Source organism: Spea bombifrons, chromosome 4 (assembly GCF_027358695.1).
Source record: "Spea bombifrons isolate aSpeBom1 chromosome 4, aSpeBom1.2.pri, whole genome shotgun sequence".
NCBI lineage: Eukaryota > Metazoa > Chordata > Amphibia > Anura > Pelobatidae > Spea > Spea bombifrons.
The window spans coordinates 80,011,611-80,155,789 of record NC_071090.1 but is presented as its reverse complement, the minus strand read 5'-3'; the positions used below and the strand labels follow the sequence as shown (position 1 = coordinate 80,155,789).

At 38.0% G+C, this 144,179-nt stretch overlaps 4 protein-coding genes across 8 annotated transcripts in view; all 4 read right to left on the bottom strand.

Annotated features, from left to right (window-relative positions):
- Nucleotides 1–764: 764 nt before the first annotated feature.
- DNAAF4 (dynein axonemal assembly factor 4) lies at nucleotides 765–10,147 on the bottom strand. Its single transcript, XM_053462872.1, has 9 exons — nucleotides 9,989–10,147; nucleotides 8,294–8,441; nucleotides 7,202–7,335; nucleotides 6,755–6,986; nucleotides 6,017–6,141; nucleotides 5,297–5,406; nucleotides 4,301–4,454; nucleotides 3,415–3,520; nucleotides 765–1,043 (listed from the first exon to the last, which is right to left on the bottom strand). Exons 1-9 carry the CDS (start codon nucleotides 10,109–10,111, stop codon nucleotides 931–933), a joined length of 1,245 nt encoding a protein of 414 aa, XP_053318847.1. The 5' UTR covers nucleotides 10,112–10,147; the 3' UTR covers nucleotides 765–930.
- Nucleotides 10,148–16,181: 6,034 nt separating this feature from the next.
- Nucleotides 16,182–19,223, bottom strand: PYGO1 (pygopus family PHD finger 1). The gene is made up of 3 exons (XM_053464608.1): nucleotides 18,939–19,223; nucleotides 17,921–18,000; nucleotides 16,182–17,232 (listed from the first exon to the last, which is right to left on the bottom strand). The coding sequence occupies exons 1-3, from the start codon at nucleotides 18,979–18,981 to the stop codon at nucleotides 16,189–16,191; spliced, it is 1,167 nt and encodes a 388-aa protein (XP_053320583.1). The 5' UTR covers nucleotides 18,982–19,223; the 3' UTR covers nucleotides 16,182–16,188.
- Nucleotides 19,224–26,689: 7,466 nt separating this feature from the next.
- On the bottom strand, nucleotides 26,690–87,302 carry PRTG (protogenin). Its single transcript, XM_053463641.1, has 20 exons — nucleotides 87,165–87,302; nucleotides 83,819–84,121; nucleotides 61,146–61,290; nucleotides 60,427–60,560; nucleotides 58,780–58,917; nucleotides 58,530–58,688; nucleotides 58,181–58,340; nucleotides 57,317–57,564; nucleotides 55,006–55,170; nucleotides 54,227–54,532; nucleotides 53,659–53,847; nucleotides 33,207–33,302; nucleotides 32,607–32,793; nucleotides 32,167–32,294; nucleotides 31,584–31,754; nucleotides 29,751–29,933; nucleotides 28,777–28,897; nucleotides 28,305–28,470; nucleotides 27,811–27,912; nucleotides 26,690–27,731 (listed from the first exon to the last, which is right to left on the bottom strand). Exons 1-20 carry the CDS (start codon nucleotides 87,229–87,231, stop codon nucleotides 27,426–27,428), a joined length of 3,474 nt encoding a protein of 1,157 aa, XP_053319616.1. The 5' UTR covers nucleotides 87,232–87,302; the 3' UTR covers nucleotides 26,690–27,425.
- A 25,469-nt stretch (nucleotides 87,303–112,771) lies between these two features.
- NEDD4 (NEDD4 E3 ubiquitin protein ligase) overlaps nucleotides 112,772–144,179 on the bottom strand; it is a 51,399-nt gene continuing 19,991 nt past the window's right edge. For 2 of the 5 annotated variants that reach the window (XM_053462935.1, XM_053462932.1), the window contains 24 exons: nucleotides 137,453–137,503; nucleotides 135,506–135,567; nucleotides 132,777–132,879; nucleotides 131,341–131,504; nucleotides 130,822–130,939; nucleotides 130,278–130,442; nucleotides 127,823–127,888; nucleotides 126,952–127,071; nucleotides 126,049–126,246; nucleotides 125,135–125,212; nucleotides 124,252–124,306; nucleotides 124,113–124,171; nucleotides 123,273–123,338; nucleotides 121,934–122,163; nucleotides 121,119–121,240; nucleotides 119,455–119,525; nucleotides 117,461–117,556; nucleotides 117,263–117,336; nucleotides 116,669–116,729; nucleotides 116,127–116,186; nucleotides 115,937–116,044; nucleotides 114,285–114,381; nucleotides 113,696–113,768; nucleotides 112,772–113,325 (listed from right to left, as the gene is read on the bottom strand). In XM_053462935.1, coding sequence (XP_053318910.1) covers nucleotides 113,223–113,325; nucleotides 113,696–113,768; nucleotides 114,285–114,381; nucleotides 115,937–116,044; nucleotides 116,127–116,186; nucleotides 116,669–116,729; nucleotides 117,263–117,336; nucleotides 117,461–117,556; nucleotides 119,455–119,525; nucleotides 121,119–121,240; nucleotides 121,934–122,163; nucleotides 123,273–123,338; nucleotides 124,113–124,171; nucleotides 124,252–124,306; nucleotides 125,135–125,212; nucleotides 126,049–126,246; nucleotides 126,952–127,071; nucleotides 127,823–127,888; nucleotides 130,278–130,442; nucleotides 130,822–130,939; nucleotides 131,341–131,504; nucleotides 132,777–132,879; nucleotides 135,506–135,567; nucleotides 137,453–137,503 — 2,400 coding nt within the window. In that variant the 3' untranslated portion in view covers nucleotides 112,772–113,222. The remainder of the gene's footprint in view (nucleotides 113,326–113,695; nucleotides 113,769–114,284; nucleotides 114,382–115,936; nucleotides 116,045–116,126; nucleotides 116,187–116,668; nucleotides 116,730–117,262; nucleotides 117,337–117,460; nucleotides 117,557–119,454; nucleotides 119,526–121,118; nucleotides 121,241–121,933; nucleotides 122,164–123,272; nucleotides 123,339–124,112; nucleotides 124,172–124,251; nucleotides 124,307–125,134; nucleotides 125,213–126,048; nucleotides 126,247–126,951; nucleotides 127,072–127,822; nucleotides 127,889–130,277; nucleotides 130,443–130,821; nucleotides 130,940–131,340; nucleotides 131,505–132,776; nucleotides 132,880–135,505; nucleotides 135,568–137,452; nucleotides 137,504–144,179) is intronic. The other 3 variants (XM_053462937.1, XM_053462933.1, XM_053462934.1) reach the window with 2 other exon arrangements.

The window sequence follows — 144,179 nt, the reverse complement described above, 5'->3', positions numbered from 1 at the left end:
TTTAAGCATGATTTAAGCACAGCACACACATATGTGTAATCTGTCATAATACTATGGAGTCTTTTAATGTCATATTACATGGCCCAGCCTCTGCATGTGAGCCTGCCTGGTTTGGAAAATTAAGACCGGCCTGGGGGGCAATAACGCCAGCCTGCTCCTATGTTTTTTATGGACTTTTTCCAGAAACTCAGAGGGTGCCATTTGTTTGATGAGAACTGTCTAAACCTGAGGAACAAAACAGGTCACTGTTCAAGACTGTTGCAGGCTGATCCCCAGTTTAACTATTCTATCATTGATAATCTTTAGGAGGATTAATCCCCAAACCTCACCTCTGTCTCCTCAAGCTTCGACTTTTCTTATATACCTTTCCACCGAGCCACCATATCCTCAGGGGTTATTCCTACTACCATAGCACTATTTTGTACCCTTGTTTAATGTTTTTACTCTACTGCTATGCTTGTTGATTGTTTGTACTACGTTTCTGTCAATGCATAATTGATTGTCTCCATTGTACTGTTTCAATTATTGACCATACTCAAAAGCTATGCCTGTATATGCTAGGTTATTCTGTGGATGATTGTGTTCTCGGCTGAATTACAGTCTGTCTTGCGTATGCTATGTATGTTCTGTCATTGACTAAACTGAATGTTTGTCCCTGCTACCAACCAAGAAAGCCAGGCTGTGTTGCAGATAGACACAAAAGCTTTACCATACACAATCAGCACAACTCGGTTTACAATAAAACAATTATTTAGTTTCATGAAAAAAGTTTTATATAGATAGGTTGACACAAAAAGCATTTTTAAATGTACCTACAACCTGCTATTTACATATTTTTCTGGTCAGTGTCTGCTTGTCACAGTCACGTTTCCCTGCACATAGACTTCCTTTTTTATGATTTTAGTATAGTTTTGAGAGACTGACACAATTTTATTGGGCATCAGCGGAGGAACCCTGGATAATCTGCCGTATTCTTTCTGCGTCAGATTTCACCATCTGGTTGGTGGGGTCAATCTTCAGAGCAGCTTCATAATCCTGGAGGCCTAAACGCAAACACAATACAAGAAATGTAATACCCAGTAAATGTCATATTAATCCCAATCATCCATACTGTGCAGACAGTTCACCTATATCCATAATGAAACACAGATACAGACATCATGAAAGAGCCAATTTGCCCATGTAGTCTCCTCCTTTTGAAACACTCAGTAATAATTGTGTCTTTATAGGTATCCTTATGCACATCCTAAATGTAAATGTGTGTACTGTGTTTGCCTGTATTATTTCCATGAGACTCTACTTCTGATATAGTCAGTAAAGACGATGTAGTCACTTAGCACCTCGCAACCCATTTTGGGGCCACCAAGATTGAAAGGAGAAGAGGACCCAATGAAAAATACAACATTATATTTACAAATTTACTATAATGTATTTTTAAACAATAAAACATATAGCATTAAATTAAATCATTTTTCCCACCTTCCAGGTGTCCCTCTTTAGGAGGAATAGTTGTTCTTTTACAGCTCTAAAAGTTACAATTATGTGTATAGAAAACGCATTAAAAGTTTAAATCTGGTTTAAATCCCAAACCAGATAGATTAATAACAGATATGTTGAGACCTGCAGCCCGTAAACAGTGTGCACGCTCCCACGTAACCGTTAATTGGAGCTGCTATATTGACTGTCTTTTCAATTAGACCACACAAACGATTGAAACAACACAGAAATACTTCACCACGGCAATTTAACCTATGATAGAAGACAATTTCCTTCCTCTTATTTGAAGAGCCATTCCAATTAAAAAGCAAGACTTCACTCAATAGAAATGCCAAAGGTTGGTGATGAAACGTTAAACATTTCTACGGAATACAATAAACCAATGACTAATTTGCAACTGATTTGCAACCATGAACTCATAAAGATTTGTAAAATGTGCGAGCATGGTCTATACGTTTCAGATGTAAGCAATTGGATCAGCAAAGTGATTCTAGTGTTATTAAGAGTTTACCACGTGCATTTTAACTTATTTATGTCATCAGGTTGCTCCAGCACCAAGATGGGACACGTACAGATCATTGCTGGATGAGGAATTCTAAACTAGGAAGGTTACTTTGATTCATACACATACTAAATAGGTTGTGCTGATGCCACGTATTGCAAAAAAGCACAAGGGAACACTGGCCAACTCAAGCATGTCCTTCACCTTGCCGTACCTGCCCCTCTTGCCCTGCACAAGTTACAACCCTTTACATATACCTGGGAACTTCCCAGCATTGGCTGCCCTGTGACTTCACTTAAAAGGCAGGGGTAGCCTCAGTAAGACTTTAAAGTAGTGTTGCCCCCTGTCCACAGATTAGAGATACTAAACCGGAGCCCCGCAGAAGCCAATGCTTACCCTGAGACTTTGGATCAAACCTGGTAAGTTCCCAGGTAAGCTCATACAGAAACCGGAAAAATGACTTTGTTCAGTTAAACCTTAACGTTGTTTCATATTTTCCTTAATGGCAAAAACACTTGAGGATAAGATCTTTTATTTGTAGTCGCTAATGCAATGAGATAGACAAATATAGTCAGAGTCAAATGCCAAAACTTTGATTACATGGCATTGTTTTTAGTAAATAGACTTTTGATGTTGATCTTTATACTGCCACAATCAATACAAGATTTGTTTCCAAAGCCACTATGTACAGCACAAAAGAGATAATGCAACCAAAACACAATATGCTTTTAAAAGGAATTTGTGTTTTCTCACATGGAGTACTTCAGGGTACACCCTGCATGCAAAGCTACAGAATGAATAATCAGAAACTTCCTATATATCTGCACTGTTTCCCTGCAATATGGTGGTGACTGTTATTATTTATATAGCTCCATCGTATTCTGCAGCACCATTCTGTACAACAGGAATTAACAAGTAGTGCGTCACATAGCTGGATGGACAAGAGTTGGGGAGGACCCTGCTCAAAGTAGGAAGGAGGTGATGGCAGTGGTATATCCCCTTGGGCACTGCGTTAGGTCTGACCCAGGGCAGCGCCCCCCAGCCGCTCCCTTCACAGTTGGCATCCTGAATGCATTAAAAGGTGCTGTGTGCCTTTAAGACACAGTACACCATGATATGATGCCCCCATATCGTAAGTAATTGGAGAGCTTGATAGTCCAAGAGAGACTGCCATCCCCTAGACCAGGGGCATCCAACATGCGGCCCGCGTGGTACTTTAAGCTAAAGGAGGAAATTAGTTTGCCATGGCAGGTATTGTAAAGTGAGAACAAAATGTCAGCACTGTTTTAGATTGGATCTGTGTACATCCATGCAGCTTAGTTCCCATAAAGCTGACCATCTATCCAAAACCTAGCAAGGACACTGTCTGAATTCATCAATTGGAATACATATGACTATACGACTAAGAGGTTTACCTTCGACATAGAGCTCTAGCTCACAGAATGCTGTTCCACGTCTCACATGGGCTTTAACTCTTGCGGCTGCATTGTTTGGCACAGGTGGTGTAAGAAGCTCTAGTGCCTGAATTTGAACACAAAGCATATATTCAGATAATACAAAAGGTACAAGTCTTTTCATTTATTTCATCCTGTGTTACACCACTTATCAATTTTAAGTAAAAATTGTACTTGCATTCAACAAAATGGAGATATAAGGTTATATTCAAAATTGCTATAAAACATTTTTATGGTTAGTTTTGTATTCTATTTCGGTTCTTTTTGTCTCAGCGGCATAACGTCATTAGGGATTGCTTGCTATGGTGACAAGACCGCTTTAAAAATTCTGTATCATGACTGCTCTTCCAAAATGGGTCTTACTAATATCAGTTCACTTTTTGGGATGTATGAGTGCTAAAACGTGAAACAGCTCCACTGTGCCAAGTTTACTGGCAAAATTCCAGTTGGTTTGCCCCTGAAACCAACTGGAATTTTAAAGCCTAACAATTTGTAATTATTATAATTACTATTATTAATAATACATTATTCAATATAGTTTATATTTTAAATTATTTATATATCTAAGACTACATATGTTAAGTTCTATTATCCCTGTAATATGATTAGGAGGGGAATTCGTACTTACAAAAACGTCAGACGAAAATAAGAACATATATATATATATATATAATATATAAAATATGCAGGTGGAACTGATCGTTGAGATTAAGTCATAACCTTTTAAGTTTGTACAGCACAATCAATGTTTAAAGGTCAAGGCAAAGTTTCTCATGAATGATGGGCTGAACTCCAGTATGTGTCAATGTATAGATTGAGAAGAATGTGATGCAATTCCTGGGTATACCTTAGAGGAGTCTTCAATGGTTTTATGGAGGTTTCTTAATTTAAGGTGGCAGGCAGCTCGATTGAGATACAGCGTTGGCATCTTGTTATTCAAGCGTATGGCCAGGTTCAACGCGTTCACGGCAGCAAGACAGTCTCCAGCTGCAAAGAGTTTACTGTAACAAATAGCATATAATTAGGAATAGGCATGAGAGCAGACAGTGGTATTGTGTTGCATTGTGTACTGCTAACAACACTAATACTTTTATTTTTCCTTGTACAATGTTTTCTACTTTTTGGGCATTGCATTTTCCAGTATTAAAGGCTTCGTTTGGATGCATTTTTAATTATTTTTTAATCCCTACAGTCCCACCCTACAGTTTCTTTTTGTCATTTTTACCATATGTGTGTTAAACCATGATTCCCCTCATCCATATTTTATGAACCCACACAAATTATGCATCCTTTTGTTCAGGAGAAGTAGGGCCTTCTTTTAAAATAATAGAAATAATTATTTGTGATAATAGATAAGAAACACCTTCTTGCAATTTTGCTTAAATTTTTTTTTTCACTGTAGGCGCAACAGCTGAACGACGACCCAATTTATGTTCAGCAACATCTCCTGATGCCATACCCCACATACACATTTATTATGTTCAAGGGGGCCACATCAATCCTTTTTATATATTATCCCATATGACATTTTTTTTATACTATCGTCTTAAGGTGTTTAAAGGTAGTGATTTTTTTTTTATAAATTGTTTATTCATAGTGGTAGGGCTAAGGGACACTTTTTAAATAAAAATATATAATTTTATTTTACTTATTATTTTTTTTCTTCACTGGCTCTAGTGCACAATGACTAGAGATCCCTTTGGGGGCCTCGCATACATTTTTGATGGCAATGAGTAAAATGTATTTATCTTTCATTTTCCCTTAATTTCCCTGTTTATCCTCTCTTCCTCCTGATCTGTGCTGATCACACTTAAGATATAAATAAAAATGTAAAAATACTTACTTTGCTTTATCTTTTAGCCACTCTGGATTTTTTTCCTCTTCTTTTAAATCCTTAAATTCTTGATCATCAAGATTAATAGCTCTCCGAGCCTCAGCCTGCTTCTGTAACCACTGTATGAAAAAATACTATCTATATATACAATTCCATCATATCTTCCAACAATGTAAAACAGGCAAAATAAATGCTAAAGCATTGGAATACATATGTCTAGGGTCTAAATGGCCTCCCAAGTAACTATATTGTTGCTTGTGTGGTCAATCCCTTTGCTAAATAGTGTAGCCTACAGCACTATGTATACAGCAGACATCTACACGAGTGCCATTTATCGGCTGCTGGCCTTAAAGTCCCAGGACCAACTTTCAAATGCAGTCCATTCCTATATGTTATTATTTTATTTTTTTTATACTGCATTAATTTTCTTCCAAATCTGAAATTTTACAATAACTATATTTTCTCATATCCACTAACAGTTTCACAAACCTGGTGCATGCGTTACACTGTCCTGTGATATTCATTGGCTTGCTCATCATGGCCAAATTTGACTGTTAAAACTAAGCTGGAGAATATTTAAAAATTAAATCCCAACAACAAGATATATGCATTTTGTAGATACTTTTACTCTGCGCTCATTGTGGTAATGCTATGGCCATGAGGCATAAATGTTTCAAATCTTTCCAAACTGTCCTGAACTAGAAACAGAAAATATCCCCAAAACATTACCTCTTCTTCTTCTGCCAGCCGAGACTCCCTGACAGCAGTGGGGAAGATTCGAGGGGTGAAATGAATTTTAATACAGCCATTCGTACGAGTAGGAGGCAATATCTTTTCATTAATCTTTTCATGTCCTGATAAATAAAACATTTGCTGTTTAGGTCTCCATTAGCATATCAGCTCACAATACAGTCATACATTTTTCAATTGTGTGGTTCTTCCAAACAGCTTATTCATCTTATTCCTGACAAAAAAACTTAATTCCAAAGCAGTGTAAAAACTTACAATATAAAAGCCATGGTTCTTGCCATGAAAAAAGGAACTACACTTTTTAGGAAGTGCATCAACTTTTTCTTAAACTATTAGAGTTTTTTATGCCTGGGAGCAGTGTAACCACAGCCAAATTACAAGTGATTGCATATCTCTAGCTCTGTGGCATGCCAACTAATTAATACATACAACGATTGAATCTATTTTAAGCATTAGAAAATATGTAGCACTGCACTTGCTAACGTAAGATTGTGAGAAGAACAATCTCACCATACTTAGCATTTTTTCACTGTAAATGCAATATCTAAAATGCTATGAAAATTGCCAGGCTATAAAATAAATGGTAGTTTTAATAATAATAATAATAATATTTCTGGATAATGCAGAATGGAATCCAATCACCTTCCATATGTTTTTCTCACATTATACAAAAGACAAATAACGTGTATATATTTTGAGCAAAGATCTACATTGTACCTTTTGGGCAGGAATTTGCTTTGCTTGGAAATATGGACTTATTTGCATTAACCATATTTTTCTCTTTTTCTTTCTTCGTTTTTTCTTGTTCTTTCTTCTTCTGTGCTACCTGAATCATTTTTTGTTCCTCTTCAATCCTCTGTTGCTCCTTCCACTTCTCCAGCTCTTCTGTAGCCTTTCTTCTTTCTTCCTCCTTCTCTTTTTCAATTCGCTTTCTCTCTTCTTCATCCATCTAGTAGAAATACAAAAATATTCTTCACCACAAATGAATAGGCCCATATCTATGTGAACAGAACTGTCTGAAACATTAGCGACTCTTCCACCAATAACTATAGCATAACATAGAACTACAATGCATCTGCTGTGCCCGCTAATATACAAAAACCATAATAAAAACATTTTAACCATTTGTTTGCCAATGGTTATATGAAAACCATAATTGTGTACCTTCATCATGACCTCAAGAGAATATTTCTCATTTTCTCTTTTCTGTACAGCCTTGGTTTGGGCTTCTTCTTTTGCTTTTTCCTGAACTCTGGCAATTGAATCTTCACGTATCTTTTGCATGTCCTTCTTTTCCACTAGAAAACATAAGATTGATATTCATAATGCCATTCAATCATACATAAATATATGAAACATTGATTCTAGGGGCATGTTATGTCTTTGTCCACTTCCAAATTTTTTAAACATCCCATTCTATGAGAGCAATTAAATATTCAGTTGTTCTCCCAACACCAAAAATCCATATAATCCATAAACTATATCCAATTGATATATACACAACAGCCAAATTGATATGGTGAAATATATATTGCTAACCCTGTTAAGAAATAGGGTGAGGCTGGCAAGGGAGGCAGAAGTCCAGGTTCCTGATTTGGAGACTTTCAGTGATAAGAATGTGTTTTTCCATCTATTACTATTGTTTCCTTTTCATGTTAATGCTGGTGGATGTTACACAGGACTAGCCAAAGTATATTATTAGGGCAGTCTGCACAGTGTTGTGTTTCTGAATGCCTCTATCGATAGGTCATTTGGATGGATGTTCCTCCAAACAAGAATCTGCCAGCCTGCCCCAGGTAAGACGCCAACTGATTATTAGATGAGATAAGAACTGCTGTTATAGCGGAAGTAGAAATGGAATGCAAGATTCTTAACATTACTCAGAAATAATAACATTCAGTGCCGCATAGTTTATTGTATTTTGTGTTCCATAAAAGGTGCATCTACTGTTTAGTATTTATACTCCAAATAGTAAACAACTAGTAAAACTTACTTTGTACAGAAAGATGGATCCTACTATGAGAAAACAGTAAAATGATTCTTTACACGTATACATAAATATATTTTTACACTGTGACAAAGTAAAATGTAAATATTCCGAACGAGAGAGGGGGCACAAATAGGGATATTAAAATCAGCTGTTTAAAGAGAAGATATACACTGTAGTGACATGTACTAGCAGTAATATATCATTTTCTCAATTCAGCCTTCAATGGTACTGCCAACAAATTGCATCTGTCAGAGAATTCTACTTACGATTGACTGCTGTCAGCATTTCCCAAATAGAAGGCACTTGTTTATGCAGCGTGAACAAGATAATTCCATTTCCAACCTTAGCAATGCTTTTTCTGTCATCGATGGGAGCAAACAGAAACACTTCAAAAAGGAAGGGAGGAAAACTCACCTGAAAATAAAGGGTACATGAATAGAACAGCATTTTTTTTTCTAGTTTTGTTTGTTGCATAAATGCAATAGTTTGCTATTTGATTACCTACATCATCCAGAAAAATAGTTCTCATGATATACAGAAAGATGACGATAGCAGAAAACATGAACTAAATGTATATGTGGGGCTGCTTTTACTAGTCATAAGTGGTGGATAAGTGTAACAGCTCCTCAGCAGAAGTGGTAGAGGATGTCAAATTCCATATGTCTAATAAAGACATACATTTTAAAAGAGCAGGGCCCTCCTTACCTGTTTCTGTAAGTCAAATTTTAATGTTATGCACTACTATTATGTCCGGTTTACCCATTGTACAGTGCTACAGAATATGAGGGTGCTGTATAAAAACAACAAATAATATTTATCATTAAGTAACACTGTTTTTTCAACTGCTCAAAGTTACTTGTGGGGTGCCAAAAGGCCCCATTCTTGATTCCCAATTTCACTATACTTTGTAAACGAACTGCCCAAGGTTTCCAATGTTTCCCATGTCTAGATGTATGGCGATGACACCATAATCTAAACTAAAGGAACATGCATACCACAATTTCAAATTACAGAACCAGCTGGCTTTAAAAATAAATAAATAAATGAGTCCCAATGGTATTTGGATCCATCTTGACAAACTAAACACTTTTGAAGAACATTTGTTGTTCATTTGGGTAATGTCATCACAGTACCCATCACTGCATCTCTGCCTAAACAATACGCTCACCCCAGCTCTCCATACCTCCGAGAACCACCGGTCCAATTCCAGTAAAGGAGAAGAAGGAAGCACCTCTGGCCAAGGTTACATTGTCAGTATATATGTACGGTATATATATATATATATATATATATATATATATGTGTGTGCTTTACATATGTAGCCTTCTAAAAGTATTGCTGCAACAGTAAAGTCTCTCTCTGTATATATTGTATTCTTCCTGGTAAAGTATTTTATAAATAAACAAATAAATTATTCAGCTATGTCTCTGTGGTTTATAATTGGGTGATTTGGGTTTATTCTCAGAGGTTATTCTATAGATGATAATTTACCTAAGGAATAAATTCTTGTTTATATTTATCCCCAGCTCTATTGATTGTAATAAAGCTGTGTGAAGGTGTAATATGTAATGTGTTTGCGAGGAAAGGGTTACATCAAACTAACAAACATTTATTATTATTATTTTACACTGGTAAATATTTATAATAGCAATCATTTGAATGCTTTGGTGTATGTTTTAATTAAGTATATTTAGTTACTATGCAATTAATCACAATATTAAACAATTGATATTATGAACCCACATTTTTTTAAAGTATTATAGACATTAAGCACACATATAATTAATACTTATGCCTGCTTATCTTTTTGTTAATACTGAAAAGCTCTGCTAAATGTGCTTTTAAAATAAAAGAGCATCCATTGCTTAGACCTACTGGTTACCATTACAAGACCGGGTGTGTTTAACATTGAGCTGGTACCCATGGTATGGACACGCATGGGTTAATAGTCGGTTACTCACCTTCAGATACACCTCAGTGCAAAGCACGTCGGCCGCCCCGCCTTTGGTGCCCTTTAACGGCAGGGAAATATAAACTTCCTTGTCGGTTTGCTCCCACGTGTAATCCTTGACCAGGATGGGCATGTTGTCGGTCCCCGGTGTAAACTGAAGAAGCGAGCACCGTTGCTATTGGAGACGAAAAACTTCCTCTTCGACTCCGGAGGGGCTCAAAACACTAGAGACAACAAGACTTTGAGCTGATTGATTATGATCACTGGCCGTCTCCTCATTCAAAATCAATTGTAAACATACGACTATTACCGCTGACTTTATGCGTATTTTGTAAATGTTAGTTATTTGACGATGCGTTTGAAACTTCTTGCTCGTTTAGAACGCTGAGAACTTCCGGTTTAGTTACCGATCACGCAGTGCCTGCTTTATTAGATCTCCATGGCGACCAGACCGCTGTATTCACAAGTTAGCATTAAGAATGAAGAGATACGTGGTATCCACACTTTGCTTTCTTTTAACGCCTCACATGTTTCTGAATGTCAGTATTGGTAACCAGGGCTACACAAATTCACGTTTCCACCCTCATAGATTCCAAAACCATCTGCTTCTGCAAACCAAGTGTTTTCGCAGGGGCCGTTCGGTTCTACTTCTTTTCATGCAGCGAATTCTCTCCAACCTCTTTTGGATTTTTGCAATTTTACTTCCCACATCCATAGGTTTTTAACGTTTTGGAGGAGATTAAAGGGTCAAAAAGGCCTGACGTTGCCAATCTGTGGCAGGAAAGTGATTCCGTTTAAATCAATGAAAGGACTTTCAACCAGGCCCGGACTGGGACAAAAAATAGGCCCGGGCATTTAAGCCTGAGCAGCCCATATTTATTTATTTATTTATTTATTGTTAAAGCCCACCCTTCATGTACCATCTTTGCATTTAATCATTCAGACAAATCATGAACACATTCATTAATGCAGTCTCACAAATCAAGCAATTCATCCTCACATGAATTCATTAATTGTCATACACATTCACACAACTCCTCCACACATTTATTCATTCATTCTCATACGCATTCACACTACCCCCTCTCTTCATCTTATCTGCCCCTTCTCACTATGTTCCCCCTTTTCACTATGTAACCCCCTTCCCCACATCTCAATATGTACCGCCTCTATCTATCCCCTCTCCCCCTTTCTCACTATCTAACCCCCCTCTGCCCCTTTTCACTGCACCCCCCTCCCTCACCCTACTTACCTTGTTGCCGGAGCAAGCAGCAACTGCGACCGGGCCCGCGGCAGGGCAGGATTGACTTAGGGGCTGATGGAGCTGCAGCTCCAGGCCCCCACCTTAAAATAGGCCCAGTCAGGTCCTATATGGCCGCATTAACGCAGAGCCCCTTAAGCCCGCCGCAACTACCCCCTCCTAACTATCTACCCTCTCCCTCTTTGAAGTTCACTTACCTTTCAGGAGTCCTGCGGTGAGGGTGCAAGGCCTCTGCCTCCCAGCTCTGCCACTGTATGGAACAGTATAGAGTGATGGGAGTTATGATGTACTTTTAGAGCATAATTATATAATGAAAAATACATTGGAAATGGTACAGCATAACACCCATCACTCTCACACACTTACCAATCCACACGTATACCAATCCACACGTATACCAATCCACACGTATATACCAATCGACACACATACACCAATCCACACATATACACCAATCCACACACATACACCAATCCACACACATACACCAATCCACACACATACACCAATCCACACACATACACCAATCCACTCCACACATATACACCAATCCACACGTATACCAATCCACACGTATATACCAATCGACACACATACACCAATCGACACACATACACCAATCGACACACATACACCAATCCACACACATACACCAATCCACACACACACACCAATCCACACACACACACCAATCCACACACACACACCAATCCACACACACACACCAATCCACACACACACACCAATCCACACACATACACCAATCCACACACATACACCAATCCACACACACACACCAATCCACACACACACACCAATCCACACGTATACACCAATCCACACGTATACACCAATCCACACGTATACACCGATCCACACGTATACACCGATCCACACGTATACACCGATCCACACGTATACACCGATCCACACGTATACACCGATCCACACGTATACACCGATCCACACGTATACACCGATCCACACGTATACACCAATCCACACGTATACACCAATCCACACATATATACCAATCCACACATATATACCAATTCACACATATATACCAATCCACACATATATACCAATCCACACATATATACCAATCCACACATATATACTAATCCACACGTATATACCAATCCACACATATACCAATCCACACACATATACCAATCCACACACATATACCAATCCACACATATACACCAATCCACACATATACACCAATCCACACATATACACCAATCCACACATATATACCAATCCACACGTATACACCAATCCACACGTATACACCAATCCACACGTATACACCAATCCACACATATACACCAATCCACACATATATACCAATCCACACGTATACACCAATCCACACGTATACACCGATCCACATGTATACACCAATCCACATGTATACACCGATCCACACATATATACCGATCCACACATATATACCGATCCACACATATATACCGATCCACACATATATACTAATCCACACATATATACCAATTCACACATATATACCAATCCACTCTCACTTAATGCTTTCCTACCTTTCCTTTCTTCTTTCAGCTTCTTTTCCTCTTCTTCAGTTCTTCTGTCTTCTCTGTCTTCTTCCGGGTCAGAGGGCACGGACAGCGGTGGGCGCGGCTTCAGTGTTGTGCGCCGGGACCTGAAAACAAACCCCGGCGCACAACAGCTGTTGCCGCGCGGATCACAAGGGAGCGGTATCGGAGGTCTTTAACAGACCTCCGGCTCCCTTGAGTGATTTTAAGCCGGGTTGAACCCGGCTTAAAATCACTCAAGGGAACCGGAGGTCTGTTAAAGACTTCCGATACCGTTCCCTTGCGAGCCTGCTCCTCCAGCGGCGGACATTACTGTCCGTCTCTGGAGGGGTGCCGGGTGCCGCAAGTTGGCACCCCCTGATGAGCGGCCGCCCCCTGGAGTGTGGCGCCCTGTGCGGTCGCACACCCCAAAGGTCGGCCCTGCCCTAAGGGGCCGGGAAGCCCCCACCAGGGCCGTCCTTACGGGTGTGCGGCCGCACAGGGTTTAAATTAAAACATCGGGGTTTTTTTTTTTTCCAACTTTATTTAAAATCCTCCATGTTAAATAAAGTAAAAAAAAAACCCCCGATGTTTTAATTTAAGCCCTGTGCGGCCGCAGACCCGTAAGGCCGGCCTTGGTGGGGACTTCCCGGCCCCTTAGAGTGGCGGACCCGGTCGCAGTTGGTAGGGTAGGGGCCTGGAGCTGCAGCTCCATCAGCCCCTATGTCAATGCGGCCCTGCCGTGGACCGGCCCACCGGGCAAATGCCCGGTGTGCCCGATGGCCAGTCCGGGCCTGCTTTCAACACATACAGACCTCTGCACACAGCTTTCACGGGAGCGGGAGGAAGGCGACTATATCATGTTCGGGGACAGGTGTTCTCCTGTAAGACATTAATCTGGGGGTGGGGGAAGGGGCAGATGCATGAGGGGTTTCTGCAGAATCATCCTCGTGCATTTGCAAAATGGACCACACAAAAGGTTAAATGAACAAACGGTTGCATATGATCTCTGGAGTGTCCCTTTAAGTATGTTTTTAATAAACAGGGTGAACCATTGTTTCCTCCTTTTGCCATAGTGATCCCCCTGCTTGCTGATCAAACAGTGATCACAAAGCAGGGCTCCTGATCACACTATGAACCATCAAATACCTCAGCAGGGTCTATACAGAACATCCCTCTTTCAATGTGGAATCCCTTTTACCGTGTCCATTCTAACACTACGGGAGGGAATGCCCAAACGTACATTTGGATATTAATATTCCTTTCAACGCAGCCATGCTCTTTGTGATCACCGTTACAATTTAGCTGTCAACAATGAAGATTCCCGGTGACAGGAGAGGTCAGACCTGACTGCCCATATACCGGCACAAAAGTACGGCATGACCTAAATATATGCCATGCGGTGTTAATCATTACCTCCGTTTTTATCACACAGAACTGCTCTTTAGGCAAAAAAATATGGCTCTGGGAAGCAAAAGCTAAATTGGAATTAGTACTTCAGAACATCCAGTCAGCAACATCTAGTAACTATTTTCTATTGCTATTGCACAGTTAAAGTAATATGATACATATGTTTAAACAATGCCATGTGGCCATTTAATTATTTTGGCATCTGATAAACAAGTACCCCTTAGGGAGCAGATGAATTCTAAAGATAATGTACTTAATACCCCGTTGCATTGCGTCGCATAGAAACAGACTAGTGTTGCCAAGCTGTCTGGCCCACGGGTGGATGGCTCAGCATATGCTTAGGAAGCCAGCTTTGGTACTCATCCAAACATACTTTAACCTTTAGTTAATGGCGCCAATGATAAACGGCGAGCAGTTGCTATTTTAGATTGGTCATTAAAACTTTACAGTGTTATGGTAATGGATGCTGAAGGGGTAACGAAAAGGGCTACATTGAAATGAACAGTTTCACGGGCATCATATATTCGCATGATTGCCCCTTTGTCCACCCAGCCTCTCCATGCTGAGAAGTATTGCGTGTGAAACCCTTTCAGTATGATGGCACATTAGTCAATTACCCGGGTAGGTGGCTGCAGGGTTGAAAATGCCTAAAAGTGCATGACTGTCCTCAAAATCTATTTCAATCATTGTTGGACTAGCCACAACATGCCAAGTTCCATGGATACAGCAACTCCAACAGTGCACTTTTGCGGTATAATAAACACACATTGTAACCCTCTAGACAAGCGTGGCACCCCTACTGCAATGTTCCTACTAGCCCTTAAGCTTACATACCGTGTGTTACTGATCTCTATGCATTAGTAAATTCTACAATACTATGTATGCGCATAGAAACGCCAGCGATTACTACAAACCTCTTAAGACGACAACTCAATTTTTATTAAGTTTTTACTGCACAATAAATGTAAAAATTCTTATACAGTTTATATTTAATAAGATCAGATACATTTTTGCTTACCTGCAAAGCCCAAGTGCTACACATTCGCACTACTTTACCAGGAACTTATTTACATTTATGCATAGTTAACCACAAATAATTACTAAATAAGATCATTAAATCTAATAAAACAATTTGTCATATTTTTGCATATATTTCTTATCCCTGATCTACACTGTAAAGCATGGCTAGACAGCCAACCATATTGCAAGGGCAGCCTTTAATAAATGATGCACGGCTGAAAGAAAGAAGAATTAAATAGGAGGTGAGAACAAAAATTCAAAGTGCTAATTGTAAAAAAAAAAAAAAATTATATAAAATTTTTTTTTCAAACATATTCCAGTTAGATCTATAACTCACAGATCGGGAGGTGGAGAATAGCACCCGCAGATCTAAGCATACCCGACTTCTGATTTCCTCAAACTACTTAAAGACATGATTGAACCATTACATTGTGCCTTTCACAAATGGGATTGCATTATTCACATTTAAGACCAATGATAGTGTTCCTGCTGCTATTACTGGCCCTTAGAACACACAATATTAAAACAAATTCATAGTGCAATAGAATTCCCATCCAGGGCAGGTAGTTCTGTTGTATAACTGCGTATGTCCATCCAAATGGAGGCAAAACTTAGGCTTCGTTTTCAGATCCCCAAAAATCCCGACCGAAATCTTCAGAGATCTCCAAGCGCCTAGAGCCCTCAATCCAAAAGTTTAAAAAATGTTAAATTTTCTTCGTTGGACTTGAAGTGTAGTGCATCGCTTAAATGTTCATAAATAAGTGACAGGGCTAGTAATGTTGTTAGAAGTCCACATAATAGGCGACACTTTAGTGCCATTCTGTGTCACCCCACCTAACGTTGATGAAATATAAAGAAGTTTAAATCCAACATTTGGGAAATGCTTGCACATCTACTGGAGAGAATTTATTCTCTCAGTAAACATACGGCAGGTGAAGTGCTCCTCCATTTCATCCCCGTTATGTCTCAACTCATAGATTTCTGAACACGCACCAACTTCATGTCTTTTTTTGCCATACAGGAGTCACAACCCCAGATGGCAGATGTTTCCGCAGTAAGAAACGCAAAGGCGATCTCTGTCATCCCGGTGCACGTTCTGTGAAACCACTTCTGACAAGAAGCTTTACACATGATGGCATCTTGGACACCGATAACATCTCCAGAACAAATTCCACATGGATACAATGGAACTGTAGGCAAGTGGCCGCAGTAAGAAGAATGGAGGAGCCATCTATTGCACTTTTCACTAGCCGTTACATCAGCTTTTGCTAATTTTGATGCACTAAGCGTCTCCGGACCCCTCTCAATGTCATTGGCATAACTGGGTTCAGAGCTGGTAGAATGGGAGCGTTCAGTCCCTGGTACTGGGCTTTTTTGATGATTATTTGTACCAGCAGTAGAATGCATACCATCTTTTGAATGTTGTTGCAGATAAAGCGCAGTGGAATTTGGAGTCCAATTTCTGCCTTTAACTGGGCTAAAGTCATGTTTTAAGGAGTATGTTTTTGGATCTCTCGAGTTACAGATAGAAGTAAGGCTTGTTTCCAAGGGAAGATTAACATTTGGCTGGTTACCGAGGCCTCTGTGAGGGGCAAAATTGACATCCGTTGGGTTAGGATGCCTTCTGGTGACATTTTGGCTGCTCTCGGTACGGTTAGATATAAAGTGCTGTCCTGGGAAGGTAATAGTCTCACTTAGCCCGCTATAATATGGGTTCTCTTGTAAGGCCAAGTTGAAGGGGAGTATTCTACCAAATGGCTTTTCCAACCCATCTTGTGGAAAATGAGGCAGGTTACCTCGGAGGGCATGTAAGGCAGCAAATCTGGAGGATGTCCTTGGTGACATTGTAGGTGGCATACTAAAAGCACTATAAGCTTCAGTAGCAGCATATCTTGCATTTCCAAAAACGTTGTACCCCAGAGGCGTATTATAATCATCATCAAAGGGGTTGGAAGCTACGAGATGGTCTGAACTTGTGTTCGCTGGTGGGGCATATTCTGAGCGAGGGGGCTGCAAAGGTGAAATCACAGGAAACAAACAAAAGTACAAGTTATCATTTCTGCAGGATATTTATTTCATAAACAGGTGGATTGATAAACATATACAGAACAAAGTACCTTAGTACTAACCTCAAGTGGCTATTGATATATAATGTAAATCTCACTTTTGGTGTATACTATTGGGAAATATTTTTACTGTCGATTCTCAGCATCTGCACAAGCTATAGGCAGTTTTAGCGATTTATTAGTTATACAGAAAGTGTTGAGTGTTTTCCTTTTCATGGGTAAATGGGATCCCTATGTCTTAAAGCAGATCTGCCGCCTTCCACAAGTCATTAAGACCTACAGAATAATAAGCAATATATATATATATATATATATATATATATATATATATATATATGACCCCACCTTATGTGTCTATTATAGGTAAGGTATCTTAACTTCCTGTTCTCAGAATGATTATTCCTCCCCCATTGTTAAGTTGCTGACAGATTCAGCGAGCATTTGTAAAGGTGGGTAGGGAAGGAGAGAGAGACTCCGGCTCTGCATTACTAGCATCTCAGCTTGCCTGACACTTTTTAAACTAAATATCTCAAAAATTGTTTTCTTTGAATGCCAAAACAAAAACACATGCTAGAGATATCATTTTTATTGTCAGCACAATATTATTTAGCCAGTAGCCGAGCGTAGCTTACTTGTGTACTTGACTTGCGTTTCTTCTTCTCAGGGCTTCCAAACTGTACGCTGTGTCTCAATGACCCATCATTTTCAACAGCTAGAGACAAACAAGAAACAAAAAGACTGTAATAAGAATATAAATCACAATAAAGAGAAAAAATAAATATAATGTGGTTTATTCTTCGGTGCTCCGGCGTTCAATAACAGACCAAGAGAATAATCAAATAACTTCTGAACTGATTATCATCCATATATATTATATTTATATAAATATATATTTACCATTGTTTTGTAAATCCCAGAGGTTCAGTAATTAATAATATTATGACATTTACCTCCTGTTCAGCAAATGACCAAACAAAAGCATCTCAGACAGAAATGACAGGCATTTTAAAGGATAATCAATGATTTGCTTTGGCATACATTGTAAATAAATGGCATTTCCATAAATGTAAATAAACGGCAAAAATCTCCATAATACACCATTTAACTACATTCCAGAAAACATCCAATCTACACACATAATGGTGTAACAGCCAAGGTTAAAGATCCATTGTACAGCTCCGTGGAATACGATGGCGCTATATAAATCAATAAATAGAAGGATGGGCTAGATTTTATTTAAAAAAAAGTAAACTTTGTACATGGGGCGAATTCCCTGCAGTCAGGAGAAAGCATTGACCGCCCTGCTGTCAGCACTATATGTTTGTATGATGTCTTAAACATGGACACTCTCTCGGTGAAACTAGTTTAACCCACTTTAAAGTGGACTGCGCAGTGTTTAGTTTACTGTGCCCACGACTAATATAACGGCACGGGCATTGTCGCTTACAGCTCATATGAGCCCACCCGGATATGACAGGCATACGGTAACACATGCGGTGGCTCTATATACTCCGGGGCCAGCGGAGCCCAGCCAGTAAAAGGGCCGCCGGTCCCGAGCCCAGCAGCATACGGACCGTGTCTGCCCCAGCGCGCTTTATCCATGTGTGTCTAACCCAGGCCCCGGCTCAACTCCCCCCCGACCTCACTTACCTCCAGCTCTCTTATAGGGCTCCTTCCCCTGCTCAGCGGACATCACAAACACATGGAGCCGGAGGTGTGCAGCCCTAGGGAGTAGGCGTGCAGAGACCCAGCTGGCTCCCTTCCGTCTCCTCCCCTCTCCTTCCAGCAGGGGGAAGCTGCGGGCACTTTACAAACTTTAGGCAGTGTCTGGGACTCTGCATAGTGCTGCCTGCGGGAGGGGGGCGCAGGGGATAAAGTGCCGGCCACCGCATTACTGCCGCTGGCCGATGTGGCCGGGAGAGGTAACGGACACCCCTACGGCTGGTAGGCGACAAGGACAGGGCCGTCTGACGCTGGCTGATGCGCTGCACCCTGCGGCAGGTGTGGCGTGCTGCCACCTAGTGCTCACCACGGGGCACTACACCTAGGCATTATACAAGGCGCCACCAACTGTCAGCCAGAAGATGGAAGCTATATATACCGTATATCTTTCTATTACAGTGTCTCCTTTCAGATTGTTCTTGATGGTCAGTGTAAATTATTTAAATGGTGCAAGAATAGCTACATATGACAAAATAATTACCAATATACATACACGGCATGTCACCAAGCCAGTTTGTTAATCAAATGGTAAATAATGAGAGCGATCACATGTTGGATTTATTTTTCTCCACAAAAATGGCAATCCTAATCTGAACTAATATATCAAGTTATCCCGTTATCCATACACCTCAAACACTCCCGTGAGGCACCTATGTGTCATGTACCTGCAGCAACCAGTGGTGTATTTAGGTTTTGTCCTGCCCTAAACCCGACTAAACTCACATACCCCCTAATCTTAATTTGCCCTATCCCTTTCTGACAGGCCACACCTCTTCCTGTTTATGATTCACCCCTTTCCTCTGTAAACTCTATCCCTTCCCCTTTTGGCCCCACCTTTTCCTTTTGAATGCCTTCTCTTCCTCTCTGTATATTAAGCGTGGATACCGAGTACTTACTTGTATATTTTGTTGTTTTGCGCACCATGTCAAATATTTTATCTATAATTTAAAGAGATAATAATCTTTTAATAAAATGAAGTGTAAATTCAACCATCAACAGTGCCACCATTGTCCCGAAACAGCTTAGCAGTGCCACCACTGTCCCAAAACAGCTTCTCTCTGCATTAAGCCCAGTTTCTTGCTGCCATGTTTGTTCCCAACCAGCTTAACCGTACCACCATTGCCCCCAAACAGCTTAGCAGTGCCAGCTTGTCCCCACACTACTTGTCTCTGCCATTTGTGAGCCCAAACAGCTTCTCTCTGCCATGTTTGTCCGCAAATAGCTTAACAGTTCAACCTTTGTCCTCAAACAGCTTGTGCCTGCCAGCTTTGTCCCCCCAAAAGCGTAACATTGCTACTGTTGTCCACAAGCAGCTTATGTTTACCATCCTTGCCCTCAAACAGCTACACAGTACTATATTTGTCCCAAAACAGCTTGTCTCTATCATCTTTGCCTCCAAACAGCTTAACAGTACCATCGTTGTCCTCAAACTGCTTCCCAGCCCAGTGCCAACCGCCCAGCTCAATTTTTGATGTGCAGAATGTTCAATAATCTTTGTAGGCAGCACCGACTGCAAAAAAAAAAAATTTGCACATGTGGAGGCGGCTTGTTTATGCTGTCCCCTGTAAAAAAAAAAAAAAAAAAAAAAACACCAAAGTGGGGCACAGTAGAAGTCTGTTCGAGACTCTAAGGTGTTGATAGTAATGTTTATAGTGTTATGTTCGACATCAAATTGCAGAACATTTTAATTTAATTATAAGAATAGGCAGGGGAATGTCGAAGAGATTCAATATTGGTAAATGTAGGGTGACCATTTGGTAAAAACACACACATGCTAATTCTAAACTAAATGGGGAAGGGAGTCATCACTTGAGGATTCTGCACAACCAGTCCCTCATATGCACTTGCCAATTTCCCCACCCCAATGCCATGAACGGACATGTGCTCAGCCAAACACGTGATATATTCACCTCCAGTCGACTATAACTCTGGTTTGCAGAATGCTGCACATGGGGGGGGTCTGTATAGAAAGCGTTCACATGAAAAACAATGGAAGCACTTTCCTGCAACTGATTGGCTGCTTCAAACCAACATAGATGTATTCTACAGAGTGAACTCTTAGCATTCAGAGGCTGCTAATTCGCATAAACAAAATTACAGAACACTTTATGAAAAAAAACTTTATTTAGACTGTGCAACTCACTGATAGTTTGACTTATCACAGCAGTAACAAACTTTTGGCATTTCAACATGTGTACCTTTTTGGCAAGACAAACAATAGTTCAATACTCCATAACAAAATATAATAATAATTAAAAAAAATCTCTAATAGACATCAACTAAACAGTGTAAAAAAAATAAACACAAACTTAAACAAAAACACATTAAAGAAAGACATTCAAAGTTACATTCAAAATTCAAGGCAGGCAGGTGAAAAAACAGTGGAGTGACAAAGCTGATCCCCTGAGTATGGTACAAAATTAATCAGCTGTGTCATCCAAAGCCAACATTCCCATAACCCCCTTTACAAGAAAAGAAAGAATAAGAAATTAAAGAACATTAAATAACATTAAACAGAGGTGGTCTTCAGCTCCTGCTACATTACAACTCTCATCCAGGTCAACTTCCAGGGGTTGGTGTTAAAGAGATTGTAGTGAAGCAGAAACTAAAGATTCTTTTATAGCTTCTAAAGACTAGAATATAAAGTCTTTTAGGGCAACTATTTTCTGCCAACATAACACATTTGCTATCCAAAGAAAGTTGAAACATATGATGTAAAATAAACTAAAGATGCAGATACACAATGCCACATCATTTGCTAGGGAACTGTGATAGTGTTATGACATGGACCCTGGGATATCTCAAAAGTAAATATAGAGGCCCTTATTATATTGATTATTCTGTATTTAATCATCTCAGTTGATACCAAACATTAAAAGAGCTAATCATGTAGCATCAATTAGACCAAGACATGTTAAGGACTATTACTGCCTTTTACAACTTGAACAGGCGGAAGCAGCTATTCCAATAGTTTTCTGTCCAAACTTTGGTCTAGCTACCAATTGTGCCAAGCACTTGTCTAGTGGGGTTCATTATTTGCATCATCGCCGAGTGATGTATTCTGGCCTAGGCCAACTAGCCCTTGGGTGGTGGGTCTAGAGGGTGGTAGCCCCCCAGCTGCAAATCCAGTACAAGGTCGCCCTACACTACGCTGATGCTCAATGGGCCAGTCAGAAGGAGATCCTCTATCTCCCACCTGTCCCATTTACACCATAGTGAGCATTACAAGACGCTTCCCGCAGTGAGGAGATAGGGCCCAGAGGGGGCCACTGGTAAACACCTCACTGCCTTTACTCTGTCCTTTACTAGCAACAGTCTAAAAAATGTCCGGTTCAATGGAAATGTTTCCGGTTCAGTACGTATTAAAATATCTGTACAATTATCTGTTTAACCGAAATGAGTATTTGTTTTAATGTTGTGGTTATCTCGAAACCAGTTCTGAGAAAACACTTTTCTGTACTCAAAGTGGTATGGGGAATCAATTTAAGTACCGTAACATTGATCCCACAAGGGCCTTTTAACTGAAAATAATTAAATGACTGCTACACATGATTGATGACACTTAACTTTTCAACAAGTATGAAATATAAAGAGACAGATGGCTGTTTAACAAGAGTGAAGTATACAATTTTAGACATAACTGCACTGCAATTATTTGCGTTATTCATGTTATCGGTCTTAACCCTATAGCCATTTTTACTCTGATATACAATAGTAATGAAACGCCATAGGTAAGCTACATATTTTGGATACAATGCTTGAGAAAAGAAATCTATCATATTATTTATCCAGCTATAAAAATATATTGCGAAATACATGTTTTGATTCTTATAACTCACTTTACACTAATTGCTGCTTAATCAATATTGTAAGATGCTCTGACAGTAAGTATGATTGATCAAAAGCAAGGTCTTATTCAGGTTGTGTAAGTAATTGGTTCAACTTCTGAATACTTCTAAATGTAAAATACATCAAAGAATGGATTGAAGAAATGGTGATCTCTACTTTAATTTAAAAGGCAGCTACATATAGAATCCCCTGTAATAACAGACAGAAAAATAATGAATTTCAGTGCTAGTTAAAATGCCCTAGAGTGGTAGGATCACCGGATTCCTCCTTGGAATGTTTAAAAATGTAAAAGATCTTCAAGAACATAAATATATATTTTAAAGGGGGAATTACATCTGATACATAATACGTTTTCAGGACCTCAGATGTCTGTTCTTCAGATGCAATCGTTGATTCAATCTAAGGAAACCTCTGTGGCCCAAAAAGCTTATGTGACTACTCTTTTCCCTATGTTGGCACAAAATAAGGTGTCAGCTTTGCCTAAAGACTGTCTGTAACCATTGATTTCAGGGTATTCTGTAGTAATAAAGACACTTAAGGTTTATTTAATAATGTGAATATTAACCTTTCTGTGCTTGACAGTTTATGCCAGGTACTTATTTTTATTAGTGTAGCGGCTACTACAATAGTTTAAGAAAATAGTCCGTAGCTAAAATAGGGACAGCAAAAATTCAGTTAAAAAAAGGGTGATAGTGCTATATAAAGATCTTTTTCTGGCAAGAAGAAATGATTGAAGGGGAAACGTCTCAGGAAAGTAAAGCAGTAGTAGAAATAACGGTGCGCATTAACTATATATTTACATATATCAAGCATTTACACATTCTTCAAAAAACAAAGAATACCAAACAGCTTTATAACAATTTTTAATGGCCACTTCTCAAGAGCTGAAAGGGGACGCAAACGTGATGTGGCTTTCATGGGGTTTGTGTTTTAGTGGGGGTTTACTGGTTCACTACATTCAGAGCAGATGACTTGCCCTGGCCAAAGCGTGGCTCGAATGAAGACAGAAAAATCGTGTGGACTAGAACGCTTTGGCTACGGGGCCAGAGCTCTGTCCTTAAAGGGAAATTATAGCTAGCAAACAAGGTTTTACTATATGAGCATGCTGTACTACAGAAATACTATATCTTGACAACATGTAATATCTCTGAATTTGCATACGCTACTAACATGTGGCTACAATTTCACTTTCAGTGTTCTTTAAAGGACAGGAAAAGTTCCTGCTTGAAGTGAAAGGGTACAATTAAAACTTTCCCCAGCCTATTGAGAACCCATAGTAAAATTTTAAATATCCTACAGTAATCGAATACACAAACTTTTATGTATACATTTGTGAATGACACAGTTTTGTCCTATATATATATATATATATATATATATATATATATATATATATATATATATATATATATATATATATATATATACACATACATACATACACATATATATACACACACACATACACGGTATATATATTTCTATATACGGTATATATATATATATAGAGCTATAATTATCCAACCCCTGTACAACCAGATGAGATATTTGTTTAGGCAGGTGCTAAATTAGTTCCAGAGCATTCTCTGAAAAGAAGTATTACATTTAGCCCAAATATCTGAGAAACAAATAATAAAGTATATTAAACTTTACAATTCTAATATGCCAGGGCAACCTTAAATATCTTTGGTATTCACTGTTAGCTAATACAAAGTGTAAGAGTCACTTAAGTGGATTCACAGCATGCGGAGCACACAAAGCAATGTGAGAAAAGCAATTATAGTACGCTGTAAAAAGAAGTTGGTGACAAGACCTCCAGGAGTTCGTAGGCAGTAGAAAACAAGACTCATCAGTAACAGAGGACACTTTGGCAAAAGGTTCATAGCTACTGTAAATATTATTTGGAGGTATAGCACCTTCCACAACAAGATATAAAAATGACTTCTCCTTAGTGTTTCTTGTAACCATGTAATATGAGGCATTGGGTGGAGGGGGTAACCTGAGTCATTTCTGCTGCCGGAAGGGCCAAGAGTCCCTTTATAATGCTCAGTAAATGTATCATTTTTAACTCTCACCACAATGTTACATGATACAGATCATCCAACATGCTATGTTTCTAAATAGTGGACAATACAACTGCTAACAACAGGAATGCATCATCAATGATGTTGTTCCTGCCTTTGTGAGCATTTGATACAAGTTGTACTGCACATGACTTGGAATCCAATTAACATGACTACAGGAAAGGCTAGCACGATAGGCGGTTAAAGTATGGATGCTCTGGCATTTTAATTACTTACAAAGAAAATCTTGGTCATCAAATGATGACCATTACGTATATGTCATAAAAATGGAAAAAGAAACCTAATCTAAAGCGATGGCAATCCCACCCACTAAGGGTCACTTTCCGTAAACTAAGTATTTTTATAGACAAGACCTAAAAATAAATCTTTGGTTATTTTCTTCCTCCCTCAACATATAGAGCAATTTGTTCAAAAATACATAATCTAATACTGTTTTTAAGAGCTACAAACTTTACACTACAATTGTCACTTGGAAGTTTTTGAAACAAGACTAATTAGATCAAAAAGGTAGTTTAAAATGCAAACTTACTGCACGATTACAACCAATTATGTTTGGTTATCTAATATGCAAAACAAAAACGTTTATACGTCAATTTTTACATCTTTTTTTTACAAAAAATAGTATATTCCTTACAATTGTAAAGAACAATCTTTGGTACGACGTAAATTCGATTTTAAAGACTGCATTGGTGATATAAGAATATGGGTAATTAGCTGACCTACAATACTGTATCGTTTTAAGCTTTCAAAACCAAAACCGTACATGATACCCTGTTGAATACGGCCCATTGTTTTATGGGTTACATACAATATTAAGCACTGTTCCCTGAGTCCAGGAAATAAAAGACATACATAATATCATAAAGAGGTAGTATAAATCAGGAATTGTAAAGGCAACATTACAGTAAACAGTTTTCCCGAAGCTCTGTCCCATAATGAGACTACGGTTTGGTTAAACAATTCTGCTGATGGGATTAACACTTGGCTCTTAGTGTGATGTTCACTCTCCATTCATTGCCCCTGAGGTGTATTTGACAAAAAATGCCATTCTCATTAATACAAAAATTCATTAATCTCATTAATACAGAAATACCATGTTTTTTAAAAATTCCGATGAATGAATTAAAGCTAAAGAGAATCTATCTGGGATAAGGACCTTAATCTCTTCAGTACTTTCTCCTAACGTGGGCACCACACTATTTCAAACCAGGCTTGATGGGCTGGCACAGTCACTCAAAATAAAAATAAAAACCAGCCTACCCCTTAAGGACAATGGGCGGTCCCTAAACCCATTGAAAACAATGCATTTTCAGCCCGTACATGTACGGGCTTTGTCATTAAGGGGTTAAACTACCAGACATTGTCACTAAAGAGGGGTTATTTTCATTTAAGACCAGACAACCCTTGAATACAACATATATATAGATATGAGTATGTTCCATTTCCCTAGAGTTTTAAGGCATTTTCTTGTACTCCTGAGTAACACCACAAACACTATGAAATAAGGCAGTTCCGTGTTACCGAGATTGAAGAAGGCACGGTCATTACAATATAAGCATTTAGCCCGCAGTAATTAATAACTAAGTGTTCATGCTGCACTTAGGCTGAAGCAAACCGTATATTGCTCCGATATGGTATGCACGATGATGACTACTTATGAGCACAGATTGATTAGATATCTATTCATAGGAAAATTGGTTCATTTAACAGCTTCACACCATCTATATCCAATGGTAACTGATGTTTTTAAATGGAAATTAAAAGCAGAGTATATACACTAACAGTATTTTGTGTATCACAAGTAATATATCTTAATGCTCAGGTAGTTTATAACTGTGAAATGATATAGTGTTTTGTAACACATGCCTACGTATGCATTAATATTATGTTGCTCGCTTTATGCCAGCTGCATTGTTTGTGTGTTTTTTTTTTAGTTTTTTGTTTTTTAAGGAAACAGGGCTTGAGAAAACTGGTCATCTTGCCTTTACAACTCCTTTGGTAAAACATTCATAATACATATAGCATATAAAACAAAGTAAAAAAAAAACATATAGGAAGTATTTCTGGTGGAGGGAAAGGAGACAAACAAACAGAAATACAGGTAAAGCAGCAAAACTGAGTTCATCATCTGACCAGCCGAGGTAGACATTTATCAAGGGGACTGGTGGATGTCAATTTGAAACAAAGACAAATGGCGTAAAACAGTAGAGTTTCTAATCCACTCGCTCTCGAGCACGCCAACCATCAAGGCGAATGGATTTACTTAAGAGTACATTCAGCTGACAAAGTGAGATAAATCGGTAGGAGAAACCAGACTCCACAATCATTTGTTTTTTGGCTCCGCTCATTGTCCTTCGAACAGATCTCAACGCCTGGTATATCTGGCAAAAAATGGAATGGTTCCTTGAAATGGTTAGGTGGAAAAGCATCTGATTAGCTGAGGTAGAAGAGGTTTCCACAGCTTACAAACGCTGGATGGTTATCACTGATTGCTTAAAGCAGAGTTAGTCCCAGAGTGGTGGCTAGTGAATGAATCGGGTAAAGGTGGTGTGGTACTTATAACCGAGTATGGGTGAATGTCATCGTTGGACCCATGAGAAAAACGCCCTGAATCACTGGTTTCATGACTTTCCTCACTGTTACCAGAATGTTCTGTATCGGCTGCAATGCTCCTCCTCATTTGAAATGTGCCAGGACAACCTGGAGATGCAGGATAAATGTCTTCGCATATTACAATAGTGGTACCAGGGTGATATAGAGAGGAGGCTTTCACAATTCTTCTTTTAGGCTGCAGAGAAAACACAAGACCATGATCTACCAAGTAGTTAAATAGGCCGCTCATGTTGGGTATAGACTAGTAGAGTTACCTGTTCATGGTCTTTCTTCCTGCCCAGAAAAAACATCCACTTTTTCCTTGAATTGTTCTTCACCACTGGTCCATGACCGTTTATGATGAGATCAGTGCCGCCCTAAAATAAACAATTGAGTACAAATATTATTTTTATGTTATTTTGATAAAACAAAAAAATGCTTCAGAAAATCACTGGAGTAGAAGCAACAGGTACCCATAAATATATAATATTGTATTTTAATGTTTTTTTTAATCAAAAAAAGAAACTCATGTTACAAAGTTATTTAATGAAAACTTTGTACTGTACTACTCCCACATTCTCTTGGATTATAAGAGTTTTAGTAAAAAAGATATCAAGGACCACAATTTAAATGACAAGATCAGATTTTCTTATTGCTGGATGACCTCATATGCTTATTAAATATTTGTTGATACTGAAACGTCATTGACTAATTCATAGTCATCCCCCATGCATTACTGAAAACGAGCAAGGGCCATGAAAATCTCAACCTTAGCATCTATGAAGTGGTTTGATTCCATGGTCGACATTGATGCATTGGTGTTTTCCTCTGACTGGTTCGTGGTCTTCCTCTCTTGACTCTCATCTGCCATTAACACCGCCGCATGAGGGAGTAGCTCGGTTCCTTGCTGGGCAATCTTTGCAATCGATGCTTTCCTGTACATTGCAAGCAAAAGAATAGTGATTTGTCAAAAAAAAAAAATATACAACAAAACAGATGTTCGTCCTTTCACAGCACAAAAAGGGTCTTTGAAGGGTGGAAAGTAAACACTTTATTAAATCAAATAGAAGTAGCAGTTGCATAAAAATGTTGTTGCATGGCAGGTTACATTGCATTTAAGGAAATATTTTTAAAGCAGAGAGATATATTAATATAATAATCTGAATCAATGGTAGGAAGGAATTTGGTTTTGGAGGAAATCTCTATCTGCAGACTAAAATACTTTGTAGCCAAATACTCACCTAGCTTTGCCTCGGTAAATCAATATCAAAATGCAAATGAGAATGCAGGTCAGCGCAATGCACACACCAACAACAATGCCTGTCATGGATTTCTGGTCCAAGTGGTAATAATCTGAATAATCTGTATATTAACAACATAAAAACACAGAACATTTAATTCCGCTAGATGATCATTACTGTAACTGCAAATACATATCTTAAAAATCAAAGAAGCAAACATTTGTACTAATAAGGTGTATTAAAGGTGCCGATCCACATAAACTGCCTTTTTTGTGACTACAGTAATATAACTAGGCAGCATTATAAACACCATTCCCATTACTGCTGGATGTCCATTTATTGCCCTTTTAAAAGACCACGATTACCTTGCTCCACAAAAACAGGTGCTGACGATCTCAAAAAGGCCTGTTAATAGGTCCTATGTTTTTATGCGATTATAGCTTAATTAATGGATGTGATTAGTTTAGAGATGCCATTTTTGATTTTGTCTATCTGGAATAGTAGAAGTAAACTAAACCCCCAAATGTTTATTTTTCAAGGTTAAAACAAGAGTTTACCAATAACTAACTCATTTAAGCCTTTGTGAGATATAGAGCTTTGTGTCAAAACACTTTAATCACTTCTGCGGCAATGAATGAGTGAATAGTGAAAATATAATAAAATCTGAAAATACTTCACAATTTCCACAATAAATTATTAGAAAACTGCCAGCATGTGCTTATTTTAGGAACATTTTAAAAATAGGTTACGAACTCGAAGCATATTTATTTGTCTACTGCAGACACATTCGCCTTTAAAATAAGATAAAAAATATACCCTGTTGACAAATAAAGTATACAGTGTGTGTGTGTGTGTGTGTGTGTGTGTGTGTGTGTGTGTGTGTGTGTGTGTGTGTGTGTGTGTGTGTGTGTGTGTGTGTGTGTGTGTGTGTGTGGTATATATTGCCAATGTAGGTTAGAAACTTCCACACTGACCATCGCTTTTTGTAGAATCTAACAAATTCGCCTTTAGGCTCTTCTGCAGGGTCTCCTTGGGCCGCATCATCAGTTCCACAGCATTAGAGAAAGGCCCCTCTCCAACTTCGTTGGCAGCCGATATCTTAAAAAGGTAAATATTTCCAGGCAGAAGATTCTCAAGCAAAGCCATGGTTATTGCTCCTGTAATGCAAGCATTGCTAGTTAATTCAGCCTTCCCGGCAAACACAGTGATAAAATCATTAAGCAAAATTAAGCATATTTTGCATTACATGCTTTTACTGAGATGACAGACCTGTCAGGCTAACTGAAAACGGTCATACAACCCAATTTTAACTGATGAGTTCATATCAACCTCACAGCTACTCAAAGCATAATAAATACTTCCCTTGTTGGGTCAGGAGAGAGGTTTGCTGGTGGGGGCAAATGTTAGTTATCCATTAATAGGAAAAATTACATGACCATGATAGTAGTAGCTAACAGGCTAGCATGTACTTGTGCAACATGAGAACCTCCGTTTACAATAGCCGGTGTATTTCATGTATACCAATAACATAATAAAGAAAAAAAGTAGGAAACACTTCCTACTGATCACCATGCTACAAATAAATTAGCTTGGCTGTAATTTAATGGAAGGAGTCAATACCCACTACTTAAAGTCGTTCTAAATGTAAGTTAACCCTACTTCTACTACATTGCTCCAAAGGTTGGACATGTTCTTATTGCAGCTACAAGATTTAGGGACTCAACTAAAGAGATCTAATCACCACGGAAACAGTGTGCATCAAAGAAAAAATACTATGACAAAAAGAAATACTGCAACTAATGATAACCAAATGGGAAGGAACTAATATTCATCTTATGATGTGTTTGCCAAGTAAAAAGCCTTTTACCAGCAGCTGTGCCTTGTCCCTTTTGACACAAGCTTTACTAGAATGTGGCCTTATGTTATAAAGCTGTCATAGTCCTGGATACTTCACAGACTTTCAGGCTATAAAACACTGAACAAAAAGCAGGCAGGTAGACTGCAAGTCTGATTGACTTCCAATGAAGCAGGATCTAAGTCTAAGCATGCATAAACTTTGACTTTTAAATTGAGACAGACCCACACATACATGCATGCATGATGAAGGCTCCAGAGCTTTTTAATTAGCAAGAGCCCATAAATTCATTAATACAACCACATGTTAATTAGAATCCACAGTAATCATTTTAAGGAAAGTGATAGGAGATCAAAGAACAGAGAAGTAACACAATAATAAATAATTATTAATTGGGCTCTAGAGTCTATGACAAGGGATGGGCTTCTTTTGGAAGTCCAGGATTAATAGCAGTAACGAGAAGAAGACCAACATCGTATTCCTTAACCCACACATTACATTAATTGTAGATGTCTCCAAAACCTGTAAGTCTTCTCTTATATGGCAAACATTATGCTAAGTTTAACATATTGATTTTTCATATTGCTATATATTTAGGGCTGAGCTAAAATAGAAGGAAATGAAAACAATTTAAAAAGTGTCTGATGTCATTTTTCAGAGAAGCTGGACTTATTTTGTTAATGTGTGCTCTTTTTTACCCAAAGCAGTAGGGTTGTATAACGATTTATATCCATGCACATTACACAGAAGATGCACACAGAAAAACCTGTTATTTATTAAAGAGTCTGTCTGAAATTAACAAGTGCTATGCGTTAACTTTATATCAAAATATTGAAGGCTAAGATAGATATATATGCACCATGCATACTATCTAGGACAAATAAATCAACATAGAAAAAAAGGAGCCCAACATATTCACACAAACACACGTTAGGAACACATGACAATGTACCTTCTACATGCATTATCTGCCATTCTCCACCAAGCCAGGCTTTTCTGGATGCATACAGGATAGTGTAACGTGTCACGGCAGAATCCATATCTTCAGGGGGCTTCCAAGAGACCAAAGCTGTATTCTCCTCAATCAAAGTCACCTTGACTCCCACTGGGGGTCTGGTTGGTGCTGCATCATCAAAAGCAATAGAACAGTTATACTATAATTAGAACAAGATTGTGGGAATTCTCTCCTTGTAAATCTCTAAATCACATAATTACGAGATGCCCTGTGTTTAAGCCACTTGCAGAGGGCACATTCAAATAAGAGTCTTTGATGGCTTTTATTAGCTTATTAACTTGTCTGCCTACCTGACGCAGCATGAAATAATTGCTTAACCTACAGTATTAAGTGCCAGTGGACTACAAAATAGAGCACCTTACAATCTTACTTACTCACAATCTAACATAAGTGATCTGAACATGCACACAGTCCCCGCTCTTGCTTCATTCAGCTGCTTGTGTAGAGAATGTTTTGTGGGCCCGTTGGGACTATTAGCATTCAGTGGGCTCTAAAAGTCAATGGCTTCGATAATGCTCACCTTCCGGGAGGGTGGAGTGGTAAACCACAGGGCTCCAGGGACTCGACAGCTGGTCCACGTGCAGCCTCACAGCAAATTCATACTTGGTATTTGGTTCAAGATCCTGAACTAAAACATGAGGTTCTAACCTGCAAGGAAGCACAATACGAAGCCTGACCTTTAAAAAGGAACATGTTATGGAAAATCAATGTTTCTGCTATTGTGATTAAGCAAGCCCAATATCCTCAAGCACACATCCAGGGCAGTGTAACCAGCAAGCACAGCTGTACAGTTTTCTTGAATCTCACTAATACAGATGTAGGTCTTGATGTTTACATTGAACTTACTTCCATTAATTATTTAGGGCCAGATTAACACAGAGACTGAAGCTCCAGGCCCATGTATCTTCAATATCATCATCAGCCGACACATACTATGGGACAATATGGAATTATACGTACGTTTGTAGGTAAAGCACTAAGGAAGCATTCTGCAGGCCCACGGGATTGCAGCGGACAGTGTAGTTAATGATCTGGCTGGTGGAGAAAGCTGGACGTCCCCAGTGCAGGTATATGGAAGATGAACTGTTGGCCTTGGCATAGAGATGATGGGGTGGTGAAGGTGGTGGAATCATGTGGTCTGGAACGGCTAGTAGGAAAGAAACAAAATGTATTTTTATTTTTAATATTCATTCTCCAGATTGTAAGCTTCTCTACCTAATGCATCGGTTAGTCTTGGTCTGTCAATTCTAGTCTTGTCATACCCCTTCAATATATGTATTGCTGCGTAAATTGTTGGGGCTATATAAATAAAATAATAATTTTGACAAAAGTTGACTGGTACATCATCAGTCGTTTATAGTGTATGAGTGTGATTGGCGAGATTAAGGGAAAAAAACGCAGTGTATTACAAGCATCTCTAGGATGACTGACTGTGATTACTACTGGATGTTCATTTGTTTTCCATCCACGTTGTGTCTATTGCAAGCATGTTCCCTTTACCCAACAATTTCCAACCCCAGATTACAATGACTTCTAATGAAATTTCATAAAATTACTTACCAACACATACAGGGGTGCTGACTGTTTGGTCTGCTTGATAGCCTTCATCCAAATTGTTGTAGGCTAGTAATCTCACATGGTATTTTCTTCTTGGGTCTACAAGTCATCGAGAGGAAAATTACATTAATTATTACAATACAACCCTTAATTCCAGAGAAGTCTATAAGGGAAGTATACTTCCCCACATAATAAAACAATACTATACTACAATATAGAACAATATTACAATATAATATTTTGTTTAATGTAATAATCATGCAAGGATTAAATGAAAGCTGCCTATAGTTAAATAGCATATACGAAACGGGTCAGATGGCAATGCTGTTCCTAATACACTTGAAGTCATTTTATGAATTCTGCTTGTAAAATAAGAGTTGGAAGACAAACATTAAATTCCTTTATAATTTTGATCAGATAACTGCAGTAAATAATATGCTTGAAGGGTTGAACGAAGGTAACAAATGTGATTTATGATGCTGTCGAGGGGCCTTGAAAATGTTTTACACTTTTGCTGATTAGGGAGTAGCCATGAACAACATTTCTATGGCCCCCAAATGAAGACTAATCTATTACTTAGAGACAGTTTTTGTTCCCTTAATAGTAGCTGCTCATTAATCAAAAATGAAACCACAAAAATCTATAGCAGAGATGTAAATGTTTTTATTTATTAGATGCACGGAAAGCATTTTCTGGCTTCCGGATATTCGATATACTGAAAGCAATGCTACGGATATTCCACAGTGACCATTAAGGATGATTTTTTATCATGCGGTTTCCAGTTGTTTAGGGTCACCTAACAAGCTAGGTTTGTATATGTGCTTTATTAGCCAGCAGTGTTTCAGTGAAATGTATTGATTACTGGCAAACAATGCTCAAGTAAGGCTATTCTTTTAATTCAAAGAGGATATTGCACATGCAGAATACCCAGTATAGACAAACCAACAATACATACACACCAATGTAAGGCTATTCTTAAAAGGGTTTTGTTATATTTAGGACATAAATAAGAGGTCCTACCAATTCTCAATTCTAGCTTTACAAATTAGAATTTGATAACAGATTTCAGCTGTGTATGTCACCTTACCAACTAAATATCTGAATGACACGCCAACAAATATCTCCATCCAGCACTTACTATTAAAAAAGGATGTAGGAGTCAAGACTTGGACCATTTTCCCATAATATGGTTTTACACGTATCACCTGTTGCTGGTTATCCCAGGTCAAGTGTAAGATTCAGAGAAAGGAAAAAAAAATAATGGGGATTCCAATGAAATCCCTGCTTAGTTATTTGACTCCACTCTCTGAATATATAACAGCTAGCTACTGCCTGGCAGCAGCATATAAAATCCATGCGTGTGTAAGACGTGGTTCCTTTTTAAGAAGGTCCTTCAGAAGAACCAGTCTTTGATCGATATGCCTGGGCTAAATGGTTCTTGTACATCTACACTGTTTGGTTAATTGAAGCAGTTCTTAAGGGAATTCAAAACTAAATAAGCTTGTTTCAACAACCACAAAGCCTTTTCTTTAATTATGTTTTTATCCACACCGTGTTTGATTTTTTTTTATTTATAAGAGCAATTTATATGAACCATGCAGTTAGGTAAAAGCAACCCTTAATTATAGTTGGCTGGCTGAATAGATCATCATTACCAGCGGTTTGTGTGAAAGGTCTAGGTCTATCACTGAATCCTCCAGCGTATTTATCATCGCTGGAAAGCTGTAAATGCTTCACTGCTCACTTTTCTGGACTTCACTCTTAAAAAGCAGCTAGTGTCAAATTAAGAATGACAGCCAAAGGTTACTATAGAGAATTCTAAATGCCACATGTTCTTGAAACATTCCCATGGGGCAGACTCCCTCCAACTGGAATAGAAAATGACAGCTAAAATGACACATATTGCAAACTATATTATTCAACATAGCTCAATATGTTTTCTTTTGCTCTACTTGGAATCTTGTTTAATACACTGTAATATTATGCACAGGGGTTAACTAAATAAAACACATTTACATTGACGCTACAAGCTTATTGAAGCCATAACAGAAGCAACCATATTATTCCCTGCGCAGATTCTTTCTTTGGGGTATATAGACTATGCGGTGCTCCTGTGTCACTGCACAAGTACAGCGAGTGGACAACTTTAAGCAGCAGGTGTTAAAATTATAAGACGGGATTATGAACTCTATTAAAAACTATTATTTAAGGTGTTTCAGTGGTACCCTGAAATATGTGTACTGGCTTGTGGGATTCATAAACTGCTCAGTATTCTGCCTACAGCTGGGTGGCAGTGTTTCGCCAGCAGTCAGGGTGGGCCTTTCTCCTAAAGCAGGATTTCCTCGCTATAAACGGCTCATTTACCTCCCATTCCCTGTACTGTTCAAATATTTTAGCTTTTAGGTGTACAGGCAGATCTATAGAATGGGATAGTGTCTCCCAGTCCTACTCTTATGCTGCCTAATGGCAAAAACTTCCCTACAAAACTTTGTTGTGCCATTGTTGTATTTGGTGGCTGTACAGAACTACGATGACCACGACTCGCCTTCTTCTAGAGCCTTGCATAATATATAAAAACCAAAAAGTGTTTCAATAGGCAGTTCTTGATCATTTCCAGTTTTCATCTTGGTTAAAGGCCAGGTGGTTGGAGTTAAAGATGCTAAATATTTCTATAAGTTCTTCAGAAGGATGGTAATTTATTGATACTACACAGACTACCAAAACATACGCGCTCCCTATTTTATAACCATTCAACTTAACAGACTGTAAGCTTGCAAAGGCAGGGCAAAGAGCCTTGTATACCAGTGTGCCTTTCGTATGTTTGTGGTGTTAAAATTTGTATACTGTAAATGTTTAATGTTTGTATATTGTATATTAACATGTTGTATTCTCCCATACTGAAATAGCACTACAGAATCAGCTGGCTCTTTATAAATAAATCTGTACCATAAGCATTGATGGAAATAAACACTTTATATTTCTCTGTAAAAATACAATGCCTAGGGACAAACTGACACAGATTCATAAATAATTATGAAACTCTTCTATAATTCATAGCTTTTCATCACATCAAGGGAGAATTTGTAGGCTACATCTGAACAAGGATCCAGCTCAGCCTATTTTTTCTCATAATGTTGCATATCGATAAAGATTTGTCTGCACGGATGCCTTCATCTGGTCATCTTACTAAACTAAAAGTAAATAGATGATGGTGCGAATTAAGTATCCTCCGAGCCATATTCATCCTTGTGCAAGCTAAGCAAGGGATGAATTTGTGATATTACACCTCCGCGTGTTCAATAAGGCTAATATTCAGCCTGCGGCTTAAAAAGTATTGGTCATGTTATGAAGTGTTCTTTAGACCTGTTAAAACGAAGAGAATAGGGTCACTGAACTTCTTCCTGATATGCTGTGAGTATTCAGAGAAGATGCACAGTATTCTTGCGTTTGTCCCTCAGATTAAGTCACTGATCAAAATATTGACCGCATCAAAATGCTTCTCAAGGAAACGCTTTGAAGGCAACAATATACAATGCAATCAATAGGACTTTATGCGATCCATTTTACTCTACCACCATACTGAGTTGTGGTATATATTGGCGCTTAATTATAATAATTTTATTATGATATTATTTACCAGCAAGTGAATTTGTGTTTATTTCATGTAAAATTGCTGTATTTACAGATTTTACATTTCTCAATGGAAAATAAATAGAGGTATCATTTCTATGTGAATAATCATCTAGGAAAGAATAGTTGAAAGGCTGAACTGAGGTGTAAAGGTTCAACGTATGGTGTGGCCAAATGTACATTTTTTACGAGTTCTTTTGTGATCCGGGTTTTGTACAACCTACTGCCCTATTGTTCAGCGAGAGTCCGGCTGGAGAGCTTCATTGGTCCTGATTTCTAGGGTGAGTGCACTGCCCTTAAGACCATCCCCTAAACACAATGAAACCCACATCATTATTCAGCCATGGGGCTAAGCAATGTAGACCAAAGTGACATTTGGGTCAAGACCTTTGCCATAAAATCTGGGGTTGACCAAAGTGTGCTTGAAGCAATTGATGTGAAGGGGAATCTACATGGGGGGAAGGGTGGGAAAAATGGAAACATGGGATGGGGGAGAGCTGTCCCCGAAATGTAAATGATAACACAGCCAGAGATACACAGCTGTAGCATGGCAATAGCTGACACATTCAATTACAGAGAAAACCAAAAGATTACATTTAAAATGACAAATGTGCAATTTACCATTTTTCCATTGCTGGCTGGTTTTCATAGAAAGTTACCAATGTTGCCATCTGTCCGGTATTCTCACCAGATTTCCACTTATTCCACAAATAAGTAATTTTCACCACAATAACATACGTATCTTTTCAGGGTTGCAAAATTATATTATAATTATATACATACAATATATATATTAGGGCCTCAGAACAGTTTACACATTTTCACAGAAATTCACTAGTCAAAGAGCTTTTATCAGCAGCCTAACTAATAACAGAAAGGTTGAAATAAATTGATCTAAGCATTTATATGCGAAAATAATTATTTATGATCTGCACACCACAAAGCTCCAACCCGGCTGCTTATGTGCACTTTAATGAAAATCACAACGTACACAATCATGAAAAAGCGTCTATACACGTCATTGTCGGCAAAGCGAGAGCCCCCAGCTTTCTCAAGGGTCAGATCAATGGTATTTATGGCCACTTTATAAATGATACATATATTTTTATACAGAGTATTGCACCATTTTATTGTATATTATTATATTGTCATATACTTTTCTCTTTAATACATGAGTTTCACGATTTTACGGATTGATTTCTAACCATTTATACGAGCATAGTGCGGATCAATGATCAAACACCTCTGGTGCCTGACACAGTGAACACGCACATACCAATCAATGTATTTCACTTTCTAACAGCAAGCAAAGGGTGTGGACATCTGGGCCACGTAATAATACGCTGCAGATGCCTCCAACATTAAAAAACACAAAACAAAAACCGCAAAATACAAGGAAATTCATTTTCTTTTCCTAGTCCAGTGATAAAATTTCTCCCAAAATCAATTTGATGCCACCACTTACAAAGAGGTCAAAGGCAGAATAAGGAGCCATCTCCTCCAATCTATGGATTAACCCACAGAGACGCAAAAGGAAAGGGTTCTCACATCCTCTGGCGTTCAATATATATTGCATATTAGAATATATATAATAATAAATAGATAATGCTAAATGATTTCACAGATTATGCTTACATTACACATTTAATCATAATATATAAACACCTAAATAATATTTTGCCTATTTTATGGAAAATGTACAGTAACATTATACTGGTGTAAGAAAGTACTTTTTGGATTTTTTTTTTTATTATTATTATTTACACACGCTCCTTCTGATCTATAGTTTTGCTAACAATTCATTTTCCCACCTCTTAGGAGTGTTTATCTCACACAAGGTTATCTATCCCTCAGGCTACAAAATAATTTTCCTTCCCAAGCTGACTTTTTTTTTTTTGTTAGGATGTCAGGGGGCTCCTAGCACCATTCTCAGTCCCATCTATCACTTTGCTTATCAGACCTTTTATTTCAGACCAGGCAGGTTTCACAAAGGTGGGAAAACATCTGTGCCTTTGTGAACATCCATGTTTGCATGAACCCCTTTCATGGTACAGGTTTATCCAACTGGACATGTAGCATCATGTTTACAATTAGCGACTAATTAAACCTGGCTCTTAATATGACACATACAACGTGAAGATTATGACTAAGGTGTCAAATTATAGACTCTCTGTGTGGTACAAAATAGCCCCAAAGCGGCTAAAGAATGCTAAGAAAATAAATGTGCCTCTTCAAACGTGTCCTCAGGGAAAGGAGGATGGAAGATAAAAACGTATTTAGACATTTTTAGAATCCCAAGATCTGTGGCCTCTGAGTGTGCACTGTTACTCAGAGGTCAGAGTCAGCTAAACCCTTTTTAGGAGTAAGCACTCATGTTAACGCACATGTAGCAAGTTAAATTTTAGTTCCATGTTCCCATTTTGATTAATCAGGAATCTTGCAAGACAAAAAGAGTATGAGATGCTCATCAAGAACAGACAGCCACTTCATAGCCTGCCCCCACTTGGCAGCATCTCAAAAAAACTCCTGCAAGACCCAAAATGCTTGACAAATTGTGAATTTGCCAAGCATAGGGCCAGCCCTGCCATACAGGCAAAACTGAAAAGAAAGCAAGAATGCCTTGGGTGTTGGGCTGGTAACAGGTACTGCCATGTTCTTTCCTACAGAAACAAGAAAATGCATGCAGTAGGAGAGCAAAACAGACGTTTGTCATTTCTTCTAGGTGTCCTTTGGGCCAGAAATGGCCAAGCACTTCATTTACCAGTATCCGCAAGTTGCTTCTGAGTTTTCACTCCAATATGTCAATATGAGTAAGATACATCAAGGTGCATTTGGCTGTGAAGAGTTCTGCTATCTGGCTAATGAAAAAAGCAATGTTATAAGTCTGTGTAGATGTGGAATCGTTTGCATACTTATTTGAGAATGCCACAAATACTTGGACAAACTTGATTTTCGTTGTAAAGCAAACCCCATGGTATTTTAATATTGCTAAAAATGTTGCTCCGGGTATCTGGTCCTTACGTGGTATGTGTTGTATATGAAATCAGACCTTAACAAGCCAGTTCCTGCATGCCTTATTGATAAGAAGACCAAACCTTTCCTTCAAGGGTAAAATATAGCAAATATGCAGTTTCTTGTACATTCCCTTCACATACTTTGATTTCTGTGAAAAACTTAACCCAAAAACATATAACGTGACACTGATATCTTATTACTGGAACCAGTATGATAAAACTTCTTTTCAGGCGATATACCTACTTGCATAAATATCTGCCAGCCTTTGAATTTTATCTATATATTAATAATAAGCAATCTTGGAACAAAGATCTAAAGTGCATAGTAACCACCTTTAAGACCAATGGACAGTCCATGCTTTCCTATGTAGTGTTATCACTTTTTATTCCAATCACAAAACAAGCTCTGTAACACTCCTACAATTCAATAGCAACCATTAGCTCAACATGAATTACAACATAACAGAATATATAATCAGAGCCAGCCCTTACATTGGTCCTGGTGGGTCCATGGGACTCAGGCGGCACTTTGCCAAGGCATGTTCTTTTAAGATAGATTAATGGAGAAAGAGAAGCCCTTCTGCACTTTTTTCACCACAAATCTATCTGTGGAAATTCTTCTGGCCTCTCGGTTCACTTCTGCAGAAGAGCCACGGGGACAGCCTCTCCTCCGTTAATCATGTAACATACTGCATGTGGTTTTGGCGGGGGGCAGCATTTCATCCAATGTCTTGGGCTGGCCCGGCATATAATGTGTATTATACTTTTGCAGCTTGGCTTATCCTGTGTAGTTTTTTTCCTTACTATGCAGTATTTCTTGAGAAAAGCTACTTTAGGCCAGAAGGCTTCTTTGTCACACTGTGAAGTAAATACATTTTTTCTTAACTTATTGTTATACTTGGCTCTGTCGAGTTCAGTCAAATTTCCTACCTGGCAAGTTTTAGTGTAAACATTTTTATTTGTACTTAAACACAAGGCATTGCTTATTTATTTGTCTGTATAGCAGCCGTAGGAGTAATTGCATTATTTTTTTACCAACTGCTAATTATGCTCTTATTTGGCCAAAGAGGTCCAGGAATTAGTTCCTTTTAGCAAAATGAGTCAATACATGGAGTTGCAGATTAACACATAGTCATGTAAAGTACACACAGTGTGTATAACTCATTATGTATCTTCACATTTTCAGGAGGGCTATTCCTAAAAGGGTTAACAGAATTAGCATTTCCAAGCAAATCCTCTAGTGATCTGGAGCCCCCCCCATTCTGTATCACTCTGGATGTTGTTTACTAGGTTTAAAAAACCGCATATTAATAGATGGGGGTTTCCCTCACTGCAGAAATTATAGCATGCCAATGAAAATGTATGATAATGCTTTCATTTCCTGCAGTCACCTAAATAAAAAACCCTCTTCTTGATGTCATTACCACACTAAGACAGACATCATGATAATTAGCCGATATTAAGGGTCTACAGAAACCAGGGCTCATTCTCATCATCATTATGTTAATCTCCAGTTTGTTCTGAACTAGTTCCCATGTATTTCAATGAATCGTATCTTCTAAGACTTTCTTTCAGAATATATTTTGCCTCGGAGATCTCAATTGAGAGCCAGATGCTGCCATTACACCATCTTGCACAGGTACAATCAGCAGCTGCCACTGAATTTTTAATGAAGTGACCGTCTTCTGAGAACGTGGGAGAATAATTGATCTCTGCTCTACATTGTACTTGCGTAGCAGAAAACGGGATGCATTTTATTCAGTAAAAACAGGTGTTAATTCAGTTGTGTATACACATATACACATACATTGTTTCCAGTGGTTCTATTAATAATAATAATCTAGGAAGCCAATATTACAAATGTGTATTGTATTTCTCTTTCAAATATTTTAGATTGTGTCATCTCTTTCAATTTAAACAAAAGAATTTAAAGAATTAACAAAATTGTACTCTGTGCTATTAACCCTTCAGGTTTCACGGGCTTTTGACAACACAAAGCTGTAGATTGGTCATGCCAGTCTTGTACAGACAGGGCTTTGTGCCGAATGGTTTAGAGGGGACTCCTCTCGGAAACGCATTTATTGTTCTTAAACTGACAGGATAAGTATGAAATACTCGGTAAGGAATCAAACATTTAAATTCGAGCTTAGGATAGTTCACCACAGCGACCTTTGCTTAAAATGCCTTTGTGTAGCAGAAAATGACTTGGACGTCATGGTAGTCTCTGCAGACTTTTGTCACCGTGTGATCGCTAAGTAGGTCTGAATAGATCAGACCGACATAGGTGTTTGCAACAGCAAAGAGATAGAAGCATTAATTAAAATAAGCGAATGCAAATTAAAACTCATATAATTAACAAAATTACAGTATCTCTAATATGTCTTCTTAAACCATAGCAGTCCCATTTCCTCTTTTCCCACAAACAACATACACACTAGTGATGTCCGGATCATGAACGAATCGTTCATTTGATCCGGTTCTTTTAAGTGATCCGGATGAGTCGGTTCACTAGACTGAACGATTCGTTTGTAGCGGTTCAGTCTGTGAATCATCATGCAGCTGTAACCTGATCCTAGAGCTGTGAGTCATCTGCAGAGCACTCTGGGGTCAGGTTACAGCTCATTAATTCACACAGGAACGATGACTCATAGAGTCAGAGAGTCGTTCAAAGAGTCGAATGATCCGAAGAGTCGAATGAACCGAAGAGTCGAATGAACCGAAGAGTCGAATGAACCGAAGAGTCGAATGATTCGAATCTTACAGGGATCCGGATCTTACAAGGATCCGAATCTTACAGAGATTCGAATCATTCAGAGAATATTACTGATACCATACTTTTATAAATAAATACATAAATAATGTTCACACTGCCCCCAGGATTTAGATTCCCCTGAGTTTGCCCCCCTTTACCTATAACTGCACCTACAGTTAACTTTATTAAATTAATTAAATTAACCCTCAGTCATCAGCATAAAATTAACCCTTATACCCCATCAACCATAACTGCCCCTGAAATTAACCGTAAAGATCCCATTAACCATAACGGCCCCTGAAATTAACCCTAAAGACCCCATTAACCATAACGGCCCCTGAAATTAACCCTAAATACTCCATTAACCATAACTGCCCCTAAATTAATTGCATGTACTCCAGATAAATTACCTAATAAATTGGTATGGTTGATGGCGTCTTTAGTGTTAATTTGGGGGCAGTTATGCTTAATGGGGTGTTTAAGGATAATTTAGGGGCAGTTATGCTTAATGGGGTCTTTAGTGTTAATTTAGGGGCAGTTATGCTTAATGAGGTGTTTAGGGTTAATTTGGGGGCAGTTATGCTTAAAGGGGTGTGTAGGGTTAATTTGGGGGCAGTTATGCTTAATGGGGTCTTTAGTGTTAATTTGGGGGCAGTTATGCTTAATGGGGTCTTTAGTGTTAATTTGGGGGCAGTTATGCTTAATGGGGTGTTTAGGGTTAATTTGGGGGCAGTTATGCTTAATGGGTGTTTAGGGTTAATTTGGGGGCAGTTATGCTTAATGGGGTGTTTAGGGTTAATTTGGGGACAGTTATGCTTAATGGGGTGTTAAGGGTTAATTTTAGGGGCAGTCATGGTTGATGGTGTGTTAAGGGTTAATTTTAGGGCAGTCATGGTTGGTGGGGTGTTTAGGGTTAATTTAATGGTGAGGGTTAATTTAATTAATTTAATAAAGTTAGCTTAAGGTGCAGTTGCAGGTAAAGGGGAATGTAAATCCTGGGGGCAGTGATTATTAATGTATTATTTATAACAGTATGGTGACATTCTCTGAATGATTAGAATGCCAATGAAGGCAGAGAGTCGTTCAAAGATCCGGATCTTACAATGATCCGGATCTTACAATGATCCGGATCTTACAATGATCCGGATCTTACAGTGATCCGGATCACTGTAAGATTCGGATCCCTGTAAGATCCGAATCTTTGAACGACTCTCTGCCTTCATTGACATCACTGGAGGCAGGGGGGAGGATTCATAATGAAAGGGGCGGGGCCAATCGTTAGTGTGCCTGCACGGAGTTACTGGAAAACAGTAACTCCGTGCAGACACACTGAGTGATCCGAAGATCCGGATCATGAATCGGATCATTTCAGTGAACGAATCGAAATGATCCGATTCACTTTAATGATCCGAACTTCCCATCACTAATACACACATAGAAAAATACACACTCATATGTCTTAAGGATGAAACTGATACTTTGAGTGTATCTAAGATCAATCAGCCTTTGGAACACAGGAGTGATGGTTGCTGATAAAAGGGCCTTTGTACACCTATGAAGATATTCCATTAAAATTCAGCCAATTAGATAATAGTCATTTACAACATTACCAACATACACTGTATGTCTGATCCATCCGATGTTATTTTAATGGTCAAGATTTGCTTTTCTTTCAAAAAAACAAGGCCCCTAAGTAACCCCAAACTTTATACAATAAACTGTAGGTGTTAAGTCCTGAAGAAGTAAGTTTCTTTTTGGGGGGGGGTGAATGATTAGTTGAAATACTAATTTGATAATTTGATAAGAGGTGGTAAGACAGCAGTCACCACCAATGGATCCTGAATATACCGGCAAAGTATTATCATGTACGGTACAAACAATTTAATTGATGTAATGCTGCTGAATGCCTTACTAGTGCACAATCCAACACAGCATGATGTGGATATGGCGAGATTACAAAATACATAATGATATAAAAATCAAAGATGATAAATTGTATCCTAAGTACATTATAAAGAGCACTGAAACCCACCAGGTCTGGTGATGCACAGAGTGTAAATCTGGATTTAGAAAGGAATAAAGCCGTTTTCAAGCTGATAATTATATGGTATGATATGGAATTTATATGATGATTTATAACATGCTGGGAGTGTAGATACCAGGTGAAAAAAATGATCTAAAAATGGCTAAGATCATAAATACACCTACGAGTATGTGACATCAAACAAGTTTGCTGCTAAATTACATGAGCATCCAGTAAATTTATCATGTATTCAAGCTTTGTGTATGCCTGAGGATATACTTTTATCAAGTTACATGGGGCAGGGGTATAGATTATTAAGGAAATGTTAGGAATTATATTTGAGTAATTAGTGTTTAACGATTTTTATTTAGAGTAGAATCAGTACAGAACAAATATTTCACCCATTCTGGAGACTTCGTTTTGAGGCATTATACTACTTTTTTGTAGAATCAAACTAGTGTCTTTGGAACGTTCCTATATCGACACAGCTGCCAATCAAACCACGAGAGAATAATGTCCGTCTACGGCCTGATTAACCACATTAAAAGCAGTCTACCCACAGCCAGCTCGCAAGTCTGGGAACGGACAGCTATAGCGAGAGGTTAACATCCACTAATGAGTCAGGCCCGAAAAAAGTGACTTCATAAAACTGTATCCTACATAACGATAAAAGTGTGAAAGTGGCAAATCTGCCTGTCCATCAACGCCGTGCATTGATCTGAAAGGAGACATTTCACTTGTGGATTTTCATGCTGGTTGCCAATGCAACAAGTAGAATAAGCAAGGTTTTTTCTCCCCCTTTTCTAACTGTAGTAAATGTTTCTGCTGTCCACTCTCTCCCCTTTCATGTGGTAATAGTGGCATTTTCTGAAGTTTTCCCCTTTGACTTTTCAGGACCTTGGGAAGGCCCCACACATCTAATTGGCTTCTTGAATTCACGGAGAACAATTGAATGAAGCCTAAGGCCTGGCATGCCATATGATTAATGGACAGCCCTGATTCAATTTTCTGCAGGGGAGTTTTGTTTAAAAAACCTTTCCACGGATGTTTCTCCTTGCTATTCATTTTCCCTGGTTATTTTATGATGCATTTCACATTTTATGCATTTCCCTGCTGAGGATGGAACAAATACATTAAAAATCCTCATTACATCAGAAAATAAAACGTAATCAGATTTTTTTTTTACTTTATACAGCAGATTTCCTAGTAGACTTTTCATTTGGGTTTTTTTTTTACCCCAGTGATGGTTTATACTTTCTGAGCTACAGGGTAACACATTGAATGTCTTTATATTAATGTTCATATGGTCCTTATACCAACTACACAAACTTGTTTTCTTTTCATAAAAGCCTATTAAATTCATATGCAGCCGATAATGTTTTTTATTGTTTTATATAGCGCCATCAAATTCCGTAGCGCTGTACAATGGGTAGATAGGACATAAGTAGTATGTAACATAACAATTGTGAGGAGGGCCCTGCTCAAACGAGCTTACAATCTAGAAGGAGTTAGGGTGTATTACACAACAGGTAAAGGTGCTGCGGTGAGGGATGGAGCAGCCACACTAGTATTGCTGGAGAGGGACTAAGAAAGGTTAGCTAAAGGAATATGTCGTCACTGTGCTAACTAATCCCAACTACCCAATAGATTTAGGTACATATTTCATGACCTTGGACATTATTGTGCAATCATTTTATAGCCATGTGCATTTTTTTTTTTTTAAACAATTAATAAAACGCAAAATAAAAACAGAATATGAAACTACAATTCATTCCAGCTTTATCACCAAGTAACAGTGTTACAAAGTATGCTTTGGTAGCCAAAACAGATCTGAAATAAGAAATTATTCCATGCTGCATATGGGGAGCAGGCTTGTGTGATCATGTGTGATGTGTGATCATGTACCCGTTTTTTCCCAGTCTCCTAAAATCTGAGCTCACCAGAAATTTTCCAAATATATTATTAGCTGGGATCTCTCCTTTATGTAAGTCTCATTTGCTTCTCTGAAGGTTCTTCCTCTGGCCAGCTACAATAGCTCAACTGTTCTTGGTCACATATTTCTCAATAATAGGATTACACCACTGTACAAATAGAGGACACAATTTCATTGTACCATCTTCCCCTGGATACCCCAGGCCCTCTAAAATATCTTTCCCTGGCCAACGTCAACGTTTCCTTTTTTTCTCTTCAATCCAATTTGGCTTACTGAACTAGAATACTTGGCTTCGAATTAGCACACGGTTACCCTTTGCGCAGTTGTGTGGACTTAAAGCCATTGCATTGACAAATTCATCTGTGCACCACAACACTCTGCTGGTGGTGAGAGTTTATTTCACAGGTTATCCCTTTCATCACCGATTGTGAATGCAGTGGTGTTATATACTGTGCCTCAAATTGTTACAGAACAAGAATAGATCCATAACTACAATTGACACAATGGGAATGAGTTATTTCCCAGCGCATGAATGAGTGCACAAACAAGACTGGGGAACAGCGCATTATTCCCATAAACAAAGCATACTCAGATATGATATATGACAGGTAAAATTGATACGACACTTCTGTTTATGTATTGAAAATATCCAAGATAATTCAATAAGCATGTCACATTAATCTAGGTACAAATTATTTTATTTAAATTTCAATAAGGAATGCAAGGATAGTTATCCGGAAGCAAGGATACAGGAACATAATTAATGTTAAATATTTTAAACGCAGGCTGCATGTTAAGCTTACAAAAGCATGATCTGGCATTTAACTCACGTAAATCCAGACCTTAGGTCGATTTGTTTTTATTAAGCGTTTTTGTCATGTGTAGTCAATAGAAATACAGAGATGTAGCCTGTAGAGATGCAGGGCCCCCCAGATTTTAAACCCAATTACAGTTGCAGCCACTAAATTATTGGAAATCTACCTTAGTGCAATTTCAAAATTGACCTAGCTGTTAAACCTTAATGAATCCTATCCATTACAAATATATTAGGTTATAGTAAAATTATAAACTACTGTTAAAGTGAAAGTAAGATCGACACTTAAACATCAGTGTTATTGCGTGTTTACAAAACACATTTCCATTAGAACCTGGTGATGAGTGGTTACCGGTGCTAGAGCCCTAGGCTTCTTGGAAAATCCTGTTTTCTCAGTTAGAATGTTTGACATTGGAGAGCTCCATGTAATCATCTCAGAAACTCCCACAGCTTGCCTGTTTGCTCAGAGGGACACTGTTTGCTTATACTAGATTCTAATCTACGGCCAAATCGTTCAATGTTTTACATAGTGATGGGGGGTGCCCAACTTTATCGATGGAAGGGTAACATTCATGTCACTTTAAGAACAAGTTATAAGACATATGCCTTTCTGGATTTCCAAAGGTCTAAATACATTGGGGATCAGTACATAGACATATTTTAAACACTGTAAATCTTATCAATGCTTTATTTAGTCATACTTGTTGGCCATGTAGTACTAAGCCACTAGTCAGTAACATGCTGTAGGATTAAATAATATGTGGCCATAAAGCGTGAATAAACCCTCATCGTGAGACTTTACCTTGTGTAGAGAGCCTCATTTTTGCCACTAGAGAAAGGTCGATCTTTGGAATCCATACCATGTGGATGCGCACGGATGGCTTAGCTTTAGATTTTTAGATCCTTCTAAATTTAAAACTGGATACGCAGTTAAATGAGAAAAAAAAATCTATTAAAATCTAATCAAGATATAATTACATATATTCTGTTTAAAGTTGGTACTGATTAAAGTCTGCAAATTAAGTTTCATGTAATGGTGTAATTGACATAAAAAGGGCTTTAAGTCTGGGTTTACAGCATAGAGAAGACAGGTAGAAAATAATTGGTTTTATTCATAATTTTTGCATGTATCAAAACAGATATAACCTCTCACGATGGAAGCATCTATGCACAGTAAATACACCATATTGTATATGTGCGTATCAGTACTATTCCTAGCAACACAGGTTCAACAAACAGAGTTATATTTCTAAACCCACAACTGTCATTTTCCGTTATTACCTTATATAAGCAGCTATTCTATCTATGAAAAGACCTTAGTTTATCAAACCAAACCCCAACCTCACAGAATTTCACTCACTTAAAGGATCAAGAGGTCAAAACGAACTGATGAAAAGAGCACTGCCTGGTTCTATACCCAGGGCTTGTATGCCTTTCTAACAATTAGAAATAAACAATGCAGTCCCTTGGTTTACACTCCTATACCTCCCAGGTTTTCACATGTTGGAGGGACTGCCCTTTGAGACTCAAGTCCATTCCTTCCTCTGTCAGAATGTGTAGCCCTATGCAACGTCACATGGTTCCAAAAGGAAAATTATAATTTAGCGCAGTTTGAATTCTCATCTATTAATCTAAATAGCACCCTCGTATTCAGCAGAGCTGTACAGTGGCAGTAGTGTATTGCGTAACAATTTGCACGGAAAAAACAACAAATTTAGGAGAGCCCTCCTCAAAACACTCTTACAATGCTTGTTAAAGTGGTACTTATACATTCTACATTATATATATATCTATGTATTGAACCTGTTCAAATAATTTGGGAGGAATCTGTCACTGACCCAAATACCGTAGTATACTATAGCGCATACGTCATAAACCAGTGGTTGTTGCATGGAAAATCATGTTGCAGGGTATGCCTCCCAGTGCCACTGACCTCAGTCTTTTCCTTTTAAATCATCTTAATTACAATTAACTTTATTAAACATAATGATGATCAGGATAATGATGATGAAATGTGTGGGTGGCAGATCCATGTAAGAAATGCACGCAGATGTCATTAACTGCAGCCCCATGCTACTTCTGTGTTCTCAGAATGTTACCTATGGTTGACCTAAACATAATTGTGATTATAATAATAATAAAAAAAAGTATGGTGACAGATGTGACATAGTTTGAGAATATGTCTAAAGCCAAGTGGAATGCTTGAATTCCAGAAAGGGGGTCTGTTTACTTTTCTTGTGACTGTTAAGAACCTCTATCACCCACCCCCTATCATCATAAGAGAGTTGTTCTTAGTAAAACAGTGGGGGTGGTGAGAGAAGGGGGACAATAGATATTTTTAACAGGTAACCAACAAGTTAATGGTTAAACCTTACAATGCCTTAGGGTATGTTTTGCATGTACACAAAAGTAACAATGCAGACAAAATGGATGTTGAGTATTAAAACGTATATGAACAACATAGATAAAACGGTACCCTTAATACCAAAGTTAGATACAATTGTTATTTTATTATTTAGCGCAATAAAAATGCACGCCGCAAAACAAGCCTTTTTAACAGTCAGACAACATTAGTATTTCAGTGTTCTCAGAAATACACGTGTCTTTATTTCACAAGACAATTCTTAATTCTAAGGAATCTTAGATGTAGAGAGGCCTTGAGGCTCCAACTTTTGTAAAGTTAAGATCTACTGCCGTTAGTTAAGGGTCACCGAGTTTTAACTTTTGAATTCCAGCTGCCCACTTATAAATCATGCTTCTGGGATATATTGTCTCTATCCCTGTTTGGCAATTCTCTCCTTCTGCAGAGACTGACATCTTGTTATCTTGCATTAGGGCTGCCCTAATCCAGTCCCCGGGTTTTCAGAGGGATGTTGGACATTATTTATATTATTATTAATTATGGTTTGATATAGCGCCATCAAATGGTGTTTCGCTGTACAATGGGTAGGCAGGACATAACAAGTAGTATGACATCATATTATGGTTATGCAAAAGTGTAAAAGTAAAAAAAAAAACATCCTGGATAACATCCCACGATCTGACGTGCATCATCTCCAAGACTGAGCTTCTGTTTATTCCCCAGTATCCTTTATCTCCATTACTATGGAGACTCCCTATACCTGATAATGAAAGTTTCCCAGCCCTATTGAATTACCACCGTCTGTGACAACTTCAACATAAATATCCATTATCGGTAATCCAACAGTAACCATTATTAATAAATGGCAACGTGTATTGATTTTATCCTACTACAGGCAGCATTTTCTAACCAACCGTAACCCAGTCAGTGCTGGACAGGCTTTGCCCGATGATTGTATGCTGAAGAGTAGCATTCCTTGAAAACGCAAAAATTCACATATTACCCTTTTCTGCTAAGTGCCATAAAGAAAAGCAAAAAAAATTAAGATTAAACAAAATCAGAAAGAACGCGCTTAAAAGGCGCCAGAACACAATTCTTGTTGTTTAGAAGTCAATTGTATGTAGGATTTTAAAGATGGTATATTTAGGTATATTCACACACACACACACACACACACACACACACACACACACACATATATATATATATATATATAATTATATAAAGCACATCTACACAAGTTCCCAGATTTCCCACAAGGCCTGGATTCCAAAAGAAGTACAATAACATGTGCAATTAGGAGTTGAGGTAGGATTTGGGGGAAACACTCCCTTACCTTTGAGTATACTTCTAAATGCTGTTTATTACTAGCAGCCAAAGGGTTGAGCTAATCCTGATCACTTCCAGTCAGGAAGAAAAACTACACTTTGTGCTGCCTCTCTGTCACCTTCCACCTCCTGACCTCTTCAGTCCCAGGAGACCTTATCCCTCTTTAACAAAAATGTAATTAAACTATGTGCTGAGTATTTGTTCCTGCCCTGGAGGGATACAGAGGAAGGCTTCTTAGGCTTCTCTGTAATAGAGCAGTTCCACTGCAGCAATCCAGACACATCCTGATAACAATGGGGTTATACTTCAACTGAACGTCCAACGCAAGGGGATTAGACCCTCATTCAGCAATCTGTGAAGTTGTCTTCAACAGAGGGGAATTCAGCGCCATTCATAGGAACGACATGGACATCGGCTTCAACCGACAGCGTGTTAAATCAAACTATGTTTCCATTGGATGCCAATGCAGAAACATTAATTCAAATCCATTGTAAACATTTAGTGCGATATGTTACTTTTTTGTATAATAGATGTTGTTTGAGTTTGTTATTGTGATCGAAGGGTGTTTTTTTACGTTAAAAATCCTAAGAGGCTTTCAATGTTTTTATGCCCTTTTATTTGGTTCATGAACATTCTTGCACATTAGAGTTTTCATGAATTCTGATAAGGTTGGTCACACCAAAATTACAGGTTGAATTTACCTAGAAACATTTTCAGGCCTTTTCTTTCCTTTTTTCCCTCCTAGTTTAATTCCGCAACCTCTGTATCCAGAAACCCACCTGACAAGGAGTGATTTGCGTACATTCCCCATCAAAAACATGCTTGATCTCAACTCAATTGGCAACATAATTCATTTTCCTCTAAAGTATTTAATGAAATCCGTACAACGGATCTTTAAAGTGGCAGCCACAAAGGAGCCCATTAAAACTCTGACACATTCAAATTCAAAATGAAAAACACACTTCCGGAGCCTTTATTACTGTTTTTTGGTCATGTCAAACGAAGGCCTCAAATCACACCTTCTCGGTTCTACCTAAGAGGCAGCAGTCGTGCTGGTATAAATTAATGACAATATATGCTTAGCTACACAAAGGATTTACTAAACGTAAGCATACAGAAGCGTTCATCCTTTAAACCCTTCTGGAGCAGAAAGGGTAAATAATAGTTTGCTGTATACGTAACAATATTTCTTATCACGTTTCACGTTTCTGTCAATGTATTTCCTTCAGCAAGATTGATAAAAATGCAATTATTTTACAGTTAGAAAATGCAATGTTTGATGAGTGACAGCAAAATTCATTTAAACTGTGGAGTGGGTTAAACGAAAGTGGATCATATTTATAAAAGCTTCACTTTGTGACTGTTTGGCCGCAACACCAGTTCTTGTTATCCTTAAGCATAAATTAAATATTGTTATAATCATAAAATGTGTGTTTATATTAAGATCAACTCCAGTGGTACAATTCTGGGTTATGGTGATAAGAAACATTGCACCAGGATCATGTTTTACACATAACCCCCACTGTGAAAACATTTTCAATCGTCCAATAAACCATCCAAACGTCCAATGACCCATCCAATAATGCATGTTTGATAAATGTATAATTTGCAATGTTCAAATCAAAATACATAAAATATTTGAAATAGAGATAACGGAGTCTCAGTTTTCGCAGCGGATAAATATATGCCAGAATCTCCCGTCAGAGATAAGGTGACTTTTCCTATTGCCTTTGACCAGAGCCGGAAATGTGGTGACCCTGGCTAATTCAGAACTTGCAGAGAGCAAACGTACAGGAAGCTAACCCCTGAACGTATTACACAGCCGATGCACTGCCATCTAATTAATCGCAATCTTAAACTTCACTGCACAGGGAAAGAAGGTGACTTCAGGAGAATGAATTCATTTAGCAGTAGTGAAAACCAGAAATTGCTAAATGAAGATGTACTTAAGGCTTAACCAATGATGACAGATGTAGTGAAACAGCTGGCAGGCATTGGAAGTCCTATAAAATAAATATACTTGGTGCATAGCTGTACAAACAAACATGTTTATGATGAGAAATCTGAAAAAATAATAATTGAGAATTAAAAAAAATATATATATTTTAGAGATATTTCAAAGCTGTCAAGGTCCAGTGGGACCAACGGCACCAATCTTGCAGCTTTTTCCAGGATACAAGGCTATGTTACTGTGCAGAACATGAACCAAAAGTGATCCCACTGCAATCAGTGTGTGAGTGTGGAGTCTCATTAGAGCCCTTGGAAACCTCACGCTAGCCATGGCCCTAATGTAGAGTGCTACGTTAATTCAGAGCTAACACTCTGCCGTCATACGCAATAAGTGGAGGGCACCCGTAACAAAACTGTGATGGACATGGCACCATTAATATCCAAATTAAACATATCTTCTTTGGAGCCTTAAAACCTAGAACCACCTTTCGCTTCTCTACTGTCATTTCTCCGATAGACTTTGGATAAAAGCTTTATACACCTCTCTACATTTCTCATCACATTTCTAGTGGGTGGAGGATCATAGATGTATACTTTTCCATTTACACAAAGCTGCACAGTTTGATTCAGGAGACATTTAGCACTTACCTAACCCTCCAATGTTATAATCAAAGTCTTGAACATCTAGTAGGATTGGTCCACTCTCTTGCTGCCCTTCTTCCTTGTAATACAATTTGTAACCCTGAATGGTTGCTTTGTCTTCGGGGTCTTGCTGCCACCTCACTGCTATGGTGGTGCAGTTTAGAGGATCCAGGCGAAGCTCGGGAGATCTTGGGGCTAAGCAGTAACAGATATATTATCTTAAAAATTAATTCCGAAGAAAAATTAATACAGCTTATGCGATTTTTAAATCAGTTAAATGTGTGTAACAACTATTAGTGAGGTATTCCTCAAACTCAAGCTGCAAATATATTTTTTGTTTTATTTATTTTTAAAATTGATTGCACATAAATTTCCACAAATTTATTGACCACAATCCAGACTCCCAAGGCCATTAATGGAGTAATATTTTTGTGTATCCTGTGTAGTTACAAATTACTAATATGCATTCTTTGTTGGAGAGGATGCCTTATTAAGCTATCACGTTTATTTATTTGTGAGGCTTTACAGAGCCAGTTATTCCACTATTTTCCCTTTATCCTCACAACGCGCTTACCTCTGACACTTGTACTTTTCGGCATCCTGTGAGATGTCCAAGCAGAGGATTCTCCCCATCCCACTTTAGTTGCTGCAGCTATACGAACCAGGTAAAGGCTATCTGGTTGGAGGCCTTCCAAAAAATACTCGTGTGTGGTACCTGGAAGCTCCAACACCTGAACTGAGCTTTCAGTGCTCACTCGAAATGAGAGCCTATAATGGATTATGTTTCCTCTGCAGAATTTGGCTGGAATTGGCAGCCACGTGATAAGAACATCTGTGGGACTTCGACTTGTTAAACTGATTTCTGGAGCTCTCAAAGGAACTGTAAGGCAAAAATTTATATTTATTTTTCATGTAAAAAACCAGAAGAAGCATGAACTCCTTAAGTGGGCAAATTTACAAAGTCCAATGAATTTTTCCTCTTAGGCGAGTGTAAATGCACATGCATCGATAACGCAAAGTCTGTTATCTCGCAACGCTTCATGGGTGGGTATACCCCAATGATCAGCAGCACAGCAGTAGCCTTGCCTTGATAGCATACAAACTTACACTTTGAAGGACACATGCCTTAAAATACAGCTTCCCCTACAACTTTGATAGCAATATGGCTTGAAGAATATACAGATTTTTAATGATCTTTTGGATCAAGAATAGGAAGGTTAGGTAGAAGGGTTGAACTTGATGGACTTAGGTCTTTTTTCAACCTTATGTAATATGTAATGCTCTTTAATATGCATTGCTCTGTTTTTGACAGGTGCTCTTAATCTGGTCAACATTAAGTGGTCTTTCTCTTACCATCCTCAAGCGTGTTCTGGGTTACATGATCAGACATCTGGCTTGCACCCATTGGCATATATGCAACTATGTAGAACGTGTAATTGCTTGCAGGATCCAGGTCATCAATGATATAATGAATTGTGTCATTTCCAATTACCACTTGATATTCTTCATTATTTAAACCTAAATAAAATAAAATAAATAAAAAAAAAATTATATAAATGCGGATAGGTTAAATGTTGATTGCACTTTGATTAGATTTATATGTACATCCAGCGAGCCTTTCATAGCACTAAACTTGATGATGCCAGACAAGCTTCTCTTCCAGCTGACCATATATAATGCATGAGTGGCACAACATCTTAATTTCACTAAAATTCATTAAAAAAACTACCATTTAGTAACTATGAAAATGTTACATACTTCCCCAATAAGGCTACATTAAAGTAATTGACCACACAAAGCTGTCAGAGGCTTTACAAATATATAATATAAACAGTAATAATGATTGCCATTTTCTTACTCATGTGTTTGTGGTAAATTTCTAATACTGAATTAATTAACCCTCCCCAGTGTAAACTAACATATTAAAATGTGAAAGAAAAAAGGGAGCTGGGGCATTTCGTAAAAAAAGTCGTAAAAAAACCCAAAATTTACTTGTATTTCGAATTATAATATGCGCTACTTAAAGCAGCAGTCAAAATATATTCAGTAGCTTAACCACAACACATACTGGTTTGGGGCATTAAACAAACAGCTAACGGCTACTCCTTTCCTTATTCAACCAACTATAATACATTAATCTGAAACCCAAATGACTAAGACGATGGAAGGGAAAGAATTGCATTTTGTGAGCTACACTGCTAAGTAGCATAATGTCTCAAAACCTATTAAAAGTGAATAAAACAAAGGCTTGTTTTGCCAAAGAACTGATTATGTTGTGGAAGTCTATTATGACACTCGGATAAAATGGAGGCAGGAGCTTTGAATGACAGCGTTCTTGTAAATGTCTTGTCTTAATGAGCTTAGCGAAAATTTCACCAATTCATATTAAAATACGCGCAGGGGTGTTCAGCTTTTGTTGTGCTTTAATTCCTATACATAGGAACTGGTAAGCGGAATAAGGTTGTTGAAAGCTGTTGTGGTTCAAGGCGAATCCACACCAAAATGCACGTCAACTTAATCAAAACTCACCCACCTCCCCTTGCCATTACATTTATAAACAAAACCAATAGCGGATCAAACTATTAAGCTTTTCCCACATTTCTGAACGAGCTGAAAAGCATTTTAATTAGACAAGATTATGGGCATTTCACAACAGACTCGTTGATGGTTTGTTAATTAGGAATGTCATGGCACGATTTCTGACCCGCTAAACAAGATCCTTAAGCTCAAATTAAAAGGCCTTGTTCTTCGCATGAATGAGCCACTGGGCCTCATGTGGAGGCTTGATGAAATGGCAATAATGGGGAGTGAGACCAGCCTACAAACAGAAAGACTAGTCCCTTTGTAGCCCTTCCAAATTGCTAACAAGGAATTAATGCACTCACGCAGTCTCGTCAGACCTTTGGTTTGCCTAAGACCCTAACCTGCTAATTTAAATGCAGGATGGGTTCTCTTTAATAGAACACCTGTTGGTTTTCACTAACGATATGTTAAACACTAACAATTCAGAGCTAAGCCTATCTCCATAGAGCAGACTATGGAGAAACTGGAGTTTATTCCTTTATTACAAATAGACATAACAAAGTTACAAACAAAAATCCCCCAAAAAACATAGTACTCTACTAACAAGGTATACAAATATCAAATAACAGCCCGTTGACCGTCGTTTTTCTTTAGAATACTCGCAGGTCCCAGTCACAACAAAACTGTCAATGCCATCATTTTTCCATTACAAAATGTATGTATGCCAAGCCATAAGAGGAAAGTGCTCTTATTTCCTGATTTCTATGCAACGGTTCGGTTTTGATCTTATGTATGAAGTTATAAATGACAGTCAATAAATAAAAAAAAAAATAATTAAAATATATACATCACTTACAAAAATCACCATTAAAAACTGTTCTTGGTAACACATATAGATAAAGCAAATCTTATGTATCACATGGTATAAAATTAACAAAAAGCATAAATCAGTGACAAATAGTTTCAATTAACCAATGCTCAAATGAAATTTTTAGAATAAACATTTCATTTTATTGTGGATTTTTCCCCCCCCGAGTACCAGTTTTGCTCCAGAAAGGGTAATGGTTATGATCCCTTTTGCAGCTGTTACAAATGTATATAACCTTTCCATCAACCCATCCTCTAAATTACTCATGTTTACCTTCTGCTTTGGTGTAATGCACAGAATAAGCAATGACTTTGTCCGCGTTATAGAGAGGCCTTTCCCAGGACAGAATGATGGCTGAACTGGACATTGTCTCAGCCCGGAGGTAACGCGGAGCACTGGGTCTGTCTTCAGACATAATTACAATCAGTCGAGCCCTGGACAGAACAGATCCCCTACTATTCTCCGCCATGCACTGATATACTGCATCATCTTCAGGGATTATCTGATTAATCACCAGTTTACTAAACAAAAGAAACAGAGATACTTTGACATCTTAAATAATAATAAAAAAAAAAACTCCAAAAACATTCTTCTTAAAAGGCACGCCAATCAGCTTTCTGCGTTTTTCTTGTATGCTAATATATATGCAACTTCATGAAGAGGATGTCATTCATACACCATTAACTGCCCCAGTAGGATATTTTATATATATATAAGAAATTAAATGTATTTACACCATCATCCAATTTTCATTATTTTTCATTTCTTCTATCTCTTGTTTTATAGTGCTTCATTCAATACATGACAAAAGTAGAAGTGACAGACTAAGACAAACTGATACATTGGGTATACCAGGCCACCGCATAAAGCTATTTCAGAGCCGAGTAATAAGCAGATGCTCATTATAGGGGCATAATAAGTGAATATTACTGTCTCCAATCCAAGGAGAATTTGGTATATGTAAGACATGTCAATGTAACATTTGTTTGTGAATATTTCCATAGGAAAATATTAAAATAAAAAAAGAGAAAGCAACCTTCACCCTTTGAGTACCATTTATGTTTTCCTTCCCGTGCCAGACCACCATGTGAACAAGCATTCTGTGAAAGCTATTGGCTGTGGCATGTGTTTTTTTACCTGTTATACATTTTTATTCTACCATTAGAATGTATTTTTCTGCCATTTTTAAGCCATGAGATTTTTGGAGCAGGGATCCCTTCGGCATGACACACAAAGCGGGCCGTTCCTGCTCGTGGTCGCGTCAAACTCTCTGGTCTTTCTATGAATGAAGGGGGAGCTGCAGGAGTTCAAGGAGACAAAAATATATATATATCATTAGCTTAAATTACACCAACAACGCATTCAGCTCTTTGCAAACAAATTTAACTTTGCCCAACCTTATTCTCTTATTAATATTTTACCCAATGCTGACAGCATTAAATTGCCCCCAATATTTGAACATACCCAGCACTATCACGATACATACCCTGGACTGTCACTGAGGCCATAGCCACCGTGTAGTTGCGTGTTCCTGGTGTGGTAGCTCTACAAATGTAGACTCCTGCATGTTCCAGCTTCACGTCTGATATAATGAGATTCCCATTTCCATGAACTCGTGTGTTGAAGACATCAATGGGTTTATGGTCTAGAAGAAAATGAATTACGTTATGTGATTAGACTTTAATATCTTTATTGAAGCAATCGCCGTCACCTTTACATAGAAAATGTTTTCTTACCCAGCCTACTCCAAGACACGATTGGCTTTGGAACTCCTGTGGCCATGCACTCCAGAGTAACGGTTTGGTGAAGAGAGGTAGTTGTGTTTTGAGGTGCTGCAATGATGATGGGTTTCTGGAAAGATCCAATCTCTGTGGCTTTAAAAAATATACAGAGCAAGTTGTAACCAGAATACCTTTTACACGAATAAAGCAAGTTTGCTGTCTTTGGTTAATTTTCCATTCCCTAAAAGGATGGTTGTTGGTTTATAGGCTACTCAGATGCTATAACAATTTATCTCTTTCAGTGCCATAACATCTTTCCTTTGTTTTTCAAGTGACTTTAAAGATTTACTCTTATTGAAGTCTGCTGAACAAACCAATCAACACTTGCTGACCAGTGGTAAAGGAATAAAATAACTGGGTTGTGTGACTCTTTCAGGTCTGTGAGGATCAGACTAACTAGGTTTTGCTATAAAGCTATCAGCTCAGTCTGCGGTACCTAAATATCATACAATATCCTTAAACCTCCAGGAGACAAAGTTGGGCTAATGAAGCAAATGCTCAATAAGACTTGCTCTAACATTATTTCTCTAGCCCAATTTACCAATGCTTTGAGAGAAGTAGCATTTGTTTATTAAGTATTATCTTCAGGCAGGGGCGTACCTAGAGTTTTTGGTACCTGGGGCAGATCCTGTATGTGCCCCCCCCACACACACACACTTCTGCATAGCTTCTATTGTTAGGCAAACATTGACAGGGCTACAACATAACTGTTATTATATACTGAGGCAGACATTGACAGGGGTACAGCATGACACCTATCACTATATACCGAGGCAGACATTGACGGTGGTACAGCATAACTGCTATCATTATATACTGAGGCAAACATTGGCGGGGTACAGCATAACCGCTATCATCATATACTGAGGCAAACAGTGACGGTGGTACAGCATAATCCCTATCACTATATACTAAGCCAAACAGAGGCTGCTCCTCTAGCGGCGGACATTACTGTCCGTCTCTGGAGGGGTGCCGGAGTGGTGGAACCCCCCCCTGATGAGCGGCACCCAGTTATGGTGTTCAATCTAGTTTTAAAAGCAAAGTCCTACAGGGAAATAAATCTCCTTGAGCATAAAATCTAGTTTTGTACACCATATGGTAGGTTGGCACTGACAAAAACCTGGTTGTGCCTTATTTTTTTTTTCAATGAACTGCAGACCTGGGGGCTGCCATTGTTGTCAGCCATGTGATATTTAGGGCGACTTTCCCTGCTCAAACACACACTGAGCTGAGTCTTTATGGCAATTAGAGTATCTGACTGTGTGATTCAACAATCAGCCATTCTATTGTTTAGTGCAGACCAAATGATAAGTCCAAGTGTTTGTCTAGTAGATTGAGCCAAGATAACAGAGATAAGACACATACAAATAGGTAATATGCAGCTGTCTGAAAACATTATTTAAATACTAGTACTATTTACAAAAAATAAACTAGTGTATTTTTTTAATCCGCTACTAGTAATTAAAAAAACAGTGGGTGTTCTTCTTTAAATATTTATTGTAGCTGGTGGAAATGCTTTATAGTTCTTCAGAATAAATTTCACGTTTTCCCCAACATGTGTTACTCAAATATATAGAAACACACAAATATAGAAAAACACACCTGGAGAAACAGTCAACACAGCCTCTGCACTTTTCCGCCGGTTGGCTATTGTGGTAGCTACACATCTGTAATTCCCAGAGTCTTTTTGGGTGACTCCATAGATTTGAAGAACTCCTTTTGACAGCACAGTAATCCTTTGAAATATAAAATGTACTATTTAGAATACATCAACCATAAAGAGTTTAGGCAAGCAAAAAGAGAATTCTTTGAAATTGCCATAATATGGCATTGAATTATAACACTATGGACGTAAACAGCAATGTTAGTAATAAAAAGTACTAAAACAAGTAATGGTTTTCAATTAGTTTAACTGTTGTATACATTATGGGTTAAAAGTTAAGACATTATCTCATTTAACGGAGGATGAAATCGGTGGCAAACTAGAATACCAACTACATTTGTGTTGCCGGAACCAAATTCAACCAAAGACAAGCTTTATGTTAATAAAAGATAGAAATAACTTATTAGGAGACATAAATGCCCAAATTCTGTGAACAGGAAGTTAAGATAGCTGCTCCTTTGGTATATACAGATGTTTTGGGGGCTTTTAACATACATAAAATTGCTTATTTTAATCCATAAACACAATTCCATTGGTTTATTTAGTCTAACAAATTGTAAAAAGTGAATCCACTTAAAGGAATACTAGCATTGCCACACATTACATATATATATAGTATATGTGTGTTTATAAATAATCTATATCAAAAGGCACATACCTGTCCATGGCGAGTGGCAAAGCTGTGCGATTTACCTCCCAGGTAATGACAGGAGGGGGATTGGCTGTTATCTTACAAGAAAATCGTGCAACACCCCCTTCTTGGACCTCAACAGAGACAGGTTGTTCTTCAAACGCAGACATGCCTCAATAAAAAATAAAAAGAATAAAAGAATAAGAGATAAACCTTGCAATACAGTGTGCTCAAAGGGAATGGCAAAAGTAGAACTGACAGACTTACACAAACCGATACATTGAGTAAATGAACCATTTTAAATAATGCCACGCTGATCAAATCACTGTAAATAATCAACAATTCTGAAGACGGTCATGTCTGAGACAGGGGTAGGTCTGCATACTTTCTACAGAATCATATAGCAATACAATTGTTGCCTCGCACTGATAGTATAGATTGTGTGCACAATGTATAGAAAAGCACCTTGGCATCTACTCACAGGCTAACCTGTTCATACAAAGTACCTCCTGAGAATTTCTTGTCAATGACAAGAATATTCAGGGTTTACTTGTATTCATTTCATTTCTGTCAATCCTGATTTAATTAGCAATTTAACAAGTTAAATAATTCTAATTATTCAGTGCTATAAAGATTCAGAAGAAAATATTACAAAACAATACACAACAATACAAAGCATCCATTTGGCCCTGGATGGAGGAAGATTATTTTATTGAAATGGGAATTTCATGCACTGTATTTAATTTCAGATGAGACAGAACATTCCAGTTCTTCTTTGTACAGTGACCATGCGTACGCACACTAGGATTGTTTTTTTTTCTCCTTACCCATTTCAGTTTTTTCCCGGGTTACAATGTTATTGTTTGCAGCTTATATGTTTTTTTTTTCTAGGATAATTGCTTCTATTGTTAAGGATCACTCTGTGATTATACATTGCGAGCAAGTGCTAATGTCAATTTAAACTCCAAACTGTAAAAGCAATGTAGTGTTAGGGGAAACGGACAATAAAAAGCACCCACATCAAAGCCCTAAAGAGAGTTGGGTTATTCATGAAAATAACCCCCTCCCCAATGTCGTAAATCTAATTGCCTTTTTATGGCACGTTCACCCTTTCCTTCTTATTCTAGGGTAATTCCTGGCTTTTACAACCTGCCAAAAACCACACCAGCTATTGCCTGACAAGGTGTTAAGGTGCAACCCACATGAGCTTCTGAAAATACTGTACAGGCTCTATAGACCACTGGTATTTTGAAAGCTATAAGGTTAAACACTGATGCTAATGCAGCATGTTTCTCATAGACCCTAGCTTTCAAAGGGTTAAATTTGTGGAACAACTAGTCCATCAATAGTTATCAGGTACACGCCACAAAGGACACTTTGCCTGTATGGGTCTCATGGGGTTGTGTGTTGAATACAATCTATTCACACATATTAGTCGGTGTGCAGATGTCTCCAAACTCTGCCAATGGGGTTCAGTTTCGGCCATGCCAGATCATATATACTGTACACAAAGATCCCAACTTCCCTGATTTTGGAGCCAAGTCCTGCTGTCCAAATTTACTAGTTCTAGTTCTGTGCACGTGGCTGATTCATAAGCCTATTGACAAAACCACACCATCAGGCGTCCCTTATTTGAAGTCCACCGTATCAGTATTTGAAATGAAATTTGAAACAAACAGAAAAAGATTCAGTGGCCACAATAATGTGCATTAAAATAAAGAAAAAGAAAAACTTGCTCAATGAGTACTTATAAGTACCTTATAATAAGTAAATACACTGGTGTATCGCAAGCAATATCGCTAACCATGTTTCCGGCAGCTCAGTTAATGAGTTAGGCGATCATAAAAGTTGGTGCTGTGATGCACCTTCCGGTTCTGAATAATGTACTTCACTGTACTAAGATATAATAAGAGGCTTACACATCCCCATAGATTAATCTATAGTCCAGTATTTATCTCTATCTTCAGTTTCATGGTTTACATTGTCACTCTGCATGATCATAAGGAGCCATATCTACAAAGAAAATGCAGTGTCAAGATCTAAAAAGTGCTTTGTTCAAAATGCTCAATATTGGCTTATGTAAATTCCAGCTATAAAATAATCAATAACAAGCTAGCCTATTTTTATTTTACACGTGTTAAAAAGGTAATTGGCTCACTTAGTAACATCTGAAACAACTGCATTTGTACCCACACAGATGTGTGCAGCAATAGGAAAACCATAAAACCATATAGTTGTTTTTTGACACATCTTAACTTATATCATGAGAAGTGGATGTGAAGAGTAACGCATGGTCAGGTAGAAGGATGAGTGGAAGATATAATGTAGGTTCTTCTATGACTTTGCTTACATGTCCCCAGTTTCATGTACTATTCGTACTGCGGTCCAATGTATTTAAAGACGAAAACAAAAAAGTACACTTTTTGGGATAGACAGTGTGTGTAACATATCTGAGGGTATAGAAACATGACGTTGGTTTGACAGTAGCGTTAACCTCAATATACCCTTTCCAGAGCTATGGTCGCCTAGGGCAGAATAAAATGTCGGCTATGCACTGGCGATTGATGTTGAGCGCCAGAATATGACATCATATCCCAGGGCTCGGCATCAATTGGCAGCTTGTAGTGCTTAGGAAGCACCAAAGCAGAGATCTGGAGCTACAGACTGTGCACTCACTTCATTTTACACCGGTCAGAGAGAGATTGTGGTCTCCCCAACCAGCTCTGCTCTCTATACCCAGCGCAGCCTCACCTCCCCCCACTCTATAGATACGCTACTGACCCTTTTATATAAACCCCTAAATTGACATGCTATATATTTCCACATTCTGGATACCATCACTTCTGCCAACGTACTAATCCACTTTGGGCTTTACAGCCAAAGCTTACTTTCTAGGGTCATCACAATGTGCTACTTCCAAGTGTGTTTAAATGGGCAATCCAGCACTTTAATAGTCAAGTGCCACCTTTCAATTATTTTCAACTTTGGCAGAGGTTTAGAGGGATCCATCAGGGTCTATATATTTGCACGGTTTCCTTGACCCTGGCTCCTTAGCTTGCAGATGTGTTTGGCCAGAATCACAGCCTTCTTGCCAGTGCACACCATACACCACTAGCCGGCTCACACACAAAAGTTTCAATCTAATGAAGCCCCGCTGACCACATGTAGAAAGTAATTCAGCAGGAGTGTGTTCCTGCCACAGCTTGGCAGCTTCAAGCAATGAATGAAGATCAGATAAAGGAGTATTATGTCATCTATGCGAGTAAGACCATACATTTCTCTCTTCCACTATCAGATCCAGTGACTAATCAGCCAATGCCCCAAGGCACATAAAAACACGTGGATACCCTATGGACATCACTAAAAGTAGGTAGCTCCTTCGTAACGTACATAAGTGCTCTCAAAAGTCTGCTTCTTCACAGTTCAAACCACAATGAAGATCAAGGAAATCCATGTGTTTGATGCTCCGCTGGGCATGGCTACAGGAGACTTGAATGAACATCACACGTGTACCTACTTCAAAACTAGACTTTTTTTTTTTTTAACGGACTTCCATGTGTCTTTAACGTGTATTTATACTGCAAAACCAGGAGAACCTTCTAATTTCAATAGATTTTACTCATTGTTAACAATGAAGCGTAACATGTTTCTTCCTGTTATGTATTGGTGTCAGCAGGAGCCTAAATTATACATGGCTGAGTTTAATACCTTTATTTATGTAAAATCATTTCGTGATTTAATTGTAAAAAAAAAAAAATTATGTTAATACAATAATACTGATACATAAGCTAATAAATAATAAGCTTGCGTAGCCACTATTGGAAAACAAGTTCTCTGCATGAATCAGAGACAGCAGCTATCATCCAGGAGACAGCAATGTAAACTATCTTTGCGGCTAGATTACATTTACAGCCAACTTTATCAGCAAAGTCTAAATGATTTATTACCCGCATGGGATAGTATCACTGTGTGTGTCACAAGCCATCAAATCTGTTACAGAAACAAATGAATGCCTCCACAGGACAAATTCTTGGGTTTGTAAAGTGGAAAAAAATGTGTTCTTGTTCTAGATCTACACCAAAAAAAAAGAATGTAGGAGTAATTAAACTGTATTAAACTATATGAAGACAACTTATTTTGGATGCTGTTCCTCTTGAATCTTTCTGTTGGTGTTCCAGATGGGGGGAGGAGGTTGTCGAGTATTGGACAGAGGGCAATTCACACTTCACATGTGGTCATTATCAATCGGAACCCTAAAACTATGATCTGCTCTTTTCCTAAAGTTGCTCCTTGAAAGTTGAATCAACATCTGCCCTACAATAAACACGCTGAATTATGGCTGAGGTTCATGCAAAGTACTTCAAAGCAATATACTGCATGTCCCTCTCACCTAAAGGGTTAAACGCTCCCAAACAGTCTAGGCAACCTTTACAGGAAGACAACTTTCAAATGACCAGCTTAACACTTCTCTCCACATGGCAGTAATTACAAGGTCAGAGAGCAAAGGGTAACATGGGGGGAGGGGGTACAAAAAAAACACATCAAACAGGAACCCAAGAAAAACAAGGATTTTTCTTCTAGAGGCCTATACATGAAATATAACTTTACGTGTTATGTTTTTAAGTTTTGAAAATGTTGATAACCAAAGACAATTTTAACCCCCAATACTTATTATTCTTCTGCCCTTTTCATACTAGTTATATCTGAATATGTGGCTCCCTAGTTTGGGGCATGAATCTGGTAGCTGACCTTTGAATCAATATCAGCATTTAGAAAGCTGCTCTTCAAGGAAAGTCAAAGTAAATATTTTAAAGAGAAAATAGACATTTGTTTGCCGTTTTTTCTTTTATAAAACTCTATATAAATGCAGCACACAGATAGCATTGTGAGATAAATGTAAGTATGTATCTAGTATCTACTTAGGTGGCAGATGACAAATAACCTGTCAACTAAGATCAAATGTGACTGTAAAAATATGCACAGTATAAAACGCAAAATATGCACAGTATAAAACGTTTAAAGATTTTACCTGGTTTCCCTATATGTAAAAATATACAACATGAAATAATGTGTGTTTAAAGATGAATAGGATTGTATTGTTGTATACCATCTTTAAAAAGGGACAGTTTAGTGCCCTACCAACGATAAATCATTAAAATACGTTGCAGGAACTTTACCATGCATTCTTTTAGCTGTGTTTTGCACTAGATTTGGCTGCTTTAAGCCAATCACTGGCTGCCTCATGGGGATCAACAGGAACTTACTGCTCATGCATGTTGGGGCTCTTGTTAGACCCCCATGGAACTCATTTAAGACTGTGCTGGAGTTGGATGGTGGAGAGTATCCCGTACACTGGAACGCATCTCTTAGAAGGCAAATCGCTGGGGGACGGGAAGGAGAGCAAACGCATTGATGGAATTCTGATGAACTTCTTTATGTATTTTCATTAAAATCTACGGTAATCTCAGCTACGATATACTTTATAGCACACATCATTGGCGGAGCATCCCTTTCCCGTTACCACGACTGACAGCCTCGTATAGCTCTACATCTAACTGAAATTGGAGTTGCAGTGACAATTTTTGACATTTGCTTTGGCAATGACACGCCATACTAGCACACAAGTGAACGGAGAATAAGTTAGAAGTATAGCATGTGTCTCTGTGCACACAATAAGCATCATCTGTATTGTAATGAAAGCTGCTGTAGACAGAGCGTATCACAGTTTGCAAGCTAGGGAGTGATTTGATCTTTTCACATTTTGCAGAATCCCAGATGAGAATCTGCGATTAACTCTTAGCCTGGCAGCAGTATTTGGCCACAAATATGCCCCGCAGATACCAATACATTTTGCAGGCAGTTCCATATGAGCCCTCCAAACAGAAAGTAAGAAGGGAAAAAAATAAAGTCATTAGAAATCTGAATTAGACATCTTAAAATCTGTTGCTTTTGTATGGTCGCCAAGGCCCGAGTCATCTCCTCTTTCCATGACTACAGCATGACAACAACCCCCATCATCCTCTAAACCTTCAGCATTTGTGTCTACTCAGCTTTTACTATCAGAGGTAGATTGACAACAGCTGTTAACCGCTATGCATAGATATTTCTTATAGCACTTTGCCAAGGGATTGCCAATGTATGTGATGCGTTAATCCTACACATACCTTTTCCCATGGCATGATGCCATTCCATAAAGAATATAATTGTATAAGCAGCTAAGCAGTCACATGAAAAACACACAGAATTCCTTCTGGGCTTAAGCAGCTTTATCAGCCAATTATATCGTCAAATATATGAAAAGTATATGAAATTCTTTTAATGCCGCTTAGAATAATCCTTATGTGCTAGCGAATCTTGTGATTTATACGTTTATAATACCGGTCACACCAATGGTGAATGTCCATACATACTGCATTTGCAAGGAGGACACCAGAAAAGAGACAACTTAACCATCATACGCATTAAAGTGAACATGATGGCTCGAGAATCACTTTCAACGACTCATACATTAAAAACAAATTGTGTTCACGTCTTAAAAAGTTATTTTTTTTCTTTCAAGTAATATCCACTGGTTTGTCTTAAAAATCTGATGTTTTTATTCTTGCCTTAAAAGAATTTAAATATTTTAAATTTCTGGTTGGTTCCATTTGTGCATTTCTCCCAAAAATATGTCAAAACATGACTTTCATTTTATTTGAAAACCATAGACCACATGCATGGATTCACTTTTAACATGGGCCGCCATTCTATAAGTCGGGTTTATAAAACCAGGGACTCTTCTGCAAAACTTCATCTAACATCTTCCTACTAAATGAACAATACTTACTACTACACTGACTACAAAGCAATATTATCAATGTTCAGCTTTAAGAGCTTTACCTTTAAATACACTTTCTGGAACGTTTCTGACAGTGCCCAAAGTAGATGGTTGCAAACAACGAGGGTCTATTTACCTGCGGGTTTCCAGTTCCTCAGTTTTGGATGAAATGTTTGGAATTTGGATGAGCCAATTTTTGCTTTCCAAAAAAAAAAAAAAAAAAAAAAGTTTTGGAGGAAGGCTTCCAATTTATAAACCCACAAAATACATTTCTAACTGTAATCAAACTCTGCTTTTGTTCTAACAAAAGAAACTAATGTCTTAGTTTATTTTTTGTTATTTGTTAACTTGTGTTAACTCTGTTATGTAAACAATTCTGCGTTGACATAACATTTAGTTTCAAGCCATATACTTTTACTTGGTATACAATGTGTCGGAATACTGTTACAGAGACTCACGATTTCACATTTGTTCTGAACCTGTAAATAATGCCTAATTTTCATATTTTTAACACTATTTACCCTTAATATATGTTTTGGTGTCCTTACCTTACTATTGTGCCTTTAGTCAGTAATTAAATACCCACGATGCTGTATTGTGGGAATTTTTATCTGTCAATATAGCTTAAACCAAGAAATGAATGTCCTTAGGCCAAATATACATGCGAAATGTGTTGGAAAGAGAGATACAAGTTATTCCTATAGAATCAGAATAATCTTATAACGGTCTTTAGAAAAAGTCAGTATGCCAACACAATAAATACAAAGACACAAAATCCAAATTGCCTTAGTGTCTATTTAACATAATTGCCTGGGAACACCCACCTAAAAAGGAACGTTAAGCCTATATACGCCATGTTTTATTCATTTAGTAAACACTGCATCATTAATAGATCTGGCTGAGGATAGATCTGGGAGCACGTGCAGGAGATACAATACACCCACTTCAAACTGCTTGACAAAAGGGACCGACTACATTTCCCAGGTGATAACACAAAACTACCATGATGGAGGACTTAACTTGCTCATTTAAATGGAAATGACCAAAACCTGTACACTGTGTAAAAAAAAAAATCTAAATATATATATATATTATATATATACATACATACATACATACATATATACACACACACACACACACACACACACATATAATGCAATTGGATTCTTACTAAGATCAGACTAATTAACAAGTAGTAGAATTTCTGTCCAAGTCCTGAATCCTTTAAAGCAGAATGCATGAATGGGGCATAAAATTCCCAGATCTATGGCCATGAATTTAGAGTACTAAATAACCTTGCATAACAAAACAAGCTACTGTCTCTAATAATTCTGAACTTTTATCACTATTGCTCTGCATTGTGGAAATTAGAAGTTATAACTGCTAAGTTGTGGGCTGCTGTGTATCAGTAAATCCCCGTATCTATTCTAAGCAATTATTGCATACTAATGACAGATAACCAGGTTCTATTACTATTCCAGGTTAAAGCCATCAATATATCCCTAAATATGTTAAGACAGAAAGCACAGCAGTAAGTTAAAGGACAGCTTGGCGTTTAACGCGCGCACCGTTTGCACTGGAATTGAACTAGCACCATTCATCTGGCAGAAGGTCTATGTCACTGTTGACTAGATGTATGATAACCTGGATACGGGCCAGCTGGAAACTCAATATAACGCTTTGAATAAGCCATATCAAAACAATTTACAGTTTATATATGTAAGAGAAACATGTAGGTCATATTTCATCAGCAGAGGGCTGGTGTCTTCATCTAAACAAAGGCAGACGGTTGACTGGAATGATATGCATTTAACGCTTATTATTTCTAGAGCAAGGAGCATAGCATTGCCCTTTTCCTCTACTCAGTAATGCACACGAAAGGTCTGGTGTGAAAAACACATGGTTACTAAACCAACAGGATGCGTACCATGAATGCACTTTTCTCACCTGGTGCTGGGCAACAGCTTCCATCAACTGCCCTGCTAATAGTAGCTCAGTAAAGTCAATTAGCATCCCATGCTCCAAATATTCCATACTGTGCACTGTAATACACGGTTAACATGAACAGCGTGAATTTTAAAGAACTAGTCCCTAAAGTTGTATTTTTGAATATAAATTGAAGTGCGTTTTACATGGACTCCAATGGATTTTACTACATGCACATATAAGCATGCATTCTCTGATTTGGAAAAGAAGACGTCTGTCTTATTTTTCCACTCATCTGGCTGTCTCTACTCAAACCAGAAAGCATCAGTATGTAAACATCGTGCACACCATCAGTAGTACTCCTGCTAAAGCAGTGGCCAACTGCATGTATGCCAGAGTTGTTGTTATTTATTGTTTGATAGAGTGCCATAATATTCCATAGCGCTGTGCAGAATATAACATAAAAATCTGACTTACAGAACAACAGGAGAGGAGGGCCCTTCTCAAACAAGCTTAGAATCTAGAGTATACATGTGATTGGCTCCTCCAACTCTCATGGATTTCACTGAGAACTCACATCCCATCGACTAGAATGAGGGCTCCACAGAGCATACTGCGGTACACATTCTGCTTTCAGCAGCGGCAGAAGGGGGAGGGGTTACATAAAGTCTAATGAATGTCTGCACTGATTCTCAAAGTAAAATCAATGCAGTTCATGCAAAATTGACATAAAAAGAGGCTGCTTTTTTAAGTATGAAAATGAGGCAGAAAATAAAACTCAACCAGAAAAAAAACCCAAAATCAAACAAACACAAAATACATAGGGTTTAACCAAATAGTTTATGTATTGTGTGTGATTATTATTGTCCTTCTGCAGCAGCTCAGCCTCTCTGGGATTTTAATTATTAAAGATAATATTACCTGACCTTTTTTAAAGGCATGAGGCCTTAGGGGAGTAGGATGTCCGTTGCAGTAAAGGATGGTTACGGAGCACAAGGGTCCTCCTAAAGTTACTGTATATTAGCACTTATCAGATTTCAGGTCCTGGGGGAGGCAACCTGCCTTTGTTATGCCCAGTCACTAGCCTGCTGTGGAGTTAAATTACATTTTAACACAGCATGACTGTGATGTTAATGGACAGATCTAAAAGCAGCCGCACTGGGGACTGTAATTTCAAGAGAAATTAAAGGGTTATTCCTACGGCTTAGAAATACTGCCTGGACCTTTTAACCCGTCCACAAAAATGTGCAACAAAGGAGTAGTAAGTTGCTTATGCAGAATTTATAATGATAAAATTTATTTATATACGGTATTATTAACAAGTTAAGGAGCATAGAGCAGGTCTTTTCAAAATGATTGTTGTATACACGTAGATTGCTAGTTTTATTTTTTGGGAGGATGGCATCTTGTACGACCTGTGTGTTAGCCACGATCCTAGCTAACAGGCAGTGTAATAGTATAGGTTAGGGAAAAAATGATGTTATAGTAAAAACCGCCACTTCAAATACCGGATCATGAGGAGAAGGGGGGTGCCTTAACTTCCATTCATAGATCAGATGTCTTCTTACGTTTTTCTTTGAGTGTGGAACACTTGAGAGGCCTGACCCGTATCTAAGTTATGTCATTAACCATAGGCTATGAGCCACAAGGGGATTCATTTTGTGGAAGGAATCTGAGCATATTAGATCCTACTGTTAAACTAGGAAATACCTACTGTGAGCTGCCCTGGAGCGGTATAACTGGTATGCAGGACATTTTAACAATATTTTGCTAAGTGTCAATGCTAAGCAGGTTTGCAAAGCATTAAAAAAGTTATTTTCTCATTACAGGGAATTTAAAACAGGAGAGAACAATGTGACTTAATGATGCAACAGTTCACATACTATCCATTCTCCAACACTGTAGGTTTTTTTTCCCTTCTTTTCCTTCCATAGAACAATTATAAAAACCCTCGATCATTTCCTGAATTACTGGTCGTCAAGAGGCCAGAGCTGGAAAGTAGGGTATTGTCCTATCCTTGAACAAACATTTTCTAGTTATTGCTTTAATCCCTGTTTGATTGCGAGCCAAATTAAAACACAGAAATGAAGAGGGTTCTTCTGACCCAAAAGTAATCCACTCAATCATATAATGCATCTCCTCCATTTTAGGAAAATGAATAGCTCTCCATAGGGCTGTTTTGTCTTTTGACAAGCTCTTGACAGAAGAATGTGGGGCTGGATAGTTAAATGAATCAATCTCCAGCTGCCAGGCTGTGTCTGCGATGGTTAGCTGAGACGTCTACCAAGGTTCAGGGACTGACCATGGGTCAAACTATTGTAACCCGTGTGAAAAGACCACTGCAGTAGCCCAAGGGTCAATGAAGATGCCCATATTGAAGTCTACTTGTTCTCTTCTCAGATATCCTCCTGATTGGGGAACCTTACTGTTTGTTGTATCACACATGTCATATAGTCTAACTAAGCTTTAACTACCTCACCAAAATGACTGAGCTCCAATCTACATATATAGCATTAAAGTATATTAAGCCACAAGAAAGGAGTGATGGATAGAAAGAACCCCAGAATAGCATGATTAGTAGTTAGACTGTATGTATGTACGTACTCGAGAAGAAATTGCTTATAACGATAGAAAGGTTTTCAATTAAATCATACTTAAAGAGTTATTAGATATATATTTAGCTCATAACCTTTGTTAATTTCAAATTGTGGAATTTGACGTCACAATGAAAATTAATAACTCTCCATGCAATTATCCAATGCACACCAATAAAAATAAAGCGTGACTCTTTTCTTGAAGATAATGACCCAGGGACTCTTACAACCTGGTCCATGGAGTTGGAGCCAGCCACACACATGAACAGCCTGCCATTAAAGTTTAGAGCAACGCGTCACACCAAGGAATATCTTAATGGTGAAACCACCAACACAGGAACAAAGGATACATAAAATAAACACAAACACCTATAGTATAGAAAACCAAATCATAAATATCCACTAGAACAAGCAGTACCAATTAAAGTAACAAAATGTGGCATCTGTTAACTCATTTATTATAGGTATATAATAACATGTCCCAGAGGGCAAAAGACATAAGGTATGTGATTTAAATCTCATTTTTAAACTTGGGACAGGATGGTTTCTTTGATAGGAAGCTAAAATAAAATAAAATAAATACATAAATAATAATAAAAAAAAAGCAGACCAGCCCCTGGAAATCTGCTCATTTATTGTTTGCATTGGTTATTAAGGAATCACTTCTTTGTATTGTCAAGGCACTAGTAGGGTTATGCTCAAAAAGTGATTCTAGTGCCCTTTTTGAGAAGTGGTCTTATCTCTGTAATGAACAGCATGGCCTGATCAACAGAAAAATTCATTTGGAGAGAAAAAGAAAAAAGATATTCAAACTTTGCTCTAAACCTCTTGTTATACATAACCATGTTTTATTTGGACTCTGGAGAGGGATCACAAATATCATATTTTGTAAGTTACCCCAGCATGACATATACCAAAACGTCTCAAAGACCTACCCTTCCACCAAATGACAAAATAAAGAATGTTTAAATCACTGTCAAACCAACACATAAAATGGCTGTAATGTAGTAATTTTGGAGAAGAGAATGTTGTAAACAGCAATGACTAAGCAAAACACTAAATATTCAATTTAGATATTATTGTTTTTGGAGATAGTCTAAAAATAAAAAGCAGCAGTGAAAGTTGGATGTCTTTCTTTGGGGAGAGGTAGTCATTTGTTGGCATTTATCTGTATTTCTTTGACATACAAAGATTGGGAAAAGTAAATATCACTGGCTATTGAGCAGCTTAGGGCAGATCACCATGAAGTGAATGAAGATAAAAGTCTGTGTATGTCATAAACACAGAAGACAATAGAGCCCATCGTATTTCACCCTCAATAAGTTCTTCAGATATTGGTTTCCTTGGATTCTAGAGTACTGAAGCTCACCGAGTAGCTTTCTGGCATAAGACCATATGGGGACCACCATTAAGATATGTACATGGCTTAATGGAGCAAAACATAGTGTAGTTTTTGCTTTCTTTCTAAATAGCGTGTACAAAGTTTTAAATATCACCATAGCAACCAGTGCATGTCAACTGAGGAGGGTCGCTATGGCGATAAGACCGCTTCTCAGACATTACACTAGAATTGCTCGTCACCCACTTATAGGGATACCTTTTGGAGCTGTGCCTCTCTAAAATAATGTTACTTTGTTCAATCCCCTTAATATCGCAGCCAATATCACTTTACCAATATATGCAGGATTGCTCTTGCCAAACCATAATATTACTGACCGATTACCCATTTTGTATATTTTTTTATACATCAACCACCCTTTATAATAGCTGTGCCGTCCTTGTGAAGAATTGAATTAGTGGATGCGCCACCTGTGCTGTCCCATACTTGGTCTTCATAACAATAAGTGCAAAAGAAATAATTCCAACCCACCTGTCTACAGAAAACCAGCAAAGTAATCTCAAATCTATTTGGAGAATGGAATAAGGAATGGAAATTCACATATTTGTAAATAGTGCAGTACTTGCAACTTGTATAATAAATAAAGCGATTAACAAAACTATTACCACTATTTAGCAATTTTAAATATAAATTCCCATTGTACAGCACTGCAGAATATGATGGTGTTATATAAAAACAAAAAGTTCCTACACTAGCACTGGTTTTGAATTAGTCAATTGCTCCTTACTGACATTAAATTGCAGACAGCATTATAAACTATTGGCCAGTGTGACCTTGTGCCAAAAGGAGTGCAAAAATGAAAGACGATAAAATAGACAATGATTTTAAGTACAAGTCATTTCACACATTTGCCAACAGCATACTTTCCCCCTTAATTTCTCCATTAACATAACTTTTGGCTCTATTCCATGATGGAGAAGCGTAGGAAGTATGCCAAAACCAGAATAGACTTAGTTCCAGCTCTCAAGCAGAATCAAATCGGCAATTAAGACAATAAATATTATTTAAGGTAGGCAAACTGGCAGAACACGACTACTGTCCAGTCTGAGACTGACCGTAGCCTGTACCTAGAGCCAACACACAAACCTTACTCTTACAAATACAGATCACTGCACTCATCCACCCACCGTCAAGCCAAAGCAAGCTAGTTTTACATAGCATAGAAATACAATGCCAACATGCAAGGCATGTACAGGGTCAAGACACAAACATAACATGTAGAACAATCTACAACAAAAGTCCCTTTTAATCCAAAATACAGAGGGATGGTTTCAATGTAACAGCTTTATCTGATGGTGAAAAAAAGCCTGTAGCAATTGTACATAGGTGCACTTTAGGAAAAACAGAGGAAAAATCAATATAGTTCGACAGGCTGCAATGGCATATAATGCACTTCAAAGAAAGTCATTTCCTTAACATCTGTTTCTAAACATAATAGGGATAACCTCTGCGCAATATATCTCATCAGTAACGATTTCTGCATAGGCCTGGAATGGTACTAAAAATCTATAATGGAATTGTAATGCGCAAGTGTCTGTCAACCACCCATCGTTATAACAAAAAACAACCTTAATGTTGTAGTATAGTATAATATAATATATATATATACATACACATATAATAAAAAGGCAATATACAGTATGAGCTTTGCGTGTGAATAGTGCTTGTATGTTTTCACATGATTTGTTCAAATTTAGACTTCATATGATTTAATAACATATAGCCCTTTTTTATTTCCTGTCATGAGATCACCTTTTCTAAATAAGCCAAGGGTGATATTTTTATAAAAATAGTTATTATAAATGGTGATAAATAGGAACTTTGTGGCGGTCTGTAGGCTGTGAGTCCACTAGGTCAGTAACAAAAGCCTAGATATGAGCTCGTAGTTGGTTGTGTTAATACACAGATGACCATTGTTCTTGGCAGGTGTTTTAACACACGGCTATGTATACTCTTTGCTTTGACCCAGAGTGAACAAGGGGACACAACCAAACAAAGGTCTTACTTATACCTATGGAACATTTGCCTATTCTTAAGAACCCTGGCCATCCTCCCTTCCAGTTACTATCTAGGTTAAGAGTTTAGGGAATACCCCACCATTAAATCCTCTGATCAAGACCACCACTGTCATGCTTTAACTGCACCCGTTCTCTGTTGTGTTAATATTGATTTTTTTTGGTGCAAACCACTCTATATCCCACAAATTTTTTGGCTTTTTACTGCAGTTGACATGTATATGACTAAACTGTGGCCAGTAGTACATTTAATAGGTGGCCAGCAGTTATTTTTTCCAATACAATGACAGAAAACTAAATTTGAAGGTTCCATCCCAGTAACATGAATGCCTAAATATGTTTTCCTTCCACGTGATACAAACTAGATGTATACAAAAATACACCACTTAATAAGAAACTGTGTAAGACACTATCATTCATGTCCTGACTCTGAAGCAAACGAATAGGAAATCACTGATTTCTTAAGATATTACAGTTTAAAATATTAAAGGCATACTAAAACCGCCCACATATTGAAGTTTCAGTTATTTTTAGCACAAATAGCACCTGAGATAGAATATACAAAGTGAAAACTGTAATATAGACCTGATTAATGTAATTTGCTACACAGAGACAAACAATTGTCATTGTTCTTTTTACTGTATATATTGACTTACATGTGCATTCTTGTTGCTTTATTTCCAATCACTTGTAATACTTTGTTGGCTTTCAATGTTTTTGTTTACAGTCCAATCATGCAAACTATGTTTTGTTTGCTAAAACCTCTTTCTGTAAACAGAGCAGTTTTTCAGTAAACACAGTTTGCCTGGTTACTTAATGCTCCAGAACAATATTAGCTGTTCACAAACTCCCAATGCTTTCTCTTCCTGATCATCTCAATAGAGAACCCGTCAGCTTCCCATTCATTATCACAGTAAGGGAACGAAAACATGCACACGGTAGACATAAAGCTATCCTAAATCTAAGACAAGACCAAGGACTGATTAAGGTCTGCGTATTTAAAGCAGGAAACAAGGACACACTAGATGAGCCGAATGGTTCTTATCTGCCAGCAAACTCCATGTTTCTGTGTTTCATGTCATTAGGGTGCTGACCAGCTGGAAAGGCTTAGGTGTTGGTGCTTTTAAGGAAGAAAGTCTATCATACTTTGCTAGGGGAATGTTTTCTAAAATACAATTTCATTAACTTAATTACACAGGACTCGTTTAACCCATTTCAATGTCTACAATGGAAAATGTAAACATTCAAGGGGATGTCCAAAATATTGCAAAGAATATAACAGCATGCAATTAAAAGGGGTTTCTACCTGTGCCGGAGATTCAGGAAATTCAAATAATAGCCAAAACTGCAACACTGTTATGGGCAGGTGTCAGTCCTTAATGTTTACTAAAAAGTTGCCTCCTGCAGGCAAAATGTTTCCCCAACCAAAGCATTTTTAACATTAATTTGCCGGATGTCAAAGACAAGTTTAATGAACCAAGTGATAAATGCCTGTCAGGAGCTTTACAAATTCAGAGCGTAGCAGTTATGGAAGCGTATATAATGCATGCTTCGGATTAGCCCAAGGCAGTAGGTGCAATAATTAATGTATTTCTAGAAAAACGACTTTACAAAAGCAGAACAATTTAACAATGTATTGCTTAAGAAATGTGTTTACTATATCATCTCTGAGCGTTCAAATCAATTGATTGACAAAAAGCAAAAGCTGTAGGTAGTTTCAGCTGATGAATTACGTTATGCTTAAAGACACGGCTTACACTTTAGTTATCCTTAAACAAACGCTACATGGGAAAAAAGTTTAAATAACTCAATTCATAAATTATTACCCCTTGGAACTGACAATACAAAAGTCATCACCCGTGACCACATACTGGCATTGGAAAAGAAAAAAGTAAAAAGGAAAGCACGCTTATACACTTTCATTTCGAGCTATTCTAGTACATTTGTGCTACGTAACATTATCTCTGCATGACCTATTTAGGACCTGGAAGGGTTTTGCTAATGTACTATATATATACACGTTTATGTATTCTATACCATGTAATTATTTACTCCGCTATCAAATCGTTAAAACATGAGTATTATGAATTTTTCCAGGCAAATAAATTGATATATGATGGCACATCCTCTGGCTACACTAGTAAGAATATACTTGTTTTAGATATCCGGTTTCCATAGTATCGCGTCTATGAGCAAACCATGAACACATGGAGTTTGCGAAGGTAATCCATTGCATAAATATATGCACACAGTCCCTTCATTCATTCATTAAAATAATCCTTTATCAGACCTTAATCAGGACTTTCAATGGTGCACTCAGCAACAAGATTCATATTAACTTCATAATATCTCTTTTCTTTTCTATTCACCATGGAGAAAACATGCACAGACCTGGAGTCAGCCAATAGACGCACCACATTTAAACTACAGCTTTCAAAGATAAGATGCCACTTATTTAGACCATCTTTAAAAGGACAGTGATGCCCTGATTGCTCATTGTGTTATTCACTTGAGTTGCAGATTATATATATAGCGCTAGCATGCTGCCAGATGATGCACTGTGAGATCAGATCAGCTGACCCAGCTTGGAGAACATAAATGGCTGACCCCTGCTAACATGCAGGGATCTGTAACTTTGAAATTATGTACCCCCCTATCTCCATGGGGGGAAAAAAGTTAAATGTAAACCACAGGCAAAGACACAAGAATTTATACCAGTACTATATATAAAAAGAAAAATCAACCAGATGAAAGTTTGAGCCCATAAAAACAGGCGCACTAAAAGTGCGCCGAGCAGGAGGAAAAGCACCTTTAAGATGTTTCTCTGATTATGTGACTCACCAAAGCATCTCAAGAATTGAGAAGCCTCCATGAAACAATCAACCATTTCACTTTCCCAAACCTGATTATCAACATAAAACAAGAATGTTACACTAAGGACAGAAATACAGTTATGTAGCCCAGCATGTTCAAGTCTGTACTGAATGTATCAAACCATGACAGGGATTGTAAGATGTGTGCCCAGGATATACACAAAATACCCAAAGGGCTATTTAATATTATGTATTGTATCTCACCAAGCATGTGACTAACTCTTCAGAATATCTTGTTCCATTTTTCATCAATGACAAACACACATATATATCTATATCTATATATATATATATCTATCTATATATATATATCTATATATATATATATATATATATATATATACACACACACACACACACACACACACATATACATATGCACGCTCATGAAATAATTAAACTTTTTTTTTTCTACAGTAATGAGTTCTCTCCGCATATTCAAGATTCTTTATTCAAAGGCATTTTTATATCGGTATTTGTAAAGCATTCAAAGCAATACAACAGACACACCAAGAAACCCCCCACATACGTTCAATGGAACTCATCTCCGTCGCGGCTATAAATTATTCTGCATTCAGAACAATAGGCACAGCTGCTGAAAGGGAGGACGCGACAATAGACCTCTGGCCAGGCAACTGCTCAGAGTTAGAAACCATTCTTCAGCAAAGTCAGGTCGCTGAAAAAAAGAAGCCAGCTGAAACCCTCCATCAAGAAAATATATGCTACAGAAGTGGTGTCTGGATCACAAATGCCAGACAAATACTGAGCATCTTCTGGAGAAGAATTGTCTACGTAGTCTTGTTGTTAATGTGTTCATATATACCAAGGAGTTGTTTCGCAGATTTCACTGTAGGGGTAGCCAACAGGTATGTGTGAGTTTAATGGAACGGTTACTCCATGATATTTGGATAGCATATGGCTGGCTGATCACCAAGAGGCATCATGGTTGTAGTAGTTCCAAAGCAGTTTAAGGGCTATCTGTTGTCCTTTGTCGTTTGAATTAAATAAACCCCTCCTGTTCCTAAAGGCATTACACTAAACCAGTGTATCTTTGTGTCACTGGCTGTTAACCTGTGCAGACAAGCAAACTCAACTTATTCCAGTGACACAAGATGTAAGTAAAGACTGTAATATGTACACATGAATACACACAGACAAAATACCACAACATACCTGCTATCACAGGAGTATTACTAGCACAGAATATTCCAAATGGGTATACATACCTAAATATTCATATGTAATATATATTACAAGCAATTATACATGTACAAACAGCACATGATGCAATTCCCCTAAAAAAAACCCAGCAAAACCATATGACAAAGTGTTGTGCCTAATTAGACCGATATATCAAACAGTGAGCTATACAAGATCTGAAATGCGTGATATTTACTAAGAAGTTTTAGGAAATTCATATGAATGGCATTGCTGCTTTTTTCTCCGATCTCTTGGAGCTACCACAACTTTGCTTGTGGCTTTTGCCTAAGAAGGGTTAATAGAAATTGCAATTCTCCTGCGTGACTGATCAGTTAAGTATCTGTGGAAAAAAAAGGGTCTGCAAAAGGATCTTTTTTTCCCCCTAAGTATGCTGGGATCAAGAGATAAGGTACTACAATGATACCAAAGAAAAGCGGGTCTGCTCACTTTCCAGTCTGTGCATTCCTATAGAACAATCCCTGGCAATCACCCTTAGCAGAGGAGAAACATGAAAGATCTGGACAATGAATTAGGGTCATCTGCTCTTTATCAGAAGGGTAAGCCTCAGTCCCAGCCAGTTTCTAACCTTTTAACCCAGTGGGCTCTTCCTTTGCACAGCAAATTACAATTTCCCCTAGCTAGATTTTTGAAATCCAAAAATGAAGGCAACAAATTGCTTACTCAAACTACACGGCCCTCTGTCTCCCAAAGTTCAGTTCTAGAATCCCGGAATCCCATTGCCCTTCAAACTGCTGCACTAGCGAAGAATACTACAGATTTTCAAAAGCAGTACGGTGGCTTTTATGGTCTTACAACAGCAATAGTAATCTTGCTTGTCACAGCTTTGACCAACCACAGAAAAAAAAAAAAGAACATTATCGATCCTCCGCTGTTGTCCACGGCTAAGATGCCAAACTTGCAGTTGGGCTAACAAGAATGCCTAATCTCTACCTGTTAAATATGTTTAGCCTCAAGAATAAGTCATCTTGATTTTCTGGTACCGACATAAAACATCCCCAAACAAACCGAGGCTAAATCTTTGTATTCTTTCCTAAATATATAAATAAATGGCAGTGATACTATTAATTCAGTTGGACAATCCTCTTTGGATGGGGGGGGCGAGGTGTCTTTAGAAATTAGCGGGTTTTGGTTTAACTACCCTTGGTTACACAAAAATCAGATAATCTGCATATATTAGTTTATCACAGCTGTGCTGGGGAAATTGTTCCCTATACAAAAAATTAATCTGATAAGTAGCTGAATTTTGGAAAAACCACACATGCTGATAAAGCAATCACTGGCATTTGCCCACTTTTTTTCATCCCTTTGTGCCAATGGAAATTTGTCCCCCCCCCCAACACAGATTTCCATAGCTTGTGTGTATTTAATGCAGAAGATGTTCACTTGAGACTTCCCGTTCCTTTGCAAGTTGTCTCCAGGAGACTTAGAGAGAGAAAAAAGTTTACATGGGACAAACAAAAGGAAAATGCGTTAAGCCTGAGTACACACTGCCCCTTTCCCCCCTGTTTACAATTCTGTCCCATGTGAAAAAAAGCTTCAGGATATTCTCAGAGCTTCCCAACTGATGTCTCTATAAGAAGAAGTGATTAGCAATGTATTTGATATTCAAAAGCAGTGGATTCATCTCTAATGCTGAGTTATCACATTATATACAATGACATGCGATGTGCTCCATTCTACATGCAATGTGTGTGATGTTCATAACTTATTAGATAACTAACACATGGCTTGTTGACTTGAATCAGATGTAGAATACCAAGGTCGAACTAATACATTCAATAAAACACATTGACATATAATATTTCAATGAGTAGAATGAAATAACAAATGCTGACTTCTGTGATAGGGATGAGCTCTTTATTCTGACCTCACTAATAGAGCTGTATTCCACTGAGGATTAAGTAAAAGAGAATGGTGTCATCTCGGCCACATTGCAGTCTGAGTTTTAGGATTTCTCTAACTCTCATAGAATCAAACTATTACATTTGTGCATCAGAGAGTACCATTATAGAATATGGTTATAGATGGAAAATCAAGCATAGGCGTAGGGTGTATTATAAATACGTTTGGTAAAAGGTACATCCAACAAGATTGTAAACTCAATTGAGCAATGTCCTGTTTATCCACTGTAATGGACTGAGGAATATGAAGTCCTGCTTATTTATCGAAATCCTTTCCTCAGACTTAAAATACCCAGAGAGTCCTTCTAGGTGATTAAGACTGAGCCATTCAATTGTATACCACAAATCAGTATAAGGGGTCAGGATATTTATCCAGTAGATTAGGCTTAAAATAAAGCTAGAATACAACCACATGACTGATCTGCAGCCGCCTAAGAATCTTACTTTATGCAAAAACTAGAATCGTTTTAAAAACAGAATATTTTGAAAACAAAATTTAAATGTGATCCAAAATAAATAAAATCCTTCTTTTAAAACTTCAGTTTTAACAAAGGTCTAGAGGCTTAGAATAAAGCTGATAGAATATAAACATGTATCTTAAGACAACTACAATTTCTAGAAACATATTGCTCAAAAACACTCCTTAGTAATATAAACTAAGAAAATGCAACAAAAGGAAACAAAAATCCAGAGCAAAGAGTGTGTTGGCTTTTAGTGACAAACAAAAGCCGACTATGTTTTAATACAAAAGCTTTAGAATTTAAGATCAATGAACAGGCAACTTAAGTATTCTACTTAACATTCACACATTACATCATCGGTGTGTAAAAAATATGCATATGTAGAGATAGATATCTTCTGTACATAATATGGACCAACCCACTCAATTCATTGTGCATGTTCACCTTCAAACTTAACATTACCCCCTACTGTTTATAACACTTTAGAACTAACATTAACAGCGATTGTGGAAAAGAGATGTTATCAGGAGCAAATATTAAACAGAAGAAACAACTCTGCCTTGGAAACAGAGGATAATGAAAAAATCAATTTGTTCATAGCATGGATTTTACAACCCTGGATAAATGTTTAATCCTTAAGGGTTGTCTACGTGGAGATGTTACTCCGGAGAAGCCATGGATTTAAAAAAAAAAAAAAAAAAAAAAAAAAAAAAAAAACAGAATTATAGGGATAACCTTTATTGTAAATGCTTCAGGAGAGCCTATTTAAGTCATATGTGTGAAAATCAAGACCTTTAAGTAATTTTTTACTGAACTGAATTACAGGACGTTACAACCTGCGTTCTACCGGTCATATAAGACCTTTGCCTCTCTTTGTTTTATTGTACAATTTCTGTTTCTGATTGGGGAGCTTTCGAAAAGGAGAACAATTAAGGGCCAAATGGAAAATTAGAATAAATAATACACCACCGTATCTAAGGTTATTAAATGTCTCATTACAAAGTAATCTCTTCCTACAAAGAGAAAATAAAGCAATATTCTCTTACGACTAGGCCTTACATATTAAACCTATATTGACATGTTTTGCCCGTTTTCCTCAGCCTAAGGGTTTTCACAGCTGTCACCATGTGTTTTAGATTATGAAGCATTTTAAAGATGGCCGTCACCTTGATCAAAAGCCTAGACTGAAGGTTGCCTTGGTGACATTCACAGCAGTGTGTCTGAGCCCTTGCTTCAAATTAAGATGATAAATATTCATACAGTCAACCCAATGTTTAATAGTAAGAGGTAGGATGAAACATTTTGTTCCATTTTTGAAAGAAAAGGTTTGGTTAAGCATTTGATTTCGATAGTGATCTTTTTATCTATTTTTCCTTAATGATTGGTTAGCTAAAGATATCAGGACAACCCCACCATGGTGGTTTGTCCATCCAGCCCGCAATATGCCAAGACAGACAGCTCAATTGAAACCAAAACACCAAGTAACTTACTTGTTAATGAAAGATGAGCCCTTTGACTTAGAACGGCACCATGTTTGTTCATAGCCAAGCACTGGTAAAACCCTTCATCGGACTGCTCTGCCTTCTTGCCTTCGACCTCCCGAATGTACAAGGAACCATTATACAACGTGGAGACACGATCATTCTCAGAGACTTTTATTCCGTTTTTCATCCATCTGACCGTGATTGGAGGATCTCCATGAGCCAGGCAGTCTAAAACCACACCGTCTTTCCTAGAAACAATTACATCTTGCGGTTCTTTAACAAACAGCAGATCGCTAATACACAAAGACCCTGAGGACAAAAGAAAATTAGAATTGTATCAATTATTCAGCCACAATGCAATAACATGTTCCAACAAGGGGTCAAACAATACTGGGAAAGCGTGAATTAAACCTCTCTAAGCGGCCTCAAAACTGGAGAATAAAACTATATTTTTTCATTTTATTCATTTCCCATAATAATATCAAATGTATTTAATTGTATAAGTTTGACAAGTGTCATCAACTTGTCCCATACCAGACGTTTTATTTTGATTTATAAACAAGCTATAGTGTTCTGATAAAGAACCCAAATAACGTTAGATAAACACAAGACGTAAACATTTATAAAGTTTCTGTATGCATCATGAAAGGTGTTTGTTCTTCCTCCATGTGCTCTGGTACGTGTTTGTTTACCAAGTGCTTGTAAAACCAAAACACACTTAAAAAAAAAAAAAAGATATGAACTCACAATGTGAAGTTTCACAGTCATTAACAGCGAAACAAGGGGTAAAGCTGTTTGCTAATTTTACAAGCTTGTCACAAAGATCCTAAACAGGGAAAGCCATAAACATCTGATTTTTACAAGAAATCATTAACATCCTTTACGCTCTAAGATCAGGCAGGTTGAGGACCCTTAGGAAATCTCCGATCTTCAATGCCCATCTCCAAAGACTTTGTATATAACTTAAGCACCATCTAAGACTTTATTAAGCTTGTACCTTTAATTGTCTGCTAAGCTCTTTCTAACAAGAAACCGCATCTTCATAAAATACTTTTATCAAACCGATCTCATTTGGGCTGTGAATAAGCTCATGGTACGGCTGGGATTCTTTAAAGGAAGCTGTTGATAACCTTTTGCCTTGGTCAATTTACTTAATTTTCGCATTTCAACGGATGCATTTAGATTAAGGACAATGCAACTTCCCAATATTTGTGACTCTTGCTTCTAGATCTCAGCGGGTGAGGGATTAGGGATCCTTTATTTGACGTTTGTGTATTGCCAACTGTTCCAGAAATGCGGAACTAATTGCCTGCTTACTGTCCTATGCAGTGAGGATTGCTTAATTACCCAATACACATTTTGTTGGGAGATCAGATCTCCCAAGGAAGACACATGCCTTTTTTTTTTCTTCTGCCTAACACATTAACCCTGGTTTTCCCATCCATCACAGATCAAGGCAGGAGGGTTGAGTCGGAGGAACTTAGCCCCAGGACAAACCTGTAGTTGCCATCACTCTTATCAGTCTCTTTAATCTTTGGTATTAAGGTTTTAGGTGACATATTCGAATGGGTTTGGAACCCACCCCATCATGAATTGATTTTTTTTTTTTTTTTTTTTTTAGATCTGGATCAATAACCCCGCTCTTTGAGTTCACCATGTAATCTGAGCTATTTTACACAGGATCATGTGCTTTGGGTAAACAGGTCTTGGGTAGATTCACAGCAAAGACCACGACGTGTGAAATCCATGATGAATGGGCATTATCTGATATTCTGTAATCACATATCTCAACTGCCCTATTTATGTGCTATGTATATATAACAGCACTCACAGGGCTAAGGAAAGGTCATCAACCATCCTGACACACTATATATGTTATGGGATCATGTGAAGAAACGGGAGAGAAGTGTGTAAAATGTATAGGGTAACTATTGATTGTGTAAGCAATCAATAATACAAAAAAGAACATCAACATTAGAAGAATACATTGCATAAAAAACATATACTCTGCATGTGCAACCCACAATTAGCTAGTTTGATGTCATAGAATAACAAGCAAATATGAATCACAATAATAATATTATGAATAACAAATAATAATAATATTCACAATAAAATATAATATGAATAACAAAGTTTATGGTGACTATGTTGCAAAAGAAGAATATTTTTTTTAATGGTTCCACATATTCTATTCTATAAAATGAAATAATAATACTCTATTAATCTATATGCAATAAGCCCCTTCAGCCCTACTGACATTGGTATATAAGCGGTCAGCCCTACAGAAGAAAATGAAGGCATTGGACACAGTGATTTCTCTTATTCAGACCATCTAGCCCGGAGTAATTCTTTACAGTCCTGTCCTGATCACCAAAACCTACTTATCAGAATTTGGCTTGAGGCAAGACCCTGCATAGTACAATCTTTCCTTATCTCAATTAACCCTTTCACGCGATGAAGAATAAGCAGTACTTTTATATGACAGATACACGTATCCTATTGGTAAACAATTCTACGTCATGTAATAATATATACACGCACATCTCAAGTCAAGAGGCACAGTTGTGGGCCAGAAAATGTAGATAACCGCTTATACAGAATTATATATATTTTTACAATAATTATACTAATTACTGATAATTTTAAGATGAACTGGAATAATTCACTCCATCTTATTTAATTGAAAGTTTGTAGCAGAAAGTATGTTTACAACAATATTACCAGTGACAATAATAAGTTGTGTGTTCAGCACTTTTTATACTTCATATGTTAATGTAAATTATATAGTGTATATAATGAGTGCGCTGCAGAATATCATTAATATTCAAAAATAATTACTGCAAAAAAAAAAAAAAAAAAAAAGGATTAAGAACACATAAAAAGCGCACTCAATCTCCATGGGTTACCAATTAACCCCTCGACTGCCAAAATAATGACCACAGAGCCTGCAATTCACCTTAGATCTCTCATTAGTGCACCAAATGCAATTTTGGGGCAAAAATCCTATTCGATCAGCAAACGAGAAACTTTACTTTTTAGCAGTAAGAAAACACCAAAGGTTTGTCTATATCGCCCAAGCATCAGCCGGCAGCTCCCAGCCATCACATCATAAGCTGGAGACGAGTGTAAGCGGAAGCCCCGTGTTACTAGCCCCGTGTATTAGTATTACTAGCCCCGTGTATTACGAGGGGCAGTGCTGGGGGGCACTTTCGCCCAGTCCCATGTGCCAGGGCGCACGGACGGAGGCGCTGCAGCCGGCAGAGGCCACGCACAGGCAGGCGACCCGGGTCACTTTCACCCGCACGCTTCACAAGCAAAGTTTCCTCGAAGACACCCCTTGCGGACTCACCTGGGAAGCTGAGCAGCGCTGCCCAGAGCAGCATCCCACGGGGGAATATCCTCCTGCTAGACGCCATTTATTGGGGGTTCGTGGGCATGCTATAGTCCTGACACTTGCGGCTCTCGTTGCCTCTTTGACTCGCGCACTCCGCTCCTACCAGCCCTTCGGGACTTTTTTTTTTCTTCTTAGCGCTCCTGCGCAGGCACACAATACTGAAGGAGGCGGAGGGAGGGGGAATAGTGGCGGGGGGCGCTGGACACTGGGAAAACCTGAGAGTGGCCGGCACTACATAGTGTATCCTCCAGTGGAGGGGGCAGGGCTGAGGTATGCGTTCAGAGTGTGTGTGTGTGTGTCACAGCACAGGGGGCTAGCAGCATCCTCCACACCTCATTATTATTATTATTATTATTATTATTATTTATTATATAGCAGCGCTTCTTACAATACAGTCATTCAAGGGGTATAACAAAACTCGAATTGACAGACAGGACCCTCTTTATCTAATGTATTAGCTTGTCTTAGTCTGTCAGCTCTAGTTTTGTTATACCCCTTTGAATTTATTAAATGTAAGAAGCGCTGCGTAAACTGTCAGCGCTATATATTTGAAAAATAACAATAACAACAAGCATAGTCCTTTAGGGGTTCTTAAATGTCCTCCCTGAAATACAAACTACATGCGTGGTTTTTTTTGAGAAGGTTAATATCTGGGCTAATATATATACAAGGGCCAATAGACGAAATTGGCACTCGATATGGCTGGTGTAATCAGGACTGAAATAGTTACTTTTACTTTATATATGGGGAAGAGTGTACCCGTGGCATTTTGCACCGTGTAGTGACGATGAAATAGTTAAATTGGGGAAAACACTGTAAGAAAATGAATATGAATAATGGATGAATATCAAATACCAAGTATTGTTCTTCCCAGCGCTATGGAATATGATGGCACTATATAAATCAATAAATAGTAATATTAGTTATCATCATCTATCGGTTTGTATAGTTTCAATGCATTCTGCAGTATTGTGCAGTAGAGAAAGATGCATATTGGTGATGTTTGTGGAGACCACTCTTCATTATGATCAAAGCATTAGCATCATAGTATTAGATTTGGTTCTGTGCTTGTGTGGTATGAATACAGATACTTAAATGGGTTTTATTTGTTGCAACAAAAGCGCAACCATAACATTTTGTTTCCACAATGCAACTTGCTTGTGCTCCGTAGATTCAAAGACAACAGAATTGCTACTGCAAAGAAAGTGCAACTTTGTGATCTAAATTCCAAGAAAGTGTTCTAATTATTGAGACGCTCTTTCTTATCATATATGCATATTCTGAGAACAAAAAATTCTTCACTAAAAACTAATGTGTGCAAATGCTGCAATGCTTTATTATACTGTTTATTTTCCTGAAGGCAATTATTAAAAAAATAAAATAAATATTTTGCTTGCATTAGCACCAGAGATTTATATCTACTAGAGCATTCTAACTCAATCTCATTGAAAACCAAGCACTATTTTAAAACTGTGGTTTCCAACTATCCGGAACAATATGCTAAAGAAGAAAAATTATTCCAATAGTGTGTGTAAATTCAGTGGCAGGAAAGCTCTGCCATTGAAATCAATGGAAACAGTTTCAAGCCATGCACATGGGGGCCTTGGCCTCCTTAGATAAGTTCCCCAAATTCTCACTAAATCAGCATTGGAGCTGACTGGTGGTGAGCATTCGGCCCAAAACACCTGTACAATAAAGAACATACTGTACGATGGCTGGAGTGTCCGTTAAAAACTTTTTCAGTGAAAGACTATACAGAATATTGTGAGGGGATTGAAGCAATTCATTACAGTTCTTTAAAATTTTTAATACATTTTAGTAAAAAAAGTCACTTTACATTCATTGATTTTTGAGTCTTTGCTATAAAATACCATACAGGACAACATTTTAATGTATACAGTATATTAACAAATAGATATATTTCTCATTTAGGAAGGGCAAGTAAATCCCACTGCACATTTGGAGATGTGAAAATATGTACTGTAGTTATTTTCAGAAGACGAGCATAAGAGCTTTCACTTCAGTAAGATAAACTGTGCTACTGAAGTGTAATATACAAGAATATATCCAAAAAATAATAGTATAGATATATAACTAGATATTAGATTTTTCCAGTGTACCGAAAACTGACAAGGTATTTTATTATGGAACATTTCCCACATGAGTATGTATCAGGGTCGTAGCAAGGGTGAAGTCAGAGAGTGTGTGTGTGTATGGGCAGTGTGTGTGTGCATGGGCAGTGTTTGTGTATATGCGTGTTTGTGGGCATGTGTGTATAAGGGCAGTGTATGTGTATATGTGTGTTTATGGGCAGGTGTGTGTAGGGGCAGTGTTTGTGTATAGGCGTGTTTATGGGCAGTTGTGTGTAAGGGCAGTGTATGCGTATATGCGTGCTAATGGCCAGGTGTGTGCAAAGGCAGCGTGTATGTGTGTGTGTAAAGGCAGTGTGTAAGGGCAATATAAATAAAATAACCTCTGTAAAAAAATAGCTGGGGGGCACAAATTTCCATTCTTGCCTCAGGCACAAAAGGAGCTGGTATGTATAATTGATAACAAGTGTAAACAAACTGGATTCTGCCAGTGTATCCCTTTTACCTTTTGAATATTATACTAGCTTCCAAGGGCCTTGAATTTTACACATGGTGCAATCTGCTGCGGGGTCACATAATGACCTGGCTGAGCTCCTCAGTTACAGGATGCCTGGGTGCGTTCCACTGGCCACACTAACCTCATCAGATCCCTGAGCCAAGCGGTCTGTTGGAACATGGCAAACAGCAAGCTCAGTGCACACTAGTCCTTTTAACCCAAATGGAGTGCATTGAAAGTTCACGGTGCACAGAAAGGATGCAGCTATGTGACAGTTAATCCTATTACGGCTAAACATCCATGTATCAAACAATGAGAGGCTAATTATTCCTTAATTCCTTATAATGCTAATTTAACGGATAGGGCTGATTCAATGCGTCAGATCAATAATACTGTAGTAAATCAAAAAGGTTATATTTAATGTTCATACGATTGCCAGTAGTTCTATGTGATCATTTCTTCAACGTATTCTCATTTTATCTTCCTTTCAATTGAGACGCTATATGAACTTTTCCTGTACACTACTTAGCACCTGAAACCCACCATCACTCTTTATTTTTTCAACAGTCATAGCAAAATAAAATCATTTACGTGTTTGAGTCTGCTTGACGAAAGAGAATCATGCAAATGAGCCCTTACTTTCCTCTGCTAGACATGTCATGGCATGTTTTTACCATTTATTTAACCTATATTGTGGCGTGAGTACGTTCTCTTCCCTATAAAGCATGAATATAGAAATTAAAATAGTATATAATTTTTTTCAGGTGGTAGTTTGTATTCCAAGTAACAAACTCTTCCAACATTCTTAAGAAGCCATCAAGTAATACTTTCATTTTGCATTTTCAGTAGCAGCTAAAAGGCTCACAAAAGTAGGCAAAAAAGGCAATCATTTCTACTGGAAATGTTATACATCTAAAATCACCCACACCATTACCCCATAAGAGCGCAGAAGCATCCTTAATATCCAACTCAGTATGTAATAATATACGGTAAGTTTTTCTAAGTTAACCACTCATTCTGTAATATTTGGTTTTCAATACATTGGATACAAATGTATAACAATAAGCTTAACACACTTCAAACATGTCTGTAAAGTTCATGCAAATACTGCCACTGTTAAAATCAGGTAGAAGAACAATACACATGATAAAAATGGGAACATGCACTGTGCCCTTACCCTAACAGTTGTGTATATGATTGGTAGGTTGATTAAGTTTAAGCATACCCTTTGTACCAAGTTACCAGGTTTGCCAATGTAACCAAAAAGTGTTTGGATGAAACTAATGTGCATTACCGTCTATATTTCCAGACCTCCCAAGTGTGGGAGCAAAGTCTATACCTCTATCCTGCCCTGATGTTGTCTTTCTAGTATCTCAGTGTTCTCCAGTCCTAGACTAGTGTGTGTGTGTGTAATTTGTGTAAGTGTGTTTACATTTGTGTACCAGAGTGTTTGTTGGAAGGGGATGCAGGGCAAAGAAGGCACAGACCAGCTGTTTGGGGTAAAGATGGCACAGATAAGCTGTTTGGGGGCCACTGACAAACTAGGGGCAAAGATGGCACAGACAGGCTGTTTCGAGGTTAGGATGGCACTGATAAATTGTTTGGGGCAAAGGTGGCACTCATCAGACGATGCCACCACCTCTCTTAGTCCATCGTCCAGCTGGGTGAGGCGACACCTCAGAGTTGTGAAGACTGAACAAATGACAACCTGTGCGCACAGAGGAAACTAAGAAGGAAGAATGCCCATAAAAAACACATCATAAGATTCCCTAGTGACTACACAGCTATACGACCAAAAAAATAGTTCTCCTTTACAATATGCAATGCCTTTTTATTGATACCTAAGTGAAAAGAAAAAAAATATGTTGTATGTAGGCATTCCTATACAACCATGAATAATCTGGAATGAGTCAATGTCTTTTAAAACTTCATTATGGCTACAGTAAGAATCGTGAATAATGAGTGTTCCTTGACAATGATCTTACAGAGTAGTGACTAGCGGAGTCTATCCATTATTCTGTAGACTGACAGTATGCACTCCCTAAGGATAAATGTGAATAGAGTACCTTTCGCCCTATAAACTTGCAGAGTAAACTGTGGCTAGATGCATAATAACCAAACATGGTTAGCAAGTCTCTGGTAATAAATGTACATTTTAAATTTCTGAGCAGTCTGGGGATGTATCAACATATTATTTGCCATTAAGTCAATGTCAATGGACATGCCTCTGAAATCCAATATAGATTGTAAATGAAACGTACAGGAACCTGCCTCACTTATGATATGGGACATAATGCTGTGTAAGAAAGGACAATAGAACATGGCGGAATGATAAAGAGATAAACAATCAACAATGAAAGGGACTGATAACATTAAAAATGCAGCTTGGAGGCAGCAGTTATAAGCAAAAGCTGCTCTGATAAACAGTGGGGTCAGAGGGCATGTGAAGTGCCCTGTGTTCAACAACTTAAAATAGGCTTTTGTTTCCTTGTCATGTGCTGTTTCCTTTCTATTTGCTCATTGAAAGAAAAATTGCAAATTACAACCAGTCTCCAAATTGAATAGCAATATAATATTGGTCAAGCATAAACGTTGAAAGCAAATCACGCTACCCTGATATCTAGTCAATGGACTGGAGGTAAGTAATTGGACAGCAATTCTCCCATGGACTACAATGGACAAAATGAGATAAAACAGTGATATGGCTAATCTCAGTTAATAAATCTGGGCCTATTTATCTCTAATTTTATCTCCATTCCATTGGGATTTATGTGAGGATTGCTATTCGATTACTAGTGACAGATTTACCTCCAGCATTGAGTCCACCCCCAGTGAGGGGATCTAAAATTCTCTCTCATTCCAACATGTATCCAAGTTTTTTTTCTAAAGTTTATTCTATTGGCTGGTATGCAAGATTGGCCTGTATTTTATTTAAAAACATCCATTATTCTTAAATGTATCAAGCCCCAAGCTATTAATTTCACCCAAAAAAATAACATAACTATTTCAGAATTCCACTCTCTGTGAACAACCTTCTTTGTGGAAATTGAAACTTCCATTTCTCTCATTTCAAGGGTTGACCTTGTGTTATCTACGCAGTGTGTGGGATAGGAAGTTCTCCTGTGAAATCTTAGAAACGACCTTCAATATATTTATATAAAATACACTAATCCATTTGTAGTCATCTTGTTTATAATATAAACAGATCCAGTTTGCCTACACCAAAATGAAATATTTCAGTCCATGTAACCAGCAGTAAAAGGAAGAAGAGTGCTTCGGTGGGTTTGGGGGCCCATATGGGGGCCTGTGTGGTGCATGGGGAACCCTCCTCTCCAACAGGGTTAATGCATTATTCTGACCCGGTGTAGTACTGGAAGCTCCAAATGGCGGAGCTTCTGATGACATCCTCTCCCCAATATGGAGAAAAACAGGTAATTTCAAAGGGTTCATTTACTTTTTCTTGCCATTGTATGTAGGAAAAGACACATAAATGGCCAATATGTGTATCAAAGATTTATCCAGACGATGACACATCTGCATACCTGGAAACTTCTCGGCTCCGGCTACCCGGAGCCTTCCCTTGCGGTATGCGGCCAGGACTGCACACTGACGTTGGTGGGCGGTCCCGCCGATGTTGGTGGGCGTTCCAGCTGACGTCGGGAGCATTCAAGGGAAAAATAGGCGGGGAGCGGGGCGTGCCAAGACCCCGCTCCCCCGACCCGAAGAACCGGAGGAGCAGTGCTCATCCAGCAATCTCCGGGTCAAACCAGGAGAGTTCCCAGGTATGCACATCTGAAAGTGTAATTCCAAGTGTTTTCCATTCCAGAAGAAAAGCTCTGAAGGATAATAAACACACGTGATCTATCTAATAAACACACGTGATCTAAAACAAAGTACATAATCGTAAGACTACATAGAAAACCTCCTTCTACAACTTGCAGATCAAGTAAATGAAAAAATAGATCCCACCAAGCCCCAGGGGCCATGGCCAAACAAAGAAATGATAGGAATCACTGGCTAGGAAGCTAAGTGAGCACCTACTCGCCCCAACAGAGTGAAGTATACTCCTCATATGTATAACAATCTCTAACAATAGACTTGGTGATATCTTTTGCTCTTGTTATACTGTAAACTGTAAAGTATATTTTCCTAAATAAATAAAATACAGACACATAGAAGGCTATTTGCTGAGCTCCTGGCCTCCCCTCTGTCCGCAAGTGCCAGCTTTGTGCTCACAACTTATGCACATTGAGTGTTACTCTACTCATAGGATGTTGCTAAATATAAATTGAGTTTTACTTAATAGTAGTGCTAATCCGGTGGCAAAAATACTGAGCAAAATTACAACAATAAATGGTTTTTTTACAACCCCCCAGCTTTTTGTAACATTTTAGTCCTAATAAATATTGTGTTTTATGTGTGAATGTGGTTTCAAACAAAAAACCCACTCTTCTTTGTGTCGGTACAGTAACTGAGAAAGAGGAAAATTAGGGATAAGAAAGACGTAGCAAAAAAAACAAAAATACATAACAATTCATGCAACCCTGTAATGTAAAATAACCCTGGTCCCTATGGAAGTAAAAGAAACAAATCAATTAAAATGGCTCGTACAAAGATAACAATGACATCAAGCTATACATTAACTTGGACTTTATCTCCAATTTTTGTAATGGACAAGACTCACAGTACGCATTTTAACATAGCTGGCTCATTATTTTGTATTTTAACTATATTCTGGGAACTGTTTGCTTTTGCATGAAATGCTATTAATATATCCTTTTAAGTTGTTTTTTTATGTATGTATGTATACATGAATGTCAGACTTATTTCATCTTAATTGCGAAAATCCCTTTGGAAAGGCAACCAACCAATATCTACTAAAGATGATTCATTTGATTTAGGTTCAGCAATGAAGGGACAGAGCTCTCTTCTTCTGCCCCCTACTGGAGATGCAGTTGATGGAGATTCAATATGGTGAGCAGGAAAAGATGTATGTATGCCCTACATCGCCTCATAATACATAATTCTAGAGCCACATCCAACTCCACCTCTTAATGCATAAAGTTAGATGACAGAGAAGGGGAATGAGCCAGTAAAAAAAAACAAAAAATATGAAAGACATAAAATGGTGCCTTCAATTTCTTAGCTAAATGACAGAAATATTAGTTTGCTACTCATTTATGGTATTTTGTTTCCTAAGCTTCCAATTACATATCAAAAACCATATAGCTATTAAGAAATCTATATTACCTATAATTACATTTTATTCTGACCATTAGTAATAAAATTATATTCCCCTGAGTCCTCATTGATAAAAGGAAGCTGCTCTGTAATCAATTAGAAACATGAAGCACTTTCTAGAACGGGTCAATCTGGGACACAAATTAATCATTATATCGATATAATGCAATATTACATATACTGTACTTCAACCAATTAGGAATAAATTGTTGAAGAGAGTCACATATATAATACAAAAAGGTAACATCTGTCAATCTATCTTTTAATTATTGAATTGTTCGTGAGGCAGGCCAAGTCCGATACTGGGCTCAAGCCCATATACTAGGTAGCTATCATTTAGATCAGTATTGATATTCCATATTCAAAACACTGATGATAAATACTTTATATGCATTTTTCTGTTAGTATATTTGCATAATAATTCAAAAACAGGTTCACGGTGGACACAACCAGTGCCAAACCATGTCAAAAGCATCACAAAAAACCTAAGTCAACAAGAACAGCAATAAGATGAAAGTGCGCTAATAGATACACACCAACATACTTAGGATAATACAGCATAAGATCCAGGAAGATAAAAAACAAAACAATATATAGTTCATTCAAAATGAATGTATATCCACAACAGACCAGAGTGCTTGCTAACATTTTCCAGAGCAGTGTACTGCCCTCTCTATACGGATGCTACAGTACAAACCCTCTGGTAAAGCAGGGTCCTTGTCACATGAATGCTTCTTCAAACAGCCTCATGGATATCCTCATGGAACAAGCACATAGGAGAATATGCAGTGCATCAATAAAATGTAACCAATTTAATTAAAAAAACTAGTAAAAATGAGGAACAATCAGTCTCCAAAGTGCTCAGTGTGATACAGTGGTGTCCTGTCTCTGTAGAAGAGCAGCCAAGACCAGCCTCCAACGCGTTTCACCCACTACTGACAGTACTGCAGGGCTTCCTCGAGGTGTGTGCTGTATAGTACTTGCTATTACAATATACTTTGATTTTACAATCCATGTACTTTTTTTTCCAATGTATTGGATAATAGCTTTAAGATTCAATTATGTTTTTGTTTTTAAGCTTAACTTCTGTGGTGTGTAGAAGTACCTGCAATGTTCACATAGACCCTGACATCCCTGAAAACATAAAGATACATTCCATACATAGAAAAGGGTATCAGCGATATGAAGCATCCTTCCCAATGCACAGAAATAAATCATGATTTACCCATTTATCACCAGCAGCTGGGTTATTTTTATGCTGTCCAAGCAGGACAGAAACTGTGAAGCTATTTCTTATATTCTCATTATATTCATCATTATGGCATTTTGCTCACTGTTCATTAATTATGAACTTGCCAGAATGATAAATTGGTCTAATCGGGAGAGATAAAAAGCAGGTAATGGCCAAATAGGAATGGTGTGGCATACGATTCACCTGTTGTTTGACTTCAAAATGGCCTAAAGAAATTGTACAAAGAAATAAATGTCTCTTAGTAGTTTGTCACCTTCTGTACAACAAAAACATGTAGCCTGTGAAAGAAGACATTAGGAATTGTAGGTACAGATTAAGTGTTTTGACATGGTTCATCCCAGTATGACTGTAACTACAATATGATCCCAAAGTCAGTGTTAATTATACTGTGGGGAAAGAAGAACCATACTCTTCTTGAATGTATCTGATCCATTGCTTACTTGATGTAAGTGGTAAAAGTGCCTATTTTGCCTGTTTTTACTGTGGAAAAAAAGTCTTCACAGGCTCTCGAGAACACAAGGTTTTTCATTTGAGATCTGGATTTTCTGGATTTTGTTGAGTTTGTTTTTCCCTTTTTAGGGTATATAGTACTTATACGCTCGTTTTGGCAGAATCTACATATAATCTATGTGAGACCTATTTATATTTCATTTATATTTTATAATTTTATGTGAGTCACTATTTTATGTATTCGTGTTTAGTGATTGTCCAATATACACAGTGATTTCACATTGTTTAGTGTCCATGCAGTGTGCACTTTTGTTTTATGTTGTATGTTTATTGTTCTACAGTGATAAGTGCCTGTTTTTTAGTGGTGCTTAGTGGACACTGACGTTAATATTTGAACATTTTTAGCAATTTCCACACATGAAGCACTATTGGATTTTGCTCATCCTACCCTTTTTTTTAAATGTTTTTGCATAACATAAGACTAACAGGAATGGCTTGAAATCAAGTAAATAAAGATAGATTATATACTGGTAACAAGTAATTAATAAACAGGCACTTTCCAATTTCCCATTAGGATGGGTGTTTCATACCTCTCTTATATTCCGCAGTCAATTGAGTAATGAGAATTTCTTTAACTAGGATGGTTCTTAGCTGAATAGAAGTTGAAACCATTGATTCAAAGCAAGCCCATGAGATTTCAATGTTATAGCATAACCAACATATTGTCCTGTTTGTCGATATTACTTTATTCTGTGAGATTGGTTTTCTCTGAGCAGATACGATCTTTGCAAAATTAAGCCACAGCTCTGAAATTTGTGAATTAGATCTCCCTACTATCACACCAAAAAAAGGACAATACTTCTTCAATTCTTTACACCCCACTATAATCATATAGAGGAAGGGTTCAAACTACTGAATCGTGTAATACACTCAAGCTATTAGGGGAAGTACCATATATAATCCCCTTAAGATTGTCCCAATACAGACCTTAAATATTGGAGTGCCCTCTCTCAGGTGACCAGCATTCTGGTCACCAAGTAAAAACTATCCCTATAAGGTGAGGCAAAATCTCTTTCCCTAAAACATGTGTAAGAAATGAAGGGTGCCTTTAAAATGGGATATTACATTTATTGCATAATGTTTTGGGGATGATTTGGGTTTCTATAAGGTGAGATATCTGGTTTTACAATTTAAGGTAATTTGCATAGTAATGCATTACAAAGGGTTTGGAACAAAGGCTCCAGCAGAGGTGGGATACCCCACAGGGGGTCAGACAACTGAAGCCGATGTATATTAACATAACTGTGTGCATGTTTGCATAGACTACCTGTCTCCTCCATAATTGGGTCATACAGGAAATCTCTGGAAAGAGGGGTTGGGTGAACCACTTTCTGGGAGGTACAAGGAATTCTGGGATGACTAGTTAGGGGTTGCAATAGTCAGATGAGTCTGAGTGAGAGAGAAAGAAGAGTCGGAGAAAGAAGAGTAAGAGAGAAAGAAGGGAGAAAGAGGAGTCTGAGAAAGGAGAACGCAGCGAACAGAAGTGTCCTGGGTCAGGAGACTCAGAACGAAGCTGCGCAAGATGGCGTTCGGGAGAAGCCTGTGAGCTGAGAGAGGTTTCCCAAGGATGTGCTTAAGTATCCCTTTTGTTTTGTGTTATTGGTAAATGTTTTCTGTATGTTATATGTTTTATAACCTGTAACAGTAGCCTAATTCAATATCAATATACATTTTTCTATACGCTTGTATTTGTGCTTTATTCGTCACACATTCCCTAAAAGAATATCCCTGTAAGAGGGTCATAATTTCTTACATATTGGCGAGCCAGGTAGGAGTGATTTAGAGTGATTTAGAGCGATTTTGTGTGATTTAGTGTGAGTATATTTCTAAGTGCATAATTTCTTACATATTGGCGAGCCAGGTAGGAGGGGTTTAGTGTGATTTATGAGTATATTTATAAGTGTATATATTGTGTGTTGAATTGGGATAGTGTTCGGGTTTTGCATATACAAATTTCAGTGAATTCTGCTTTGTTAATGATGGAGGGTTTATTGAAAAAAGTTGCTAGGGCCACAAACCCCGATGGTATTATTAAGTATATAGTAGGAACCTCAGATCCATGGTTCCAAGCTCAGGAGTATGTGGCCAAGGCAATTTATGAAAAGAAATTATCCAAATCAAAGGGGAAAACGGCTCTGGATTTTGCTGCCCGTTGGATAGCGGAGCAGTACAAATCAATGAAAGAGCAAAAAGAACTTTTGGAAGCAAAAGTTCTAGGTTTAAACATTGAAGTTGAAAAGTTTAAGATTTGTGCACAGAATGCTGCAGCTTTATGTGTAAGCAACCAGCAGACTTTGCAGGAAAATGAGGAATTGCGTAGTGCAAATGAGCGGCTTACTCAGAGGATGAAGGATGCAGAGGGGGAGATTAGGACCCTGGCAGCTTGCAGTAAGAGGGAGGCTGATCATGTGCAATGCACACCTAAAAGTAACACGTTAAATGTACAGCTACAGAAAAGAAATGATGTTGTGGCTGCAGTCAAAGTGTCAAAAAATGATGATGTGAATAAAATAGATGGGCAAGGTTTAGATGAGAAGCACAATAATGCTTATCATAAAGTCATCCGAAATCACAGCAAAATGATTGCAAAGCCTGTGTCTGTATTAAGCCCCTCGCTTCAGAGACAGTTATATCAGAGCAGGCTCCAAAACAATCAAGGACCCATAGGTAAAAGGGAAGCCTTTAAATGTTTTGCTTGTGGTAAAATAGGACATTTTGCTAGAAATTGCCACTCTAACTCTGCCAAAGGACACCATGTTCAGGAAAGAGCCATGGTTGATAGCTGGAGGCAGGGAGATAAGAGTTGTTTTAATTATGCTAGGTGGGGATCTCAGGGAAGAGGTAATGGTGTTCGAAAAGACTATATCAAGCCTTGGATTCCCTACCATGTTATTAAGGCACAGAAAGAAAGATTTGAAAAAGAGAATAATGAGTTACAGTGTAAAGTAACAGAGTATATGAAGGAACTGGACACTGTAAAGGCAGAAGCGTCCAGAATAAAAGGAATGTTAAGTAACAAAAAGATAGCTAAATCAGAAGAAAACTAGTGTTCTAGATCTCTTCTAGATTTGTTGTTGTAACAATCTATTTGTTGTTGATGCTAATCTATTTGTTTGAAGTTTTGTTTTTCAGAAAAAGAGACGATACTAAATAAAAAAAAGAAAAAAAGAAAGGAGACAAACCTGTGAGGAGATCGGGACATTAACAAGTGTGATTTCTTGCAGGAAATTCAAAATATTAATAGAGGACCTTAATATCTATTTTTATTTTTCTTAAGGATAAGCCTCTAAATTCGTTCAGTACAGTCAGGTGGGCCAAATTTCAAATTATTTTTGTTTTATTAGTTTAGGACGCCTGCACTGCCAGCTACAGATACCTTAATTTTTGTTTGTTGCTGGATTAAATACATTTAAAGTCATAGATTAGGTGAATTGTTGTCAATGTGAGGTTTATGTTTTGATCACAGTGGAGAGATGTGATTATGTAACATTATTGTTGGTCTTCAGCAGTATATATTTTTGCTGCTCTAGATTTTTGTTTTGTTTTAATTTTTGGTTACAAACAAAATATGGCCTCAATCTGATTTTTATTCATATTTCTGAGTGGCAACATATTTTTATATTTTATTTTATATAGATTGCATTCTGCCAAGACATTGTGAATGTAATGGTAGCATTCAATCTCCTTTTTGTTCTCTCTCCATCTTCATAGATATTATTTACAAAATTAACATTCTCAAAGTGGATACCGAATATTCCACAAGGTTACTGTTGTTGTTGGGAAGTCTTAGTATTTTAGCATCTGTTATGTACTGTATGTATGTTTTGTGTATTTTATGTGTTTACAATGTTTTAGATTTGTAAAGCCAGATATTAATGCTGAGACAAGTAGGATAAGAGAACCACTAGTGATTTGGGCAAGATAACCATACACACTTTCTGTGTAGAGTATCTTTTAATTTCCAGAAGCCATGGGCAAATAATCAAACACCTTCAAGGGCTGAAGCACAAACCGACTCCAGTTATATAGGTTCCAGTAAACGTGCGCAAACACCTTCACGGGTATCACCACTACACACATTCAATAAACAGTTTCTGTCTGGTGTGGTCTCTTCAATACACTGTGTAAGTGAACAGCAAAGGGAGTGCTGTTGGTGTGAAAATACACCAGATGTCACGGTGGGCAGAGGTCAGAGGCCTAAAACAAGGCATGCAATTCGAGGGTTAAAGGAAGCTATGGTGGGAGCAGTGTTGGTGGCACAGGTACCTGAGAGTGATGGGAGTGAACGCAAATGGTTGCAGTGATGCCAAGTCTGAGAGGGTAATGGAAGGTTAAAGATATGGCTGAAGGAATTCAAACCATTAGTGAAAAATGATAACTGTGAGTGCCTCTATGATTTGGATAAAATATGCCTTACAGTACCCTAAATTTTAAATATCTGTGGTTGTCAGGTCACTCGTGTCTCAGTGAAAACATACAATCTTTCATGGCACATGTGGTAAATGCACTCATTTGTTTGAGAGGGCTCATTTTCTATGCGAGTCATTCGCCCTCTAGGTGGGGATTGTAAGAAATGAAGGGTGCCTTTAAAATGGGATATTACATTTATTGCATAATGTTTTGGGGATGATTTGGGTTTCTATAAGGTGAGATATCTGGTTTTACAATTTAAGGTAATTTGCATAGTAATGCATTACAAAGGGTTTGGAACAAAGGCTCCAGCAGAGGTGGGATACCCCACAGGGGGTCAGACAACTGAAGCCGATGTATATTAACATAACTGTGTGCATGTTTGCATAGACTACCTGTCTCCTCCATAATTGGGTCATACAGGAAATCTCTGGAAAGAGGGGTTGGGTGAACCACTTTCTGGGAGGTACAAGGAATTCTGGGATGACTAGTTAGGGGTTGCAATAGTCAGATGAGTCTGAGTGAGAGAGAAAGAAGAGTCGGAGAAAGAAGAGTAAGAGAGAAAGAAGGGAGAAAGAGGAGTCTGAGAAAGGAGAACGCAGCGAACAGAAGTGTCCTGGGTCAGGAGACTCAGAACGAAGCTGCGCAAGATGGCGTTCGGGAGAAGCCTGTGAGCTGAGAGAGGTTTCCCAAGGATGTGCTTAAGTATCCCTTTTGTTTTGTGTTATTGGTAAATGTTTTCTGTATGTTATATGTTTTATAACCTGTAACAGTAGCCTAATTCAATATCAATATACATTTTTCTATACGCTTGTATTTGTGCTTTATTCGTCACACATTCCCTAAAAGAATATCCCTGTAAGAGGGTCATAATTTCTTACATATTGGCGAGCCAGGTAGGAGTGATTTAGAGTGATTTAGAGCGATTTTGTGTGATTTAGTGTGAGTATATTTCTAAGTGCATAATTTCTTACACATGCTCCCAATGAGTGTTTGTCCCATTCAGTATCGGCTTTGTCACAGGAACTATGGGAATGTTGGTGGCAACTTTAAAAAGAGGCTAGTGAAACTCTATTAGTTGCAGAGATTAACCAATGAGACTGATTAGTAGGCAGCTGAGAATTTGAACACCGCATATTTTCTTGGCACATACTTTATAATGTTTACAAAATCCTATTGTAGATGCTACGTCGTCTTTTATCTGTTCATTGTAAATTCAGATCCATTTAAATCCAAATGTACGGACTGTAACAATATTTTGAGTCATCAGTGTTCTATCAAGTATGAATGTAGCAATGTAAGCAAATCTTCTTAACCCAAATGGGAACATAAACATTCTACAGTGCCTTCAAAATCCAGCATGACCACCATGAAATAAGGTGGACCTCTGGCTTGAACCTTTTGTCTATTCCTGACCTCTTCCCAGTATACCTCACCTGCTTGACCATCTGAGTGACTCCTTGTTGCTAATCCTCTCAATGAGACATGAATCCTAGGCTCTTCCTTTGATATCTAATCATCTGTTGCAGGTCCGGCGTTCATCCAAGTGAGCCTGCTGGATTTCTGTCGTTTCACCTGGACCTATGTTGACTTCAGAGGTCCTAAAACTAGATAGCTACCATTCCCTGCTAAAGGCTCCTCCAAACTATTTATTATGAACTCTTTGTTGTCCTGTGTGAGAATAAAACTAAGCTACACATTAGAGCCTACAGGATTGGCTGAGGCGATGGCTGCCATGACCAAGCAATGGGTGACTGACCCATACTGTTCAAGACCGGCCTGCTGGTCAATTGCACCTAAAAAGAAGATCCTGGCTTCTTCCTCCCATCAAAATGTTGCTCCAGCAGGGGATCTGGAGGAAGTTCTCCTAAACCTCAGGTCCCTCTTAGTCTTAGTCTAGGCCTACATTTTCCACTGGCTGTGAGGTAGAGAGTTCCCTGCATGTGAAATATGGCCATAAAGAGAAAAGGACAGCATATTAATGTGAAGGTGGAGCTGAGCTGCAAGAGATGCTTTAAATAAGATGGCTTAGCTGCCCACCACGATAGGATGGGAGTCAGGCTGCAAGGGAGCAAAGGCATTTGTTGTTTTTGTGACGTTTTGTTGTGGTTACTGAAGCCCTTTTTAAGGAAGTGAAAGTCCCAAGTGTTTGTGTCCCAGCAGTATAGCACTTAGCCCATATGTTAAAAGGTGACATAGGCAGCCTTAGCTGTAATCTTGACACAACATACTGTAGGTAAGAGGACAGCAATGATATAGTTATCTTAGACATAAATGATTTTGACCTGTTTTATTTGAAAACTCAAGAAAGGGAGCAGTAATGTAGCCCTTGCGCTTCAGAAATAGCACAGGACAAATATGTTGTCAAGGAGACTGGGAGATGTAAGAAGGGGAGTTTGATTAAAAAGACTTCCTCAAGTGCATTTTTATTCAAGGCCAGATAAATGCGTGCGTGAGTCATCAATGACATGTTGACTTTTAACCCCTTGGACGTGAAGAGAGCAGGCACATGGTACTTTGCTATCGCTTAAAACAAGGATCGAGTGAACTTTGGCTACATCTGCAGAGCTGTGCTTAATCAAAAGTCCTGCTTGTGCTGTAATCTAAATATTAATCCAACATGTAATCTATATGTTACTGAACACAAAGATTGTGTAATGCACAAGGACTAGGAACTCCTACATATTGCAGAGGAATGGAATTTACACAATTCAAGTCAAATCATTAATACAATCATTAATAAAAATTCTGTTCCATTTATGTTTTCATAAAAAAAGGGGTTTGTCTGCTCCCTAAAATAATTGATGTGTTACGAACTATAAATCATTTTTCAGAAGGACAGAGTCACCATCAGAAGTTTTGGGGCATATTACAGAACAAATGGTCTGATCACCAGATGACCCTCCCTCCACACTACCAGGTGTTATTTTGGTGGCAAAGATGGAGCAGACAAGCCATTTTGGGCACTCACAACCCATTTGGGCGCAAAGAGGGTGTAGACAAACCGTTTGGGGGCACTAAAAACCCATTTGGGTGCAAAGATGGTGCAAACAAGCTGTTAGGGGACAAAGGCATTGTGGAATTGTTGCAGTAGATTAGCGACTCCTTTATCAGTGAGGGCTAGGGTGACCACATTTTATTTCTGCCATTCAAGGACACAGTATGGTGCAGATACAGGTGTATATTACATATTAAAATATATTAATCTTAAAATGTGGAGAAGAAAAATTAAATAGTGCGCATTGCAAAATTTTCTTGCCCCTTCCTCAGTGAAGCTTAGTACAAGTGACCGTATACCCAGATGCATACCAATGAGCAGATTAGGTTTTCTTAACTAAAGATTGCTCATGGCTGTCAATAGATCTATCAGGCAGGACAAGACATAGAGATAAGTGACCGCTAAGCAAGTCATAAGCCTTTCTAACATTGAGTGCCACATAAACGGTCCTGGTGCATTATGGTCTTTTCTGTAAAGTTACATGTATTAACATTATTATGTAAATGCATTAAATATTAATATAATATTTTTGTATTTGATTATTTTTTTAAAACATTTTATAGAACGGGTCACATTCTTTTTTTGTTTGATAATGTATATGTATGTACAGTGCTTTGTTACACTACCTGAGGTGAAATTCACTTATGAATTGGACTTCCACACAACACACAACCATTATAGAAAGAACAATAACACTTAATATTAAATGAACACGCTGAGCAAGCACATAGAGAGCACTCTTTTTATCATATCGTTTCTCTTGGGTTCAGGATGAATGATGAAGTGACCTAGATATATCTAATTTATGGGATAACCCCTTAAGGTGCCTTTGCAAAAACGATGCACTGGAGGCTTTTTTTTCACAGTGGTCTGCACATATTTCACAATATTTATATAACAGGTCATAAAAAGAAAACAACAGTATAACCCGGTTAAAATACGGTATGTCAAGTAAAACTTGTACCTATGGACACAGAAAAGTCAAGAGTGAACTCTCTCAATTATGGACTCAAGGCCCCTGGTACCATATCTGATTACTGGTCTCCATGAGTGGCACTTAGACCCACCTAAGCTCTGTACGGTTCCAACTACTCCTTCCCAGTCCCGCCAGTCCTGGTATGGCGCAGGAAAGAGAAACCTAGGTGTCGCAACATCAAGGAAATTTCACCTGTACAGCGGTACAGAATGATGATACTATATTTTCATTATCATTATCAAGAAAGAATAATAATAATTCCCAGGTACTCAAGGACTGATATATGCATGTTTGCCCCACTGCATTGAAACACAAGCTGAACATGTGAACTAAAGAAAGCGTTATAAAATTAAAATATTCACACCAGTTTTAAATCTTTGACTCAGTGGTCTGCCCCAGCCGCAGAAAGGCTGTTAACTGTCTAGCTGTCTTATAAAAGCAAAGTTCCTTGCTGTAAGGCAGCTTATGGCTAAGCACAGTTTGTGCGAAACGCGTCAAGTGGTTTAGCCTTTTTTTGTTCGTGTTCACGTTCTGTTGTTCCTTTCGATTTTATTGTCCACGGACGCTCAATACATACATTTTTATACATGCATATATGGCAAAGGTGGCAAAGGCAGGCTGGTTATGGAGCTGAGGTGGCACCGGAAGGATGTTTAGGAGCAGAGAGAGCACAAGAAGGCTGTTTGGGGGCACAGGCTATTTTGGGGACAAACATGCCACGAACAAGCTGCATGTGAGCACTGGCCAGCTGCTTGGGGCAACAATGGCACAGACCTGTTTGGGGAACAGATGGTACAGAGAAGCTGTTTAGGTGCAAAGGTGGCACAAACAAGATGTTTGGGGCAAAGGTGGCACTGTGAGACATGTTGCTTGTAAAATTGAGGTGCCTTGGGGGTCCTGTGGTTTCTAGTTACGCCCCTGGTGTGTCATGTAGGCACATGAGCTCAACCATGTAATAAAATATATAGGGCTGGTGTCCCAATATTTCCAGGGCTGCTTTTGATTGCTAGTCCGGCCCTGCTTTGTGTGTGTTTCAGTTGCAGGGGGACACAGAAGAAATGCTGCACCCAAGCACCACTAACCCTAGCCACTTAATTCCATGGAAAAGAAAAGAAGGGACTCTAGTCAACCCTGTGTTATTCATTTTCATATATTTGGTAGCTGAACTGTAGAATGTTTGAGTTATTTCTATGGCAAAAGAATTACAAATTCCAAGCATTCAGTCCATGTCCAGTTTCTTCCAAATACAGCCAACGGCTACCACTGACTTAGCTAGGAAGGTTGGATCTAGAACTTCACAAGGGAACTGAAGAAAAAACCTGAGGTAAAATATAACCACCATTTCATTGCTTGAAACAGATTAATATCCACATAAAGTGGATATTAATCACTAAAGGGAGAGTTTGCAGGAGAGTCATGTTTTTTCTTTCTTACTTCATGATTCATTATACAAAACACCAACACTAGCAAATTTCTCCAGCAAGTAGGACTGACAATGTGTAATGTTTAATTCAATGTGTAAATCTAACTTATTTAACTATACATTATGAAGGGCCAGCCAAGCTCCTCCAGCAGCAGGGTTTCACAAGTAACGGACCTTCATAATATATAGTGGAGTCAAGAAGTAGAGAAAGCAACTCTTCCGCAAACTCTCCGATCAGCTCTACATTTAGTGAATACACCTCATAGCATGCTACCCAACTGTCCCGATTTAGGCAGGACAGTCCTGATTTTGGGACTCTGTCCCGCCTATCCCTACCTCTGTCCTGCTTTGCAGGGGCGGAGGAAGGGTAAGGCTAGAGTTTAAACATATACACTGCCTGATCAGCAGCTGCAGCCTGCAGACTAGCGGGGAGATCACAATCTCCCTCTAGTTGGTGCAACATTAGGGAGCGCGAGGTCTCTCAATTCAGACCTTGCTTTACTGCTCCCTCGTCACTACGTCATCCCTGCGCTCTGCAGCAATAGCCCGCACGTAGTGATAAGGGAGCAGTAAAGTGAGGTCTGAAGTGACAGACCTTGCGCTTCCACTACAGGATGCAGGCTTTAGGCTGGAGACTGGTGGAAGAAGGATGGAGGAAGAGGTAAGAGATGGGGAGATAGGAGTATAAGGGCAGTGTATGTGTTTGTAAGCTTGTGTGTGTATGGGCCGGTATGTGTAAGAGCAGTATAGGTATTTGTTAGCTGGTGTGTGTGTGTGTAAGGGCAGTGTACATGTATGTGTGTGTGTGTAAGGGCAGTGTACGTGTATATGTGTGTGTAAGGGCAGTGTACGTGTATATGTGTGTATATATGTGTGTGTGTGTGTGTGTGTGTGTGTGTGTGTGAGGGCAGTGTACGTGTATATGTGTGTGTAAGGGCAGTGAATGTGCAGATCTGTGTGTGTAAAGGCAGTGTGTAGGGGTCCTGGGAAGGAGGCTAACGTTAGCCTTTTTTAATTCAGCCAGCTCAGCCAGCATTATGGTGGACACCTGGATGGCCGAGACTCATGGGAATTTTAGTTCACAGCTAGCATCTGCAGCTTTAAGTAAGTAGTATTTCTGGCTAAGCTTCATGGGAAGTCAGTTCAATGTGTTGGTTATTTTTTAATATGCATTACTGTGCTGAAGTATGCATTACTGTGCTGAACTGAAGTGTGTTTTAAGTGTCGATGCAAGTGTAACATTGTAAAGTGCAATTGCTTATATCGATGAGTTCCGCGAGATTAAAAAAAAAAAAAGTGCCTCTTTCACATTTGAAATGTTGGGAGGTATGTCATAGGTATTTAGCCACTACTGGTGTATAGTTAAAGCATGAGGGTGGCCTGAAAGCAAGATATCGATATCGTAAACTTTTAGTGTGGGAATTGTGAAATATAGATTTAAATTGTGATTTCACATGGAACAGAAAATATTAAATCTGTTGTTTCAGAAAAGATTATCTCCCATTGGTAGAATATTGATCTGTCAACTATAGATACATTCCTGCAGCTAAAAAACCATAAATCTTGAGAATAAGGTTCTTATATCTAAGGTCACATTTCTTTTGTGGCCCTTAGTGATATCCTTCAGGCTTAATACATTGAGATTTAAAGAATACCAGTGTGGCAAGGGGCATTAAAGACAGGCGTTTCCTGGAAAACTTTAAGGTTTATTCCTTAGTGGTATTGGAACAAGGTCATATATTTTTACGTAGTAGACAGATGAATAAATAGACATAGATTAGAACTATATTTCATGATAGATTTCCCAGTGTTGTGACATTTAGTTGAGAGTGGAATAGATTCCATATATAATATACCATTCCTAAACTATTTCAGTTTACAACATATCCCTCTAAACTGTTAATTCTATTAGATTTTGGTGTTAAACTTGTCAATTTCGTAGATATTTGGGCTTATGTTACTTTTATAAATCACCCCTCAGACAACTAAAGCATTTTAAAAGTTTTTGTGTTGCTTATTTTGCCAGCTCGGGTATGTACTAGAGAGCCCAAGTAATGTTTTGTCGTAGAAAAAATGCACCTTAGAAAAACACACAACAGTTTTGGAGGAGAGGATGGGGTGGCACAGTTGTGACAGGATGTCCATACGTGGTTCAGAGTGGCTGCAGTACGTATTTTCCACGACTCTCATCCAATTTGGAGGTCAGGGCTATATATATATATATATATATATATATTATATATATATATATATTATATATATATATATATTATATATATATATATAGAGTAATTCTCTCTCTGTATCCGCAAATCTTTTACACTCTGCATAAGTAATTATGTACCGGTATTTAGTGTTTATAAAAATCAGCTTAGCTGACTTGTATGGTTACACTCATTAATAACAGGGGTATAAAACCAGACACATAGACAGCCTGCTAGATCCAATGTAGGTGCTATAATTGTAACATGGAAGAGTCTAGGAGTAATAACAACCCAGCCACAAAGATGGCCACACTCACAGCTGGGCTGTTGAGTTCTGAAGCACATAGTGAATAATAATCACATGTCCTCTTTAGCATCACCCGCTGAGTTCCAAACAGTTCCTGAAAGCCAGTCTGGCCCGCACAGAGCCCTAACCTTAACTCCACTGAACATCTTTGGTATGAATTGGAACACCAATTGCGAGCCAGACCTTTTCGTCCAACATCAGTGTCTGACCTCACAAAATGCTCTTTTGGCTAAATGGGTAAAACTACTAAACACTCAAAAACATTTTGTAAAGCCTTCCCAGAAGAATGAAGGCTGTTATATACGTTACCTATATAATGTATGATAATAATTATTACAATAAGTCATCGATGCACCAGGCACAGGCGAACACCAGGTTTAGCCCACCTTTGCTTTTTGACATGGCATTAAATGGCCCACTGCTGCACCCTAATGGTAAAATATGGGTATTACCAAGTTTGTTAAATAAAAAAACAGCACACTAAATGTTGCAAACAGGAGATGAAATAAACGAACAGGTTTATTATCCAAAGACACAAACAAGACGGAGTGTTTTCTGGTTAGAGCTAATCTTGAGTAACACATACAGCTCCTTGAACAATCTTCAGAAATTACAAAGTTGGCTCCAGAAACCATATTGGTCTTGAATGGCATAAAGTAGCTATAAACATGTGTATCATACAAAATGAGACTATAAAATTATAAACAGAGACAGCAGTTTGAATGTTGTGAAGGAGCGGGAAAGCTGTTGACTGCAAGGGAGCAGAATAGCTGTGACTTCCCCTTCCTTAGCAAACAAAGGCATGTATGTTACTGTGTTAGTACTGTACATAAGTGTGTGTGTGTGTGTGTGTGTGTGCGTAGTGTACATTATGTGCATACTGCATATAATTACTATATATTGAATGAGTATTTAAACAGAAACACACACAAAATAAGGTTATGTATTGATCAGTTGAAGATGTTGAGACCAGAGGCTCGCAAAAGCCTAACCCTGTATTTCCCCTAGAAGCAATGGTTCAGTATTAATGAATTTATACATTTTTATAGAACATAACTACAGCAAAAAACAAGAATTTTCTGTTATATATATAGTCTAATGGGAGCCTCATGCACTGGATGTGGTTGTCATTTATTTTCAAACCGATTACCAAGGACTGAAGAGACCCCCTAATTTATCCACAACATAAGGATAGCTGCACAAGACTGGACTGGTACAAATTCAGGATATGATTTGGAAAAACAAGGTCAACATTTTAAATTTCTCAGTTTATTGGTGGGACTTTTGGGGCACTGGAGTGTCCATTTCAGTTACTGATCTCCTTTGGCTGACAAACACGAGCGATTCCATACATTTAAACTCAATATATCCTTAAATTACACAGATTTAATCATTAGTGGTAGCTATAGACAGTTTAAAAATGAATTAAGTTATGCTAAAAGGCTGGTGACTTAAACTTATTATATGTTTTAAAATATTATTATATCTTTTGAAATGTTTTACATAAAAATGAACCACAATCAGAAAGAAAACCATATCCAAAATTAGTGAAAATTAATCTTTATTTACTGCTTCAGGATAGTTACTGTGTATGAGAGTTTCAGACTAAAAAATAAGAAACAAATATTTGTATTCTATACATTTGTTGCTTTTACTCTATGAACTTGTACAAAATTTCTGTCTGTGTATTCAAACAATCTCTTACTTTTCTATAAATTATCAATTATATACAAGTAATACTTTCAGGAATAAGGATGTAGCCAAAAGGGTTTCGTTTAATAAAGAGAATCAAAGTTTTATATAAAATACCATTAAGACACATTGCACTTTCTGCATTCTACAAAACAGTAAGGTGCTTAACCCCTTACCTGCTAGAGGGTCTGTAAAGCACTGCTTTGAATTTGAAGTGGGGTGCTCTGGCAGAAAAAGACCAAGTGAGTCCCAGATGGGCAAATAACACATTGATCACACCTCTGGGACTTAACGGGTTAAAGTTGACATTTACAGGGGTGCTTTCAAGGCTTGTCTGGAACCTGAACAAGGCGCACAAGCCAAGTTTAAACTTATGGTCATGTTTTATCCATACAGTTCTATAAACACAGATCTTACACATATTGCTATAGGGTACATTACGGTCTGTACTGACACCATTCACTGTGTTTTTATATATATATATATATTTACGTCGCTCTGTTTGATTATAGACTGAGGCACTAATTATAACTAAGAAGCCATTGAAGTGTAAACATTAATGTCTAGCTTGAATCATACCAGTGGTCTCTGTTTCGATTATGTAGCCATGCTGATAAAAGCATACTAGTCATTCTGCTTTGTATCCTTTATTTTACTGCCATTGCGTGCTACTTTTTTTCAAATCTAATAAATGTTACTGCTAAAATGATACATTGCATATCTTAATCACTGCATAGTAACCGGCCACATTAAAGTTTACTTACTTCTCAAAGACACGTGGAAGCAACTGTGCTTACAGAGGGTTTGGATTGTTTTTTCTTTTTTAATTACAGAGTATGATAGGAACCTCAAGCTGTGATATTAGATCATTATATACTGACATATCTTTTAGAATAATTCATATCGTAAGTAGCTTAGATAGCAAAATAATAATTTAAGTGTAGAAAAAGACAATCACACCAAGTGAACAAAATAATTGTAAGTAATCACATATTATTACACCATGACTTTGGTTATGTTGCATTGTAACAAATTATTTGGTAACTAGGCTAAAGGTGAAGGAATACACACACATACACATTATATATATATATATGCACACATATACACATATATATATATACACACACACACACACACATACACACACACACTAGAATAAGTGTAAACATATACAACTTTGTAAACGAGACTGTACTGTATATCTGTGCAAGTTTGCAAGAATTAATGTGTGTACACTCTACCCTAATTTGAGCGTTCCACAAAATTAAAAGAGAACCAAAAAAATTGTTCGGGTGATCATTATACGTGTCAGCCATGCTGAAACAGAGTAAAAACTTTAATAATAACAAAACAATAAAAGGTTCCTTAACAATAGGAAAATTCATTTTCACTCGCTCAAAATAGAAAGATTAAAAAAATGTATAAAAAAAGCAATGACTGTATGAGGAGTGGGTATGGCTCAAAAAAGGTAAATTAAATGGAAAGAGTTGGGTGGTTATTAAAGTGTCTCTGTCTTCTGAAAACTTTACATCGTGAAAAATGAAAGGAAAGTAAAACATCACATTCATCACCTGCCTCTGATGCGTAAGGTATGCTAGTCCGTCAGGCTGGCTAGCATGGAAACCACACAGAAGGGTCATGTCAGGGTTAAATCCTGCATGCAGCCGCTAGGGGAGCCGGCATTTGGAATGCTAGTCCCTTGCATGGGTGCCTGCGTGCTTGGTAAACGACGGGCGCTTCTACTGTAAACGCTACTAATTGTTTGCTTCCCTAACCCCTGGCAAAAAAATAATAGGGCCTGTCTGTCCCTGTTTCTTGTACTAGCTATGGACGCTACGCCTATAACAAAGTGTTGGGCGAGTCCTTATTATGCTCATATCATAATCAAGGTCAAAATCGATCATAAAAATATCTAAACACTTGAAAAAGGGTAACTTATGGGCAATTTAAAGGCGCTGTTGATTATTAATTGCCTGGTCAAATTACACAGCCTGAAGCAACACTGGTTTTATTTATGAAAAACCTTACTGATGGGGCCTGAAACCCAGAATTTTAGGGGCTTTGGTGGCCCCGCTTTATTTCTTCTTTTTTTGTGAAATGAGCTCACAGCCTCTTGGGCGTCACATCTATGCACTTTTCACAGTCCGTAATTCAGTAGTTTCAAAATACATTTTCTGCTTTCGTAAAGAGGTATTCTCCTTATTTTAGGCAAGACAGGCATTAGAACTTCTCAGTGTACATGTATATACAAATCAGGACATATTTCTTAATGCCTCGTGAAAAAATGAGAGCTTCCTAAATAACCTGCCAAATAACACTATAGCATTTCCCTGGGAAATTGACTTCTTTTTTATGTGTAAACACAGCACTTTTTTTTTTTTTATTTTAAGAATTTTTTCCTGCGGTGATCCTTAATCCACCCCATCAAAGCCTTGTGCATTTTCAATTGCAATGTGTAGCTTGTCCCAGAGGTCCTCAAACGACTCGTAAGGTGGCAGGTCCAGGCGGTTAAAGCTGAGCAAAGAAGAAAAAAACACAATAAAAGTAATATTAATATAAAGAGAAAAGGCCCAATTTAAGACTATGGTGACAACCACCTGAGAAATGTGTAGCTAAAAGAGGCATAGAGACCACAGGAGCTAAAATTAAAGCTTCTTCTATATTAGAGAACTGTAGTAGCAGCAACAACATAGACTTTAGATATTCTCAAGGAAACCTGTCCCTAAAAAGAAACCTGGCATTCACTAATTAATTTCACAGACTGCCTATAAGTAGTGTTGACATTTTTCAGGGAAAATGGGATATTTTGGCCAGACACACAAAGAGAAATTATAATTTAAGATCGCTTTGTGATATGTTTCCCTTACTCATAAAGCACACTTACCACGTATGCGCCCTTGGGAGTTTTTCTGGAGTGCCCCATTTTTCAACTGTAAACAACTGTGGTCCATTTGAGCCTAAAAGTAAACACATTTTTAGTATTTTTTTTTTTTGCCATACTTGTTTGACAATTTCTCTTGTACATGATGCATATTATGATTTTATCTACAAAAACGTGTCAAGTGTGGTTTTCTAAATGAAAAAGCTTCACTTTTTACCAGTTACGCCTGAACAGAAGCATTTCACAGTTTACAAACCAAACTTAATGCCATGCATATCGAGTCCCGTTATCATCAAAAGTAGGAGTAACCATTTTTAGTGGAAGACTGGATTCATTTTTAACGTTTATGACATGCCATTGTTATATGAAACGTTATAGAGCTACTAGCGCCGATCATGTAATAGATGTTGGAAATCCATTTAGCAAAATTACTGAAGGTTATATAAGCTCATAAGGTGAAGCATCTCCTGTAATGTAATACTGCTACATTTTCCTTTCTTTGATGTGAATTACGCAAACACTTTGTCTGTACTGGAGATTAAAACATACAGTATCTTTAAGGCACAGATCATGTTAGCAGGGGGTAACATACCGTAAAGCTCAGCAAAGCCGTTCATAGGTACACGTGAAGTTCCTGTTACAAACTGCAGTAACCGAATCCTCTTCTCCGCATCCATCATTAACACCGCCTATACAAGACAAAGTTCGGATTTTATGGGTTATTCCAAAGCATTCAATAAAACATGACAGGCTTAGATGCTGCTGCTGCAGAGTTTGTATTATTTAAATTGCCTAGCAGCTGCCTTCAGACTATTCATACTTAAGGATAACGTTATTGGACTCCAATCAATTTAAATTAAACCCAAAAAACAGTGATTAAAATCAAACTCTGAAGCCATACCATATAAAATAAAAGGATCAAACTTTTTCCGATTGTCATGATAAGAGGCATCATGCAACTGATCACCGTACTAACTCTGACCTTATGTCAGGTTACATGGTACAGTCAGCCACCATCTGTAAGGTTCAATTGTTATACAAAAAATTACATTTAACCCCTTAATGACAAAGCCTGTATATGTACGGGCTCAAAATGCATTGTTTTCCAAAGGGTTTAGGGACTGCCCATTGTCCTTAAGGGGTTAAAATGGCAAGTACATAAAAAAATTAAGTGTAAGTGCGTGTGACGGAAGAAAAATACAGAGCATCTACTGAAACCTTTAAAGCCAATTTCAATTGTACTTGATACTGAACAGTTTGTAATGCAAACAATTGAACATACAATACAAATTCAGCCTGTAGATGATGGCGTCCTTTAGGTTTAATTTGATTTTTTTTTAAATTATCCGCCTAGTTTAGGACAGATGCCTGTGTCTGGGAGCATAAAAATTGTATTTGAAGTATATTAATTGCACCTGCACAGATCTGGTTTTCTTAAACTTTTCTGTATATTACAAAATTCTTTTAAGATTTTATTGGATATTTTTGTGATACAGAAACCTTATTCTTCATGTTAGAGATTCTACGCCTTTCCTTATACTAAGTGCATCACCTCTCTGTTGTCTCTCGGATTTGCTGTATGCATTATTCATATACTATCAAATAGTATCTGCTTTTGAGCCTCTGCGCCGTTTACTTGGCGTAAATGGATACAGACAGGTCAAAGTTACCGTCCTTTGCTGAACAAATGGCAAACAATTCTTATGCTGATTATTTTATGATAATACAAATATTCTGGTTTCCATCCCAGACATCTGCAGAGTATCATCGAGAACATTCAAGGCAGTAAGCACACTTTGTTGTAGAGAGTTATGCTATGTTTAAAGAAAGTCTTTCATCTACGGTAACTTAATACAACCAAGCCAAAATGCAATCTCTGTGGGACAAAGCGCTATCCATGTTAAGATCAGAAGATCCGATTTTGGCATTGACTTTGTTTATAGTGTGGGATGTAATGCATTTTGTATTATTAACTGTTCAAAAAAAAAATCTATTAAAATTATTTCAATCCCCCTACTGATGGTATTGAATGCAAGATAATGGTAAATATTTATTCTGAATATATAACACCAGTTTCTTCACTTGGAAAACTTTCATCATGTACATAAAGTAACCGTACTACATATTGAAGCACAATATGAGAAATGCTCTGTCTTTATGGTTACTAAAATGTTCTTTGTTGTTGTCACAACTGTAAATACTGAAAGCGCAGAATAACACTTTCTATTTCAATAAATCCATTACCTTCCAAAACCACTGTATAACTTGGTGTCCTGAGGCATATCCGTTCTTGTATTTTGAATGCTCTCTCCAGTCATTCACATCAACATCTCCCAAACCACACATCAGCAACTGCAGAAGAAAAGAGTATTGGTGAATATTCCTTAACCAAAAACGTTATATCTGTAGGTGGTGCATATCGAAGATATCATACCTCCAATTCATTTTCATCAAATATTTTAATCAGGTCTTGGGGGATCAGCTCAAAAAATCCCTAAAAAAAAAAATTTTTGCACATATCAGACAAACATCAAAATCAAGCTTGTTGAAATAATTATTTATACTGTAAACAAAGAAAAGTTTTTAAAATGCTCATTTGGAAAGCATACACTAAAACTTAAATAGTATTAAGCTTGAAACACTTGTCACACTCAATATTGGACAAAAGCAGTAGTGGAAACAGTGACATATTATGGTCTAGGCCAACAAGGCTGGGGGGGGGCAGAAAACCCACTGATGCATACCCAGAAGCATTGGGATATCTGCAACGTGGCTACTCAACGGGACTGCTAAAAAGGAGATCGATGATCTCCCCAACAGGCATGGTCCTTCATAGTTTCCTCCCATGCGGGGCTGGCGGTGGATAGATCACTGGCTGTTTGAGACATCAGAGCAAACCACCTACCAGTTGTGTCTATCCTGTGTTGAAACAAGCAAATCTATACCTAAGGATACAAATCACTCAAACAATCATACCTCCTTAAAGGCGGCCATCTGTTTTTGGACCCTGTTCACAAATCTCCATTGTATGACAAGACTATATAAAAAACAGACATGATGGTTAGTAATTACACAATCATGGTGATTTAAAATATATATTATATATATTAAATTAGATTCTAATGCTATTGAGCATTAAGAGTCTATTGGGTACAGCTAAAGAACTCTATGATCGCTAAACTGTGTATTTGTTTTGGCACTACAATACAAGGTTTTTGTTTAGTATGATGGCCCCCACCATTCAGAGAGATTGTGGGGTTCATGCTGAATGGAGTGACTAATTAGAGAGCTGTAAGCTAGTCAAGCCGACCCTTAAACCAGAAAGTAAAATACATTCAAATTACTAGAGGATGTTAACGTGAAACACACCAACACACCCCATTTCTATATGCAAAAGCACCCCTATCGGCAGAGCAAAACAGGCCTTCTTTAATTGAGGACTGATAAACTACGATATTGTTTGCTCTTCATTCTTCTTATACGTAAAGGGTAACGATAAGAAAACAACAGTTTTTACATGGCACTTTTGTTTTCCTTTAATAATAAAGTCCCAATTTATAACTCACTTACTGAATGTACTCTTTCTTGTTCTTGTTGGTGACTACTATATCCGAACCACCAGGCTTCAGGTCATGTTGACGAGTCTATAAGAAAATAAATGGCTCAGTTATAAGAGTCACATATAACATTCTAGCTGACACGTGAAGTACAGTAAAGGACACGGCTCTTCGCCCTATAAAAGTGAAATAGCATTGGCTTATATCATACCTGACCGAAAAGTTCTTCATCAACCGTGAATCGTAGGTCTAGTTCTGTAGGATCATTCTCAAGTATCCACTGGAGTGAGTTGTAATATTCACTGTCCTGAGAGCGGGAAAAAACAGTAAGAAGGTAAACTATTAATAACTAAAGACTTATGATACAATATGAATGAACACATTTAATAACTTGCTATGTAGACATAACTAAAGTTTGTCAGAAATAACTACCGTATTTGCTCGATTATAAGACGATTCTTTTTCCAGAGCAAATGCTCTGAAAAATACCGCTCGTCTTATAATCGAGGTCGTCTTCTAATCGGACCTCAAACAAATTTCTGCTGGGGCCGTGCTGCTTACCGGTGCTTTAGCCGCGAGCAGCGTCTCTGCTATTAGCAGCAGGAGAACAGGAAGCATTCAAAGTCCTCACATAACTCTACCTCCCCCCTCCTTCCTCTGGGGGCGGGGCCAGGGAAGTTGCTCGCACAGCCGGGCCCCTGCAGAAGTCTTCAAGTGAGAGATCTGCAGTTCAGGTAAGGGGGGGGGGTTGGGTTTTTGTGATTAATGTGTGAAGTATGTGTGATTAATGGAATGAATGAGTATTTAAATGTTTGTGAATGAGTGTGCGTGTGTGATAGCATGGATGTGTAAGGGGGGTGGGGGTGGTAGCATGGCATAGGGAGGCTGTAATCCCACTACTATCATCCCCAGGTTCCAGCATGTACTGGCTGCCTTGGCTTGATAGGAGTGTGATTGCTGTTAGCAGTTATATATATATATATATATATATATATATATATATATATCTCCAGAAATGCATTTTAACCCCCTATATGCCACTCAGCCCCATGATATGCCTTTTAACCCCTTATATGCCACTATAAGGCATATCATGGGGCAGAGGGGCATATAGGGGGTTAAAAGGCATATCATGGGACAGAGTGGCAAATAGGGGTTTATAAGGCATTTCTTGGGGCAGAGTGGCAAGCCTGGGGGCAGATGTGCATATTTTTCTCAATCATAGCTTTTATTAAATATGAAAAAATAGTTTACAGGAATTAATATTTACTACTTGTCCTATGGGGTAGTCTTATATTCAGGCTTTTTGGTTTTTTCCTAAATTAATATTTTGATTTTGGGGGGTCGTCTTATAATCAGGGTCGTCTTATAATCGCGCAAATACGGTATATATATTATTCGAGGTAGGTGGGAAAAAGATTACACGAAGCAATAGAATATGTAGGCTTGGGGTTGTTTTGTTATAATGATAACGACTGGTTAATATTTTCTATTTTTGATATGATGCAGCACCTACAGTGGGTTATGGAGACATTTATTCAAACAGAGACAGAAGATGTGATGGGCTCTGGTCATTAGACAATTGAGGTTGCAAGCTATCATCACCACTTTTTTTGGGAATAAATACTATTCACAATTGATTCCAATATTCTGTTCCCATTAGGTCTCATTGTCAAACTGAAACACTCAAGACACATTATTTTACTGTCATATGGTATAATGAAATTTAGATATTTTTTTGAACTATGTCTCTTTCAGAACTCTAATGTGATTCTGACGAGCCCCTTATAATAATAATAATTATGATGCAACATTTGAAGTATAATGCACATTTCTTCATAATATTTGAATGGGTTGCACCAAAACAAGTCATTTGTTGTGTGACACATCCACCTCTTAATGTCTCCACACATATATCACACAGGAAGATCAATAGCACGTTTCCTTGTGTTTAGCCATGTAATGCTAGAATATGGACGTCTTACTCCTAACATGGATAGATTATGGATATATCTAAAATCCAACGCAAGAAGCACTCAACGTATTACTATTGATGAACAGCAATGTTTCTGACGGCTGATTAGCTAATACCAGCTACATATTGAATATTGAAATTTTTGTCTTCTATGTGATTAGGTACTTTCAATAACCGAGATAAGATCATATGAAGAATATCCATTACTGGAATGAAAAGACAAAACATACCACAGATTCCATGTCATTCAGTGTTATTGCCTTCTGCAGCATCATTTTATAGAAAGGACGGATGAAAAACCCTGCAATCAAAAATACAAAAAGGTTAAACAAATATATACAACATTACCATTTATATTAGTGTTTTGGGTTGTATAAGGGGGCTTCATTCATAAGAGTGTGATAGAGAAGTTTATGAATGATAAAGCTTCTCAAGCTTCTTAACACCCTTTCGGACACAGTGAGAATACACTCAGAGTCCCGGCCATCCAAGTAAGTCTGAAAAGGACGTTGGGAGTGAAAGTCACGTGTACACACTTTATTTAACTGCATATACACACACAGATATGGATAATAAACATGGGTATGTAGATACCCAGCGTGACTGCAGCGAGGGTAATCTGACCTAATGTACATTCGATAACACTATCTTCTCTACATATCTCTGGAACAGGACCTTTTGTTTTCAATCGGTATAGCCGATTTGGAGGTAGCTGGTTTAAAGTTTCCATTAACAAAGTAATCTCCCTTTGGTACCAGACGAGAGGGGAGGAGAAATTGAGCAAGTCTTGTGAAAATGGTAAGAAGTCTACACTCCTGGTATACACATATGTGGGCTTCTAACATATAAACACAATGCTTACTGCAGTTTATACACAAAGACAACATATGTGTATTAAATGTACTTGGAAAATTAAACATTTGGGAAGGTAGCCGGTCCATTTAATTTCCTGGCTGTGTTTTATGGAACCTGGCCAAAGGCTCAGTAAAACCAGTACACAAAATACCATTAAATGGCACACCTAATGTGCGTCTATACTCCTCAACATAAACACGGTTTAGTGACGCATTTCTATACAAACCAGCATGATTGCGTGCCCCCATACGGAGGAAGAGTTTCCTCCAAAGAAGAACTGATCTATTTATATTTTTATTTATAAAGCACCTAGAGATTTCATGATTTCTTCAGTTTGCAGGACTATAATTGGGCAATAAACCCCATATACGTTTGACTGCAGAAAGTACTGTTAATAGGGAACTGTATTTAACCAAGTGACTCATTTTCCCGCTGCAAGGCTTTTGCCATACAGCAGTATCTTGATACCCCACGTGGATCTGTGTGTCATTGAAACAAACTGTTGTAGGTAGAGTGGTTGCTCTTAAATTGGAAATCTATTTTCCCTGCATGACTGATTGAGTAAGCACTTTGTGAAAGTCCAGGCCACCCACCGAATCCCGAGATGTCTGGAGAGATAATCTTGCTTCATGTAACATGTAAGATGGGTGGATGTAAAACTGAACAGTCATTATATCACTTACTGATCTAGAAACAAGTCGTTCACAGACTTTACAGTGAATTTGCAGACTAAACCTCCTCCAGTAAACCTCCAGCTTTATAAGATCAGTGTTAGGAAGCGTAAATGCATGTTAAATTCTAACAAGCTTTCTTGAACCACAAACCCCGACAATGAATGTAAACACACTGTATCACCTAAAAATGGAAAGGTTGCAAATGGCATCCTGTAATTCATTCAGTTTAAGAGCCATAGTACTTGCTATTTTGCTGGTTCTTCTTGCATTATACACAACGCACTATAACTCTAATTCATAACCCCAATGCTGGCCGTGCGTACACAATAAGGTATAAACGTGGACGTATTAAGTCATAAACCTACCATCTAAAAGCTTTCCGTGATACACAGCCATGCCTGCCACACGGCCAATGAACTTGAAGTAAGAAAGGTGATCTTCATTACACAGCCCAGAATTAGGATTAATCTGTAAAGTATAATTATCGCTGTGAAGAAAAAAAAAAAAAAGAACACATGAGTTCATATACTCTAAGCAGGCAACAATCCATGTATCTTTACAGGAGTAGGCATCCGTACTACAGCTCCACCAATACAACTATCGTTCAGGATTCTACGAAATCAATAAAGACTATATGAAAGAAATGTGGTTTAAATCCATATGACAATGTTCTGCATCTATGTTCGGATATTCAGCCACATGTTTATCCTTAACTATTCAGACACATGAGGCAGCAAAATTATTTGTGAAGGACATTTAGCTAAATGCCCCAAAAGCAACAAATTCCACAAGCCTTGCCAAGGTCAAACAGGTACAGGCACTTCGGCTACCACTGGGGGGTATTTGGATAAAGGGTATGTCATATTTAGTGCAGGCTTTATGTAGTGTATATGACAGCTGACTGGTTTTGTCAGCAGAAATAAGACGCTCAGTATGTATGTCTGCTATATGTGACCCAAAGGGTTGGTGCATAACGTGAGATTATCCTACTCTAAACCCTTCTTATTATCGCCAAACATTTTAGATGAAAAACTCTACCAGTTCATGTCTATATCCCTCATAAATCCAAAGATTTTTTTTATTATTATTATTACTATTTTGTGTGTAAATCTTGCCTTGATAATTCCATTGAAGCAAATATCTCCATGTAATGGACAAGAATGCCTCCTTATATACTCACGTGGCAGAATATTCAAAGAGGCCATAATAAGGATTGAACATTTCCTTGGAGATCAGGAAGAACCATTCTCTAGCCACCCCGCCATAGTCCAAGCCTTTCTCGCTGTCAAACTCAATCCAGAGACGGGCTTTCAGGACATCGGGCCTTTTCACCGCTATTATTCGCCTGTAGGAATCTTCGAGAATAGCTGTACGGTGCAATTTCATTTCAAATCTATTTGGAATATCAAGCTAAACAAACAAACAAAAAAAGAATACACGAGATGAGATTTTTGAAAATAAATTACAACATTCCCTACATGCAACGTGAAGACTGCAGAGTTAAATAATGAAATATAATTAGTAATGGAGAATGCTGATTATGCAATACCACACAAAAAGCTATTTTCCTCTGCTTTTAAATCCACCCAGCCCTTCAAACTGTTTAATATTTTTGGCAGAGGCATGTTTTGAGTTGCTCTTCGTTTTTAGTTTTAGTTGGATATGCCTTTGCTTCTAAGGAAAAAAAGTTTGCCAGGAGACAAAAAAAGTAGATTTGAAACAAATTTAATTTTTTTTGCTAAATATGACACACCTTATATTCAAAAAAGTAAAAGACATTGGTGGATAAACATTTCTCATCTCGCTGCATATACATTATACGTTCAGTTGACTTAACTCACTGTTTAGTGAATAAAGCCCTTTGAGTATACCTTTTTTGTTTCACATTGCAAAGTAAAATATTATTGGCAAAAGATCTCTCTCTTCATCTTTCATGATCAGAAAATAAATGGTACCAAATAATAATAATAAATGATACCCCAAAGGGGACTGCCAGCTTCCACATTTGACACATTTCTACAATTGCGTGTTTTTGTTTTACTATTTGGTTTAAATTCTTTCATTGCTGGTTTTATGTTCTTAAACCCGCAAAGAAAACGTAACTTTTAGTCCTTAGTGAATATATATACATCAGATATGTCGCAAAAGGCAACAAAAATACCATTACACAGGATTATTTAGGGAAACCATTAGTCCAACAACGGTTATTCCTACTATAATACTTCTAAAGGGTTTTCTTCTATTTCATGAAATCTTAATAATAATATAGAAAGCAAAACTGTCCTGGAACGGATTACAGCGTGACCACGGATTCACGGGACTGGCCAAAGGCGTTTCCGTTACTGAGCAGAAGCAGGGTTTATAAAGCGGTTTCGTTGGAAAATGTCTCTCCGCACTGCTATAGTCAGCAGTAACAAAGTGAGAACTCCAAAATGAACAATGGTGACACCTACCCATTATAATTCAGATTTTGTACAAGCAAGCGAAAAATGAGATGTTATTTTAAAAACGTTCCCCACCTGTTTCTTCTGCTTTTTGCGGAAGTACTCATACTTTCTCTTGTAATCGCGGGAATAAGGCACGGCCTTAAGGTACGAAAAAAAGAGTGGTAAATTAAAGGAGAAGACATATTTCTGAATGAAAACACAGCAAGATTTAATTTCAGAACAGTGATTAAATATATGCATAACTCAAAACGGTAGGAGTCATAACGTACTGGCATCGTCACAACGCGTGTGTGCGTGTTACGGTGCTAAATCAGATAAACCATAAATTGGGCTCTTTCTACAATATTTGCTTTTGCTGGTTTTAATAGCTTGGCATGAGTGGGTTTGAGAGCCCCAAGTAGGAAAATTCAGAGGACCTCTGACGTTACATTACATCTGTTTATATACCGCTAGTAGATTCTGTAGCGCTGTTACAATAGAGGACAGTGAAAATATTTACAATTTTAAATGACATCATCATTAAAGCTGGGTGAACCAGGTCCCTCTCCTCAGGTTTGTGGCAAGCTGGAAGAACTATGAAACTTTTACCATACAGAATTTTACTCCCCGCAGTCACTCGAGCATTTTAGGGGACGATGGCTGGAGAGCCATTTACAAAGGCAGCTCAGGAAATAAAGCAAAAGGATTGTAGATGTTCATCTGGCAAATTCTACATTTTGTCTTTGTGTTCTTACCATGTACATATCATGGGCCTAAGTAATAGGTAACCTATTGCATGCACAATTTTAAATTGCATGTTCCATTTTATAATACACGATAATACCTTGGCTAAGTTATATTCTCTAACAGTTCTGGTCATACAAGGAAATTCTGTGTAAAGAGAGAGAGAGAGAATGAAGAAATAAAACTCACTGGCCCGGTTATCGCAGCTGTCTGTAAGCGTGGATCTTCCCACTGTGTCCGCTTTGTATCTGGAACACATCAGGATTACATTAAACTTCCCCACTCAAATGCAATCTAATTAAATGAGTAAAGACAAAGAGTGTCTTACTGTGGTCAATGTAGAAGACTCTTGCATCTGTGTGTGTTCTTTCTTCCCATCCAGGCTTCAATGAGAAATGATTGTCACTCATTAAAAATTAGCAACGTTTTCAATGTACTTACAGAAGCTTAAGTCACACAAGTTACATTCTTTAACTGATATCAGATATTACATATGTAAAATATGGCAATAAAATGAGTAAAGTTAATATTAAATCAACATTTAAAGGTTGTTCTGTTACCCAAGTATGTACGCCTGTGCGCATTGTGCCACTATCCCAGCAGCCCTAACATTGGCTCACACTTTGCTTTATCCATACAAGCTTAACATTACGTGTTTGAATGCATGCAGTAACTGTGCGTAAACAAGATCATAATCTCAGATCAGTTTGCAAAATATGCTTTCTATGCTATCTTTCCCTGTTTTCTGAACTCAGACTTTGCAAAGACATATTTTTTGTGTGTTTTTTTTTTGGGGGGGGAGGGGGTAGGCTAAATAAATGGTTATATCCTCCACTAGTTTTAAGGTAATACTGTCCATTTAAAGGCATTTAGTACCCAATGACTAACACACACACACACTTCCATGACATCAAAGGATTAACGTGTGTTAAACACTGTAGCGAAACAAGGTTGTACTAATTTGGCCGGTGAGTTACCCTTTAACAAGTGCAGTGTGAGTGTGATCAGCCATTCCAGACCCATCTAACATATCCGGAAAGCATTTTCATATTAAAATACCATTCATTTACTAATCTTAAGTAAGTGGGTTTAAAAAAATTAATAAGGTATGTTAAATATGGTACTTTATTGTATAGCTTTAATGTACAGCATTGTGGAATCTGCCGGGAGATAGAAGTAAACCCTAATAATAACAATAAGAGGTCACTTACAGGTAGCGGTCCAAGATCAGACACATCTATCGGCGGCTTTGGCCTCAGCTGAACTGGAATCCTTAATCTTGGGTCCTCCTATTAAAATAAGTGTATATGAGTATATGTATAAGAGTACAAAGATTTTAGATTTATCCTACCTGATTGGGCTAGGGAATCTGCTGGCATTATATAAATATAATGTAACGGTTATTCACTTAAATGTATTTTGCTTCAATCATTTGCATTCAATAGTTAATGACAGACTACACAAAAATGGTATCAATACAAAGCCCTTTCTATCCTTGAGTTTAAATATATGTATGATTTGCATGATAGCACCAATCATGAAAAAGGGAAATTAAGGTTAGACATATGGCTAAAATTGCAAAAAAAAAGGGCTGGTCTTTGAGGCATTAAATGCCCCTGGTCATGAAGGGGTTAAAGGTACTGTTCCATTTAGACAAACCATCACTTAAAACGCATATAAACCTTAACAGACGTGTTACTTTACTCCTTCCTCTGAACGTTTAATCATAAATATGAAAGAGAAATTTAAGAACATTTTGTTATAATTGTTTTTAGTTTCTATGGCAACAACCCCAGTGCCTACTCTTATGTCACACAACTTATTATACATAAAGCAAAAGTTTACATTAAGGGGTATTTGTGGGAAAGGCATCAGCATTGAATCAAATTCTAATGCTGCATTTAAGTACAGAAATGTTACGTTCAGGATAGTAAGACGTACAACCTTTAAGTTTTAAACTTTCAGGAAATACGTTTACAACTATAACCCGATACTAAGATATATGCATTCTGTGCATGGTAACCATGACACCCGCAGCATTACCACATAACACGCAACTATAAGCATTCACATCCATTTAGAAAAACATATTATATTATATTATTATTTTTTTAATGCAACATACCCATGTAGTAGTTTTAGTAACGTGGTTGATAAAGAATGGTCTTCCGTTTGGAGCATGGCGCATTTCCCAGCCCTTCGGCAGAAAGCGACATTCCGACGCCGCTGAAAGCTGGCTGGGCTCGTTGACTGCCGTGTACGCCTGGCGGTTTGAGGAGAAACTCTGGGTACAAGACGGCTGTGCAACTTCCATCGGTCCCTGCTAAAGAAATCTGACATTTACCACACCTTGGCAGGACATAGTGAGAGAAAACATGAAGCCGGGGGAGAATGTCACCTTCAAAAAGCCCCGCAGCCAACAGCACGCTGACCTGTTTCTACAAACAAAACGCACGGGCCAAACAAACCCGTTCTGCAAAGATGTATTGTTGTTTTGAATCAAACACTAGCTCTAGTAAAATGGACTAATCCATTTCAATTACCGTGTGTAAAAAAAAGTCATGTTTACTTAAGATATACTTCTCGAACGCAGCGTGGTAGGCTGCCTGAGTGTTATTTCATAAATACGTCCACAAATTGCGTCATCTCCTAGAAGAGGACACACGCCAATCCTCTTGTAAGAACAGGGGACCACCATAATAGACAGTGTCTAATTCTTACATATATATATATATATATATATATATACACACACGTGTGTATTTGTGACACTGAGATGGGAAAACATTCCCAGACCGGGGGGGGGGGGTATTTCTACTCCCACTGAACTGCATAAGAACTCTGAACTTCAAACCACTCATAACCCAGTTAAACCCACATAAACCAGTATAAAGGTGATTATCTGTATATATGTATGTATATATGTATGGATATATATTTTCCACACGCATGAACAACTAGATTTCAGACTAGGCTTGGGATAGCGTTATAAATGAACATCTGGACATTTGGCGTGTTTCTGTTCTACCTGTAACGCAGGTCTTTCCCATGTAGTAGTCCTTGTATTGTGATCGATGTAATACAATCTCCCTTTGTCATCTTGCTTTTCCTCCCAACCTGGCGGCAGCCCGGATGATGTAGGCAGTAGCTGCAAAATACACAACGCATTACCAGGAGAGGTGGGTCCTGCCTGCCGTTACCCCAACATCGTGCTTCATAGACCCTAGAACCCTGTATCACAGATACCTTCATATTCTCAGCAATAAGAAAACCTGGCAATTTGCACTGATTCATTATTTTTTATCAAACATTTAACATTATATTTAGCATATATCCAATATAATAAAAAAAAAATTATATTGAAAATAACAATAGTGTACAAATATTAGATGCCTGCATACGGGGGTATATTTAAGGGCAATTCCTACCATTTAAAAAAAAATATTATAAGTAGTAGTGCATTCAAAATAAATAGACATAAATATTGCACTGTATTTTTTGTTCTAGATTTTACATAATATTACGTTTATAGGCAGCTGTATAGTAGTCTTTTTGTACTAGCTTTGCTATCTTAGCCCAATCTACTAGACTCCTTATCATTCTACATGTGATAATGAATAGAATAGCTCATTATTTATCACTCTGACTAATGAAAGTCTATGGAGGAAAGGGTTTCAGAAAGTCATTCTAGATATCGTGAATGATAACAGCCGCCTCCAGGTCTGCAAATAAAGGAGGTTTGTTGGCAAAAGATAAAATCAAACAAAATGTCATCAGTACTAAATGACATCACTGTATATAGAACTGTATTTAAGGCTCAAAGAAAGACATTTGCTGTTCTATGGGACCTCCTCTTTAAGCAATTTCCCAAAGCATGCACACACAGAACAGACTCTTACAATCGGTATTGTAGGGAGTTCCTCGTTAGTATAGGATTGCAAGCCTTCTCTTCTGTTGGAAAGGACCTTTGTAAAATATATTTAAGATCTTGTTAGTGAAATAAATATAGAACTGACATGCGTTATTGGAAAAGAACTGCCCTCGATGCAAAGATACACAGTCTGACATGAGAAAACATGTTACATGTAATTCAGCAGTGGCGGCAGGACTAAAGGGACACGTCATATAGCAGAGTGGTCCCTTTCATCTCCTCTCAAATACGTGGGGGGATTCTGTATTTGTCCCTGTCCCTGTCTCTAGCTGTTTGCTATACAAGATGTGTGTTTGGCAAGTGATTTACTTTTTTCCCAGGTTAAAAGACAAAAAACAACACGAAGAATACTCCTGAGGAAGCCGCATTTGAGGCGAAACGCGTAGAGGAACGGACGGATCGAGCTCCCGTCCCTATACTTTTGGACTTTCACTATCTTTTACTTTATTTTTTATTGTTTTAACTTTTAAAAGAACGGTATAGGCTTAGCCTATACATTTAGTGTATTTTATAAAATTGGGCATATGCCCAGAATAAATTCATTCTTTATATATATATATATCTCCTCGTGGTGGATCAATGTATATACTACTCCCATACACAAGCACGTGACCGGGAAGGATTGAGGACACCAAACCCCTACACGCCTGACACATCGGTGGCTGACTGTAAGTGCAAATCCGTTCTGGCGTGCCAGACCCTGCTGAAAATACCACACCATTGTGTTCTTTATATCTTTGTTTTTTCCACATATGCTTCTTACACGGAACGCAGTGGCTATACACAAGGCTTGATCATCTCATTTAAAGTGTGAGTGCATACACACCACTTTTTATACTGAGAGGCTTTTTTGACATACTACACTATCATAAGTATTTTGTTTGTTTGTATTTCAAATCGAAAAACCGATCAAAAACACAAGCGCCCCCTACTGGACCAAAATTATCTTTTCTAACACCGGGAGAGTGTTATTACGGGTTGCAGCTGTGTATCCGGTTTTAAAGAAAGGAAAGTATTTTTTGGTATTTTTTGTTATTTTTTCTTGGACACTTTATTGACACTGGTTTTCTCACAACTTTTCGTTTCCAGATTCATAGCTGGCAGACCCTGAGATATCATTCAGTGTGTGTATTCTTAACAGCGGAGATATCCGTTCTACAAAGCTTGCTATAATCCTTGATGTCACTCCAGCAACCAGGGCAGGGGTTTTTAGGAAGCAACACTGCGAGGAGGAGACTGGCCCAGTCTGGTGTGTTTTGGCCAAAACCGGACATAACCAAACACAGACAGACAAACTGCCACGTATTTGATAGACATACAAAAGACAGCATAAAGTATCTATTGTACTAAACAGAGACTGCAAAAGCACATTGGTGTCCTCCCTATAGAACGGCTCACATTTGAATTAAAAAAATAAAACAAACTAATAGTCATATGTTATGGGACCAATGATCAACTCTCTGTCCATCCTTCAGCAGCACATGTTAATCGGGGAGAGATCTGCAGAAATCATGGCATAACATTACTGCCACCATTCCTTCCTCTCCAAATTACACTTGCATTACAGAGTTGTGATGTTCTCAATGCAGTTTTGCCAGAGCCTTATCAGAAGTATGTGAGAAATATGATGTATTAAGCGATGCATTACATATTACAAGTAAGAACTTTATCACAGTTGAAAGATGAATGGTGTAGGTCAGAAGTGACCAACAGGTAGCTCTCCGCTCACACAATTCTCAGCTATTCTTTGGGCAGCAGCATGCTACCAGGGTTGTGGTTTAACCACATTTGGAAGCTACCTGATGGCCACCCCTGGTACTTTTATTACTGGGCATTGGTTAACTACTTGGGGCAACAGGGGTATAAACAAACCTTGTTCTTTCAGACAGATCTATGTGCCCTCTCAGAAAAGCCTCAAAGTACATGGCGCTGTCAGATTATCATCCCTGGTGATGCATACCTTTTCCATGCATTCACTTCCATTTTTTTATATATCTGATTCAAGATAGGCTATACTAAATAATTAAGCAAGCAAACCAAAGCCTTAAGCGCACGTTTCAGAGACCACATTAGTGGGATTCATTCCCGAAAGAATATTAAATGGACCTTCTCCAGGAAGATATTTTTGGATTTAGTGGATCTGGAGTTTAAATTCATAAATGTAGTCAAGCTGTGTTATTGGCAGCCCTGTAAATGGATCTAAGAAACATGTGGTCATAGGCTTACTTTAAACTCACGGTTTCCATGGATTAATGGATAATACAGTAATCACTGCAATTACAGTGCACGATTTCACATAATTACTTGGTATATGTACTGAACTGGACAGTCAGATACATAAAGGAGCGATGCCAAGAGTAAGCGTATGAAGCGGGTCATGCAATCTGTAATAACCATCTGACGGGGCCAGGTAAGTGACTTACAGTGATTGCTCCTTGCCGGCCACTGGGTGCCGTCCCAGATATATTGAGGTTTATGCTGAGCTCCTCCGTGATCTGTGCCAGTAGGTCATTGCTCTGTGCAGACTGAGTCTGAGTGCTATGGTTGCTGTATATTGTTGCTTCATCCTCTGTTATTATCTCCCAGCTCTACAGGATGAAAAAGAACAAAACGATGCAAATAATTCAATGTGGAACATGTTCTCTCTGATTTCTACTGATGGTCTGTCAGGGAAATTAGAGGTTATTGACAAAGTCTGGTAATCTCACAGGGTAAGACTTATTCTTCACTTAGCCTTTGCTTTATAAATACTGAGCATCCTGCGTCATGACAACATTTTTCATCTCACTAGAAATCACCAACAATTTATAGTGAATAAACCCCCCAATGGGCACATTTGCTACCTATTGCCAAAATACCGTGTCAAGTTATTATTAACTATTTGGATTTGACAATCCCGTAATGTGCTAAACAATCACTATTAAAATACGATAGCCAGACAAAACGTCTGCCCCCACCATGTTTTACCTCTGGAGACTCCCTGGTTTCCGGGCCTTCTGTTTCTTCTGAGATTTGCCTCCTGGTAGTGAAGGCGTGCTGAGCTTCAAGCTGAATATTACCACTGTCGGAACCCGCTGAGCCGTCTCTGAAAAATTACATTGGTAACTATTTAATCTTTAAGAAACGGTCGTGTATTTTTTCTGGTAACAGACTAACACTCTACATTGCTACTGGAATCTTTTAAAAAGCTTACACCATACAGTCATATTAGTGATTTCAAAGATTTTAGGGTCTGGGAAACATCCCCGCAGGCAATAGAACGAGTGCGTCTCTATAGGGCTTTGCAGATACAATTTGCCTACAGTATGGATGGAACATGGGCAGCGTATAGTGATCTGTCAACAATCTACACCAGCTCACCAAAGACACACTTAGATATGATTGACCATCCACAGCCTGTATGTAATAGAAGATCTGGTAACTAGCACATTAATACGTATATTATTACATTAAAACAATGTGAAATTAATTACTGGATTCACATACTGAACTGTAGGACGGTGCCACTGTGTTCTTCTAAACTGATGGCTGACATAGTACGTTCTGCCAAGGATATCTTGTCTTTCCTCCCAGCCTGGAGGTAGCGGTGATAATTCCTGTTGCTGCTGGGGTTGGCAGGCATCTGGTTGGTCCAAAATAATCCAGCCAGGCTGAAAGAAAAAGTATGAAATGTGAATAACCCAACTTTCCATGTTGGGCAACCGCTATAGCATGCCCGACACATTAAACTTTCATATAATGCATACGACAGGATTGTTTTTAATGTTAATAAATTCACCGACATAGCCAGAAGCCCCAATTTCAAGCCCATAATTAAATCATGTAATTAATGAAATCATGTAACTATGTAGTTAGAGCTTTATTTTATTTTAAACAGTTTGAAGGGGATAATTTTAACTTGATTGCTTCAATGGGAACTCAACTGTGCAACCTCGACAAACAGACCGAGCTGGCAGGGAGTTCCTGAAATTCGACTTTCCATGGCAGCTTGAAGCCCACTTTCCATCAACTTTTACGTAGGCCTTAGAATTGAGCATCTGTAGCAGAGCTGGACCCAAGTTTACATGAGTATATATGTGATGTGGTTTTCAGGTTCACTTGCGAAGAGATCCTTCTTTGCAAAAACAAAGGGTTACGTTGCTCTACCAAACATTCTTCAGGTTATGTTTGCCAGACAAGTCAGCGGGTTTTATTAGGCTGTGTGACAGCTGCAGGAAGCGAACTTCAACTAAGCTTCATTTTCATATTCATATTTAACATACTGACATGCCTGAGGCCAAGAAACCCCAAAGGCTTGCCCTCTCTGCAGAGTGATGGTAACAGCAGCAACACTCAAGTTAGCAGATTTAATGCCCCAACTAAAGATCTTTTGGTGCGGATATACAAAGGTCATCTGCCTGGAGTCTCCTTACTGCAAACTCATTTATTCCATCACCCCCACAGACAGACTCTTCCCTGATCCCTGTTCTTATTGACCTTATTATTATTTTTTTAATTGACTCCTTCTTTCCCCATTAGAGGAACAACTAAAACAACTCCTGTTGGCTTTAAACAACCGAGGGCCAAGATTATAAGAACCTGAAAATCACGTCACAAATATACTCATTTGAACTTGGGCCAAGCTTGCCTGCAGATGCTCACTTCTAAGGCCCTGGGATCATGTAAAATGTAACAGAAAGTGGGCTTCAAGCTGCCATGGGAAGTCAAATTTGAGGAACTCGTTGCCAGCTTGGTCACCATCTGTATCTAAGTTAAATTACCCTTTTAAACTATTAAAAAAGCTAAAGCTACATGATTTCATTATTTACATTTTATAGCATGTCCCAATCCACTTTACTGAGGATAATATACTTGACATATAATGCACTGTGTATAATAGAAAAACAAGCTAGAATATTTTTAAGATTAAAAACTAAATGTACCTCCAACTCTTCAGCCTGTTCTGGGTTATCTTCTTCTGATCCATTGTTTTTAGGCAAATAAGTCATTTTTAACCTAAGATTTCCTTTGACTTTAGATTTGTGACTGTTAGGAAGGAAGACAGAAGATCAATATTAACAACCACCACCATATCTAAAGCCACATTTTACATGAATGTAAGCTCTCCGTGTGCTCAAGTTTATATTTATTTTAATTATATTCTCCACTAAAAAAACAACAGCTGCCAAAAGGATTCCGGGTTTTTAGTCAGTTACCTTATACCGCAAAAGGGCATATGACGGAGGTAAAGCGAACACAAACCTTAAACCATAATATGTGAACGGGAACCTATTGAGAATGGTTATAGTTAGTAAATACAAATATAGTTAGTGCAATGACAAAAAGCGAAGGGCAGTTTAATCTCTTTTAAAACTGATTTTCACTTTTAACCTTTCATAGTTGGTTTTATGACCCACTTAGAGGAAATAATGTGTCCAATGACAAAAGACGATGAATCCGGTTGGGTTTTCCTGCAGAAGGCCAACTGCTCCCCTTGGCCAGTTAAAAAAAAAAAAAAAAAAAAAAAAAGCCAATCGAGACAACAAGCTTTATTCACTAAATGCATCATGGTCGGGAGAGTTGAAGTGTCTATGCGTTATAAAGGTCCATCCCAAATAACCTTCTGCTGCAGGGATCAGTGGGACTTCGTCTCTTTATACATTGAATTATACGTTATGCACTGGCCCTGTTACTGGAGGAACTTTCCAGTGCTGGCCCTTTATAATAAATGCTGAACCCGCAACTCTCCCTTTAGTGAATATACTATGTCCATTCAGTAGTGAATCTATTGCATATAGCCAGAATTCTCTATAGTCTTACATTACCGCGCTTCCTATAGCTCTCAATGCAAAGAAACGTATTATGAGTGTTATTATTTTCAAATGTTCTTTTGAAATATTTTGTCAACTACAGAAAAAGCAATGCCTTGCAATTGGATGGATAAATAAAAAAAGAATCTGTTACTTATACCCAGAAGAAATGTGACTTTGTAGCCAAGGGTATTAAATAGCCACATAGAAATACCACGATATAAATGAAATGGCTGAAACGCTGCATAAATATTTTGCACCGTAGAATGTGGTCGGGAAGTATGCAGGGACATTCCATCCCAGTGCCCGAAGAAAAAGAAATACAGAACACACTCCGATCTTTGCTTGAAATAAGCAGCCCTGTGTTTGGGACCTCTGCAAATAAATGTGCAAATGAAATCATTTTCAGTCCTCCTGGGACTAAAGGGTTCGACACACGGCTTCAGTTTACTACAAAATCCATGCAGGGAAAAAAAAAAAGCATTTTAAATATAGAATCTACTGAAACAGATTAAGCTACGCTACGTTTTTTGTCTTCTCTCAAGCGATAGACACATGAAAAAAATATATAATATAAAAAAAAAAGAGCCAGATATTGAATAATGGCCAAGACGAATAAAAATGTCAAACCAAAATTATTGCTGAAACAGTGGATAGAATGGGCACTGGCTGACACTCATATAAACAATGCCGGGAACAGAATGTAATATTAATCTCTGCCGGAGATAATAGAATAATTCAGTGCAGCAGGTGGCACATTACTGCATGTCCTCATTCTTCTGAACCTCTCCAGAACGGCAGCATCAGTTAACTCTTTACAACCACTACAACACACGCATTTCTTAAAACTACCATTTAATATTTAAAAAAGGGCAGTGGCAGAACACATGACAAATATATATATATATATTTCTAAAAAAAAAATATATATATATATATACATATATATATATATATATATATATACATATATATACACACATATATATATATATACATACATACATACCCACACACACATACAGTGAGTGAAGGAGCGATATTCGCGTAGCTTTTTGCCTATCCCATGCATGTTTAAATTCCCTCACTGTATTAGTATCTACCCCTTCCTGACGGGAGGAAGTTCCTTTTAGTTAGCATCCTCTTGGCAAAGTAAAGCGTCCTTACATTACATCTAAACATCTGACCCTCTGGTTTTAGACTATGGCCCACGCATATACGTTTTGAGAGAGAATGATTTTCTGCAAGGAACCAGCTGGCAGACAGTTCACGTTTGTACATAAACCCCCCAGATACTGTCTCACAGTTCTAAATATTCATTATCATATTATACGTTACTACATTTAACCTGTAAAGAACTCCTATGTACGCGTTTGTTTGTTTTCTTCAAGTGAAATTGGATGAATATTACTTTGAAATATATTTTGGGAACCTCCAAGTTGGTCATCAGGTTTCTAGAACCTGTAGATCAAGCAGGACTCTCCTTACCAAATGTATCTCTTGGTCTGTCAATTTGTGCTTCGTTATACCCTTTAAATGTATGCACCGAAAGAAGCTCTGTGTAAGTGGTTCGTGCTGTATAAAAGAAATAATTCTAAAAATAATAAAACAGTTAAGATCACTGCTAACATCTTTCAGTTGGACATCACATAGAATGCAACCTATTTTTTCCTGCATGTCGTAGGACCTCAAACCTAACTCATATAGTTTTGAGTACAGCCGTATGTCTATCTAATGCATGTTCACAGATGATCTATATAAAGAACAAAAAGATTCTTCAGAGTACATCTTGCACATATAAATTTTTTCTCATATTTACATACAGTTATCTTTATTACAAACTTTAAGGCACTTGAACTCACCTCCTCGGATGAAGAATGAAGTCTTTAAAGGTATATGGTCTCTCCAACCGTGGATTTTCTGTCTAAATGAAAACATACACAGATCATAAAAGCTGCATTCATCCTGAGGTTTTCAAAATATATGCGGAGATATAAAAAGCAACCATTCATGTTTCAATACTAAAATTCTATTGAAATTAAAATTACCCAGCCCGAGTCTGAAAACAAGTTTGTGATGATCAGTACAACCAAAGGAAAATATTGACAAAAAAAAGTTTAATGGATTACCTAACATGTAAACACACACAAACAATCTGAAATAGCTTGCCCATAAAATATATATACTGGGTGTTTTTTTTCTTCACTTATTGCTTGTTTGTATATTATGTATATTATATACATCTTTATGCATGGCGTATAGGGGAGGGATTTCAAGAGCCACTGGAAATGTCATGATAAAACATGCGTGTTAAGCATGTGCAACATAAAATTGACATAACAGACTGTGTTTGCGTAGTACAGCGGAGATGAGGCAGGTCAAGGAAGGTTTCTATAGTCTATTAAAAATATTAAAGGGACACTCCAGCAGTCAAATACACTTTAATGCATATGATAGCGGAGTGGTCACTTTTTGTGAGGTCCCTTTTCCAAATGCATGGGGGGATTCTGCAGGATCTGAAGACACACCAAAGAAGACGGCGGCAACTGCAGGGGTGCGGATCCTGTGGCAGGCAAGTGCTTGAATTGTTAGGTAGTTTTGAAAGAATGCATATTAAAGTCCTCGTAGAGTACTACTTTAGAGCGCATTCTTCATAGGGGGGTGTCGGGAACAATAGACTTTTTAACATCATTTGTAAAGGAAACAAAAAATGTGCAATAGCACCGAATAAAAACATCCGTGATTTATTTTTTAAATATACAGTGATAGGAAGGAGGATGACAGACCAAGCATCTACCACATTATACATGTTCTTTCACCATCGCCTGCAAAGTGTTAAAAACCTAAAGCTAAAGTCGGTGTATTAAGAAATATAAGGCTGGGAACATACTCTAATGTGTGTGTTTCACCAGATTACTCTATTTCAATTCAAGTTATCAAATGTAATCCTTAAATGACAGTGTCATCTTCTCCAGAGAAGTATCCTTTATGAACCATCTAAATATAATTCAAGCAAGTCAGTAGAGTTTCCCCATCGTGTGATATCGAAGCTGTCTATCCTTCGTCTCAGTAAAGTACAGAAATACACTGAGAGCTTTAGGGAAATACTTGGTCCAATCATTCATGTATGGATAATAAATAATAGTTTACAGTCAATAGAACGATTACAGTAACAACTGCTTGATACAAGAACGGTTTCTGGTGATCTAAGCTCCAACGGTTTGCTTTTAAAGGCTTATAATGTGTGGGCATAAGGAAAGACCTACTGTACAGAGTGCTGCTAATGTTCAAGCATATCTTCATACTGAAGTATTAGCAAATCTCCTGGAATAAAAAAAGTATGTGGACTGTAACATGTGTTCCCAAAGTCAACTAATTGCAGAGGCTTAAAGATAAACCAAACTAAGATGCCTGCAATAAAACCTAGTCAAGGCTATAAACACTCTGCCTGCCTGGCAGCACATCCAGTCTGAATCGCTTACTGCTAGCAAAACCTCTTCAATACAAGACCAGGGGACAGCGAAAACAACAAAGTCTTTGCCAAGTCACAAGCCACTCCGCTTGCAAAGGGTTAAATAATATTCTACAGGCACAAAGCCCCATCCTGGCTGGTCGTGTGGCAGCTTCACGAGGAAAGCAAAAAAGCTTTTAGAACTAGTTCGTCCTGCTGTGCTTTGTACTTGAACTAAGGACACATATCAGCTTTAATGATCAAAGAAATAAAAAGAGAAGGCAGGCGTATGATCAACAGATTAAGTTTACAGAGTTACAGAACAGAACGTCAGGCTCAGGAGAGAGAGAGTACATACTGGTAACTGATAAAGAGGAATATCCACTTGACCAAGGAAATCGTCTCTGGTCTGAAAAAGAAAACAATAAAGGAAAAAAATGGTTATAAATCAATAACATATCTTAATGCTAGGTATAGCCTATTGACAATGCCAAGGGGAAACACCATACAGTTTAAAGTTTTGTGGGGGGTGTTAAAACATTTTGTACAACACTAATGCATTTTTTAAAAGGAATATTAGTCTCAAACACAAGCTTAACAAAACAAAAATAAAATAAGGTTTATACCTGTGTAGTGTGTGTCTTCCGTAGCTTTATTATTTTATTTACTGTGAGTGTAAGGCACATATGTTTTACATATACGTGTTTGGAATATATACCTACATACACACAGTAATGTGCAAACATTTTAGGTAGGTGGAAAACAACATTGTAAAGTAAGAATGTTTTCCAAAAAAATATTAACGGAAGAAAAATCTAAATCAAATCAATATTTGGTGTAACCACCCTGGGCAAGTGTACCTAAAAGAATTGATGCTGTTTTGAAGGCAAAGTCGGGCATCTTGTAGACATACAGTTAGGTGTATGATTAAATAATTATACCAAACAGGTGCCAATGATCAGTGATTTAATGTGTAGGTTAAACACAATCATTAGCAAATAGAAACAGCTGTGTAGCAGAAATCAAACTGGGTAAGGAAAAGCCAAATTCACTAACAAAGTGAGGTTGCAGAAGACAGTTTAATGTGAAAGGTCTTACACCATGGCAAGACTGAGCACAGCAACAAGACACAAGGTAGCTATACTGCATCAGCAAGGTCTCTCCAAGGCAGAAATTTCACGACAGGCAGCAGTTTCCAGAGGTTCTGCCCAAGCTCTTTTGAAGAACCACAAAGAGAAGGGCAAAGCGGTTGGTCAAGGAAGCGTAGTGAAGCAGATGAAAGACACGTCCTGCTTACTTGGAAGATGTCCAACAGAGCCATAAGCTCAGAATTGGCAGAAAACAGTGGGACCCTGGTACACCCATCTACTGTCCGGTCAGAATTGGTCTTCATGGAAGACATGCGGACAAAAAGCCATACTTCTGACATGGAAACAAGGCCAAGCGACTCAACCATTCAGAAAAACAGGAACTGGGTGGCAGACAAATGGCAGCAGGTGCTCTGGGCTCATGAGTCAGCATTTTAAATATTTGGCTGTAGCAGAAGGCAGCTTGTTCACTGAAGGACTAGATAGCGGTACAAGAATGAATGTTTGCAGGAAACAGTGAAGCATGGTGGAGGTTTGGGGGCTAAATGTCTGCAAATGGAGTTTGGGATTTAGTCAGAATCCTAAGCAATACCATTAGAGAGGCATCTGATTGGCCCCAAATGTATTCTGCAGCATGACAGTAACCCCAAACATACATCCAAAGTCATTAAGAACTATCTTCAGCGTAGAAAATAACAAGGAGTGCTGGATGTGATGGTATGGCCCCACAGAGCCTCCAACATCAAGTCTGTCTGGGGTTACATGAAGAGAGAGACGCAACTGAGGCTGCCTAAATCCACAGAGTTTTTAGTTCGCCAACAACCAACCTGCCAAGTCCCTTAAAAAACCTTGAGCACGTGTACCTAGAAGAATTTAAGGGCAAAGGGTGGTCACACCAAACATTGACTTGATTTAGATTTTCCTTTGCTCATTCAATATGTAGTTTGTTAAATGATAAAAAATGGGCTAAAACATATGCGTTTGTGTGTGTTTATAGTACTGTGTATACATATATATATATATATATATATGCCAAAAGTGCTCTCGTTAAAATAATGTTTCACCTTTGTCACTAGACTGTACGACTTTTTTTTTGCATCAGATACACTTTCAAAACCCATTGTTACATTATATATATATATTGAGTATACCAGCGCAGTATAAGGGTTATAAAATAACACTCATTAATCACAGCACGACAGGACAAAGAATACCAGCACCAAGAAACTTTTGGTTAAGTCACACAGTAAGGATTTACTCCTATTGCAAAAGCATATGTTATTTATTGACAAAACACTGTGGATTGTATGAGAAAAGCAGAAAACAGATGGCGTTATCAAACAGCCAGAAGTGTTTACCGTGCACTGATTTAAACAGAAACCCCCAATAGCCACAGAAATGATAGAAGTTTCCATTTTCAAGCATGCTTTCAATAATAAGCGTTTCTGTTTAAAACTACTACTAAAACTCTACACCAGCATTCCTTCCAGAAACAAAAACACACACATATATATATACATATATATATAATACATATATATATATATATATATATATATATATATATATATATATACATATATACACACACACACACACACATATATATACATACACACTGTATATATCCAGAACTATCTATGCATATATAACTGTCACATAACTATGAGCACCTCCTTAGTTTAATTTTGCATGTCTGTACACCGTAGAATTTGGTGAACAGAATTTATCTTACAAACACCGAATACGCCAGCAGATAAGGACCATTCGGCCAATCTAGTCTGCCCATTTTTTTGCTGATGTGGAGACTTTGATCATTACCCATGGTTTTGTCTTAGATTCAGGAAGGCTTCATGCCTATTACATGTGTGTTTAAATGCTTTCACTGTACAACTTTCGCTGGGAGGCTGTTCTGCTGATCTACCACCCTTTTAGTAAAGTAAAAGTCCAGGCTAAAAAAAAAAAAAAATATTAGGTATTGAAAGAGATCCTTACAGATCAGATATTTTATTACATTAAAAGCAATTTAACATAAATATTGATAAAATAAAAAAATATGCAATTACTATCAGATTACTGACATTGATCTGTGGATCTGATCCTTTTGTGCGGATGCGCACTCTCACTCACTGTCACACCGATGGGAGGCGTTATTTGCTGCAGAGTGAAACTGGCAGCAACTGACCTGAAAGAACCTTTGAAGATTAGTTTTAATTAACTCTTTCAATGCTGGTGCGCCACAAGAACAGGCTATTAACACAGATTATGACTTGGTCCCCACAAGCCTACAGGGACGGACGACACAAGTGTTAACCCCTTCAGTGCTGCGATCGTGGCATTGAAGGGGTTAATGCTACACAATAAGCTCTCACGGAGCGATCAGGCAGCATAAACACATTTTACTTGGGTAGAATACACGCCACCCTTTCAAGACTCCTGAAAAGGGGGTAAACTGTGAATAACATAGCCAAGATTTTACAAGAACTATTGGAAATATATGTCTGAAAGGAGCATAGCGCAAATGTTTAAACATTTCGGAAAAGCATCTTTAATATTTCTTAAGGGAGAACGGTAAAATCACAGACCAATTCCCCCCCCCCATAGTGACAATTCAAGTACAAAGTCCCCCTTGAACATTTTGAGCCATATTTCTGTATATGTGGCTATTCAGAAACGTTTCAGGCACATTCTTCACATTACAGACGCTGTCCGTGTTTACGTACAAACTAGAACATGGCACCGGTAATGGAAACATAAACACGACACGTACACCTGCAGCCGCTAATTACCAAAAATGTGTTATTCTAAGGTGCTGTGTGCAAAGCCACTCGGGGTGCTGAACCTGTAAAAGGGGTACCTGTGCCAACTTTCCTTATTAATCTCAATGCCTCTCTTCAATAAAGCACAGAAAATCAATAAGCTTGTATGTTTTGCCAGTTTCAGAATGCATATTCAGATGGTCTTCTGCACAGAAAGCCTACAGTTTCAGGATAGAGGAGAGCCTGATTTTTATTGGAAAGCATATAAAATATCAGCCAAAATAGAAAAAAAAATGAAATAAAAATAAACACCCGACCGGGGCTTTCACTGTGACTTATTAAAATACAGATGAATCGTTCTCTTATAAAGCCCCGCATTCTTTCTGCTCACACACCCAGATATAAACTAACATTGCGGACGTCCATAGAGTAAATGGCTTCTCACAAGGACACAGGAGGACTGACCGTAGAATAGTTATTTTAAATCGACACAGAATGTTTCTCTGCTCACACTAAAAATACATTTGGCTGCCACAATTCTACACTACTTATAAATACCAATATTTGGCGCAGTCAATTTAAAGACGCTATAGATGGTACGTTTCTTATAATATACTCAGACCCTGGTTCCCACGTGAAATCGCTGGCAATGAAAGGGAAGGAAAGTGTGGCCAGATGACGCAGAGCCTCATTTTGTTAATTGTTAATTTTGATTGTTTCCAACAGAGACAAGGGAAATAAATTAACTCAATTTATTACCATATGACAAATCTAATGAACTCATTTTCTAATTTATTTAGAAAAAAAGGTCCAGCATCGCTGCGGGGGATCTGGATCTTAGTCTCATAGTCAGACCTATTTGAGGTCTGATTATAAGATGACCCCGATTATAAGACGAGGGGTATTTTCCAGAGCATTTGCTCTGGAAAAAACCTTGTCTTATAATCGAGCAAATACGGTATCTAACTGTAGTCATTAAAGGCTTTCACAAGTTAGTTTTCATGGAGGCCAACTGAGACTAAACAAATGAGCGGTGCTCCAGGAAAGATAATAAGGCTAGGTCCTAAAATCATATGCCTGACTCCCATATTCTGCACCAGCTTCTCCACGTTGTTGGAAGACAGGGGTCGTCCAGGATTCCAGTAGTTTCAAGCTAGCTAAAACTGGCACTTGGTTAATATGTATTATTACAATCTAGCATCTGTAAAAGGACACAGGACGCTCAAACAGGACACTGTGCTTTATGGCAGTGCTAGCCCATTAAAATTCCTCAATAGTTTCATTAGTCGAAAGGTCCCCTGGTCGTAGGCAATATGATAAGCACCTGGGCTTCTCTAGTACAGTCATGCAAGAGAACAGAGATTTACACATATACATGAGAACATATGAACTGTGCTATGTGAAAACTAGTAATGTATTTTGTTCTTAAAAATGTTTTTGGATGATACTAGTTATATATTTTTGTAGGAGTCTCCTCTTAATAGATTAGTGATGGCTGTAGAATATTACAATGTAGATTTTAGATTACAGCAGTCCTTATACTGCTGCTTATGGAACAGGACCAGGATGGATCCCGGAAGGCATGCAAGTCTTAGCTCCCAAAGTTTTATTGCCGGTGACTATTTTTTTTGTGAAGTTTTACGCTGGTGTCTATGAAGGCGTCTCTTTCTTGGCTCAAAATAAGGCATATCTTTCCTTGACCCCAGCAGGGAATAAAACCCCATGAATTTGTAACTGTAACAACATCTTATATACATCAATTAGGATCTAAGGAGTAAAGTGATGTGTTTACATTACACAACGGAAAACCCTATCCACATGTTCTTCTCTCGTACTCTGTTTAGTAAAATAGGACCAAAACACATCTGCAGCGTAACAGAGTATACAGTAAGCTAAAATCAAACCATGTTTACATTTTCAAAGCGGGTCATCCATCTGCGGATGTTAAGCAACATATATTATTACACAAGAAAGGTGTCGGCACAGCATGTCTCTGCACAGACACAAACTGTGAAAGAACGAGTTCTTACAGGGGTAGGACAGGATATCCAATACATAATCCGACGACTCTCCAGCTATAGCTACACCAACCATTTCCCAAACAAAACTTAACTGGGGGTGTTCTATTATAAATATGGGAGAGATCAGGTGACAACATTAATAGGATATCTCATGTTCAGATAAACTACGTAGAATGTACTGCTCGTAAGAACGCATTCTACTCCCGCATTCACACGTGACTCATCAAGATCTAATCTTGAAGTAAAATAACTCCCAGTTTAGAACGGGACATCTGCAACATACACTACGGTTGTTTTTTGCTAGCCTAGGCTGGGGAGCGAGCAGCAATCTGCCTCTAAAGTATGCGAAACCCAGCGTTCCAGGTCCTTACGAAGTTTGGCGCTGGGATATGACATCATACCCTGGAGCTCAGAGATAAAAACACTGGCCATGTACATGAGTCTATGGAGAGGCAGGGGTTCTGCCCTGGATCAGGCCTAAAACAGCATCCCAGATAAACATACTGCTGCAGCCATATAATATTACCCTTTATTTAGGGCCAGCTGTACAATGGAGATGGAGATGTCTTCGACTGACTGAAACCAAACGACAGTTGTGGACAGATCTTCTCTAGAAGTTCTAATATTCCATATTACTTTGCTATGCACATGTTCCCGTTTTATAATGAGTCAATTTGTTCTCAGTATACGGCACCCGGCCTGTAGCATCTGTGAAGGACCCACTAAAAGATACTGTTATGTGGTGGTTCAAGCAGATGACACAGAAACAGGTGATGGTTTATAATCCACACTGTCCGAAAAAGAAAAAAATAAGCCAAAATAACATTTTGTGGGGAATCTCATATTTTATCCCTGTACGTCAAGAAGATGTAGATCTCTAAACCAGGGTTCCCCTACGCCATCGTACATGAACACTATATTTTTCCAAAGGTTACTAGAAAACAGCCTTGAATAGGGTTAGACTACACTTGTGAGAATACCCGTGAACACCGCATTTACTCAACAATGCCCTGTCTGTGGTGTTCACGCACATTTCATGTCAACTTTGCTTAGACTCATCGAGGTTTTGCCTATTTATTTTACTACCATCATATAAGATAAAGGAAATATTGTAATGACTATAAGCATGTATAACTGTTGCAGCATGATATACCTTATGGTACTTATGGTGAAGGACAAACTACTACAAACTCCCAGAAACTACTATTTATATTCCC

What these genes read in the sequence shown, in the direction of transcription:
- DNAAF4 (XM_053462872.1), bottom strand. Translation starts at nt 10,111, where the DNA reads ATGCCCATCCTGGTCAAGGATTACACGTGGGAGCAAACCGACAAGGAA. An exon ending in AGCAAATTCCTGCCCAAAAG is followed by an intron (nt 6,142 to 6,754) that starts GTACAATGTAGA and finishes TTTATTTATCAG; the next exon opens with GACATGAAAAGATTAATGAA. An exon ending in CCATTGAAGACTCCTCTAAG is followed by an intron (nt 3,521 to 4,300) that starts GTATACCCAGGA and finishes GTTCAAATTCAG; the next exon opens with GCACTAGAGCTTCTTACACC.
- PYGO1 (XM_053464608.1), bottom strand. Translation starts at nt 18,981, where the DNA reads ATGTCCGCTGAGCAGGGGAAGGAGCCCTATAAGAGAGCTGGAG. An exon ending in GCCCTATAAGAGAGCTGGAG is followed by an intron (nt 18,001 to 18,938) that starts GTAAGTGAGGTC and finishes GTTTGTCTCTAG; the next exon opens with CTGTTGAAAATGATGGGTCA. An exon ending in AACGCAAGTCAAGTACACAA is followed by an intron (nt 17,233 to 17,920) that starts GTAAGCTACGCT and finishes TCACCTTTGCAG; the next exon opens with CCCCCTCGCTCAGAATATGC.
- PRTG (XM_053463641.1), bottom strand. Translation starts at nt 87,231, where the DNA reads ATGGCGTCTAGCAGGAGGATATTCCCCCGTGGGATGCTGCTCTGGGCA. An exon ending in CAGCACCCCTGTATGTGTTG is followed by an intron (nt 32,794 to 33,206) that starts GTAAGTAATTTT and finishes CTTTCCTACTAG; the next exon opens with CCGTTCCAGACCACATGATT. An exon ending in ATTTACCGAGGCAAAGCTAG is followed by an intron (nt 28,471 to 28,776) that starts GTGAGTATTTGG and finishes TGCAATGTACAG; the next exon opens with GAAAGCATCGATTGCAAAGA.